This window comes from Brassica rapa, chromosome A05, assembly GCF_000309985.2.
Source record: "Brassica rapa cultivar Chiifu-401-42 chromosome A05, CAAS_Brap_v3.01, whole genome shotgun sequence".
NCBI classification, from domain to species: domain Eukaryota; kingdom Viridiplantae; phylum Streptophyta; class Magnoliopsida; order Brassicales; family Brassicaceae; genus Brassica; species Brassica rapa.
The window spans coordinates 6,619,670-6,756,403 of record NC_024799.2 but is presented as its reverse complement, the minus strand read 5'-3'; the positions used below and the strand labels follow the sequence as shown (position 1 = coordinate 6,756,403).

General features: G+C 35.1%; 24 protein-coding genes, 2 long non-coding RNA genes and 1 other non-coding gene across 40 annotated transcripts in view; 14 read left to right on the top strand and 13 right to left on the bottom strand.

Annotated features, from left to right (window-relative positions):
* Positions 1-316, bottom strand: part of LOC103867841 — a 1,425-nt gene extending 1,109 nt beyond the window's left edge. The window contains exon 1 of the mRNA XM_009145926.1: positions 1-316. This exon is cut by the window's left edge and continues 1,109 nt beyond it. Coding sequence (XP_009144174.1) covers positions 1-316 — 316 coding nt within the window.
* Positions 317-756: 440 nt separating this feature from the next.
* On the top strand, positions 757-3,919 carry LOC103867648 (probable beta-1,3-galactosyltransferase 3). Of its 2 annotated transcripts, none has more exons than XM_009145741.3 (11): positions 757-1,140; positions 1,452-1,548; positions 1,648-1,712; positions 1,812-2,026; positions 2,117-2,180; positions 2,299-2,371; positions 2,465-2,585; positions 2,684-2,771; positions 2,861-2,986; positions 3,070-3,179; positions 3,380-3,919. In XM_009145741.3, exons 1-11 carry the CDS (start codon positions 1,028-1,030, stop codon positions 3,526-3,528), a joined length of 1,221 nt encoding a protein of 406 aa, XP_009143989.1. In that variant the 5' UTR covers positions 757-1,027; the 3' UTR covers positions 3,529-3,919. The 2 variants fall into 2 exon arrangements, with proteins under 2 accessions (XP_009143989.1, XP_009143988.1); XM_009145740.3 differs by having other exon boundaries at positions 759-1,140; positions 1,639-1,712.
* A 504-nt stretch (positions 3,920-4,423) lies between these two features.
* On the top strand, positions 4,424-7,652 carry LOC103867649 (ent-kaurenoic acid oxidase 2). Of its 3 annotated transcripts, none has more exons than XM_009145746.3 (9): positions 4,424-4,766; positions 5,256-5,525; positions 5,636-6,113; positions 6,196-6,459; positions 6,541-6,627; positions 6,703-6,781; positions 6,885-6,991; positions 7,089-7,210; positions 7,388-7,652. In XM_009145746.3, exons 2-9 carry the CDS (start codon positions 5,290-5,292, stop codon positions 7,482-7,484), a joined length of 1,470 nt encoding a protein of 489 aa, XP_009143994.1. In that variant the 5' UTR covers positions 4,424-4,766; positions 5,256-5,289; the 3' UTR covers positions 7,485-7,652. The 3 variants fall into 3 exon arrangements, with proteins under 3 accessions (XP_009143994.1, XP_009143993.1, XP_033147644.1); XM_009145745.3 differs by having other exon boundaries at positions 4,425-4,766; positions 5,224-5,525; XM_033291753.1 differs by lacking the exon at positions 4,424-4,766 and adding an exon at positions 4,849-5,162.
* A 3,480-nt stretch (positions 7,653-11,132) lies between these two features.
* On the bottom strand, positions 11,133-13,640 carry LOC103867651 (transcription factor MYB101). Its single transcript, XM_009145747.3, has 3 exons — positions 12,967-13,640; positions 11,852-12,701; positions 11,133-11,579 (listed from the first exon to the last, which is right to left on the bottom strand). The coding sequence occupies exons 1-3, from the start codon at positions 13,264-13,266 to the stop codon at positions 11,290-11,292; spliced, it is 1,440 nt and encodes a 479-aa protein (XP_009143995.1). The 5' UTR covers positions 13,267-13,640; the 3' UTR covers positions 11,133-11,289.
* Positions 13,641-23,006: 9,366 nt separating this feature from the next.
* LOC103867652 (membrane metalloprotease ARASP, chloroplastic) lies at positions 23,007-24,529 on the bottom strand. Its single transcript, XM_009145748.3, has one exon. The coding sequence runs from the start codon at positions 24,427-24,429 to the stop codon at positions 23,107-23,109; it is 1,323 nt and encodes a 440-aa protein (XP_009143996.1). The 5' UTR covers positions 24,430-24,529; the 3' UTR covers positions 23,007-23,106.
* A 1,475-nt stretch (positions 24,530-26,004) lies between these two features.
* Positions 26,005-28,451, bottom strand: LOC103867653 (mitogen-activated protein kinase kinase kinase 17). The gene has a single exon (XM_009145749.3). It carries the CDS (start codon positions 27,804-27,806, stop codon positions 26,703-26,705), a length of 1,104 nt encoding a protein of 367 aa, XP_009143997.1. The 5' UTR covers positions 27,807-28,451; the 3' UTR covers positions 26,005-26,702.
* Positions 28,452-43,341: 14,890 nt separating this feature from the next.
* On the bottom strand, positions 43,342-44,928 carry LOC103867654 (protein usf). The gene is made up of 5 exons (XM_009145751.3): positions 44,669-44,928; positions 44,333-44,475; positions 44,139-44,268; positions 43,875-44,066; positions 43,342-43,785 (listed from the first exon to the last, which is right to left on the bottom strand). Exons 1-5 carry the CDS (start codon positions 44,882-44,884, stop codon positions 43,579-43,581), a joined length of 888 nt encoding a protein of 295 aa, XP_009143999.2. The 5' UTR covers positions 44,885-44,928; the 3' UTR covers positions 43,342-43,578.
* A 240-nt stretch (positions 44,929-45,168) lies between these two features.
* Positions 45,169-52,216, top strand: LOC103867655 (CCR4-NOT transcription complex subunit 9). Of its 4 annotated transcripts, XM_009145753.3 has the most exons (9): positions 45,169-49,066; positions 50,318-50,389; positions 50,513-50,605; positions 50,711-50,753; positions 51,110-51,219; positions 51,310-51,405; positions 51,492-51,688; positions 51,771-51,840; positions 51,921-52,216. In XM_009145753.3, exons 1-9 carry the CDS (start codon positions 48,875-48,877, stop codon positions 51,987-51,989), a joined length of 942 nt encoding a protein of 313 aa, XP_009144001.1. In that variant the 5' UTR covers positions 45,169-48,874; the 3' UTR covers positions 51,990-52,216. The 4 variants fall into 4 exon arrangements, with proteins under 4 accessions (XP_009144001.1, XP_033147674.1, XP_033147673.1 ...); XM_033291783.1 differs by having other exon boundaries at positions 51,771-52,216; XM_033291782.1 differs by having other exon boundaries at positions 51,110-51,405.
* Positions 52,217-59,083: 6,867 nt separating this feature from the next.
* Positions 59,084-60,486, top strand: LOC103867657. Its single transcript, XM_009145756.3, has 3 exons — positions 59,084-59,414; positions 59,845-59,868; positions 59,966-60,486. The coding sequence occupies exons 1-3, from the start codon at positions 59,234-59,236 to the stop codon at positions 60,310-60,312; spliced, it is 552 nt and encodes a 183-aa protein (XP_009144004.1). The 5' UTR covers positions 59,084-59,233; the 3' UTR covers positions 60,313-60,486.
* Positions 60,434-64,825, bottom strand: LOC103867656 (condensin complex subunit 2). Of its 2 annotated transcripts, none has more exons than XM_009145754.3 (13): positions 63,915-64,825; positions 63,715-63,816; positions 63,521-63,638; positions 63,155-63,219; positions 63,023-63,083; positions 62,741-62,941; positions 62,354-62,649; positions 62,123-62,267; positions 61,772-62,031; positions 61,629-61,659; positions 61,285-61,430; positions 61,054-61,164; positions 60,434-60,785 (listed from the first exon to the last, which is right to left on the bottom strand). In XM_009145754.3, the coding sequence occupies exons 1-13, from the start codon at positions 64,182-64,184 to the stop codon at positions 60,579-60,581; spliced, it is 2,013 nt and encodes a 670-aa protein (XP_009144002.1). In that variant the 5' UTR covers positions 64,185-64,825; the 3' UTR covers positions 60,434-60,578. The 2 variants fall into 2 exon arrangements, with proteins under 2 accessions (XP_009144002.1, XP_009144003.1); XM_009145755.3 differs by having other exon boundaries at positions 61,772-62,028; positions 63,915-64,420.
* LOC103867658 (splicing factor 3A subunit 2) lies at positions 64,627-66,663 on the bottom strand. The gene is made up of 7 exons (XM_009145757.3): positions 66,406-66,663; positions 66,066-66,235; positions 65,661-65,737; positions 65,504-65,569; positions 65,333-65,407; positions 65,138-65,212; positions 64,627-65,036 (listed from the first exon to the last, which is right to left on the bottom strand). The coding sequence occupies exons 1-7, from the start codon at positions 66,555-66,557 to the stop codon at positions 64,821-64,823; spliced, it is 831 nt and encodes a 276-aa protein (XP_009144005.1). The 5' UTR covers positions 66,558-66,663; the 3' UTR covers positions 64,627-64,820.
* Positions 66,664-70,060: 3,397 nt separating this feature from the next.
* Positions 70,061-72,183, top strand: LOC103867659 (myosin-4). Its single transcript, XM_009145758.3, has 4 exons — positions 70,061-70,802; positions 70,980-71,083; positions 71,188-71,326; positions 71,407-72,183. Exons 1-4 carry the CDS (start codon positions 70,766-70,768, stop codon positions 71,667-71,669), a joined length of 543 nt encoding a protein of 180 aa, XP_009144006.3. The 5' UTR covers positions 70,061-70,765; the 3' UTR covers positions 71,670-72,183.
* Positions 72,184-72,361: 178 nt separating this feature from the next.
* LOC103867842 lies at positions 72,362-74,715 on the top strand. The gene has a single exon (XM_009145927.3). The coding sequence runs from the start codon at positions 72,405-72,407 to the stop codon at positions 73,338-73,340; it is 936 nt and encodes a 311-aa protein (XP_009144175.2). The 5' UTR covers positions 72,362-72,404; the 3' UTR covers positions 73,341-74,715.
* A 103-nt stretch (positions 74,716-74,818) lies between these two features.
* LOC103867661 lies at positions 74,819-75,805 on the top strand. The gene is made up of 2 exons (XM_009145759.3): positions 74,819-74,921; positions 75,238-75,805. The coding sequence occupies exon 2, from the start codon at positions 75,284-75,286 to the stop codon at positions 75,698-75,700; it is 417 nt and encodes a 138-aa protein (XP_009144007.1). The 5' UTR covers positions 74,819-74,921; positions 75,238-75,283; the 3' UTR covers positions 75,701-75,805.
* Positions 75,806-76,075: 270 nt separating this feature from the next.
* LOC103867843 lies at positions 76,076-78,058 on the top strand. Its single transcript, XM_009145928.2, has one exon. The coding sequence runs from the start codon at positions 76,496-76,498 to the stop codon at positions 77,282-77,284; it is 789 nt and encodes a 262-aa protein (XP_009144176.1). The 5' UTR covers positions 76,076-76,495; the 3' UTR covers positions 77,285-78,058.
* A 2,847-nt stretch (positions 78,059-80,905) lies between these two features.
* Positions 80,906-84,042, bottom strand: LOC103867662. Of its 2 annotated transcripts, XR_001958550.2 has the most exons (5): positions 83,726-84,042; positions 83,518-83,602; positions 83,351-83,410; positions 82,833-83,278; positions 80,906-82,711 (listed from the first exon to the last, which is right to left on the bottom strand). It is a non-coding gene; the product is annotated as an uncharacterized LOC103867662 (long non-coding RNA). The 2 variants fall into 2 exon arrangements; XR_004458243.1 differs by having other exon boundaries at positions 83,518-84,042.
* An 843-nt stretch (positions 84,043-84,885) lies between these two features.
* On the bottom strand, positions 84,886-86,757 carry LOC103867663 (uncharacterized protein C24B11.05). The gene is made up of 8 exons (XM_009145760.3): positions 86,521-86,757; positions 86,368-86,433; positions 86,201-86,298; positions 86,042-86,079; positions 85,856-85,943; positions 85,559-85,771; positions 85,402-85,467; positions 84,886-85,296 (listed from the first exon to the last, which is right to left on the bottom strand). Exons 1-8 carry the CDS (start codon positions 86,552-86,554, stop codon positions 85,114-85,116), a joined length of 786 nt encoding a protein of 261 aa, XP_009144008.1. The 5' UTR covers positions 86,555-86,757; the 3' UTR covers positions 84,886-85,113.
* Positions 86,758-89,391: 2,634 nt separating this feature from the next.
* On the top strand, positions 89,392-92,168 carry LOC103867668 (heat shock 70 kDa protein 8). Of its 3 annotated transcripts, none has more exons than XM_009145766.3 (3): positions 89,392-89,637; positions 90,110-91,829; positions 91,993-92,168. In XM_009145766.3, exon 2 carries the CDS (start codon positions 90,116-90,118, stop codon positions 91,808-91,810), a length of 1,695 nt encoding a protein of 564 aa, XP_009144014.1. In that variant the 5' UTR covers positions 89,392-89,637; positions 90,110-90,115; the 3' UTR covers positions 91,811-91,829; positions 91,993-92,168. The 3 variants fall into 3 exon arrangements, with proteins under 3 accessions (XP_009144014.1, XP_033147637.1, XP_033147638.1); XM_033291747.1 differs by adding an exon at positions 89,787-89,850 and having other exon boundaries at positions 89,428-89,637; positions 90,110-92,167; XM_033291746.1 differs by having other exon boundaries at positions 90,110-92,167.
* A 987-nt stretch (positions 92,169-93,155) lies between these two features.
* Positions 93,156-93,229, bottom strand: TRNAN-GUU. Its single transcript has one exon. It is a non-coding gene; the product is annotated as a tRNA-Asn (tRNA).
* Positions 93,230-98,678: 5,449 nt separating this feature from the next.
* LOC103867666 (transcription repressor OFP16) lies at positions 98,679-100,176 on the bottom strand. The gene is made up of 2 exons (XM_033291808.1): positions 99,011-100,176; positions 98,679-98,966 (listed from the first exon to the last, which is right to left on the bottom strand). The coding sequence occupies exon 1, from the start codon at positions 99,924-99,926 to the stop codon at positions 99,093-99,095; it is 834 nt and encodes a 277-aa protein (XP_033147699.1). The 5' UTR covers positions 99,927-100,176; the 3' UTR covers positions 98,679-98,966; positions 99,011-99,092.
* Positions 100,177-100,389: 213 nt separating this feature from the next.
* Positions 100,390-103,069, bottom strand: LOC103867665 (lactoylglutathione lyase). Of its 4 annotated transcripts, XM_033291844.1 has the most exons (6): positions 102,815-103,069; positions 102,469-102,699; positions 102,192-102,267; positions 101,977-101,990; positions 100,992-101,093; positions 100,390-100,644 (listed from the first exon to the last, which is right to left on the bottom strand). In XM_033291844.1, exons 1-5 carry the CDS (start codon positions 102,881-102,883, stop codon positions 101,037-101,039), a joined length of 447 nt encoding a protein of 148 aa, XP_033147735.1. In that variant the 5' UTR covers positions 102,884-103,069; the 3' UTR covers positions 100,390-100,644; positions 100,992-101,036. The 4 variants fall into 4 exon arrangements, with proteins under 4 accessions (XP_033147735.1, XP_018514513.2, XP_009144012.2 ...); XM_018658997.2 differs by lacking the exon at positions 100,390-100,644 and having other exon boundaries at positions 100,939-101,093; XM_009145764.3 differs by lacking the exons at positions 100,390-100,644; positions 100,992-101,093 and adding an exon at positions 101,714-101,890.
* Positions 103,070-103,242: 173 nt separating this feature from the next.
* LOC103867664 (transcription factor Pur-alpha 1) lies at positions 103,243-105,444 on the top strand. The gene is made up of 5 exons (XM_009145762.3): positions 103,243-103,652; positions 103,728-103,775; positions 104,296-104,436; positions 104,519-104,764; positions 104,850-105,444. Exons 1-5 carry the CDS (start codon positions 103,365-103,367, stop codon positions 105,000-105,002), a joined length of 876 nt encoding a protein of 291 aa, XP_009144010.1. The 5' UTR covers positions 103,243-103,364; the 3' UTR covers positions 105,003-105,444.
* A 659-nt stretch (positions 105,445-106,103) lies between these two features.
* Positions 106,104-107,446, top strand: LOC103867670 (probable CCR4-associated factor 1 homolog 7). The gene is made up of 2 exons (XM_009145767.3): positions 106,104-106,211; positions 106,305-107,446. The coding sequence occupies exon 2, from the start codon at positions 106,361-106,363 to the stop codon at positions 107,189-107,191; it is 831 nt and encodes a 276-aa protein (XP_009144015.1). The 5' UTR covers positions 106,104-106,211; positions 106,305-106,360; the 3' UTR covers positions 107,192-107,446.
* Positions 107,447-108,538: 1,092 nt separating this feature from the next.
* Positions 108,539-110,652, top strand: LOC117134099. The gene is made up of 2 exons (XR_004458250.1): positions 108,539-109,445; positions 109,817-110,652. It is a non-coding gene; the product is annotated as an uncharacterized LOC117134099 (long non-coding RNA).
* Positions 110,653-111,367: 715 nt separating this feature from the next.
* Positions 111,368-116,790, bottom strand: LOC103867672. The gene is made up of 4 exons (XM_009145771.3): positions 114,458-116,790; positions 113,873-114,136; positions 113,706-113,797; positions 111,368-113,640 (listed from the first exon to the last, which is right to left on the bottom strand). Exons 1-4 carry the CDS (start codon positions 115,040-115,042, stop codon positions 112,938-112,940), a joined length of 1,644 nt encoding a protein of 547 aa, XP_009144019.1. The 5' UTR covers positions 115,043-116,790; the 3' UTR covers positions 111,368-112,937.
* Positions 116,791-121,252: 4,462 nt separating this feature from the next.
* Positions 121,253-124,216, top strand: LOC103867673. Its single transcript, XM_009145772.3, has one exon. The coding sequence runs from the start codon at positions 123,582-123,584 to the stop codon at positions 124,011-124,013; it is 432 nt and encodes a 143-aa protein (XP_009144020.1). The 5' UTR covers positions 121,253-123,581; the 3' UTR covers positions 124,014-124,216.
* Positions 124,217-126,013: 1,797 nt separating this feature from the next.
* On the top strand, positions 126,014-126,560 carry LOC103867674. The gene has a single exon (XM_009145773.3). The coding sequence runs from the start codon at positions 126,076-126,078 to the stop codon at positions 126,433-126,435; it is 360 nt and encodes a 119-aa protein (XP_009144021.1). The 5' UTR covers positions 126,014-126,075; the 3' UTR covers positions 126,436-126,560.
* Positions 126,561-136,734: the final 10,174 nt, after the last annotated feature.

The following is a 136,734-nucleotide window of genomic DNA, read 5'->3' as shown; positions in this document are numbered from 1 at the left end:
ATCTTTCAACCGCTAGGCCCCAATCATCAAAGGTATGGAAACCTTTCTCTAGAACTTCTTCTAGATCATGTGCATGGTTGAAAATAAACTGAAATCTCTCTTTTGTAAGAGCGATTCCTCTAACGCGGTTATATTTTTGCCATTTGCGAGGCATCTCAAGGATCAGTTTCGCCATATTTTGATGAGTTGGGTTGAGAAGACGACCGATCAAACTGTTTGAGTTTCTTTCTGTAGCATAGTATTGAGGAAGATCCGGGAGATTATAAGGTGCATCATCATCATCTGTAAGAGACATAGCTAGCATTGCTTTATCCATTTCGGAGGACATGTTGGAGAGAAGGAAATTTTTAGATTGAAAGAAAGAAGAGGTGACGATCTTAACATGCAAAGAGTAAACAAGAGTATTTAGTGAAGAAATTTGAAGATCTAAGCTCTTTCAGGAGATATTCCCAAAAGAGAGTCCAAAGCTCTAGAGAGAAACTCTAGAGAGACAAGCTTTACACACTATTTACTTGTAATTTTTGCAAATAAAAAGCACTCTGAAATTAATTAATTTATATATATTCTTGAAAGAAAGCAATTAAAAGAGCAATTCATTTATTGGGAAATAAATAAAGAACGGTATGACAGGGATAGTTGGGTAAATTCGGGCAACTTCAGCCGTGAATTAGTTATAAGTAAACCGGACGGTTAAGAGGTCGTCTTCTTATTGCTTCTTCTTCCTTCTCTTCAACGTCCCCTTCTCTTCCACTTCACGTCCCTGCGAATTTAAAGAGCCACCTGTTCCTAGAGAGAGAGAGAGAGAGAACCAAAATCTCTTTAGCACAATCTCTTATGGAAAAAATTACAGAGTACTAATTCTGAAATCGCAGATTCTTGTTTCGGAAGCTCTGAAGATTGAGCTGCTCCCTTTGTGTGTGTAGCTGGTTTATGAGCTTGATTCATCTTATGGAATAGATATTTTTTGGTTTCTTGGAACCCTGTTCTTCTTCTTCTTCTTCTGGTCTTGTTGAAGGAAAAAAAAACAATGTCTCCAAAGATCAAAGGAGAGAATCTTTACTCTAGAAGCTTCGTATCAAGAAAATGGACGTTTCTACTCTGTTTTGCAAGTTTCTGCTTCGGGATATTTTTCACCGATAGGTATTATTACTTTAATTTTTTTTGAATTTTCAAGTTCTTTTATTTTTAAATCTGTATTATACTCTGTTTCTCATAGTTTCAAATCAATCCATAAGTCTTAAGAAGCGATTATAAGCCAGTTCTAGTCTATTTCTTTGAACATAACGTTACGTAATTCATACCTTAGTCTACGGATTTGAAGTTTCTTGATATGGAAAAAATTCAAACTCTGATCTCTTTATATGATTATGGTTTAATAACTCTGGTTTAAGCTAACATGAGATTATATCAAATCTTTTTGTCTCAAAACATTTTGGTGTGAATTTTTACAGGATGTGGAATATTCCAGAGTCTAACGACATGGCTCGACCATCCGTGACAGAAGCTGAAAGATTGAAGCTTATCTCCGAAGGCTGTGGTCCTAAAACAGTAAGTGTCATGTCAGGTCATGTGTTCCTTTTGGTTCAGTTAGTTAGAAGACTTCTTAAAAATGACCTGATTGGTTTTAATCCTTTTTAGCTTTACCAGAAAGAAGTAAAACGCGACCCCCAGGTTTTGTTTGGAGAAGTCTCCAAGACTCATAACGCTATACAGTAAGATTAAAAAATATATTAGTAATCAAATTACAGATTCTTACAAGACTTAATTGTCTCTGTGTTTTAAAAACTTTTTTTCTTTTGTTTCATTTACAGGACATTGGACAAGACCATTTCAAGCTTAGAGATGGAGTTAGCCGCAGCTAGATCAGCTCAGGAGTCTTTAACGAACGGTGCTCCTGTTTCTAATGATGTGGAGAAGAACCAATCACCAGGGAAGAAAAGAAGATATTTGATGGTTGTGGGGATTAACACTGCTTTTAGTAGCCGAAAGAGAAGAGATTCTATTCGAACTACTTGGATGCCTCAAGGTTCCAACACGGCAACACCACTCACTTTCTAGCTTCCCTTTTTATCTTTCAACTTGCTCATATCAAATATGTTACTTGATGGTTGTTTAGGTGAAAAAAGAAAGAAATTGGAGGAAGAAAAGGGAATTATTATCCGGTTTGTGATTGGTCATAGGTAAGAGTTTTAAACATTTTAGTATAAATGTCAGATATGTAATCAATCACTATGTTCTTTCTTAGTTTCTGAGATGAGTTTCCTTATATCCAGTGTTGTTTGTTATTTGCTTCTTTAGTGCCACAGCTGGGGGAATCCTAGACCGATCCATTGAAGCAGAGGACAAGAAGCATGGAGATTTCATGAGATTGGTATTTTTCTCTTTTCTTAAATTAACATGAGTTTTTGATGGCCAAAGCTGTTATTCTTATCTTCATTTGTGATATTCCTGATGCTTTTAACAGGACCATGTTGAAGGATACTTAGAGTTATCAGGCAAAACAAAAACATATTTTTCTACAGCCTTCTCAATGTGGGATGCAGATTTCTATATCAAAGTAGATGATGATGTTCATGTAAATATCGGTAAGCTCTACAAAAACCTTCTAGCAGAAAAAAATGTTAAAGATTCAGTCAGCAGTTTCCCCATTTTAATAAGTTTTTTTTTGTTGGAATATCAACAGCAACTCTTGGAGAAACTCTTGTTAGACACAGGAAAAAACCTCGAGTCTATATCGGCTGCATGAAGTCTGGTCCAGTACTATCTCAAAAGTAAATATCCAACTTCTCTCAGCCTCCTTCTTCTTGAATCAGTTTCTCAGTTTTGGTTTAACTGACCTTTGTATATGTCTATGGAGCAGAGGAGTTAGATACCACGAGCCAGAGTATTGGAAGTTTGGTGAGAACGGGAACAAGTACTTCCGTCACGCTACTGGACAGCTATACGCCATTTCAAGAGACTTGGCTTCTTATATTTCCATTAATCAGTAAGACTTGGAACTTCTCTTTTGTGTGTCTTGTATTTTGTACCTCATTTTAACTCATTGGTGTTAATATAATGCTTCTCCAGGCATGTTCTGCACAAATATGCAAATGAGGATGTTACATTGGGTGCTTGGTTTATCGGTCTTGATGTCACCCATATCGATGACAGAAGACTATGTTGCGGCACTCCTCCTGGTACCTTCTTGGTTTCTACACTCAGTTCAATACGTTTTAGATGATTGTAGAGTAGTGAAAAGCTAGCTCAATGCACTTAACTAGAATGTTTCCTTTAAGTAATGCTAAAAGGAGACCAAAAGACTATCAAAAATCTGTAGTGACACTAAACCTTTACCTCATTGTAACATTTGAATCTTATTCTTGAGAGGGAATTGCAGATTGTGAATGGAAGGCACAAGCAGGGAACATATGTGTTGCTTCATTTGACTGGACATGTAGCGGTATCTGCAGATCCGCTGATCGCATAAAGGAGGTTCACAGGAGATGTGGTGAACCGGAGAACGCTATTTGGAAAGCTACATTTTGAGGCCTTTCCACAACATATAAAGAAATGGTCATGCAGAAAATAATTCTCCTTCTGCAATATTCTTTGAGATTTATCTACTTTTGTAATAATTGTATCATAGTTACTTACTTACATAAGGGAGGACTATAGTGAGAGAAAGATAAGGATATGAACCTCTTGAAAGTTTAGCGTTTTGCGATAAGAGTTTCCGATAGAGTAGAAGAAAACCTGTCGCAGTCACAGCCGCAACAGCTACAGCAAACGCACTTATTTCTTTCTGTTTTTTTTTTTTTTTATGTTATTTTTTTGGAGTGAAGTAGCTTGTGGGTTTTAGTACAATTTACAAACTGTTAATGATTTGACTTATGGAGCTACGATTTTGAATAACAAGAAAAAGATTTTAAGTTTTAAAGTCTTCTACTTCAGACATTGGGGGTGATTGGTTGGGTTGTAACTGTAGAAAATTTACTTTAGCATTTTGTCTGTAGGATTTTTGATTTAGTTTTAAGTGATGTAGATTTAAATTTTCTTACAGCTAAAAAAATGAAGCTTTAGAAAATAAGATTTTTACAACCATTTTTTGTGTGTTTTTGCTGTAATTTTAATTTTTTGGTTGTAACTTTAAAAACCAAGATAAATCATGATTGGTAATATTTAAGGTTGTAGATGAAAATTAAATCTAAAACCACTTCTTACAACCCAACCAATCACTTTATCTTCAAGAATCAAATGTTTTATATCTTTATTACAAATAAAAAATTAATATAAAATACCATTCATATTTTTTTTTATTTTTACTGATCAAAGTAAGATAAAACATTGAATGTTATTTGATTCTGTATGTGCCACTTAGTCTCTGTCGCTGGTTCCATATTTATTCTGCTTGGAAGCTAAACAAAAGAGTTGCAACAAGAGAAAATAAAAGTAACGCTTGAAAGCAAAACTGAACCACAAGAAATAAAGTTGTTTCCGTCTTTTAGTGATTCATTCACGAGATATTCATTGGAGTTAATGTGTCCTTGCTCCATTTTTTGGATTCTTCTGTTAAATTATTTGCTTTTGATGTATTGTGTTGGGAATGTGGCTCTTTGTTTTCTTCACCGCAATTTAGGGGCTTTTGTATTCTTCTGAACATTTACTTTTCAGTCTCTCTTCTCCACCACAATCACCTTTCCTACTCCACTAGTTTTCCATGCAAAGTTTTGGTCTGCGTTTGAATTCAGTGGCTCTGTATCTGTGAATTACTACGATTTTGAGAGGTATGTTGTTTAGTTTTATAAAAGTTTTAATGTGATTGTTGTGATAAAGAATATGTATAAACTTGTATATTTTTGGTAAATAACTTGCTTTCTTAAAAAAGTAATATACTTAGAGAAGGATATATAGAGCTAAAATGGGAAAATGGAAGTATGGTCAATTTGCACTATACATGTGAACAACAACCAAACAAAGTAGATAGAAACAAGCGGTCAGAGTTTCTTAAGTTTTAAAGTCTAGATAAGTATCATTCCCTTGATAGACTCAACAACACTGTTCTAGGTGATGTCTTTGTCTCAACAACACTGTTCCGTTGATGTCTTGGTTTTGTCCGTTTACTCTCTTTGTAAACTGAGAGAAAACTCCTTTTCTAGAGAAAATAACTCTCTTACTACAAGGTAAACGTTGTTTAATATCTTCTTGCTCTTTCCATGTGTTTATATATCTATCTATCTTCAGAATAATGATATAACATCCAGAGGATACAATAGGTGAAAAAGAGTGAATCTTTGTAAAGGGGAAGCTATGACTGAAACGGTTTGGATCATGATGTGGTTACCTTTGGTAGTAATGGGATTGTTTGTTCTTAAATGGTTGTTGAAGAGAGTGAATGTTTGGATTTATGAGTCCAAACTTGGGGAGAAGAGACACTATCTACCACCAGGAGATTTGGGATGGCCTTTCATAGGCAACATGTTGCCCTTTCTTAGAGCTTTCAAAACATCTGATCCTGATTCCTTCATCAGAACCTACATCACAAGGTACCTCTTGCTTCTCCATATTTTGATTGTTAGGTTAAAGTTGAGATTATTTTTTCTTTCTTGCTTCTCCATATTAACTAAGACATGTCTATGTTTGCTCAATGATGCAGGTATGGACATAACGGTGTTTATAAAGTACACATGTTTGGGAACCCAAGTGTAATAGTAACAACACCGGAGACTTGTCGGAAAGTTCTAACGGATGATGACTGCTTCCAGCCAGGCTGGCCAAAATCCACCATGGAACTCATTGGCAAGAAGTCATTTATCGGTATCTCCTTTGAAGAACACAAGCGGCTCAGGCGTTTGACCGCTGCTCCTGTCAATGGACATGAAGCTCTCTCTGTCTACATAAAGTACATTGAAGAAACTGTTGTTACCGCTCTAGAAAACTGGTCCAAGATGGGAGAAATCGAGTTCTTGACTCATGTGCGCAAGCTAACGTTTAGGATCATCATGTACATATTTATGAGCACAGAGAGTGAGCATGTTATGGATGCATTGGAAAGGGAGTATACTAACCTTAACTATGGAGTTAGAGCAATGGCTATTAATATTCCTGGCTTTGCTTATCATAAAGCACTTAAGGTAAACAAACAAGTTTACACATTGATAACTCTTGTGCATAGTTTTAGGGACTTAAAGGATTAGTGTTTTTTTATTTATACAGGCGAGGAAAAAACTTGTAGCTGCCTTTCAATCCTCAGTGACTAACAGAAGAAACCAAAGGAAGCAGAATGTATCAACCAATAAGAAAGACATGTTGGATAATCTAATAGAGGCTAAAGATGAAAACGGGAGAACTCTAGAGGATGAGGAGATTATAGACGTTTTGTTAATGTATCTTAATGCCGGTCATGAATCTTCTGGACACACCATTATGTGGGCTACCATTTTCCTTCAGGAACACCCTGAGATTCTACAAAAGGCAAAGGTAATATGAGAAGTTATGTTTTTATACCTCTTTTCCATTTCATTTTACAATCTTGAGTTGGTGATATTGGTTTTATCATAGGAAGAACAAGAGAGGATTGTTAAAAAGAGAGCACCGGGACAGAGTTTGACTCTTAAAGAGACACGTGAGATGGAGTATCTTTCCCAGGTGCCTCATTGCAACACAATTTTTTTTGGTTTTTATAAGATTGTATGATTCGTTACACAATACATTTTTAAACAGGTTATTGATGAGACACTTCGAGTAATAACATTCTCTTTAACGGCCTTCCGGGAAGCAAAGAGTGATGTCCAAATGAATGGTCAGTACATAGTATATACTCATCACCTACATGGAACACTGTTAATTTATATTTAAAACCTTTTTTGTATATTCATTTTCTCATGTTTTTTTTTTGTATTTAGGCTATATCATACCAAAAGGCTGGAAGGTTCTGACATGGTTCAGGGACGTTCACCTGGATCCTGAGATCTACCCTGATCCAAAAAAATTTGATCCTTCAAGATGGGAGGTATGTAAAGATAAACAGAGTTGTCGTACGTTGGACAATTATAAAACTCTCAATATATGTCTAAAGAAACTGAAACATGGTCTGGTTCTTTGTACAGGGATACACACCAAAGGCAGGCACATTCCTTCCTTTTGGTTTAGGAAGCCATCTCTGTCCAGGAAACGATCTTGCCAAGCTCGAGATTTCCATTTTTCTTCATCACTTCCTCCTCAAATACCGGTATCACTCTCTCTCTCTCTCTCTCTCTCTCTCTCTCTCTCTCTCTCTCTCTCTCTCTCTCTCTCTCTCTCTCTCTCTCTCTCTCTCTCTATCTATGTTTGCATATAGCTTAGCTTTATAGTTCTAAAACTCTTCACTATAGCTGCAGATTCATAATGTTTTGTTTTCCAAATGCAGGGTGGAGAGGAGCAATCCTGGTTGTCCGGTGATGTTTTTGCCTCACACCAGACCCAAGGATAATTGCTTGGCAAGAATCACCAAAACGGCGCCGTAAAATCATCTTCAAACTAGTAGTCCCTTACCAAATGTATAAGCTGCTTCTCTTTGAACTCAATCCAAACCGGTTTGGTTTGATTATGTTTACTAAAAATATATGTATCAAATTGTTTTATGGATTTCCAGTCATCAGTATATATATATATATATATATCTCTTTTCATTATCCCTTGCGCAAGATCTTGTCATACCTTAGCAGAAAATTGACATGTGAATAACAAAATGATGATTCTGTATATCCATTGTGGTATAAACATAAGATCAATGATGTATTCACATTCACACTCCTTTTACGAAGTGATTTAACATAAGATCATAATAATGTATAATAATAATGCATGGTCTTCGCATGAATGAACCGAACCCCCTCTATTCCAGAACCCTCAAATTTTGAAGTTAAAAACGCTGCAACGTTTTGTCATGTACAAACGACACGCAAACTGATATCATGTGTGTCGTTTCAGTAAAACCAAAACGGCACAAAGTGTACCTTTCATATTTATTTACAGTGGGATGGGTTAATCAATCAATCTCTTTATATAAGAAGTGTGAACAATTTTTAAAAATAAATCATATAATAAGACGGGACAAAAGGTTTTTAAAGTCTGTAATATTCAAACAATAGTCACTCACTCAGGTCTTGGAGTCCACTGTTCTGAGATTTTCTCCGCGAGGAGAGGTGGTGGAGCTTTTAGTTGGTTATGTTAAATGCTGTCTTCGTTCTCAATGTGTGGTAATGTGTTGAGGTTACTTTGGGGTTGCATGAATGAACCGAACCCCTCTACTCCAGTTACATACTGGCTTCTCATCTCATAAGAGCATCCAGGTAGCTTTTTGAGGAGAATTGCATCATGTATTATGCCTCCTTTATAGAGCCACAAGGCAACATCTTTGTCATGAATTATATTAGCTTTTTAATTTTGTCAACTACTCATACAATGAGATCAAGTTCTATCCGATGGGAAGGTTATTCCAAGAACCAACTCTTCTGAGCTGGTCTGATCTTCTTCTCCGTAATTTCATCTTCCATGCAAAGTTAACATATCTACTTCGTTCCTTTTCCTGTGAGAAAACAAAGTATTTTTACGTAGCATTATATGAGATGCCTAAGTCAATTTTACCAACATGTTCCAATGAAGACCATGCATATTGCTAAAAGTAAAACGAAGTGGACGCACCATATTTTACTACCTCATTTTGAGAATCTATCCTCAAATCCAAGAATCAGCTTTCGTTCTCATTATTTGTCCTGAAAAATCTTTGTGAATGAAACAAATTTTATAACTTTTTGTTATTTTATTACTATTAGAGCACTTCCAACGGGTAAACTCCATTGAGTTTTTTAAAAAGTTAAAAAAAATATATATTTTTAATTATGCAACAAAATTTTGACTTTTGCTGACTAACTAAACCACTTAACAAATGCCACATAGTTGTTTGGGGATTTTTAATTAGATTCTAAAAAGTTTTAAGATTAAAACCACACTCTCTTCTCTTGCATCTTTTTTATTATTATATTAATTTAAATGAAATATTCTCTTTAGATTTATACGATTTTTTCAATGGTCGTATAAACTTTCTTCATTTGTAGGCCTGGCCAAGCTTCAAAACTACCAAATACCTTTAAAAAAAAAACATTTTATACAAGTCCAGCTATGTCAGAAATTAGACCAGAGAAAAATCTAGAATATGTAGTTTGCATATTAATACTTGATCTCGGAAATGGTGCATTTTTAGTTTTTAAAAATAGTCTTTTTCGCATGATACTGACTCACTGTCATATGACATGGGATTTACAGAAGTGTAACTAAATTTTGAGAAAAACTATACCTCCGAAAAAAGAACTACGGTATAACCTCTTTAAACTAATACTCTATAAATTAATATACACTATAAATTTCTATAAAATAATATAATTTTATAGTTTCAAATTGAGTTTTTGGTTCAATTATTATATCAATAAATTAATATCTCTATAAATTAATTAAAAAATTATAGTGTTGGTATAGTTTCAACAATATTAATTTATTTATAGAGGTTTTACTGTATAATCTGAGGATAGTGTTTCATTTTCTTTGCTTTATGGTCATCTGGGGTGACATATAAAATAAATAAAGTAAAGTGAAATGTAGAAGGAATTAAAGAGACCTCTGACCTAAGAACTATAGTGTGATGTAAGAACTCAGGTAAGGTGCAAGTATATAAACATCAGGAACAATATACATTCACTACTTGTACATTATTATCTATCTTCACTTTTATTTTTTCTTTCTTGAGTTGCCGAAATCTAAGGAGGTTATTTATGGGAAGAGTGTGGAATAATTTGCAGATGACATAAGCAAATGGCAGTGTATGCAACTAGCGAAGTCGTCTCGCAACCAAGTACATTACTCATGATACGTAATATCTCTTCCTAACGTGGGTAATAATTCTTGTCCTTATTACAACTCAAATTATATATAATCTGACAAATGGCATTAATCGTCCCTGTTTATTCTAGTTTGTGATCCTCATGATGTAGGTTTTAAGGTTGTACACTACTTGGGTTTATGGTAGTAACATTGTTAAAATGTCACGTTTGAATTCAAGAGATATTGTTCTTTTTGTAGTCAAACATTGGCAAGAAACTATGTTAAAGCATGAGCTTTTGGCCGAAAATAATGAATTTATTTGTCGATTAATTTGACAATAATCTTCTAAAACTAATAGTGGATCACAAAAAGTTTGATCAGAGATAAAGAATTCTAATTTCTTTAAAAATCAAGACGTACAAATATAGTATTTAATAATCCATAAGTTTTTGGGTTATTGGGCTTTGTATTCAAAAGGCTGATTTTTGTGTTCAAAAGACAAATATAATTTGTAGTATAGAAAAATTATGGACTAATCACTAATGTTAATTGATTGTAAAATGGTAAACTTTATTGTTTTATAAAAGAAGTTTGATAAATCTAGATTATCAAATCCAAAATTAGGATTCGCCCGAAAAATGAACTAAGTAAAAGAATAATATGAGTTAATTAACAAAGAAAAATATATAAGCTCAAACTAGGCCTGAGCGTTTTTAACTCAACCCGAAATACCTACCTAGACCCGAACCGGAAAAACCAAAACCGAATCCGAACTGTTATACAAAAATATCTGAACGGGACTTATGAGCTTAGTACTTTGGTGTTTGGTTATAATCCGAATCGAACCGACATCCGAACTAGGATCCGAAGATATCCGAAATTAGTTAAATATGTTAAAGTTTTTATATATTTAAGATGATTTAGATATTTTAAGAAATTCAAAATATTTTTTTAGTTTGTTTTAATTGTTATTTTGAATACTTTTTAGTTAATTTAGATAGTTTAACTAATTTTTAATTAGATTTGTAAACAATTATATATTTTGAAAAAAAATTGTCAATTTTTAAGGTTTTAAAAAAAAATATTTTTAGACGATTTTAAACATTGGTTACATCCGATCCGAACCGAACCCGAAAGGAACCGAACCAAACCGATCCAATAATTAGTAAAACCCGAATGGTACTTCTGAGCATAACACCGAAAATCCGAAAATCTGAATTATCCGGACCGAAACCGAACGGTCCACCGAACTCCCGTACCTAGCTCAAACCCATATCTTTTAAATCTTGCTTTTGTTTTTTTAGCCACTTGAAAATATGTTAACATAAAATCCAGAGCAATTCCCAAACTGAATAACTTCAAAATATTTTACACAAACGGAAACAAATCTCACAATTAGTTTTCCCCTTTTTTACGAATACCAAATAAATGATTTTGCTCATGAGCTCCAAATTAGAAGATACTAGGCATGTTGTCCCAGTAGCATGAACCCAACGAGGCCAGAGGATCCACAGTATTGGGGGAAGGCGGTGCCTTGTGTAGTTCCACTCTTTTGTTATCTTGATGGTTTCCGCTTTGTGAGACTCCCGTTTGGATATCTTTCGTCCCATACCAATCATCAGGCAACAGTGTGGTTGAAGGGAAGTTGTTGAGAAGGCTCATCAATATGTCGTCGTCATCATCCACTATTGCCTTCTCCATTGTTGGCTCATTGTATCTCTTGTAAAAATTAGGGTATGTTCCTGTTCATTCAACATTGAACATTAGTTAAGATGAAAACGTCAATTACAAAAGAAAAAAGTAATACATATTTTCCATATTATCTAATATTCAAGATCTATACTTGTTTCTGTTTAACTATGGTTACTCTTTTATAAAACCAAAAAATCCAAACTGATATCCTGACTAAACATATCTACTAGGCTCCTGTGCAGTATCAGTTAATGGGTATACCAAAAATGTATAAGTAAAAATTGTTTTAAATTCATATATAAGTTCATATATAAATTCTTACCGAATGATGATAGATGAGAAGGATTATGGTTTATCAACCGATTCGCACAATCCATTTTCACTCTCTTGTCTTGATCCTCACCTAGATCACTCGAAGAAACTGTAAAGTCATTGTAGTTTCCACGGCGAGACAAGGCTTGAGACTCCTCCAAGACAGCATCAAGCAGTCCACTGTTACCCGCAGGTGGTTCAAGGGGGACACCATCGTCAAGTATAGTATTCGAAGTGAACCAATGGGTCGGTGTTTTGGATGATGAAGGCAGCTCTAAGACGGCATTGTCTAGTCCGAAAGGGAAACAACTCGGTCTTGTCTCATGATCTCCCATAAGCAATGAACTATAGCTCATAGCATCAATGTCTTTCTTATTCGTATTGTTTGTGTCCGAATTCTCGGATGGTAGCTCAAGAAGTTGGTTTGGATTGCAAAACTCATTGGACGATGAGGATGAGTATTTTAAAAACTGGTTGTTGTCATTCTCAAGGCTATGGTCATTCTCAAGGCTATTGTTGTAAAGAGAGAACATTGAAAAATTCATGGGAGACTCAGGGATCTGGTTTAGGCCAGGATTAGAAGAGATTAAGGGATCTAAACACAACCTCTTTGAAGGTTGAGAAGACGAAGAAGAGAAAGAAGACGAGGATGATGGAGTATTAGAGGAGTAGTGAAACATGTTTTGGTGATTACCATGGTCTTGGTTTTGGAATTGAAATGAATTAAACTCAAACTCGTCATCATTATTAATCCCTTGATTCTGAGTCTCTTGAGGGTATAGAGGCAAACCATCGCGTTGTCTTCTCTTCATCCTTGTGTTCCAATAGTTTTTGATCTCGTTGTCTGTTCGTCCAGGTAACTACAACATGGAAAGAAAAAAAAATCTTATATTATTTATTAAGGATCACACAAAAACAATATAGATGCAAGAAAAATCATATGCCAAAAGAAAGAGAGATTCAAAACACATTGCAACATGCAAATGATGTGTTTAACTAGAAATTTTAATTGCATATAAAATTCAAAGCTCTTTAATTGTAGAATTCAAGAAACAAATAAATAAGATTAAAGCAAAGCTATAATCTTTTAAAAAGGAAAAAAAAAAATTTATGAGAAAAAATAACCTGAGAAGCCATGCGAGCCCATTTGTTTCCCAACCTAGCGTGAAGCTCGATAATCATCTTCTCTTCATCAGGACTAAAAGATCCTTTCTTCAGATTTGGCCGGAGATGATTCGCCCACCGTAGACGGCAGCTTTTCCCACACCTGAACAAGCCTGAGTTCTTCTGCACCGCGTTCCAGTTACCTTCCCCGTGTTTCCTCACGTACTCGGTCAAGATTGCATCCTCCGTCGTCGTCCATGGCCCTTTCTTCATCCCTCTCACCTTGGCCTCCGTCACCCTCGTCTCTCCACCACCGTCCATTTTCTTATGGAAGACGGAGACCCTCCGATCAAGGAGGAAACAGAGGAGGTTTTTTTCTCTCTGTGACTTGATATATACGATGTTTGTGTTGGTGTATATATATTTGTATATATAAGTATTTCTCTGTGTGTTATGAATCTAGATATATAGAGAAAGGAAGAAAGGGTGAACTTTCATTTTGAGAATGTTTGGTGTATATTTGGAGGTGATATTATTTTTGTATTAATTATTATTACGTAATAATGTGTTGTTATTACGTGCTTTATTTAAACATTAATGCTTTCTTTTGTCTCTTTCTATCGTCTCTTTGGTCTCTCAATAGAGAAAAGACAGAGGTTTCAAGAAATTACAGAAGGAGTTGAGAGAAAGATAGGATAAGTACTCTCTGTCTTTGACCAATTGGAGATAAATCAAAAATAAGATGTTGTGATGTGGTAATGATGAGAAGTTCTTTTTAAGAAAAAAATTTATATCACCTCTTAGTGTCTCAATCTTAAATGTTTATAAGTCGCTCTCTATAAACAATGAATGTTAAATTATCCATATTAGGTAGTCAAAGCCATTAATTTAATGTGAACAGAGAATCTAATGGAAAATGACTTGTTACAACCATTAATAAACTCTTATGAAACAATAGACAAACACTCGAATTAAGTAATAACCATGGTAGAAACATTAATTAAAATGATAAATATGTAATATTTGTTTTTTGATATGTAATATAATTAAATAAATAAAAAGGAGAGGAGTGAGCTTCTTTCACGGCCGCGCATTGCATGCCTTATGGAATGGGACGTTCTCTTCAAAGACCCGATTTTCTCTTATTTTACTTCTTCTCTTGCTCCTTTTCTTTTCCTCCCACGCATTTTCTGTCTTTTTCTCGTTTTTTAAATGTCCAAAACAAATAATGTAATGATTTATTATTATATTTTCTTTAGGATAGAGGATAATAAAGATAATTCAAAGGTCATTTATGCGATATTTCATGCAAAATTACGCTGGCATGATCAAATTTCATATGGGCACATTTTCATCATAGGAGTTTGAGTCTTATAAGCAAATACTTCTTTTTTACAGAAAAAATGCCCCTAAGGTGTCAAATTTTATTAGAACACTCTTCTTTAAAGAATATTCTCAACTTTTCATCAAAGCTCTATTAAGAGTTAATGATGATATGTTCAATAGATAAGTTTGAAGCAATTAATAGCCCTTAACAAAAAGAAGAAAAAGTAATAAAAATATTTTTAATTGATTTTTTCCGTTTATTTTGTCGTATATAAATAACTCACGAGTTACACGACTTTTTTTTGTTTTATAAAAATAAATGTAGTCAACATTGATTTCTCTTGTTTTGAGTTTCGGTATAATTTTAATATTACTCATTTTAGCTATAAATATACATACCTATTTTGTTTAGTTACACGTGTTTCTTTACGTTATTTTTTAAAAAATATACGTTACTTTTTAAAAAAATATAAAATTAAATAGCATTAAACACAGTTATTTAATTATATTTATAAATATTGAAATTTAAAAAGAGCTACTTAAAGTATATAATGTTATTGTTATAACGTTTAGCTCGAGAATATATACACATATTAATTGGTATCATTTACCCGTGTTTTTAATTTTTATTAAAATATAAAATTAGGTATAACTAAAGACATTTTAACTAATTTTATTTATAAATCATCTAAATTTTTAAAAATTATCTGGTAATCATATATATATAATTCATTAAAATTTGATAAATATATATACATATATTTAATAAACTACACCTATCTCGTTATTGTTTTCTAAAATATAAAATTAGTTAGTATTAAACTCATTTAACTAATTCTGTACAACTAATTTTAATTTTATACATTTGAACTGGTGGATTTAATATATGCAATTTTAAAGCCTTTTCCAAAAAAAATAAAACATATATATATATATATGCAATTTTATTCTTACACATTTTAACAAACGATATATATGCATATTTTGTTGCTTATATGTATCTTGTTATTATTTTTTAAAAATTAATATTTATAGGATCTAATGCACATAACTAATTTTATTTAAAATTTTAGTGTTTTTCACTTTAGCTGAGAATACATAAATATTTCAAGGATTACATATGTCTCATTATTATATTATAATTATAAAACTATTAAGCTTTAAATACACTTAACTAATTCTATTTATAAACAATTTAATTTTAATAAATTACAGATGGTAAAAATAGCTTTAGTGATCTATATTTGACTAAAAATATAAATAAATAGTTATGAATTACAAAATATTATTTTTAAATGAAATATTTATTGGTGTTAAACGCATTTAACTAATTATGTTCATCAACAATTTCAAATTTCAAATGGTATATGTATATATAAATATTTTTTTTAAGTGTTAGACATTTTACCTATAAAACATATACCTATATTTAGCGAAAAGTTTTGTTCTTTTGTTTTATAAAATATATAATTAGTTGCTGTCAAAAAAAAATAATTAGTTAAAATTAAATAAGTTTAGTTATTTATGCTAAATAATTAAATTTTAATATTTTATCTGGTAAAATATATATAATTATTTTAGGAATGCTGTACCTGATATTTGTTTTTAAACAATGTACCTGATATTTATTTTCTAAAATATATATTTAATTAACGATGAAGACTATTATTTATTTTTAATAATAAATAATTGAAGTTCTAAATATAAATGGAATAATATTCATATATTTCAGGAGTTATACCCATCTGTTTTTAACTAGTGTTGAATGTATGTTGTTGGAAATATTATCATAAATTTTAAATTTACTTAAATTTTTGTTTCAAAACGTCAATTGTTTTTTATAAATTTCGAATTCTAATTTATTTTTTCTTTATATGTTTAATTTATTTTATTTAGAAATCATTTTAATATTAATCATTTAACTTGCAGAAGTAAGTTTTGTTATTTTTTTATAAAACATATAATTATTTAAAATTAAATCAGTTTAGTTATTTATGCTAAATAATTAAATTTAAATATTTTATCTGGTAAAATATGAATGATTATTTTAGAAATGTTGTACCTGATATTTTTTTGAAAACAATGTACCTGATATTTATTTTCTAAAATATATATTTAATTAACGATGAAGACTATTATTTATTTTTAATACTAAATAATTGAAACTCTAAAAATATAGATGGAATCATATTCATATATTTCAGGAATTATACCCATCTGTTTTTAACTAGTGTTGAATGTATGTTGCTGGAAATATTATCATAAATTTTAAATTTACTTAAATTTTTGTTTCAAAGCATCAAATTTTTTTTATAAATTTAAAATTTTAATTTAATTTTTCTTTATATATTTAATTTATTTTATTTTTAATTATTTTAATATTAGTCATTTTAACTCACAGAAGTAAGTGTACATATTTACTTAGTCACACATGCTTGACTTTATTATCTTCTAAAATACTAATATCACTGAATGCATATACTATTATATTTAGAAATAATTTAGATTTTAAATATGTTAGTTGCCAAAATATAAATGTCTACAGTACCTCTTATGTATAAAATATAGAATTAGCAAGTGTGAAATGAACTGAATATGTTTTGAAATTATTTCAATGTTGAAGATTTTACGTGGAAAAGATATTATATATTTTATTAAAAGACATGTAGATGATTCTATACATATCTAGTTATTAAAGCACCTAATTATCTTTCTTGAAAATAATTTAGATATTAAATAGTCTGTAGAAAATTATATAAATAAATATAATGTCTGGCTTTTCCTAACATATTGATTAAGTTTTTTTTGACATCAAAAGGATAATCTAAACATATTGATTAAGTTAGCATTATAATTTACTAATTGTTTCTATTTAAAATAAATTAAATATTAAACAGTATCACTGGTAATATACTGTTCTACTACATAAAACTCACTTTATAATCAGCACTTTATAATCAACACCGTGCGAGCACTAATACCTGCCCAAAGCGATAGAAAATATTTTTATATGAATCTACAATAAAAGCTATCCTAGTTTAGTGTAACAGAACCATAGAACAAATCATTTTTCATCTAAAATGTAAAAAAACCATAGAACAAATAATTTACCCAATTTCTAGAGAAAAACAAATGTTTCCATATTTTGCATTTTTCATTCTAATATCTATTTTTTAGCTTTTTGCTTACACATAAAACTATTAACGAGGCTATGTTTTATAGTTGTTTTCTATAATATATAATTAAATGAAATAAATCTTAAGAAGTGCTTTAACACTTTTTTAGATGCCCTTAAGCCAAGTTACAAAAATAAAAAATATTTGATGCCCTAGGCTAATGTTTAGTTTTTTTTCATGTAAGCACGACTCTGCTTATAATTCAAGAAAATGATTGTTTTGAATGTATTTTAGATTTGATTTTTGAGAAGTAATTTGATATATACCAACGAATTTCAATGTCAAATCTCTCGGTTTAACCCATTTGATGGATTCAACACGGTATAGACGTTCGTCTAGGCGGCATTTAGGTGTTATACGGTAATCAACTGTATTGTTTTCATGTTATACATACTTTTATACGGATTTATATGGTTCAGACGCATAATAGCATTTAAGTGGATTGTATGCGGTGTATGCAGACTTTGTTAATATTATTAATGTTATTATTTATTTTGTTAATGGTATTATTTATTTTAATTGTTACTTATTTTATGTATATATATATGATTAAAGCTATTAGATCAATTGTTTTCAAAATAATTTTAAACTTCTAAATTGATCATCTTATATATTCAAACATGATTTATTGTTTCATAATTTAAAAGTATTTATATATGTCAAACTATACACTGATATATAAATTATATTTCATTTTTCTAAATTAATGTATATATATTAGTATTATATTTATACTTTATGTAAAAACATATATCTGTTTAAACGTCTTCGTATACGGACGGGCGCAGAAGGTTCATCTACTACTGCATAACGAGTGACTAACGCGTTTTAGAACACTTGGACTCATTCAAATTCGTAAAATCAATAAGGCTTACCTTGGAGTACTTCCCATATGTATCCACGTTCATTTAACCATATTATTATATTATTTCTTACCTTCACGTAGAAAATACTATATTTATTGGTAGCTGGTTTCAGAAATATACGTGATTAACTAAACACACGTAACATGACTCTTTTTTTTTTGTCATTATAGAGTTTTAAAAAAACATAGCACCATCAAAAGATGGGAGGAGGATCAATGTAGCTAATTAAAATAAATAAAACCAAAAAACAACACTCCAGTAGGAGCAAAGAAAACCAGAGATAAGGAGACCCGAAGAAAGCGTAAGCTCTACGTAAAAGAACCCTGCATGCTGATGCTTCCTGGCCGATCTGGGTAGCTAACCATGCAGGACCATTCCTAGCGACGTACGATTGATACCTTTGATCTCTTGTCACACTTACTGCAATTAAATTGGCAATGAGGTTACACGAGCTTGTGACATAGCTGTTTTTGGCATCTCTGATGGAATAAATCGCCGATAGGGCATGAGCTACAGGCTGGAAATGTCCAAAACAGAGAAGTGGATGGTCCATTGCCTTTTTAACCTCAAGAGCTGAGAATTCAAAAACCACTTTCTTAAGTTTCAGATCACTCATGGATTCAGCTGCCCAATGTAGAGCCATAACGTTGGCTTGATGAAGCGAGCTTACATTAGCAAAAGCTCTTCCACTGTGAAGTAAAACAACTCCTCTTGCATCTCGCACCACCCAAGCAGCACCCGCTATTGTAGAACCTCCATCCAGTGAGGAGCCCACGTTACATTTCAAGAAAGAGGCTGGCGGCTTCTGCCATTTCTGTGGAACAGAATCCATGAACATTACAGAATACTCTTCTATAGGGAGAGTATCATGCAGATTAAGCCACACCGCCGTATCCTCCATAGCTCTACGGAGAATGATTACAGGGTCTGGGGTCACACGTTCATAGCAAAAAGCATTCCTTGCTTTCCACAGGTGCCAAAGGATCCATGGAAAGGAAAGGCGCAGACAAGGTCCAATTGCCGTGTTTTTGCTGCACCTAATAAGATAATGCAGGTTGAGGAAAACAGAGTTCTGAGACCAGCCAGCAGGAGGCAGAGGAAACCTTGACTTCTCCCATACTTCTTTCGCAGTTTTACAGTGGAAGAGAACATGACATATCGTTTCTGAACCTTGGCCACACACAGAGCAGACTGGATTCACTTGGATACCACGTGTTTGAAGTCGAGCCTTAACTGCTAGAGCCCCCGAATTAACTCTCCATAAAAAATGCTTTAACTTGGGAGGAGCTTTTGTTTTCCAGAGGTTACTCCATAGTTGTCTCTCCAATGGGGGCTGAGCATTGATTTGCGGGTTATCAAGTTCAAGCAGAGAATCAATAAGCTTATACCCACTCTTAACATCATATCTACTGTTCTTAGAAAGACCCCATATTAGCTTATCAGCACGAGAGAGATTGAGATTCGTATTTAACACCAAGTTAACGTCTTCTTCATCAATAAGTTGACGTACTAGGTTATGATCCCAAGTCCCTATCTGACCGTCAATCAAATCCGATACTCGCAAGGTGAGATCAACAATAGCATCTTGATGATAACGGGGAGGACGAGGAACTGAAGGAAGCAACCAATTGTCCAGCCAAACTCTGGATTCTTCACCATTGCCAATCTCTTGAAGCAAACCTTGTTTCATCAGATCTCTCCCATGAAGCATACTACGCCAAGCAAAAGAAGGTCTCACGCCCACACCACAGTCAAGGAAGGATGAACGACTAAAGTAGCGTTGAGCAACCAAGACAATAACGAGTTAGGCTCCGACCACACTCTCCATGCCTGTTTGGCTAGTAAAGACTGATTAAACTTCTCAATATCTTTGAAACCCAACCCTCCAAGTTCTTTCTCTTTACATAGCTTCTGCCACGCCACCCAAAGAATCTTTTTTCTGTTATTTCCGCTACTCTACCAAAACTCAATCATTACACTGGTAAGCTTCGTACAAACGTCCTTAGGAAGCTTGAAACAGGACATCGCGTACACCGGAAGAGCTAAGCACACTGATTTCAGCAATATCTCCTTTCCACCTTGAGAGAGGGCCTTGTAAAACCAGCCTCGAAGACGACCTTGCAGCTTCTCCCGAATGAAACTTAAGAGTTTGATCTTAGAACCACTGAAACACTCTGTAAGACCCAGATAGGAACCTTCTCCACCTTCCTGATCAATCCCAAGAATTCCTTTCACCTCTGTTTTAGTCACATCAGGTACCTTGGCGCCAAATATAACTGAGGATTTAAGTTGATTGACTACTTGACCCGATGCATCACCATAGAGCTTAAGACACGCCAAAATCTCCACAGCTTCCACTGAATTCGCTTTACAAAGCAGTAGACTGTCATCCGCAAACAGAAGGTGATGTATCGAAGGACAAGACTCAGTAAGACGAACACCATGAATACGACCAGCTTCTTAGAGCTTGATTTGGGGAGAGAGAGAGAGAGAGAGAGAGAGAGAGAGAGAGAGAGAGAACGTGAGCTTATGTTAATTGATTATTTTATCTGTAAATGACACTTTGCAATATAGTTTGGGTTAAGTTACAAAAAAAACTTAGATTCTCCCCCTTAACAAGAACGCCAACTAAATACCGGTAAGCTAATAACTTTTAATAATCCACATTCCAATATTCATATACCAAGTAAAGTAGAGTCATGTGAACAAGTTAAATCAAGAGTTTCAGTAAGATTAGGTTGGATGCTCTTGCTAGGTCGAAAATTATACTGAATATATGCAAGAACCTAGGCTTTCATTTGTTTTGTCAAAATAAAACCATGTCATAGACCACATTTAAATGATATAGAATTAGATTACTCGTAGTTTTTAACTTCTGATAAATGATTTGGGTTTAGGTCCGACTTATTCTTTGGTTCACTCCCTCTAGGTTCACCAACCAATATGATTATTTTATTTTATATTCAATATTTTTAAAAAAATGAAACAAAATATTGTCAAATTATATTATGTTTTTAAAATAAAAAGGTAAAAAAAAAATAGCAGTAATTACAAAAAAAAAAAATTTAACGTCGTCAACATAACATTAAACCCTAAATCATAATCCCTAAACCCTTAATCTTAAACTCTACTTCCTTGGATAAACCCGAAACTCTAGGATAAATCATAAACTCTAAATCAAAATCACTATGCACTCAAACACTAAGGGTTTAGGATTTAGGATTTAAGATTTAGGATTTAGGATTTAGGGTTTAGGATTTAGGGTTTAGGGTTTAGAGTTTTAGTGTTTTTTTTATTTAGAGTTTAAGATTTATCCAAGAGTTTACGGTTTACCCAAGGGTTTAGGGTTTACCCAAAGGTTTAAGGTTTACCCAAGGGTTAAGGGTTTATGATTTAGGGTTTTAGGATTAGGATTTAGAGTTTAGTGTTTTGCTGACAACGTTAAAAATATTTCTTTTTTAATTATTTTTTCTGTAACTATTTTCTTTTTTTTACTTTTTTATTATAAAATATAATATAATTTGAGAATATTTTGTTTCCGTTTTTAAAAGATATCGAATTTGAAATAATGAAATCCTACTGGTTGGTGAATCTAGAGGTTCACCCAAAAAATAAGTCTTTAGGTCCAGTAACCACAATTCCCACAAAACAAAAAAAAAATCAAAAAAATAATTAAGCGGTTTCAAGAGTGAAGAACAAGTTAAAGCAAGAGTTTCAGCAAGATTAGGTTGGATACTCTTGCTAGGTCGAAAATTATACTGAATATATGCAATAACCTAAGCTTTCATTTGTTTTGTCAAAATAAAACCATGCCATATACCACATTTAAAAATGGAATTGGATTACTCGTCGTTTTTAACTTCTGATAAATGATTTGGGTCTAGATCCAGTAACCACAATTCCCACAAAAAAAAAAAAATCTATCTAATCAACTTTGAGATGGAAACCTAGGGCGCATAGAATTCGAAATCTGAGATTCGAACCAAAAAATTTGATATGTTATCTGATCTGAAATGTATAAATACTAGAATGAATTTTATAAGGTGATATTTTAGCTGAACTCGAACGGATCGGATAACCCAAAAAAATCTGAAACTAACAGTCAATATAAATTTTTGAAACATATATAATATATCAAATACTCAATTCAATGTTTATTTTGATATGATATATAAAAATAAGTTTTAAAATTTAAATAAATACTTTAAACACCCAACTGCCTATAAATAAATATTTCATAATTTACTGACTGAAATAACAAGTTTATTATATCTATAAGATAATGCATATTATTTACAAACGATGTGTTTTCATGATTGATTTAGCCTTTATTGTTATTTACAAATTTGATGTTCGTTAGATTAATTTTTATTTAGTTGAAGAATTTTTTCTTATGTTTTACTTTAAAATTTTGTTTTTTTACTTCCGATACATTCGAATCAAACCAAACCGATATAACCCAAATCCGAACAATATATTATTACTTTATAAACTTTAAGATACAATATAAATTTGAAATCAAACCCGAAATGTTATTGTCTGAATCTGACATGTACTAATAAAATATTATAATGGGACATATGAGTGTAAACCCGAAACATCCAGTCCAAAACTCTAACACCCATGCCTATGCAAACCAATGGCAACCTTGTGTTGAGAGAGCATCGCCATCTACGCAGAGTTAATAGCCATGAGTTCAAGACCGACCCTCGTTATACACCCAATCACAAATCAATTTCCATATTCAGTATCACAGTACTCGAAATACTTTTCTTTTGGCAAAAGAGATGTAACTACAACATTTCTTGAATGAAATCAAGGCTAAGTGTGTCCTTGACAATGAGAAACAATCCAAGGAATATCACAAGCATGATCCCTGAAGACATGATCCCCTGCTCCACCTCTACAGGAAGCTTCCTCCCTCCTCTAACCGCCTCCAACAGTATCAACGCCAACGTCCCGCCGTCGAGAGCAGGCAACGGCAAGAGATTAATCACGGCCAGGTTGATATTCAGCAGCGCCGCGAACTGGTAAAGCCCGTCGGTGTTCGATCTCGCGACCTCTGCTCCCACCGCAATGATCGCCACGGGTCCTGCCACTTTACTCGCTGTCTGAGAGAAGTTAAAGAACGTCTGCTTCAGACCGTCCAAGACATTGGAAGACAGCCCCATAAACTCCTTCCCCGCGAACCTAAACGCTTCGGGAACGTTCCTCGGCCTCACCTTAGTGATTCTAACGTTTGGAGAGAGCTGAACACCGATCTTCCCCATCCCATCGAAGTTCTTATCAGGCCTAACCCGAACAACCAAATCTTGATTCCCTCTCTCGATTCTAAACAACACATCACTCTCGGGACTTCTCTTAACAATATCAACAACCTTAGAGACAGCGTCAGGACCAGTCTTAGACAACTCAGCACCATCCACAGAGAGGATAACGTCGCCAGAAAGCAACCCATCACGAGAAGCAGCAGAAAAGGTCTTAACTTCGGGGACAAGAACACCAGGGAACGCTTCTTGAACAGGCAAACCAACGGACAACACTTGCACAAAGATTATAACATAAGCAAAGATCACATTAGCGATGATCCCAGCCGAGACAACAATCGATCTATCTAAAACCGGTCTGTTCTTGAGCAAGTTCTCGTCGTCGGTTGCAATCTCGCTGTCGGGGTCGTTGTCGGGGAAGCCAACGAACCCACCTAGAGGGAACGCCCTAAGGGAATACTCGACGTTCTTGAAATCGAACTTAGCGAGAATCGGACCGAACCCGATAGCGAACTTACTCACGTGGATCCCTTGGAGGGTGGCGGCGAGGAAGTGGCCGGACTCGTGGACGACGATGATGGCGGTGAGGACGGCGGTGGCTTCTAGGACGGACTCGAAGCTTCCTAAGTCGATCCCGGGGAGAGCTTGTGGTCTGAGACGGAGCCGGTCTCCATGCGGGGGGGTCTTGTTTCCGAAGGGTGCTCTGTTTTTGAGGGTTTGGTTGGGGAAAGCAGAGTAAAGGTGGGATTTTGAGAGGTGGGTTTTGGATCGGGGAGGGAGGTGGTTGAGAGGGGAGAGGAAGTGAGGGTTTCGATGAGAGATTGGGGGAGAAGAGATGTGTAATAGCATGGTTTCGTGAGAAGTGGTGGAGAGTTTTGGGGGTGAAGTGGTGTTTGATTGGAGCCATTGTGTAAGATAAAATGAGGAAAACAGCAGAGTCGTGGTGTGGTTTGGCTTTTCTGTGGGTGTGTGGATGTGATTCAATTCTACACTAGCTAGCAACACATCTCTGTCTCACCTGTTTTTCGAAATAGTTGTGTAATGGGCCTTGTTACAAACTGAATATTGATATTTTTGGGCTTTAGGGGCCTAACATATTTGGGGATATTTTGATTATGGAACGCAATTTTATGTTGCAATTTGGATGAACTATGAAATTGATAACTTTTTTACTTTAAAAAGAAAACTGAAAATTGCTTTAACAATTTGTACTGCATCAAAAGGAACAGAGATAACTTATTTGGTGTTGTGAATAGACCTCTTGCTTGGCTTTCTTTCAAGAAGATATCAAGTAAGATTTTGGCTTTCATGAGTGCAATGGATCAATGGAAGTTGGAATTGGTTAACAGGAAGGTTAATACTCCAGTTTCTTTAATTGCAAAAAGTGAGATATCTCATAATTTTTCTTAATTGTAGGTTGTTCTAAGCTTTTGTTTTTGTTAGCTTTCTTCTTCTTCTTTTATAAAATAGCATTCCTTTTGGTTGCTGATTTTTGTTGTGGGATTGAGATAGCTTATTTGCTTTCACTAACATATTGGTTAACTGGTTTCATGATAAATGAATAATCTAATCCTTCATATGTTGAGATTACTCTAAAGCTTGCTAAACAGAACTTCTAATGGTGGAAAAACTTTTATCCTTAATTATTCTACAAATTTCCAATGAGGTGAAAGTGAAACTGTGTTTCTTCCCATTTACTCTTGTTACTGTGTAAACTAAATTTTGCCTTATTTATTATTTTTCTCTGTCTTTCTCACTTAATTTTTATTCTCATTTCTACTTTTATTTTTCATTTTACTCCACAAACTATCAATCACAACCTAAGTTTCAGTTCAAATTTTTTAAAAGAAAAAGAATTATGTGTGGATTCAAGACACACTATGTAAAATAAAATGGAGGATTATGAGCATACTTTATAAAAAAAGTTTTGTATTCTACAATATAATCTGAAATAAACCAAAATTATACTTATCTGATCAAAATTAGTTTCTTTTAATTAATATATATATTTGGAATCATCAGAATATAAAATTACAAAATCAATTCAAAAATCTGATTAAAAATTAGTTATGTGTATTTACCCAGACATTTGCGAGAATAGTTCAATAAGTTATGGTGTTCAAAAAAAAAAAAAGTTCAATAAGTTAATACCAAGACATATAAGCTAGCCGAATCAATTAGAAAACAAAAGGAGAATGTTCACCACCGTCTTCGAAGTTAAGCATTCGTGTGGGAAGTGACCATACTATTTATGGTTATTTATGACTTTATACAAAAAAGAGTCATAACCACAAAACAGAAGATTCGTTATTCACCTTCTAAGATAAAAAGATAACTCTTCAGACATGAACTTACCTTGCAAGCAAAGTATTCTTATCTTCATCTATTATATCTCATTACTTAACCTCATCTTCACCAAGATTGTTGTTGTAATAATGTTTTAGTCTTTAGAAGATCAGAAGATTCTTGAATGAAACTTAATACAAGTTTACATAGCTTACAACAATTATTTGAAGTGTGTTTGGAAGCTTTCTTCTTTCTTTCACGTCTTACTTTCCCATACAAAGTATTAAATAGTTAAATTTGGATCCACACACTGTTTACTAGAACTGACATCATGTATAAACCACAACTCTCATTAATGTGTTATATAGATTCTGAATGGTAACGTCTTTACCTGCACCGCAATTAATAATAATAAAAATCTCTAAACGTTTTCGTTATTATTAGAATCACAGTTATTCCGTGCGTTACCATTCGAAACTATAGTTGACAAAGAAGACATTTGAGACATTGGTATATTATTCTCACGACTAAAACTGAGTAGTCAAATAGAAACAGTCATAAAACGTGGGATAACAAGATTTTAATGTAACAACTAACAATAGTTCATCATTTTCTCCAATGCAGGCCAACCAACCTTGAAACTCCATATGAATCAACATATTTTTGCTAACTTAGATGAATTGGATTTGGTTTCTGAAAAAATGGTGATTTCAATTATATACATGTGATCAGTCGAATATTCGGAGACTAACAAGCTACTACATTGATCTAAATTGGAGATCTTCACTAATATCAACCCCCTATACTTTCTACAGTTCACACAAATGACACCCAAATCAATTTACAGTCCCCCCCACCTCCAATATATTTTCCTCATGTGACCCACCAATCATTGTTCCTTCACAACTCACCCTCACCGTGATCCAGCCCCCACCTTCCATATCCAATCTGGACCCATCCAACCCACCAACACATCTCAACCGTCCGATCCTCTCCGAATGACAAGCCCACAAGTTTAAACGGTCTAGATTTCTTGAATCCTCCTGTAATTCCTCTGTTTCTTCTTCTTCACCCCCCGATGTCCAAAACGTTTGATCTATCACACTTGTCGGTGAGCTCGAAACCAAACCGGAAACCGGTTCAGTGTTCGGTTTAGTTATCAAAAACGGATGGTTTAGGAGTTGCGTCGCCGTCCATCTCTCTTTCGCTTCTCTCTTGAAACACTTCTCCAAGAAGTCCTTCGCTTCTTCCGTAAGCAAACAAGGAAGCTCCGGAGCCTCACCGGAATACCCGACCCGATAAAGAACTGAAACCGAACTCTCACCCGAACTCGCCTCCGTCCACGGCGGAGACCCAGTGGCCATCTCAATCACCGTACACCCAACCGCCCATATATCACTCTCCCTCCCCTGTTTCTCCCCACGCGCCACCTCCGGAGCCATAAACGCCGGCGTTCCCACCACCGGCTCCGACTCAACTTCCGGGTCGACCCGTTTCGCACACCCGAAATCAACAATCTTGGCCTCACCCTTCTCCCCAACAACCACGTTACTCCCTTTCACATCGCAATGCGCGACACCCCGCGAGTGAATATACTCCAACCCTCGTAGCATCTCTCGCGTGTACTTCACGATCATAGCTTCCTCGAGCCCGCCTCCGTTCTTCGCCGCCGCGTCGGTCAACGTTCCGTACGGCGCGTACTCCATCAAAAGGTTATACGTGACGACGCCGTTTAGCTCTCTCTTGGTTTCTGATCCTCTGTATCCGATCACATAGGGAGAACTCAACGACGAGAGGATCTCTGCCTCTCTTTGCAAGAACTCTGATCGGTGAAGCTCGGAGGATTTGACGGCGAGGATTTCGTTTGAGTTGTGACGTGTTGCGGCGCAGACGGTGGCTGTTGAGCCACGGCCTAGGATTCTTCCTCTAGTCCATTCCATTTGGACAAGACTAGAGAATACTTAAGAGTTATAAAAAAAGGTTTGTTATGTTTTGTGTAGTTTTGCTTTTTTACACTCTGCTGCTATTCAACACAAGGCTTTATATATAATGGGTGGATTAGATAGTGTATACTTTTGGTAACATCGAGTTTATCTACCAACGCTTGTTATTATGAATATAATAACGTAAATATGTTCTTGTGTGTACACGTGAATTTCTTTTAAAAGTTGATAACCAAATGAAAACCTGTTTTGATTTGATTTGATTTGGTTATTTATTATTTTTAAAGTAACCAATAAAAAGAAGAAAATGTGTTGAATATGTGAAGTTTCAAGAGCACCAAAAGAAGAGAGGTTTGAGAAACGTGAGTAAAATATCAATTGGCATGTGACGTGGCAGTGGAACGTATCTAACGCAAGTTCGTTGGGTGTGGTGACGTGGTATTTCTTGGATTACAGTCTCTAGAAACTATGACGTGTCAATCTCTGTGTGGTTAAAGAAGCTTTTAGTTTCTGCTCCGACCGTAGTTCCGTATCTCTCTCGAGCTACGTGTCCGCAATGTTTAGAAGCTACGTGGTGTTTACAATTGGCCTAACGTTTATTTGTTTTCTCTCTTTCGTTATTTGCGTAAAGAAAGAATTAGTAATATTATTTTGATATGTGGTTTCTTATGAGTTTGGTATGAGAAGAAAAACTAGTGGAGAGGAGAAGTTAGGCACTTTGGTAGATTTTGATCGATCATCTGCACACTTGGAGCTTTGTCGTTACACTTCGTGATCGTCTTATATTTTCAGCATATCTATTTAATTTCTATAAAAATATATTTTGTATAAATTGTGAGTCTTCTCTTGGTCTATTACCTTGGTTTCTTATTTGATTCTGCTTGTTAATTTTTTGTTCATGCCAGAATATAAACAAGATTTCAATGTGTTAATTGTTTAAATATGTCTTCACACTTGCAACCAGATGCAACCCATATTATCATTCCAGGCTCTGTTCTTTTGGAAATAATTATTTGCTAGTTGTGTACTATAAATATTTATTTTCCTAAACAAAATCACTGCAAAGATTTGGGATATCACCGGAGAGTCGGAGACCAAGACTATAGTGTTAATCTATATATTTGTTTTCTATCTTATAGACTTATAGTCAACTTTTTATCATATAGATAATAGACGTTCGTTAAACAAATATTCTGACAATAATACCAGATAACAATAAAAATAGATGAAGAAGCTTCCTTAGTAAAATCGGTAACCCCTTCGAAAGAAAATAAACGAAAGTGAGCGGTGGTTTTAACTACCATTATCGGTTGAGTTTAAGAAATAAATAATCAATTTTAATTATGATTAGGTTTGTTTTATGGTTCTAACTTACAACTTACATTCAAATTAAAGTCAAGTTCACATATAGAACCACGACTAATTAGGCTAATAATGTTTTTTTTTTTTTTTGACAGCAAGACATTCACAGACTCATATTGACTCTGTAAACCAAATCGGCAACTCCGCATCCATATGAACGATGAAAGACGGTTGTTTTCTAGCACTACGTGCCAAGCTATCCGCCCTTTGGTTCTCCGTTCGGAGAACATGGATGATGTCTGAGTTGAGGAAGCTTCTTCGTAAAAGCTTGATATCTTCCAGATAGGTTTCAAATGCTGACCATTCTTCTGGTTCCGAAACCATCTTCACCAATTGAGAACAATCCGTTGCAAATGTAACCTGAAACTGTCTTAGATTCTTCATACATTCCATTGCCCAAATCAACGCCTCCATCTCACAATGAAGAGGTGACATACACGCCCTGACATTCCTTGCTCCTAATAAACCATCAAAACCTGGTAAGGTACTATACCATCCTTGTCCCGAAAAAAGTTCATTCTCTTTCCACGAACCATCTATAAAACACCAGCGTCCTGTAGTTTCTAATGTAGGTCGGGCCTGTACTTGCCTCTCCCTTCTTTGATCAGTGTTAACCTGTGCTTCAGCCCAAAGTGTCGATTCCAGTTCGGCTAATCTAAGTGTTTCCCTTGGATCAATATCCAGATTACTAAACACTTTATTGTTCCGACCTTTCCATATATACCATAATATCCATGCAAATTGGTGGTCATCCATCTTTGGAGTAACTCGCCAAAAGAGATGATCCATGTTACCAAAAAACGAACAAGTTGGAAAAAAATCTGGACTCGATGGTATTTTAGATAGTGCCCACACTTGACGTGCTGGAGGACATTCAAAAAACACATGATTAATTGATTCCTCCGGGTCTCCACATCGAGCACAACAAATTTCTCCTTGTATTCCTCTCCCCCGTAGATTCTTCATTACCGCTATACAACCTGAAACGAGTTGCCATAAAAAGTGCTTCAACTTCGGTGGGCACCGCACTTCCCAGCAAAAAGCTTTTAACGGATCCACTGTGGGTCCATAAAAATCTGGTGGTTTTTCCTTATCAGGATATACCCGTTCCACCTGATACCCTGATTTGACCGAATATTTCCCATTATTAGTGAAATGCCATCCATTCCTATCATCCATCTGATTTCTACTTAATGGAATACTTTCTATAATTTGTGCATCATGAGGATCCACCAAAGCCCTGATTGCCTCAAGATTCCAAGTTCGGGATTCCAAATTAATGAGGGAATCCACTGTAAGATCCGGGTAACTGTTGTGAAGATTTTTGTTTGCTGGTCTCGGGCGAGTGGCTGGGATCCAAGGATCATTCCATACAGAAATAGATGAACCTGTTCCCACCCTTTTAATTAGTCCTTTACAAACCAGAGATCTAGCAGAGATCATACTTCTCCAGCCATATGACGGGGAGTAAGATCGGATCGGTTCAAGGGGTGAAGCATTCCTATAGTACCGTCCTTTAAAGACTCTAGAGAAAAGAGTGTTTGGTTTCTCAATCAGCCTCCACAGTTGCTTTCCAAGCATCGCCGTGTTAAAATCCATAAGATCCTTAAAACCTAATCCACCATTGTCTTTAGGGAGGCATAACTTATCCCATGATTTCCAATGCATGCCTTTTGTGCTCCCTCCTGGACTCCACCAAAATTGAGCTACTGCACTCGTTAATTTTTTAACAGTAGCTTTTGGTAATCGATAAACAGACATGACATGATTTGGCAGAGCCGTAACCACCGACTTAATAATCACCTCCTTCCCACCTTTAGAAAAATATCTAAAAGTCCATCCATTTACCCTCTTATTCAAACGTTCTTGAACAAATCCGAACACTTGGACTTTAGATCCCCCAAGGCTTTCGGGTAACCCTAGATAAGATCCCATTCCTCCTAAATTCTGAATACCCAAAATATCCCTCAACTCTTGTCGACTGGACTCTTCAATCTTATGACCAAATTGAATTGAAGATTTCTGAAAATTTATTTGTTGCCCGGAAACAGCCTCGTACTCTTTTAAAATCCTGAGAATAGTTTGACATTCTTCTCTGTTTGCCTTGCAAAAGAAAAGGCTATCGTCGGTAAATAATAAATGCGATATTGCCGGACAAGCTCTTGCTACCTTCATACCGGTTAATTGTTTTACCCTCTCCGCTTTTTTGATATTCACAATTAAAGCCACAGTACATATAATAAATAAATACGGAGAGAAATGATCCCCTTGACGTAGACCTCGTTGGGGAATTATAAGGCCTCGCGGCTGGCCGTTGAGGAGGACCCTATATTGAACCGAAGAAATACATTCCACCATTAGATTGATCCAGCGAGGATCAAACCCCATTTTGTTAAGAATGGCCTCAATAAAACGTCACTTTATCCTATCATACGCCTTGCTCATATCCGTTTTAATGGCCATAAATTTATTTTGACATGACTTATTTGTTCTCAGACCATGAAACATTTCCTGAGCTATAAGAATATTATCCGATATTAACCTTCCTGCCACAAAAGCCGATTGCGTCTCTGAAATTAATCGGGGGAGGCAAATTTTCAGTCGTTGACACAGAACTTTCGATATAATCTTGTAACCTACATTGCATAGGCTTATCGGCCGTAGTTCCATCATCCTTGTAGGTCTCTCTACTTTTGGAATCATGCAAATATTAGTAATATTTAATCGTGGATCCAAGTTGCCTGTAACCAAGAAATTATTCACCATCTCAACCAAGTCCTTCTTAATAATATGCCAGGAGTGCTGAAAAAACAGGGCTGTCATTCCATCCGGGCCTGGCGCTTTCTCTGGATGCATCATGAATAAAGCCTGACGAACCTCTTCCTCTGTTGCTGTTCTCAATAGTATCTGATTCATTTGGGGGGAAATAGACGGCACTATCTCATCCAGAAAATTATCAAAATCCGTTGGATTTGTAGTATTAAAAAGACCATCAAAATAATCCACCGCCACCTTCTCAATCCCATTTTCCTCTGTAATCCAATTTCCGTGTTCATCATGGAGTCCCACTATTTTATTACGGACCCTACGCTGCTTAGTCAGAGCATGGTAAAATTTGGTATTAAGATCTCCAGATGAATGCCACATATTCCGGCTTTTCTGATGCCAATATTCCTCTTCATCTTTATACGCCTCTTGTAACTTTCTGGATACCTCAAGGATGCCCTCTTGTGATCTACTATTATCTGACTGGACCTCCTCGAGTGCATGTTGAAGATCTTTAATTTTATCCTTTCCGTATGGTTGATTATCCTTTCGCCATGATGAAATTTCATGACGACAATTACTAATTTTTGTAACAACATCCTCCAGCTGTCCTTCATGATTTTCTGTCCATCCTGCCACAATTGATTCCATAAGCCCCTCTTGGCCAATCCATCTCTTATCAAACCTGAACTGACCTCTTTTTTTCCTAAATACCTTATCCTCCAAAAAAGCTATCACAGGGCGATGATCAGAGCCCACCATCCTCAAATATTCTGTGTAAGAACATGGGAACAGTGTATGCCACTCCTCATTTGCCAAGGCCCTATCTAATCGACACCTGATCGTCATTGCTCCTTTTCCTTTACCTCTCTTTGCTTGCCATGACCATTTATTACCGCGAGCCGGAAATTCTAGTAGACCACTGTTCCTTATCATATTGTTAAAGGGTATGAATGAGGTGGCACTTCTCAGAGATCCTCCATCCTTTTCATGATTTCCAGTAATCTCGTTTAGATCTCCAATAATAAACCATGGTTCAGAGCGTGATAATCCATACCGAGTTAGTCTCTCCCAGACCTGTTCTCGTAACTTTTGCACCGGGTCTCCATAAACAAAAGTAAGAAAAACTTGTTTTCCTTTGACCACCGCCTCAATATCTATCATTCTGTTGCTAGAATATAAGATTTGAACTTGATATTCTTTATTGTAATAAAGAGCTAAACCACCACTTCTCCCGTTTGGATCCACAGTAACCAAACTATCATATCCAAAATGTGATTGGAATCGTTGTACAAACTCGAAATCTTGTTTCGTTTCAGATAAAAATAGAAAATCTGGTTTATGTTGATGCCATATCTCCCGAAGATAAGTTATAGTCCAATGACTTCCAAGTCCTCTACAATTCTAACTTAAAATATTCATATATAAAATATATATCTTGCTCCTTCGAGCCAGTAAATACAGGTTTAATGATACCCACTAATATAGTAATCTCAAAAAGCCACTTCCACCATAGTTGCGTGATACTCAAGTAATCGTTAAAACTTGATAAACCGAAACCCCAACATCTACGATCAACATTCTGGTGACCACCAATTTGTGTGTTTCTTCTAAAAAACTTCCAAGAACGAGTGAACTTCATGGATTTTATAGTATTTACCACAACTAAACAGGGGTTAGAATGTAATAGAAAAAAACTCCATAATCTCCAACAAAAATTAACTGGACCAAATAATTCCACAAGAAATACCCTACTCCAAGCATCAAATAACACTTTATAATAATTAAGACAGATGAGCTTCACGTTAAATAAGACCAATGATCCCTTCCACTCCTTGTGGAAATGTATTTTCCTTAATTCCAATAGCCAATACCTCATGGCATATTTCACATGAACTTCAATAAAAAATTCTTTAAAATATTGCCATATATATCTCCGCATATGACCGTAACACATTTGTATTAACATTTTGGTATTCAAACTAAGGATCCAAAGGCTATAATATGATCTGAGGAACAAACCCAACCTTAAAATCAAATCCGTCGATCCACTTCACCAACCAAAAACCAAATTTACCCACTGCAGCATCAATAACCATGAGCACTGGGTGCCCCACCTGTAGACAGTGCGTGAGCAGGCCATCTTAAGGAAGAAGACCCTATGATACCAAGAATCAGCAACAATATAATATATACAAAGCAAAGCACTCTTGTTCCTCATGTATCCATAACCCAGCCACATCCCTTCAAACCAACTATAAACCTCTATATACTTAGGTCTATCACTCGTAGCATGCTTCAGTTCTCTCACGAAGAGACTAGAAACTACATTAACAAAGCCAGACTCCATACACACACACCACCAACAAAAGAAAATACCATTTTTATTCCAGAACTGAAAAGATAACAAGAACAACAATTCAAAAAGATAAAACCACAGACCCTTGAAACCAAATAAAACATAGACGCTCATTAATCTCATTGAATACTTTAAAACTTCTTTCCCGCAAACCCCACCTTCCTTGCATAGATGAAATGCTAATAAAACCTGATCCATAAAACTTAGGATTTGTGATTTGGCTCTTTCGGGTTTGAAGTTCCCTTGGCCTCCGGTGGCTTGCCATTGTCTCCGTAACGCGTAACTCCCTTGGAAGCAGCACGCTTAACCAGAGCATTAGCAATACGCATCTTGGTGCTTCCTACAGTGCTCGAAGTAGGCTTGAAAATTCTCTTTCGATTCCCTTGCTTCGACGGTGCGTCCCCTGCTCCCTTGCTTTCGCCCTTGTTAATATCACTCTCCACTAGACCCTTTTCTTGTATAGGGACCTCATCTCCCTTGGCCAAAACTTTCTCATCCTCTTCCTCCGAAAGAGTTTGAAAATCCTCTTCCGCCCCTAAATCGAAACCGCTTTCCAACAGGTTAGCCTCAAGAGCATCCATCTCCATATCATCATCCTCTACACGACCTTCCTGTTCCTCAAACAGACCGTTTACTATTTGTAACCCAATACCCTCATCAGTAGGATCCGAGACTACCTATGTGCCCTCTGCTTGAGTCCTAGCTAACTCCAACTGGAACTCCTGAGAAGGTGGATTCAGCGAGCTCTCATCAGAGACCTTAAACTCTCCTTCCTCCCTAGACTCCTCTCGTGTGCCAATGGGATTTCGTTGAGCACTTGTTTGACCAGAAGAGGGCCTAGTACGCGTCTCCTGATCACCAGATCGTACCTCTTCCCTTCTATAAGTTCTGTGGCTTGATCCCTCGCTATCACCTCTGCGTTTTCCTTGATGCTGAGCGCCTCTTGTGTTACTTCTCTCTGCCGCCTTGACCCACTTTGCCTATGATCCCTCATACATCTTCCCCTTGCCCTTTCCATAATAATCCCGACCTCCTCTGTCTTTGTTTTGTGGAGCCACGTTACCATTAATAACTACTCCTTTGTAACTCCTTGCTCTCTCATCATGCTTCCCCCCGTCAGACCATCCTCCATTCTCCTCTCTGCTCTCCCGCTTCCTCTCTGGACTCTTCACTGTGTTCTTCACATAGAGAGAACACTTTTCCTCCTTATGGCATAGACTGAAGCAAAGAGGACAATACCCAAAGAGTTTCTCATAACGTAACGATACCGCCACCTCCTCTTCCTCATAGAACCCCCCCCCCCCCCCTTTGAAGTCCACTGTGGTTTCAAAACACAATTCCTTAAAAGCATCAATCACCACTTGGACACGGGTATGATCCAAATCCACTGCCACTGTTTTCCCTATAGCGTTTCCAATGCTTTCGAAGGTAGGGACTGTTCTGAACTCCAACGGGACTCCAATGAGACGGACCCAAAAGGGTATCTCAGATGGAAACAACTGGGACCTCTTTGGGTGCCACCGTGCCAAAGCTAACATCCAATAATCAAAGTGGAAAGGTTGTTGCTTGAGCACTGCCTCCATCTCCTCCTCCGATTTGAAGTCAAACTTAAACATCCCAAAACCCAGATTAGTACCCGTAACCCTCTCCTCCAATTTCCAGATCTTCGGAATTTTTGTGAACAACGCGTTCATGTCTTGTTCTTCAGGATTCATACACCTTCCAATCAACGTTTTGGAGTACGTTTTGATCAGCGCTGAGTTGTCGAAATGAGCCACCGAAATCTTCAATCTCTTCCGTGCACCTTCCCCGTTCTTTGTCTCACCAGCTTGCCCCAACAAGTGACTCTGCGCCATAATGAGTAAAATGAGAAACCTTTCTTGTGGTTTGTTGTAGCTTAGAAATAAGCACACTGTAAAAGTGATATAACAACCAAGAAACACAAAGCTCATCTTATATCGCAACCCCTTTACCAAATTATCACGCCAAAATATTCCTTCGTATAAATCATATCTTATGAAATTGATACCCTCACACTTAATTCCAAGAATCAACCGATTCTCATTGCCAAAAACGGGATCGTACCATATCCTCCAAGCCCCAAACAGATCGCATCGATAGCTGTATATTCCAATTTCCTTGATAGATAAAAAGATCCAAATTGAAACTCCAAAATCAGTATCAATACCTTTAGAGATCTGCGATTTCTTCTTACTGATAATCAATATCTGATTGATCATCGAAATCTGATCCCAGTTTCCCAATATCCTGTGTTTCCTTAAGTTCCGTCGATTCCCTTTATCCATGACCCCCGTATCTGGAGACGATCTTCGGTGCCATTCACCATAATCGTCTAGATACTCCTTGTCTTCTCCCATAATTTCCATTTGACCAATACCAGGATCCCATCTTCGCCAAATCATTTTGAGAACCCTAGATCGCTTTTCCCGTCGCCATCGCCAAAGCTTATTATAGATGTAGTTGATTTGTTATCATATTTTTTGAAAAAAAAAAACTCTAGTGGCTTGAATTAAAGTTTAATACGTCGTATCATACAAATTTTCTCAGAAATTTGGAATGTCATAATGGTGCAATAAGCTAGCAGAGTTGGGTGTCAAAACTTCATCGTATATTCGTATCGACGAGGTTAAATGATTTTTTAAAAAATCCATCGTATAAAATAAAGATTTAAGTCAAAACAGTGCAAAACGCTTATAAGCAAACGCTTTTAAAACCTAACTCACATTTCGGCGAAAATTTTATTTAAACTTTAACATGATCGCTCCTCGCACTTATATCTTTATTTCCAAAAAATTAAGTATAGTTTTCCTGTTGTTTCATAAGCTTTTCCAGCACATTCGTAAGATATAGACACAAAACATATAAATACGGAAATGTGTAAAACTAATGCGTGTATGTAACACATGTCATGAAAACAAGGATGAATGTTGAAGGGCAAGAACGCCTACTTCAAGCAACAACCTACTCGATTTTATTAGTATCTCACTATATATAAAGCTATACCAAAAAGATGGAGAGGAAACAAAAGTTAATAAACTAAAAAAATCAGAAAAATAAAAGGAAGCACTTATGCCTACAACATCTGGTGGTTTAGCACCAAGAGCCACACATCCAGAGTTCTAGAGTCTAGACTATGAGTTTCTGATTTAAGCTACTGTTGTTTACAAACATGTGATATAAATGATAAAATATCTGCTTAGAATTTGATTAGTTCTGTAATGTAATGTTATAATTCGTCAAGCAAGATATTGTTTTAAATTTTGTCTCAGCCAGAAAAAAAAAGCAATGTATTAACAAAACTAAAGACAAATCTATAATGCGTGAGAAACGCAAAGTAGACCTCCTTCGTTGCTTCGAAATATAAACTCTAGATATCAAGAGTAAGACATAAGGAACTAATATTCCCTTCTCTCTTTTCTAGAAAAAACAGACAAATATGTTTGCTATTTGGATTAGAAAATTGGGATAGTGAATCAATTTCATCTGGTCCATATATTTCAATTTATTTCAATCTGGTAAGCTTTTATGTTCAAAAGTAATGTTTGATTAAGAGCAAACAATTTGCTTACATTACACACTAGTCATTGACGGTACTCAAAACCCGTGAGAATACTTTATTCAGACAGCCTTTTAATTTATTTATTTATCCGCAGAATAAGACATCCAGCCAATGAAAGGACAAAACAATCATCTCCAATGATTAGAAAAATCAATATTAGCACAATATAGTACTCTCTTGGTGTCAGTGTAGATATCGTTTTGATTTTCTTGACATAGATTAATCAACAAAGTAAAATAAAATATTATGTCCCTAGAAAAACAAAAATTCTTGAAGTTATTGTTTTTAGTAGAAGTAACATGAATATATACTTCTAGGAAACTTTATCAGGATAAGCATCCAATGCACACTACCTTTTTTTTTTGGTAAAAATGTAAATATATTATTATCAATTTTTAAATTTTTGACAGAAATACAAAAACAACAAACCGAAAAAAAGAAATAAAAACTAAACACAACTCGATCTTGCACGCTACCTTTCTAATAGGTTTGATGGTCGTGGACTTCTATGGCGATTAACGTTGTTTTCCTTGTTTCCAGAATTTGGTAGGGAAGTTTCTACATTTCTAATAGGTTTGGTTTTTAGTTTTTTTTAACCCTTTTAGTCATGAACTTTGTTTTAGCTGTGTTTATAACAACTAAAAAGGTAGTTACTTTGAATTTTTTTATTATTTAAATTTAAAGAAAAGTTAAAATATATAGAAAAAGATATATGAACAATAAAATCAACCTATAATAAGTTTACTCATAAGTCATAAACTCATGAATATATAATATCATGTACATGAGTGAAATTAACATTAGACTTTTGTTAAATGTTAAGGGTTTAAAGCATTTGGTGAGTTCATTTAAGTGGATATCTCAACATTAAGATATTAACACATTTTACCCAAAAAAATCAATTTTTATTCTTTTCTCATGCTTTTTATTATCATTTTTTGAAAGATTTTTTTCTGAAAAATTTACCAATGCGGATACTATAAATACTTTCCTTTTTAATCTGTGCTTGATCGATGAATCTATTGGTAGATTTGTGTTAAAAAAAATGAATCTATTGGTCGATTTTTCAACATATATTCTCTTTTGTTTTTGCCATTGTGTATGTTTTTGATTGGCCATTTTGGTGGCTCTCTTGCTGTTGACCGTGGATCGCGTGGGTTCCTTTACTCATGCACGTTTTATGGGTTTCTACTAAAAATACTAGTTTTGCTTATCTCGATTTTGTCGGTTGCTTTGACATTAATGTATCATTTGTCGGCATGTGTAATACAAAAGAAAAGATATTTGGGCAGACGTTCATGACGTATTCTTATAAGGTGAGAAAATGTGAACAAAGCTTGAGAGTGTTTAGCGCTTAAAGTCGTTATCCGACACTACACTTCAGTAAGAAAAATCAGAACAAGATCTAATTTGTTTATCATGGAAAAGTGGTTCTTACTCTACAGTTTCTCTATAACTTTAATTTACTTTATGTTTTTTTTTAATGATCGAGTTTCAGAACTTCGGAATGAAACTGATGAATCAATTGCAAAATTTCATAAAAATACTAAAGATTTATAGTACTAAATAATTTTCCAATTAACAAAAAATATTTATCATAATTTGACTAAAGAGATTCAGCTGATCTAGTTTGATTGAAGCGGCATGTGGTATAGGCCCATGTTTTAGGCATGTTGACGATGTTGCATATTTGCATAGCTGTTTCTCTTAACTAGGGATGTTCAATATGGTAAAACCGAACCGTACCGAACCGAACCGAAATAGACAATATGGTTTGATTTTGGTATATACTATATAAACCGAATGGATATAATTTTATAAAAACCGTAGGATTTGGATATGGTTTGGTATATAACCGATTAAACCGAATAAACCGAACAAAACCGATTAAAAGTAGAAACATGTAAATATGTATCTATTTTATAACAATACATAAAAATCTATTTGTTACATAAGTTAAATTTATGTTAATAACTGTTACCATAATTTTATAGTAATAAAAAACCTTAATTTGTAAAACACTTGAACTATAACTAAATAACAATACATCACAATTCAGACATCTTATTTTCTAAGTCTTTTTTGATCTTTTTGCTTTATTTTAGTCTTCACTAAATTAATATGAAGATTATAAATTTGATGTACAATAATTAATGGAAAATTTTCAGTTGAAAAAGCATGACTTTAATGAACACTAAATATGGAAGAATGGAAAAACTTTTCTTTCATGTTTCTGTTTTGTTTCATATTTTTATTTTCAAAATTTCAAGCTTTGATTTTAGTTATAGATTTGATTATTTTATTTGATGATAGAAGTATTTTTACTTTTTTGTTCATTTATTTGAACATGTAATATATTTTTAATAAATGACGGTGTTGACAATATGACTCTAAAATTTATATAATATGATCTCAAAAAAAAATAATTATGTTTTTGGTATAAAACCGAATAAACCGAAAACCGTCAGTATATAAACCGAACCGAAGTAAATATGGATTTAGAATGGTAGTTATATTTTACTAACCGAAATACCGAAAACCGAAAAAAACCGAACCGAAACCGAACCGATATCCGGATTGAACACCCCTACTCTTAACAATAGTATATCTTTTTTTCAAAAAAAAAATAATAGTACTTCTCTCCTCAACTTATATCACAAGGCGTGTCCATCTCTATTCATATATTTAAATTCCGGAAAAGGTCATTTAAATCCCGAATTTACAAAACAAAGCCAAATAAATCCTGAACTCTTAACTGGTCCATTTTAATCCCGAATTTTTCAAAATTAGCCATTTAAAACTTGAATTTTCGTTGACCGGCCTAATTTGAACCCATAGAAGTCAACCGTTAAATGCATTTAACTTCTGTCAAGTTTTATTACCCATCGTTTAGTAGACATTTAGAAATTAAACCCCCAGGTTATATCATAAGAACCCTAAATTCCTAAAAACTTGAGACTTCTCCTCGTAGTGATTACGAAATATGATCCAGAGGCTTGTGACTCCATTAACTCTCCAGAGGAAGAAAGCTAGAATTGCAGAGAATTATGTTGCCATCTTGGCTTTGTCCTGGTGTTGTAAGAATTATTGGTGTATGTCGTGAATCCATGAATCCAAAATTTGCAATATCAACAAAGAGATCAAAGTGTTTAAATGTGCTGTCAAAGAGCAGAGGGAAATATAAAGTCAGCAAAAGTCAAACTTCAAAGTTTCAAAGCCATTAATAGTTTGTTCATGGGTGTGGGCACTCTCTTGCATTGTTGGTATGTTGTGGGTTTTTTTCTGTATTGGAATGCTGTACTTTGTTCTCTCTTATCTACTAAGTTTGTAATGACTTCGAATCAAACACCATCGTTGTGTTATGTTTGTATTTGGAATGAGTTTGTAATCGTTTTTAAGAAGGTATTGTAATGAGTTGCAAAAATTGAATCATAAAGGATGAGACAGTAGAGAGACAAAAACATGAATGTGTAAACATAACAGTCACAGAAACATGAAAGTGTTTAAAACATGAGTTCAAACTATTACAGTTTAAGATGGTCTCTGACATATAAGCAAAGCCGAAACTCCCAAACATAAAGCACAACTTGAATACATAAACCTGAAGTTCAAACTGATTAGGTGTTACGACAAGAAAAAGAAATATCGATTTGAAATTTCAAGTGGTTAGGGATTTAGGGTTCTTATGATAGATTGGGGGATTTTAAGTTGCAAAGTGTCTACTAAACGTTACATAATAAGACTAAGTAATTTAATTGTTGACTTTCTTTAGATTTAAATTAGCCTGGTCAACTAAAATTCAAAATTTAAATGGCTTATTTTTAAAAGTTCATGATTTAAATGGATCACTTAAGAGTTTGAGATTTCGTTGGCTTCATTTCGTAAGTTCGGGATTTGAATGACACTTTCCTCATTTAAACTCTTTATTCATTTTCGCTTACAAAAACAATTTACAAATCCATGCTGAAACACGTGCAAATTTAATTTATAAACTAGATTTCCACCCGCACAACCGTGCGGATATATATTTTCACATATATATATATAGATATTTGTTTTACATAATTACTATATATTTTTAATATTACTCACATATTTAAATGTTTGCATAATTATGCCAAATATAATAATTTTATAGTTTTCATGCTTGTAAATTAAAATCATCACATATATATGTTGCTTATTATATATTTGTCTTATTTAATTTGTGTTTGATTACTAAACTAAAATTTTTAATGCATGAAACAACATATATATAAAAAATTTGTATTTAATTTATTATAATCATGATCCGTAATTCAAGTTGCTAGATTTTTGTAGTAATTTTTTAATGTTTATTAATTTATATAATAAATTACTGTATATTAAAAAGTTTAATATAAGTTAAATTTTTATACATGTATTATATAGTTTACTAATATTAACCCATTCTACCAACATATTATATTTTTAGCATAAATATTTTATATTTATGAAAATAAAATATGTTAACTTATCAATTTAAAATAATTTTATCATATTTTTTTCAATATAAAATTTTTATTTTAAAATGATAAATATTATTATAAAAATGATAAAATAGGATATGATTTTATTTTTTAGTAACATTTCATTACTAATTACAAAATAAGTTGAAAGTATTTATATTCAATTTATGACAATTAAGATCTTATTATAATCTTTTTCAAGAGATTTGTTAGAATTTAAATTTTTTTTTAAAAACTTAAAAGATATTATGATTAAAGTAGTTAAAAATATTATGTATATTAGCATTAGTGATATACATTTAATATAAAATTTAAATGATGGTCCAAATAAAAATATCACTCATCAAAAAATCATGATTTTTATTTTATTAGAAAACAAATTTGAAAAAAAATCAAAATTAAAATAAATATTTATTTCTAACAAAATCTTTAAAAATTATTAGTAAATGTATTTGTGAAATTAATTAATTTCATTTTATTTAAATTTTCGTTTATAAACCAAAACTATATTCAATTTTAATTTCTAATTATATTTTATGATCATTTAAATTAAAACTAACTAATTTTTGAAATTAAATTTAAAAAGATTCTAAGAAGATTTTAAAAAGATTTTGTTAGAACATCTTAAATATATTCATTTGTATTTCAAATAAAAATATAAAGATATTAAAAGATATAATAATAAACTTATGTAAAATATGATATTTTCTAGGAATAGTCCAAACTAAAAAAATCACACATGAAAAGAAGTCATGACTTCTGTTTTAATATATAAGATTCTTCAGTGTATATTCAAATATCTTTCGTACAATTTTTAATTATAACATCAAATAAAGAAAGGAATGCAATCTGTTATTCTATCATTTTCGCATTCCCTGTTAATATCATAAGAGTAGCTAAAATTAGTACATATTGATTGTCCTATAAGTAAAGGGATTATTCCCTTGATCAATGATTAAGATTCATAATCCAGTAACATATAAGCCAGTATTAACATACTTTGTAGTGATTAAGTTTAACCACATATACACAATCATTTCATAGTTTCTAGAAATATAATCATACAAACTCACATCCACACAAACATACAAACCACTTTGTTTGATACAGATAAAAAGTTCTAAGAGCAATGTCCTTATTCAAGACTACATTGATCATCACAATTCACACAATGTTTTGTGACTTGCATGAAACACTATCTGAGAAAGGAAAGCTTTAAACCAAGTAATGTTTCATCCAAGAGTTGAAGCGAGACCAAGCAAGCTCCACCGCTGCTTCGTCATCATCAGAATCTCCCAAACTCTTCCTTCTGCGCACTCCTTCAGGGCTCCTGTTCAAGAACGCGTGCCCGTTCCCCGAGTAAATGTGAACCTCGTGTGCTACTCCCGATGCTTTCAGCTTCTCTTCGAGATTCCTTGCTGCCTGAAAAAGGTTGTAATAATCATTAGACAATTTATTTTTTGAGATGTGATGTAAATTGTAATTAATGGTATATAATATAATATATATACCGTGACATCAGAGAAACCAACAATATGGTCAAGCTCTCCAAAATGGGCCTGAATAGGTGCCTTGGCTTGTGCTGGATCTGCAAGCTCAGAGGAAGGAGTTCCATAGAATCCAACAGCAGCATCAACCTCTGGAATCAAAACAGAGCTAGCTATAGCTAGTGCACCTCCCATGCACATTCCAGTCACACCAACCTATGCGACCACATTTTAGAATTTTTATAATCTATTAACATAATATATGAATAGTAGAAAAAATTGTAGCACCTTTTTGGAGCCATTAGCTTTAAGCCAATTAACAGAAGCGCTGATATCTTTGACAGCACCTGGCCAGTCAAGGCCATCCATTAAATGCTTTGCCTCTGCAGCATCAAGACCAACCTTTCCTCTATATAAGCTACACCGAGAAAAAAGGTAGTGAGATTTTAATAGCTGAATCTTGCAATGCAAGAGACACTTACTCAGGTATAAGGGTTTTGAAACCAGGGTCAAGCTGTGAGATTTTAATAGCGTGGTTCTTGATCTCAACTTCAACACCCCACCATTCTTGAATCACAACAATCCCAGGCGCATCATCTTTACCAACCACATACGCATCGAACGTCTAACCAATAGATCACACATAAAAGATTAATGATAAAGGGCTGAAGATTGTATAAAGTTTTATTGAGTAAAGAAGCATATACAGACAACTAGCCATGCTCAAACCTTATGTTCATAAGAAACAGAAACACAACACCACACAAGGAGCAAATTAGGTAAAGAAGTCATGCGGAGACAGAGAAAGAGAAGCTTACAGTGTCATCTCTTTGGATTTGGATTTTCTTGAAAGCTGAATCGGCCATTGATCGGACTGAAAAGCGAGAAAACGCAGGAACCGAGGATCTAGAGAGCGAAGAAGAAGACTTGCCAAGTGAAGAAGATAAGAATGTGGACGATGAAGATGACACGAGTGCTCCTAACATTTGTCTGACTATTGTAATAAAACTATTTTTGTTTTGCGACAAAACCATGTTTTCATACTTCACTAGGGTAGGCCCGCGAAGCTCGTGGGATGTCTATATTTCTTTAGTTTAACATTTGATAAATACTTATTTACGATGATGTATTCTAATTTTTATTTGATATATGACATGTTTTTAGACCATACTATTTTAATTATTATTTATATTTTTTTGTTGTGGGTTTTTAGTTTGATGAAAACATAATTTTATTAACATTGACCAATTTTCCTATACAATATAATTTTATTTTAGAAATGAGAAATATCCAAAAATGTTTATTTGTTTATTTATATTTGATCTAACTTGTATTTTCAATGGTTTTCCTTTTATATCATGTATTTTATTCACAATGTGTAATTATAAAGATTTATACGTCGTATAAGTTTTTGTTTTCGACTTCAAGATCTATTTCTATTCTTCGAAGAAATAAAATTAATCTTTTATCAGTCATTCAATTGGATTTTGTAAGTTATTCTATAACACTGATTTATATTTATATTAAAGTTTATTAGTTGTTTTAAAAGCACCATAACATAAAGAACTTATAGAAATTTCATGTTTGTGAAAGTATAGTTAAAATATAATATATATTTTTAAATTACTTTTGTTTATATTTAAAATCATACATTTGAAAGTTAAACTATAACTATAATATAAATAATTGTATTCCAAGAACAAAATATGAGCATCACAAAATTTGGAGTGTTTTAAAGTTTAGAAAGAACAAAATTTGGAGTATTTTATATATCTGGACGCCGGTTTTTAATACATGCATATCCTTGAAACTAACAAGATACCTTTCCCTGTTTTTTTCTTATAGAGCTGAAATGCTATTAAACTTTAAAGAAATAAAAAGATACATCTCTTTTTAGTGGGGTATGTCTTTGATCCGTTGAAAATACAAACATACAAACATGAAACCAAATGAAAGCCCATATTTAGTAGCAGGGCCGTCCCTGCCATAAAGCCAGTGAAGCTAGAGTTTTAGGCCACAAAATTATTACAAAATATGAGGCCACATTTTTTGAAAAAGAATGATTATAGTTAAGTGGTTAAAAACATATTCATCTTTGTTTCAGTTGGAGTCCGCATCTTCAATGTTATAGTGTCCGTCTTCCTTTTTTTTCTATTGCGACATGTAGTTTAAATAACTTCTGATTTTTTTTTGTCAAACAAATAACTTATATGTTTCTTTTTTTTTCCTTGTGTTACTTAACATTACAAATAATAATAGTTCAATTCAAACTCGTGATTTTTATTTTATTAAAATGTCTACTAATAATCTGACGTAACTAAACTACTACGAGTTAAAAAAAGTTAAACTAAAAAAAAAAAAAGAAGAAGCTAAACTACTATTTCAATTTGTATAAAAAAGAGAAACTATTATATATGCATATATATTATATAAATATATTTTACAAATAAATATAATGTTATTGTATATAAATATGCTTCAGGCCACCAAATTTATCGGGACGGCACTGTTTAGTAGGAAAAGAAATCAGATGAACCCGAGATTTACCGAGAGAAGCAAATTTGTCGGCATGCAAAGAATCTGCAGTGGAAATTGTCTTGAAAATCAGACAGATGTGACATTCCTGTCTTCATGCATCTGTTCAGCCTCATAACACCTGAAAGGAAGGATAATATTTTATTAATCAATAATATTCTTATGTGCAAGTGCAATACAACAACAAAAAAAAACTAAACAAAAAATTATAAACATCAAAGAACAGAAGAGAAAGGAAAATTCTTACATATCACAAATCTGAAAATGTTTGCACTGACTACTGACCCAACGATTCTAGATACCATCACCATAAGCAATGTGTGTAAGAAGGCTGCAAGTAGACCATGAGAAAGTCCTCATTGGAATGGTCTCACCGAGCTGGAAACAAAGGCAAAAGGAGAACAAACTAATAAAGAGATATTGGGTTTGGTTTATTTCTCTGTTTTTTTCATATTGGGTTTGGTTTTTCCTTTTTGCTCTCGGGAGCTTTTCTATCTGATGCCCTGTGTATTTTATACTCTTGTCTTGATTATGAGCTTCTGCTCTTTATTTCAGTGTAGTAATTTCAGTGTTAAAAAAAAGAAAGAATGTGACTTCGATTTTAGCGTAGCTATTTGAGGGTTAGTGATTTGAATATTAGAGAATGGAGGAGGTTATCTTACGAACAAGAAAAAAATTTCTCCACAACAAAACATGTACTATTAGAATATCCCAAAAAAAAATTTATAACTTCAAATATAGAATTTTTTCTTTCTAAAAAGAAACTTCAACACTTCGTATTTAAAGTTTTGAGGAGTGAAACTACTCAAAACTTCAAATTTGAAGTTTCATTTTATTTATATTTTGGTCCTTACAATTAATTACAAATCTCATTTATTATTTTAAGTATTTTTTTCGTTTATCATTTTAATCCTTAAAACATTTATTTCTCATAAATATTTCAAAATTGTTTTAAAAATTTAAGTTTTACACATAAAATTAAATTAAAATTTTTTAAAATAAGATTTATATTAGTTTAAAACTAGAATTAGACAACAAAAATATTACAAAAGAAACTTAATAAAAATCTTTTTAAAAGGTACATGAAAGCATAATGATTACACAAATTTAAATGTTATAACATCAGTAATTGTTTGGTAAACTAGCTCTAGAACCTCCAAAATCTCCAAAATGTTGTTAAAACAAATTTTGTGTAATTAAAGACAGAGCATTACATAAATAATTTTATGAAATAATCGGGTATTTTTGTAGTTTAGTATTTAATTATGTATTTATATTTAGGGAAATATTTTATTAATTAATATTTCTGTTGTATTTTATATATGTATAAATTATTTATAAAAGTTTTATGGATTTACATTAATTATGACAAATATAAGGACCATAGCATAAAATACCTAAAATATAAATAATTTTGAAGTTAAGTTTGAAATTTTGCTTTTGGAAGAAAACATTTTAAACTTCAAATATAGAGTTATGCACAACTCTAAAATAGAGTGTCTTTTTGGAGATGCTCTAAACAAGATTAACGTCCTAAATACATGGCCGAGTTAACACTGTTATGCTCTAAAACAAATTACCCTCTATATTTATATTCAGATAATGTTTAAAATATTTTAAATTTTAATTAGTAATATTTTTATATTTTGTGATGAAAATAAAATTATATACATATCAAATAATTTTGAACCCTTTTCAAATTTATTTATTATATTTATAATTTTTTATATAAAAATATAAATTTATAAAAAAATTGAACCTCTTAACTATCAATATACATGGGACACGGGATTGGACTCTGGATGATCGCACCGCATGTCCTCCTGCTCAGTCGGCCTTACCTAAGTATACATGTGGGTTGAATATATATGGTCCTCTTTTTTTCTTTTCTTTTTTGAAACAGAATATTGTCCTAAAAAATTTACGGCTTTATTTTGTAACATTTGGACTGTACCATTTTGAGATTGTATGTAGCCTTGTCCATTGGGTTATATTAATAAAAAAAATCATGAACATAAATGTAAACTAAGAATTTTAACTCACTGTAATATAATTTACAGTAGATTTGTTACACGTGTTCTTCGAAGATAGGATAAGCTAATCCAAATTAAGTATTTTTCCTGGTCAGAATGCATATTAAAGTTTCGTCATGAAAAAACAAAAAGTAATTCATATTCAACGAAAAAACAAACTAACAAATATCTTTTCAAAATTTCTTTCCATGTAATCACTTTCTTTGGATGTATTATTATTATTTTCCTTTTGCATTTATTATTTAGTTATATATTTTCTCTACATTTTATGATTTAACCAGAAAAGTCCATTAAAAGGTATTTTGTCAATTATAAGACTGAGACCATGCATACCGCTTAGGCGCTTAGCCTCTATATAAATTGTTTACACTCATCTGCTATAACAACACTCAGAGTTGAATAAAAACATAAAAAATAGACCAAGAGAACATTCTTCCGATCAATCAACGTCGGAAAATGGCAAATCTACCAGATTCACTGTACGAGGATTACAGTACAAGCAAGTTGACGTTGCCATCTGCTTCTTCCTTTGCTCCAACCACCACTGTCGTACCTTTTCCGGACATGGACACAATTATCCAGTGGATCAATGATCTTCATAATGAGATTCCATTTGTCTCTAATTCCGCGCTCCAAAACCTTGTCACTGTAAGTGCAAAACAATATTCTTCCATCTCTTACTCTCTATTTGTTTAGATGATTTTAGTTTATAAGTCTATATGTTTGTTATCTATCTAGTTGCGTTGATTGAGCATGCTTTCTGTTTGTTACTTGAGGACTGATTCATTTTCGACAAAGGACTCTTTTCCCGATTGGGGGAGATCTTGAGATCTCCTTTGTTTCTTGCTTCATAGATTAACCAATTATCCCAACATTATGTCCTTTTTCCTTTGTGATCATACGAAAATGATTGAAATTATGTTACCATCGCAATCTTACCTCACCTCAACAAATTTTCTTCAGGCTTAGGAGAGTTGTGATCTTTCTCGTCATAAGAAATGTCAAGTTGTTGATTATTACCAGCAATATATCATCGGATTGATTTTCATTTTTTATGTCTAGGCGATTATCGGCATTATGTTGTTACATAGGCTTTGACAATTTCATGTTAGAAGATCTCGCCTTTTCTTCTCATTGTAAAGAAATATGCAACTGTTATTTTGTTTCTGTTTTGCTACATTTGATGATTATCGACATTATCTAGTTGGATTTGCTTTCACATTTAAGGTTTAGGCGATTTTTTTGTCATAATACCACAAATTTCTTAGTTTTTCATGGTATGATAAGTCAAGATTTTGTTCTTCAGCTAATTCTTTGTTTGTCTGTAAGTTTCATTCTTGTATTGTGAAATTAAAATATGTGCGGTCAGTAATTACCATTTGTTATGCACTCTAAATTTAATCTACACAAATGTTATTCAAATTATTATTTTTTTCTTCCAAATTTATGGATGGAAGAAATGATAGCCAAACATATATACTTGTGGTCCAATGTAGGGATAGAAATTTATCTCAGTAAAACTAACACATATGGAATCACAAAATTGCATAACTTAGAAAAGTCAAAATTTCTTAGTGTAGCATTTCTTTTGATCATTTAGACCGCTTATTTAATATCTCTGTAAATATGTATATCTTGACTAGGAATAAGATAGATCTGGATATCAATATTTTATGGTATCCGGATCCATGTTTTCCCTATCCGAATATGGATCTATATCTCAGTGATATTCGATTGTGAATATTTGACTAAATATTTAAATATTGGTAGATATACTGATCCGTAAATAATATATATATATATATATATATATATATTTTTAAAAAAATTAAATGTATACAACATTTTTTTATAATGATGCTCACATACTATCACTGTCTATCTTTTCACCCATGGCAGCATAGGAACACTTATGAGATCTTGCCGCTGCTATTATGGAAATCTCCTTGTACAATGGCCATGATGTTGCAGGTCCAATACCAAGTACTTTGGTTTCGTAGTTGACTAATACTGATATGTTTGCAAAATCTTACTTTCTTTTGTTTTAGGTTTCTTTCTTTGTGATACTCAATTTGAATTATTCAATCTCTGCAGGAGATCGTGAAAATCTACCCACACATCTCAACTCCAGTACACTCTCGGGAGGGGAAGCCACCTCGAGCGTACAATATTCTGCTTTTGTTCCAGGTTTTGTTTGGCCTCAAACTTTTCTTCTTTCATTTGAGAACCACTTCTTTGATAACAGCTTATAATTGGCTCTATAATGTTATCATTTTTCTTTGCCTATTATAGTGCATAGCTCATTATCCGGAGACAAGAGGCTACTTCCTTAAGGGTATGTTTTTCCATTTGATCATTAGTAAAAGGAATAGATATGATAAAATGAATAATTGTTAATGGAATTTAATGAAATGAAATTAACATTTCACTTGTATTCCAATATTTTAGTTGTGAAAATAATTTTAATATAAATATTGTTTTTAATCCAGAAGGATATGCAATGTTATGGAAAAAAATGCAATAACCTTTTCATTTTTTATTTTAACTGGTAAACATTATGAAAATGTAAAGAAAATCAAGTATTCATGAAGATTTTATTCCACAAAAAAAAGCATTTCAGTTGCACCCGACATCATTGTAATATCATGTTACATGTTCTTCGAATTTCATGTCCTATGTTAATTTTTGTAGCTGAGATGCCACACTACTTATTTCCTTTGATGGACATTAATCTCACCGACAAGCCTATCGAATGCTTAAGGCTTGGTGCATTGGGTGTCCTTGCTCATATGTTGAAGGCGGTACATACAGTAGTATCCTCCTCTTTCACAGCATATATTTTTGTCACAAAAATACTTAATATTATTTTGAACATCTCACTTGTCTTACAGCCTATAGACGGAGCTGCTGTTCGTTTCCTTATGGACAACGGTGCTTTACGTTATTGCATCAAAGCTATCGAGATTGGCTCTACAGAGTCAAAGACAGTAAGTTTTCTTCGCCACATCTACTGACTCTTAGACTATAAATTAAAGAAGAAAGAAAACGTTACGAACCAATATACTTCTTTCAGGTTTCTGTGTTCATATTGAACAAGATTCTGTCAACTAATGAGGGGCTTCAGTACTGCTGCGTCTTGGCTGATCGTTTTTTCCTCATAGACGGTCTCCTGAAAAATCTGCTTGTGTATCTTTCTTCCATGACCAACCCTTCTCCCAGCTTGTTCAATCTTATTGCTGGTTGCTACGCCAAGCTCTCCCAGAAGCCCAGGTTTTGTGCCTACACCTTCTGATTATTTCAAGTTCTTATGATCAAGCAAACAACAACAACTTTGTTTTCTTGCATGCATTAGGGCTCGTGAGGGGTTATGGCGTTTCCCTCCTGTCATGCTGCTCAACGGGACCTTCGCCAGTTTATTTGCTGTAAGATTGGAACTCTTTCTTGAGCTCTGTATGGATTTGGTCAAGATTCAGAGTGTTTTTGTGTGTGTGGTTTTACGCAGGAGGACCCAGACGCTGTTAACTACCGTAAGCAGCTGATTCGGAACATGCAAAGCAAAGTTATGAAGTAGCAGAAACACACAGTTTTACTCCAGCGTGACGCTAAGTAATAACTAAGAAGACAGAAAAGCTATGTTCTTGTTTTGGTTTACTCTCTTCTTCAGATGACTCTTTTTTATTATCTTTCAGCATTGTTTTTCTCTCTTTTGGGATACATTTGAACCCTTTTTCTATCTTCTTCTCCTTTCAAGTATTTTATATTTTGATTTCTCTCCAGAGGGAGAAAGGATTTGCTTAATTTGCAACTTGATGGTTGATACTGCTCATATGATGATTATTATTATAATGATATTAACCTGCAGGAACAAAAGGAATCAGAAAAAAATATAGGAATAAATAGTTGAGATACAAAGGCTTTCTCATGTTCTTTTGTAGTTTTTATATGAAGTTTGAGGAAGAGAATAAGCCTTTCTGGTGTTAAGTTCTTCATAGTTGCACACTGGGACTTTTAGGAAAGAGACCTGAACGTGAGAGACCATCGAGATCAAAGGTCTCGGCAACATTTGTCGATGCCTTGGCAGAGAGATTGTGAGGGGTCTTTGAGTTATGTTCACTACCATCCATAGATAGGCAATTCTCAATCTCTCAGAGATTTTTTGTTTTCCCTTTGTTTGCCATAGCATTATCTTCCATCCAATCTAAACCCATGGACAGTATTTTCACACTTTCTGTGCCTCATCAGTACTATAACCAGATAAATCAGCTTAGAACTAGTTCCCATCATCCCCATAGAGTATATAAAATTGTTAGCTATAAAATTGTTCTTATAATATTTTTTATAGTTTATAATAACATAAACCTAATGGATTTACACCTTATACATAAGACTGTAGTGTAAGATCTAGCTAGATCCAGCGGTCCGTGCGGATAGTTTTTATTTTATAAATGTATTTGATATTATTATAATTTTTTAAATATATAATTTCATTTTATTGTTATATATTGTATAACTCTATAATATTATTTTTTATATTTCTTATTCGACATTATTAATTTATAGTGTTTTGTTAAAACATTTTACTTTATTATTAATTTTTATTACTTACTAATATATTTTCGAGTTAAGTACAATAAATAATAATATGAAATAATCAAATAGAGAACATGCAAAATATGTTTTTTTCTTTAATTTATACATTTTGCATGTAATACATTTTTAAAATTTATTTATTTATATTATAGAAAAGAAATTTGTTTAAGAAAATTTATATTTACATGTTGTGTTTAATAAAATATACTTTAACATATATCATTTTAGTATTTTACGGGATTTATAAAAACACTGTCTTGTTTAAATAATATACCCTATCGTTTTAGTAAATTATATACATAGTAATATCAATCATATTTTTTGAGTAAATTTTATTGATATAGAATATTTTTTGGATGCTATGATATTAAGTTTTTTTTTTTAATTAAGACTCCAAAATATTAGGTTGCTTTAATGTTTACAATATATATAGTTATTAGTTTTTTCTTGCTGCATTTCAAAACGTTATTCTTCATCATCTATGGTTTTATCTTTTGTAAAATTTGAAATATTATCATTTTGATTTTGAATATTTATTTACAAAATTTTATATTTTGTCAAAAAAACTTTGGAAAATTACACAATTATTTTTGAGTTTAGAACATTACATGAATTTTGAATTTGTTTTGTTACTAAATTGATATATTATTTTATAAAAAATATATATACTTTAACATATATCATTTTAGTATTTTACGGGATTTATAAAAATATTATTTTGTTTAAATAATATAGCCCTACTGTTTTAGTAAATTTTATACATAGTAATATGGGGTTTTTGCCAAAACTAACCCACAACTTGATTTTAACCCCAAACTTATACCCAAACTTGAATCAAATGCAAAACTAACCTAAAAGCCTAGTGAAATTACAGCTCAGCCCCTTGTGACCAAACAAAAAAACAGAAACCATTTTTACGAATATAGCTCCAGTAAATCGTCTGAGATGTTGGAAGTCGTCTGGACGACTGAAGTGTAAGTCGTCTGGTACCAGTTTATTTTAAAAATAATTTATAAATCTTGTAAAAAAGTATTTTGATGTGTGAAAAATAAAAATCAAGCAATTATAAACAGCTTTAAGTGATATAAATTAAGATATGATAAAATTGATTTGTTTTGAAGATAGATGAGTGGAAGTAGTGAATCATGAAATACTTTAGTTTAGGAGTTTGGCAAACATATGTTGTAGTATTGTATGTATTGTTAGGGTTAGATTTTGGAAAACTAAAATGTTTTTTTCAAAAATTAGTTTTCACCTATATGTGTTTAATTCTGTGTATAGTAAACACTTTTCAAGTTTGATTTGATTTTATTATGTGTTTAATTAGATAATTAAGTTTAGGGGATATGTTTAGGGTGTGGACGACTTATATTTCAGTCGTATGTTGAATAATTTACTCGGACGACGTATATTTCAGTCGTCCACATCGTACTGAACCTTTAATTTTACCAATGTACGTTTTAACCTAACCGGATCATTTACCAGACATATAAAAGCTAGTTTAGGGGTTATGTTTAGGGTCTAGACGACTTACATTTCAGTCGTCTGGTGAAGAAATTAAAACAGACGACTTACATGTAAGTCGTCCAAATATTCCCGCCTAAAATTTTTAAAAAAAATTATTTTCCCGCTTAAATAATTTAAACCAGACGACTTACCAAGTAAGTCGTCTGGAAAGTCTTCTATTTTAGTTTCCCGCTAAAAATATTTAATTTCCCGCTAAAAATATTAAACTCTTCTGGACGACTTACATGTAAGTCGTCTGTTTTAATTTCTTCACCAGACGACTGAAATGTAAGTCGTCCAGGAAGTCGTCTGAGTCAAAAATATTTAACCTAATTGGATTTTTTGTCTCCCTATATAAAGAAAAATTTACACATTCTCTCTCCTCCTCTCAAATGGCTGTAACAAAAATGTAATGTTCATCATTCAAAAACTCTCCAACCTCTCTCTAATCTCTTTGACTTGAAAACACCAAACTTTATATGAATTTTTCAGTTTTGTCTCATGTATTTCTTAATAATCTATCTCTTTTGCAGGTTTTTAATCAAATATTACTCATCTTCCACTAATTTAAAGGTAGATCTATTAATTTTAGATATGTATTTTTGAGTGTTCTATAAATGTAGATTTATCTAATCTTCCACTCATTTTCTCTATTTTTAAGTCATTTGAACGTTTTTGGATATGCAGGTTTTTTAGATCTGGATTTGATATGCAGGTTTTTCAGATCTGGAAGACTTCTGGGACGACTTACCGGTTAGTCGTCTGGAAGTCGTCTGGACTTCTTGGAAGTCTTCTGACAAAGTCGTCTGGACTTCCAGGAAATCGTCTGGACTTCCTGGAAGTCATCTGGACTTCATGGAAGTCTTCTGACGAAGTCTCCCTTTCATAATAGATCTGAGCGTTTTGGTAAGTTCTTATGTCTGATTTTTCTTCATTTGGTAACTTCTTGTTGTATAAAGTTCTTATTTTTTTCCCAAACTAAAACTCTCCAAACCCACTCTAATCTCTTTGACTTGAAAACACCAAACTTTATATGAATTATTCAGTTTTGTCTCATATCTTTCTTACTAATCTATCTTTTTTGCAGGTTTTTAATTAGATGGTACTCATCTTCCACTAATTTAAAGGTAGATCTATTATTTTTAGATATGTATTTTTGTGTGTTCTGTAAAGGTAGATTTATCTAATCTTCCACTCATTTTTTCTGTTTTTAAGCCATTTGAACGTTTTTGGATATGCAGGTTTTTCAGATCTGGATTTAATATGCAGGTTTTTCAGATCTGGAAGACTTCTGGGACGACTTACCTGTTAGTCATCTGGAAGTCGTCTGGAAGTCGTCTGGAAGTCGTCTGGACTTCTTGGAAGTCTTCTGACAAAGTCGTCTGGACTTCCTGGAAGTCGTCTGGACTTCCTAAAAGTCGTCTGGACTTCCTGTAAAGTCGTCTGGAAGTCGTCGGAACTTCCTAAAAGTCTTCTGACAAAGTCGTCTGAACTTCCTGGAAGTCGTCTGGACTTCTTAAAAGTCGTCTGGACTTCCTGAAAGTCTTCTGACAAAGTTTTCTTCCATATCAAGTGGAGTCCAAGCTTGTCTTTGTAGAAGAATGATCTATAATAGTTTTGTTTGTGGTCTGTTTTGTGAATTGCATGTCTACTCTTTTAGTTGTGAATTTTTTGTAAAATCAGTAATAATATTTTCCAAGATGTATTAAATGTGCTAACAATGTGTTTACACATTTACAAATCAATGAAATAATAGACTTCAATAGCCTTTTTCTTATCTTTAGATCTCTCATATGCAATAATAAACTCCAATGGCCTTTTTCTCATCTTAATAAACAAGAATGTTGGTAGCTTCATATTGATATAACATTTTAAGAAGCATTTTAACCCTTCTTCCAACTCATAACAATAGTCATCATTATTGTCTATAACAATAATACTTAAGAGATGGAAACAAACAATAGTAACTAGTCAAAGCATATCATATTTTTTATAAGTTTGCGTTGAAAAACTTAGTCAAATTTAGTAAAACTAAGGGAGAGAACATATTTTGTAAATATGAGTTTTACATATCTTGAAGTTACTTATCACTCTTAAAAATACAAGTTATTCAAAAACTAACGTAGAAGTCTTAAAAACTAGCAGAGAAGACGCGGACGACTTCAATCTAAGTTGTCCAGACGACTAAACTATACGTCGTCTGGTCAACACAGAGGTTATTTTTGCAATTGACTTTGAAATCTGTTATTTCGGACGACTGAAAAATAAGTCGTCTACTATTGTTTGGTTAAAAAAACTCCAAAAAAGCCAGACGACTTACATTTCAGTCGTCATAGGTTAGTTTTGCATTTGACTGGATTATTTCAGAAGTTTGACTTTTCTGGACGACTTACATTTCAGTCGTCTAGTGAAAATTAAAATAATAATATTTTTTAAAAGTAGACGACTTACAGTTAAGTCGTCATAGGTTAGTTTTGCAATTGAAAAAAAAAACTTCAAGATTTAATTATATACAGACGACTTATAATTCAGTCGTCCACGAGACGACTGAAATGTAAGTCGTCGAGGATTTAGGAGGTTTGACCAGAATCTCGGAAAAAAATCCTGGACGACTTAAAAGTAAGTCGTCTCGTGGACGACTGAATTATAAGTCGTCTGTGTATAATTAAATCTTGAAGTTTTTTTATTCAATTGCAAAACTAACCTATGACTACTTAATTGTAAGTCGTTTATTTTTAAAAAATATTATAATTTTAATTTTCGCCAGACGACTGAAATGTAAGTCGTCTGGAGAAGTCAAACTTCTGAAATTATCCAGTCAAATGCAAAACTAACCTATAACGACTGAAATATAAGTCGTCTAGGTTCTTTGGAAATTTTTTTTGAAACCAAACAAAAACAGACGACTTAACTTTCAGTCGTCTCAGGTTACAGATTTTAAAGTCAATTGCAAAAATAACCTCTGCGTTGACCAGATGACTTCCAGGTAAGTCGTCTACAGCCAGACGACTTCCCCAGTAAGTCGTCTACAGCCAGACGACTTCCCCAGTAAGTCGTCTGACGAACAGATCTGAAAAAAAACTCGATGTCATACCTTAAATTGGTGAGATAAGTTCCTTAGCATACATAAGGCTTCTCCAAGCACACAGAATCACAAACGAAAGTAACCCACCCAGAATCGTTAGCTTCTATGACTCTATGAACCATAAAAATTTTAGAATCAAAATCTTGGGTTTTTTTAGCTCATTGTGGAGAGAAAGTGAGAGATATGTTGTGTTTAGTTCACAAGAATGGAAAAAGAAGAAGGGTAAATCGATTTTGGGAGCATTAAGAGCTTCAAATTGGTTGTTCATGGTGGTTGTGGTATTGATGACAATGGCAATCTTGTAATTACTTGAAGATGATGAAGGTGAGAGAGTAAAAATGTCATTTTCGAAAAGAAAAAAAAATTTTGATGGCATTTTCGTAAATTATATGAACTTGTGGGGTGAATAGGGCAAAACCAATTTTTTAAAAAAAAAGGAGGTTAGTTTTGTGTTTGACTTTAAGTTGTAGGTCAATTCTGCAAAAAGCCCTAGTAATATCTATCATATTTATTGAGTAAATTTTATTGATATAGGATATTTTTTGGATGTTACGATATTAAGTTTTTTTTAAACTAAAACTTCAAAATATTAGATTGATTTAATGTTTACAATATATATAGTTAGTTTTTTTTTGCAGCATTTCAAAATGTTATTCTTTATTATCTATGGTTTTATCTTCTGTAAAGTTTGAAATATTATAATTTTGAGTTTAGATATTTATTTACAAAATTTATATATTTTGTTATAATATATAAAAATAAATTAATATATTATTTTATAAAAAATATTTGAAATTGGTAATATTTTTTAAAATTTTTGAACATATTTTTTTATAATTAAAATAAAATAAATTTATAATTAAAAGTTGATTTGTCATTAATATTTTAAATAAATTACTAAAATTTCCTAGTTTTATAATAACAAATTTTTAAAATAGTATATGAACTAAAAGTTATTATATACTATAATATTTTTGTATATAACATATTTTCATAGTTAACATTGATAGTTTTCTAATAACATATTTTCATAGTTAATTTCATAGTTTTCTAATAACATATTTTCATAGTTAAAATTGATTTATAACAATATTATATTACTAATTACGAAATTAATTAATACGTTATTTTATAAAAGTATTTAAAATTTGAACTGAGATTTTGATAGATTTTTTTAACAGATTTTGTTATAATAAAAAAAATAAAAATCAAATTTATAATTTGTATATTATTAATATAAATGATCAAATATGTTATATTAACTAATTTTACTAATGGTTTTATTATGACTTGTTAATAGTAAATAAAAAATATGACTTTAAATTAATAGATTATATAGGCTTATCGAATAATTGGCTGATTTTACAGCCAAATGAAACTAAAAAATATTACAGTCATGAATCAGTAACCCAAGCTAAAAAACCTGTTCTAATAAATGATTTTAAAAAAATGATGAAAACGTCAATACCAACATTCACACACATACATTAACGCGCATCTGTTAATTAAACACCACCGACAAAACTCGAAGTGCCATATAGTCTCAAGTCAAATCCAGTCTCGATTCCAGTTTTGTTTCCACTGCAGCAAGAGCTCAAATCTCGAATCTTTGTAAGAAGCCCAGATCTACTCGTATGGCGAAGCACACGGCGGCGTTGAAAGCCGGACTGACCTTGCTGGCGCTGAGCATGATTGGTTACATACTCGGTCCTCCTCTCTACTGGCACCTCACCGAGGCACTGGTCGCTTCCGCCTCTTCTTGCTCTCCTTGCGTCTGCGACTGCTCTTCCCTGCCTCTCCTCACCATCCCCAAAGGTAACCCTTGATTGGATCTTTGCTAGATCTGCTCTAAAGCTTACTCATTTACGATGAGATAAGGTTTATATATAGCTTTTGAGCTACCAGATCTCGTGCTTCTGCTTGATTAAGGATTGAGCTCGAATCTCTTTTGGAGATAAGAGTACAAATGCTATACTATGTTTAGTTGTATAGATCTACAAGTACTGTGTGTCTCTTGAGATTTAAGTTCGAGTCTTTTGAGGTCTGACTTGCTGTCGTGTGGTTGAGCATCTTACTTGTTGAGTAGCAGTGTTATGTGTTGTGTTTATATACACCTATATGGATTTAAAATAGTAACAAAGCAATGATCACAACATATCTCAACCATGTCTACCTTCCATTGAATGGTACAGAAACAGAAACATACGCTTAATCCTTTTTACCTTTTTTTTATTTGTTTCTACAGGACTCAGCAATGGATCTTTTGGAGGTGAGTCTCTATGTGCTCATCATTAACACTAGATTGTACTTGTCTATATTTTTAGTAAACAAGATTGTTAAGAATATCTTTGTCCTGTGACGTGCAGATTGTGCAAAGCATGACCCAGAGGTGAACGAAGACACAGAGAAGAACTATGCTGAGCTCTTAACAGAGGAACTGAAGCAACGCGAAGCAGCATCGATGGAGAAACACAAACGAGTAGACACAGGTCTGCTAGAGGCCAAGAAGATCACATCCTCTTACCAAAAGGAGGCGGATAAGTGCAACTCCGGTATGGAGACTTGTGAGGAAGCAAGAGAGAAGTCGGAAAAGGCACTTGTGGAGCAGAAGAAGCTGACTTCTATGTGGGAACTCAGAGCTCGTCAAAAAGGATGGAAAGAGGGAGCCACCAAGTCTTCTGTTAAATCCAAAAGCAGTGTTCAGGCTTCTTAGTGGCACACCTAAGTTATTTTTATGTCACACGAAAGAAAATTACTGTGTTCCATGTGTCTGTGATTTTGATTTATAATATTGTCTTGTAGTTCTGTGATGGATCAGATTGAATGAAACATTGTACGAAAACAACAATGTATTAATGGATTTTTGAACAAATTTATTACAAATCAAGTCGGTACATTGAACTACAACATAAAACTTAGTAGGCGTAGCAACATAAAACAGTTGGCTTCTCTTCTTCTTGGTCTCTCTTCACTCTTCTTTCAGGCAAGGTGTATTGTTAGATCCTCCAAGTCTTGAGAGCCAATGAGGCTGAGATTGTGCTCGTTGGCCAAGTGCAGCAGGCAGATGAAACATAGATGTGGTGAGATGTCTTTGGTTGTCCCAGCCGCTTTGCAATCATCTGGAAAGCTAGCCAACAGCTCTTTGAAAGATCTACTTTCAGGTGCTTCTTGTTGGTGTTCCTTATCCTGCCACAAACCAGATTCTGTCAATTTCATCACAATATTGGGAAGAAATAAAAAGACAATGAAGAAGCTGGCATCCCCAAGCCTGTTGAATTAGTTAGGGCATGGAACCATAAGTATAAGTGCATTAAACAGGATATGCGTATGTTGGCATAACATGGCTGGTGTGAACTACGAATATGTTTCACAGAGGTCATAAGAGAGCTAGCTAAGCAGAGTAATTTCAGGATAATAGAAGCAGAAAGCAAGAACTATGTTTATTTTAGCTAACCTGAATTGGTGGTTGAGGAGATTCCTGAAGACACTCCCATAGAGTTTCCTTTAACACTTGCACATCAACTTGTTTTGAAGCTTTATCATATTGGACCTCAATTTTGTTCACCTAAAGCATGAATTGTGCAGGACAATTACAACAATGTTTCATTGCCAACCATACATAGACCAGTACAGCCTTTTGAAACGATTTGTCACTCAATAATCATATGCAGATCAATATTCATACCTGGCGTGGCTGAGAGATTAATGAATTGGTAGTATCCTCTGCATCACTTTGATCATTTCCATTATCAAAGGGGCCATCATCATAGACATTATCATTTGCCCAAGATTCGGCATGTTCATAATCATCATACTGCTGCCTTGTTTCACCTGGAATATGCACATAACAAAACAAGTGGAACTTAAGTTTCTTCACAGAATCCCAAAACAACTTTTGCTGATGATTTTTTAAAACCATTTTCTTTGTAAAGGCAATTTTTATTTCGGTAAAGAAAGCAAAGACGCTGGTATGTGCCTCATAAACCGCGAAGGAAACCACCAGTGATGTTTGAGACTGGAATTTTTTACCTGAGCATTTTCTTCTCCTCTTCCCGATGCACTGTTACCGTTCAAAAGAATACACTTCAGTAGAGATGATGAAACATAACAGATAAAGAAAGGAGAAACACAACGAGAAAAAAGTAATTGGGTGAGTGTTTAGCAAGCCATACCATCACATTCGGTAGTAAAAATAACTTTACTAGATTCTCAGGTTGATAATGACAATCCTCTGGAAGCTTTGTTTGACAAGGGGCTCTATTTGCTGGGAGAAGTAAAGACTTTAGGTTTTTTGGGGGGGCAAAGATATCAGGAATTTCTTCCTCCAAAGCTTTTGTAAAATCTAGTTCAGGCTCTGCTTGCTTCTTTTTCCTAGTTTTCTTCACTGGTGGAGAAGATCCGTTTTCGGAAGCAGGGTGAACATCTGGACCTGCTAAAGATTGCAGACAATGTAAACCGTCAGAGAAACTAGATATCTAAGAGGACTTCTCGTAGTGCTTGAAACTGAAGATATAAGCGCATACCTTTTGTTTTCCGGTACTTCCAGTGATCAGGACCTGCCCAAGAATTTTGTTTAGATGAAATTCCCAACGACAAGAAGAGATAGTCGTCAACATTCTCAAATCTTTCATCTGAATCGAGGTCTTGCAGTGAGGCTGGTTCAACTTCCTGCAATGTTAAAATGTTAGCATCAGTTTTTTGAGTTACCAAAGAAAAGAAAAACCAGTGAACATAAGAAGAGTGATGGTAGAAACCTCGGGAAAATTTGAGTATGCTGGTTCTGCATCATTGAGGCCAAAGTTTTCCTCAGCAGCACCAGACTGACCCTCATAATTAAAAGAATCTCCAAAGTTATCGTATCCATCATCATTGTCGGCATAGCTAGCTTCATTATCATGTGATATATCAAATGACTCCGTCGTCTTCTGACTACAAGAAAACGTATCAGATGGTCTCTGATTCTCTTCATCAAATTGATTGATTATAGCCCGAAGAGATGGTACAATCTCATCCTTTTGCCGCATGTTAAGCACCATTTTCTCCACACATTCTGCATATTAACCACGGCATTGGAGAAAAATTAGTGAAACAAAACATGTACAATGGTACAGCGAGAGGCATATCAGCAAACAAAGGCAGACCTCTAGCGAAGGATAGATCAATAGTTTCTGATTTATCATGCTGATTTGCAGAAGACACAAGCTTTCCAGGGATTTCTTGTGAATCAAATAGAACTTGACACCCTCCATAGACTCCTAAATTGTTTAGCAGGAGACCCTTTGCGCCACCTTCATCGAACTGTGCTGAAGTCTGATGGTAAAGGGGATCCACGGCGAATGCCACTGTAAGACATACAAAACGATATCAGACGGAACTTACTTTTCATACAGGACAAAGGGAGTTATGTTAAGTTACTAAATTACCGTCGAACTTCTTCACGTTAAGAGCATCAAAGGATGGTTCCAGTGTTGATAAAGGCGAGAGCTGCAGGTATAAACTCATCAGTAAGTAGTGTCATCTACCATATCAAGAATTCAGATTTCTGTATAAACTACCTTTTTCTCTGCCTGTTTCTTTTGATTAGTTGCAGTTACAACTGAACCAGCAGCATCCTCGTTGTCTAGGTTCGAGAAGAAATATCAGAAAAAAACATAAGATTAGAAACTAGAGCTAAAGAAAATCAGAAATTAATGTATTGCATAGCCAATAATTATAGTTATTCAGAAGTCCGTTTAAAAATCGATTGTCAGTGATTTCAAATTCTCATATAGAAGTCAAACCACAGACTAGTTTGGCCCACGAAACAGACCAAAATAGGTAAATGAACACATCTCCATAAATTGACAAAGCGGATTTAACCAAGTGCTAAAGGTAGGATAGTTTATTGTGTGTGCATTGTGCAAGACAGCTATGGAACTAACCTCCGGTGTCATCATGGCCAGCTCGAGTAATTCCACCCAAGACCTTGTACGCTTCAGAATGAACAGAGTCTACCCTCATTGAGTAAATCTTAACTCCAGCTTCAAGAGTGCAACTTGCCTGCCATAGACAAACACAAACGTTTCTTAAAACAATTTTTTCTTTGTGGGTATTCTTAAAAGTCTTTAACTTTTACCTTTTGAAAATTGGTTTCTGCATTATTCTCATCTTCAACTTTAATAATCTCACAAAGATGGTCGATCAAATTCAACTCCCACGTATTCTTCTGATTGATTTTCTGTTTACACACAAAAACCCAAATAACATAATGAGAACCCAAGACCAAATTCGAAGAGAAGAATCCTTTAGCCACGAATAAACTCGTCAGATACTTACGTTCTCACTAGCTAATTTGATACAATTCTGAAACAACTCGAGAATCTGCTGCTTGTCAAAGCACGGATCTGATTCCTTCTCAAGCTGAGGCCCACGACCGAAAACCACAGATCTGCGACGGCTAGCCGCGACTCTGGCGGCGCGAGCTTGTTCACGTTCAAGCCTGTCGTTGTTGGATCCCAAGAAGAAGGGACTTGTCGGAGCCTGGATCCGAGTATTCGCCGTCGAAGTTGGCCTTTGCTTAGGGTTTGGAGTTAAGGTTTCCTCCATGGCTGAAGCTCCCGGTAAGAGAAATGAAAAGTTATTCACCGGAAAAGAGATCTTACGACGAAAACCTCCGCTGTGTATTCAAGAGATTTGGGGGATTAGGGATTTTGATTTTCCCTCCGCTTTGGTGTTTTGAATTTGAGTGACGCTGTTGAATGTGTATATTACATAATTACCCCCGTCGCTGTTTACGTCATCAGGAGCCAAAACATCGTTTCAATTTTCAAACAAATTTCAACTATACTCATTGTCCGGTTCTTTAAGATTAATCGATTCGGTTTAGGATGGCTATGAGTTAACCGATATATCCATCTCTAAAATGCTTCCAGTGCAAAAACAATGATAGTTATCATAATAGAGGACTTGGTTCAGTTATTTATAATTGATTGGGTTGGTTAAAACGTGGTTATGAGTTAACCGATGTAATCTTATGAAATGGTTCGAGTGCAGAAACAAATTGATAACATAACAGAGAGCTAAAACATAACAATATAGTTAATACATCTGCAGAAATATAGCTTCAAAAATCCATGTCAACACAGATTTTAATATTTTAGTACACTCTCTTTGAGACAAACAGTGATAAAGAGTGATGTGTTCAAACGGTTTATAGTTGATTCTAGCATCCTAGTTTCACTTTCACATGTAACCTCCAGATGGTGGTGGTGGAGGTGGTGGATAGGCCCCACTACCGTTAGCCATCGGAGGTGGTGGTGGTGGCAGTAAACCAGATGGAGGAGGTGGTGGCGGTTGAGTTTGAGGCGGCGGTGGTGGTGGGGGAAGAAGGCCATTTGATTCAATAGTGGACTGAGGCTTGAATGGGTCTGGCTTGTTCGGCTTGAAATACACCTGTAACTGTTTATCACAAGTTGTTTTGTCATTAGACATTAGTTTCGTTTAATCAAAACAAAAACTTCTACAAGCTAAATGGGGCTATTATGATAAGAAGCACTTACAGTAAACATCTTTGAGTCTGGATCCCAGTGAGAGAAAAACTTTGGGGTTGATTTGTCTATCTCTGTGCTTGGAACCTGAATTCAATCCGAGACATGGCATATCAAAATATCAATAATCATAATGAATGTAAGAATCTATTATCAAGCAATTTAAGAATATACCAGAATGAAACAAATTAAGAAAAGAAGCATTACCTTGAAGGCTATGGTTTCATATGGTTCAGCTGCAAACAGAAGGTACTGATATTTCTTGTCGTAAGGTTGAACTTTCTGCACACAAAACCAAAAGGAAGAGAATCATTAATCAGAATGAGAACTCTTGAGAAGGTCTTATGAGACACATAAATAAGAACTTGTAATACCCACCTGCTCGAATGAAGACATGACACGATGTTTGGGCTTTATGTTGTCCTCTATTTCAGGATATTCAATCTGTAAAACAAAGTTGAGGATAAAAAATCATTACGTGTCCACTCTCTAATGATAGTTGATGAAGTTCAACAAAAACAATGTATATGCTTACCTGGAACAAGAGAGATCTTTGCTTCAACTCGGGGTCGTACTGTTTTGTAACACGGTACCCTGGTCTACCAATTTTAACTGCAAGAACATACACAAGATCAAGAGTTAGTCAACCAAACATTTAAAGCTAATAACTAAGCAACGGAGGAATCATCAACCAGACCTTTAAAGCTGACATTAAGCAAAACCTATCTACCCAATAACATTAAGTAACCATAGCAGAGATAAACACTCTTGCAATTACATAATCCCTAATAAGATAAATATAACTTCTAATGGTCAACATAAACAAGTTCTTAGAAAACCTATGTACCCAATAACAGTAACCATAGCAAAGACAAACACTCCTGCAACTACATAAGCCTCCAATAAGACAATCACATCCCCAAGAGAAACAAGTAGTTACCTGTTCTACGAACAGAGACAGTGCGCTTGTGTGGCTGAGGCTGAGTAGGAGCTTCCTGAGCCTCACGAGCAGCTCTCTTAGCCAAGTTGGTCTGATGCCTCTTACCTTGAGTATGAGCCAAGTAGTTTCCTTCGTTGTTGTGCAGCGTTAGACATAGCTTGCACTCATAGCTTCACATCATCAATCAAACACACCAAAACAATGTTAATTCCGTAAAATCACCAAAAAAAAATAAAAATAAAAACCTAATTGAAGATTTTTCAGGTAAATAAATAAAATAGCACAATCATCCTCCAAGAGTAGAATCAGCTATTATAGTCTGTGTAGAAAACACGCATACCTTCCGAGATGATTGCGCATGAAATAGGGATCTTTCGCAATGTCTATGGTTTCGAGAGCAAGACGACGGAGACGCTCACGGCGATCTATGGCCTCGTTCTGGGCCGAGGCGGCGCCTCCGCCTCCTGGTTTCGATCCCCATTCTCTGTCCATAGCTTACAGAATCAATACCCTCTCTATCCGCTCCCTCTTCGATTTGCTGAAGAAGGAAGAATACTCGAAAAGTTTGGGAATGGGTCGAGATTTGGTTATATGAAGATGAAGATTAGACGGTTTATCAGGGACTCCTGTGTGTGTTGGGTTTCGGTCCGGTTTAAGGCCTAATTCTCGGCCCATTACTGCTTTTATGGAAAAGTTGAACAAATATATATTTTATGTTCTTGACTTTTATTTCTTGAGCAAAGAACAAATAAAAACTAATGGATGCTAAATATTTTTTTGGAACTTCTCCATTTCAGGTGAGTATCTAATGATAAAAAAAAATTAATAAGTATTTCAAATGTTAAGATACCCATCTAATAGAAATTCAAAGTATCCCATCTGAATACTAGGAATAGGTATTTCAACATTTAAAATACTCATTCATTTATTTAATCTTAGTTTTTGTGAGAAACTATAAGTTGAGAACCATCCATTGGAAATGTTCTTACATTCATAAAAAGAGTAGATGTGAGACTAATTTCCAATTTTATTATTAGTATTAAAATTAGTACAGATTTGCTATAGCTTAGTTCAGTTTCAGTTCATTAGTTTTCAGTTTAGTTGATCAATTCTTTCAATTGGGTGATGATCTATATATTTAGAGTTGACATCAGATTGCAGTTTTACAAAATCAGTTCCGTTTAAACTAGTGTCAACTAGAGACTCTCTAGGTGTGATTTGGGCCAGCTATATATCGTTTATGGCTCTGTTTGATCCCGTCTAATCATGGTGGGAGCAGTATAATGAGTTTTACTCTGCTTCCAATCCACAAAAAAAGTAAGGCAAAACGTTTGTCTAGTTACCTCTATCTCTAATTTCATTCTCTTTCTACTCATATCCTCTTGCTTTGTGTTGTATTTTTGGTCAAACTTCATGTTGCATTTTTAGCTTTAGTTTCACTTATATTTGGGTTCGAAACTTGATTAGTGAACTGGTGAATATTAACACTAACTTTTGAAGATTTATGTCATAAAACTTTTGTAAATGACAAGATTTTATGAAGTGGGCCATCCATGTCCGGACATGAAATAAATAATGCAACAAATACAACACCATATGCAAGTTTGTGCATCAACTAAATTCTCAAAGTCGTCATAACCATCTCTCTTCAAAAGGGTTTTCTTCCTTCACTTACCTTATGAGAAACACAAAATATACTAAACAGAACCAAAAGAAATGATTCGATTCCGACGTACATGCATATTTGTTCTTCTCTTCGCTCTCGTTTTTGTTTTCTCTAAAGCCCCAAGAACTCATGCTGCTGGAAGACAAACCATTTCCTCCGGACCTTCTAGAAGAGACATAGGGTTCTTCCACTCTTATGCTACACATACAATCGGTTCCGGAGAATTCAAGCCGGAGAAGAGAAAGATTCCGACGGGGTCAAACCCTTTGCATAACAAGCGATAGAAAGGGTCTATTTCTCCCTCTCCTTGTTTTTAAACTGGAGAATATATGTACTATATATATACACTTAGATGATTTATACAAACTCCCATATAACATGGTGTAGGAGTTTTTGAAATATTTATTTAAGCTTTGGGTATAAGCATAATCTTGAATATCCAGATCAACGGCAATTGACCATATAGTTTTTATATGTATGTAGATATAAGTATAGTTTGTGTGTATTTGTATGTTCGCAAAAATATGATTCCTTAAATGAGAATAACATTGTAAGATGGTTTTTTGTTTAATCTCATACCATACTATCATTAGCGTAGATGTCGTAATTATCAAGTGCAGCAATATTATGTTTTCCAAGATCATTTTTCTTTTCTTTTTTGTTGTCGGCGGAAAGATTATTTTCTTTTACTACGTAATACTATATGGTACGGCTAAAAGACTATTAAAACACATATTGAGAATAACCAAATTCAATGGATGTAAGAGGCCTGATATACTCGTAGCTGTATCCAAAGGAAATGTCCTAACAAGTAATTAGAACTTAGAGATTATTCACATCTCTGCAGTCGCGTCCGTTTTATAAAATTTTCAATAATTACCCGATCATTGGTATATAAACATATAAAGGGTGGCAAATGTAGTATTTGATGTCGATGCTTAATTATCATGGAAGCAAAAGAAAAAGGATAAATCATTTTATTGGTTGTTGTTGAAAATAATTTTGGTTTCATGATTCGTTTTGTGGTTGATGCTGAAAATATTTATGGTTTAATTCTGAAAATGGTCTATTTGTTGATGTTGAAAATTATTATGGTTAGTGATTCGTTTTGTGGTTTAATAATTACGTAAGATTTACCACCCTAATCAACTTGCTGGAAATCCAGCGTTGTCTAAGATAATCTGAGTCTATATTTCTAGCTTAGCTTGTGTTTTTAATTTCTAAGTTATAACCTAGAGATACGGTTTTCATATAGAAAAAGTATGAAGAAATATGAGTATATGACTATAAATTTATTTGTAGTGTTTCGCGCATGCGCATTTGTTTAGGGTGCAATAAGAAAAATCAAATTTAATCAACCAAATTATTATGCAGTTGAAAAATGGAAAAAGGGTATAGTTGTTTTCTTGATACCAATTATAGCACAAGACATTCTTATCCCAAAAAGGGTAAACTGGATGTACGAATATTACAAACAAAAAGTATACTGTAATGTTACTTTCATATAAGTGATGACACTTCATTGATCAATCATGTCTGAAAGAGGTGTTGTTATAAAATTTGGTTTGGTTTGGTTTGGAAGATCATGAGACATAGGTTTTTTAAAATTTTGAGATTCTTATCATAGATTACATAAAGTATAGCAGATCTCTCTCTGTAAAGAAGTTTTTTTTTATATGAATAAATTTAAAATTCTTTCAAAAAAAAAAGAGGTGTTGTTATAAGAAAAACATAGTCTGAACAACATTTTTAAAGAAATTTTTTTTTTTTGACGATAAAAGATACTTTTTATAGAATCAAGCTGGTTCGTTTAAGCTAGCTCCAGGAGCTAACCTATTTTGAACCAAATCGTTTACAATAGAAACAGAGTGACCTTGTGATCGAGCTTCCTTAGCTAAGGAATCCGCACGGATATTAGAAGAACGGGGAATAAAGCTGATGTCCAAATTACGAAATCCAGATCGAAAGGCTTTTATGTCATCGAGTTCTGCAATTATTGCTGGCCATTCTTCTTCAATTTGATAAAACTTAAACTAATATAAAAATAGAACACAACATAAAATTCGAATGATCAGAGATATATATGAAGTGCAAAAAATATAAATTTTTGAATTTTAATGATTTGTGTCTTTGTGGTTTGATGCTGGAAAATAATTCTATAAGTTTGACTACTTCAATTAACTTGCTGAAATTCAAACTTAATTTGTCTGAAAACCTTTGTGGTTAAGTTGGGATCAAAATGAGATATTTAACTTTATTGGGCGTAAAATTTATTTAGCCTGTTTGTTTAACGTTAATGTGATTTTTTTTGGTGGTAAAAACGTTTAGGGAAATTGCACTCAGTAACCACAAAAAAAAACAAAATTCACTACCTAACTAAAAACACCCCCTCTCTCCTACTTTCTCTTCCTATCTCTCTCTACTCTCTTTCTCAAAATCTAATTTCTCTTTTTTTTTTGGCTATTTAGCAAATAAGCCCAAACGTTTATGTGATTAATATTATTTTTACAAATTGTCTGTTCAGAGAACAAAGCCTTTGGTGTTTATGCGAAGCTGATATCAAAGGAGTTTCTAGTGCCGTGTGAACCAAATCTAAGGACTAAGACCATCTTTATCGCTAGGTCCTAAGTGAGTTTTTAAGCAAAATAGTCCATTTAATTAAATCAAAACAAAATAAAAATGGGCTTACCGATCCTTAACTAAGGTTTTCTGGGATCGGTTTTGAAGTGTGTTTTTCCACCACGTGTCAGCAAAAGAAGGCACAAGATTTTTTTTTTCTTTTTTTCTTTTCTTTTCTCTTTTGTTTCATCGTCTTCTCCGTCGAAACTTCTCAAATCTTCCCAGACTGAAGACGAGTAAGTTGGCTGGAGCTAGCTCTTTCAAGACGTTGAAGGAGATCGAGATCTCGTGGATGTTTTGTTGTGGGGTTATGGTGAAGGTCGCGTAGTGGACGATGGCTTGGAGCTGGATCGGTGTCGCTGAGTAATCAGCCGCTGCGGCCACCGATCGGCTTTTGGCGCTTGCGGTGGAGCAGATGAAGAATGCGTCGTCGGCTTCACCAATTCTTAAAGGTAACATTTTAAACCGAAATATCTAAGAACTGATTCAGGTATTTGATTGGTTTAGGCGCATATGATATGTTTAGAAATGTCCCTGCTAAAGTAAAATGTAGACATATATAACTTTACGTACTCATGGCTGAGAACCTTGAAGTTGCTAAAACATTCCTTATATGATTTTATATGCAGAGAAATTGAAGCTTAAAGCAGCAAGTGAATACAATTATTTGAACCAGAGCAACTGCTTAACAATTGATCGCATTGATGATTCTCAGAAATTTCACAAATTGATGGTAACTCCTTCTGTTTCCTGTGACTTTCTCTGTTTCCGAGGGACTAAATGCCATATTTTTTTTTGTAATTTCTTATTTTGTTAGAGATGGCTTTGTTATTGTAGGAAGCTTTCAACACTGTTCAGATTCCTCAAGAATATCAAGAACGTGCATTAGCACTGCTTGCAGCTGTATTATGGCTAGGGAATGTATCTTTTGAAGTCATTGACAATGAAAACCATGTGGACGTGGTAGCAGATGAAGGTAGAATACATTGTCTTGTCCTCTATCATGGTGAATTACTGGACTAATGATGCTTATTATTTTCCTCTTGCTTATTGCAGTTGTCACTAACGTAGCTATGTTAATGGGATGCGACTCAAAAGAGCTTATGGTGGTTTTGTCTACATGCAAGTTCCAAGCTGGTAGAGATTGCATTGTTAAAAGACTGACACTGCCACAGGCGACTGATATGAAGGATTCCCTAGCAAAAATCATCTATGCTAGCCTCTTCAACTGGCTTGTTGAGCAAATAAACACTTCACTTGAAGTTGGTAAATTAAGGACACGAAGATCTATTAGTATCCTTGACATATATGGTTTGTGAGCCATTGCCCTTTAATGTGTTTTTCTTTCTCCAATTCTATCTTTAATTTTTTTTTTTTTTTAAGAAACCTCTTATTAAGAAACTCCCATTGGAGCAAGAAAATTAGGTGATTCTTAACTAAATTCCTTAACTAAAATTTAATACTTAAATAATCATTAAGAAACTTAATGGGTTTCTAGGGATAATCATGCTCTTAAGATGTTGATTCTGTGAATATACATATGCATGAAGAGCTACAGAAAGCAGACGTTTATGAAGCATTTGAAGATGAGCATTTGAAGATGATATGATGAACTTTACAATCTGATATTACATTAAAAAAAAAACTTCAGAAAACTGAAAAATCCAAGCTCTTGAAAACAATGGACAGAATCACAACTTGTAATCGAGGCCAGCTCGTCGATGGAGATGGAACTATGATTAGTTTGGTCCGTCGAAGACCGTCGTAACCCTATTAACAAACCCCCCCAAAATAACGTTCACAAAACTACCTTTTTTACTTTTTCCCAAATTGAAAAAAAAAAGGAAACTAAAAACAGAAAATTGAAAAAAGGAAATTGACAAGTTACTTGGATACTAAGCAATTACGTTATTTCCTTTTTTGCGACTCACCACTATCGCTATATATGTTCTACTAGCACTCTCATTATTTCCTTTATTTCTTCTTCTACTTCTAGTTTATCATTCACCAAACCCAAGTCACCTGAGAGAATCAACAAACGAAGAAAGAACAAGATGAAGGATTTGATTGCTGCTGCCCTCAAGAGCACTTACGATACTCGGAGCCCCGGTGGAGTCGAACGATGCATCGATCTGTTGATTCGGTTGAAGTCTATGTCTCTCTCAGTCAAGGACATTCTTTACTTCTCCAAGTCGATCTTCAAGCTAGAGACTTTGAGAAGACACCGAAACCCTAGAATCCGAGAAGTGTCTCAATCTTTGTTTACTTCCTTGTTGAAGACGCTCTACTCGCAAGGATCAGACAAATCTGCCGGTCTTAACGCAGTTAGTCTGAAGAGGAAAGAGGCAAACACCGGGTCTTTGACGAATAAAAGGGCAAAGACCAATCTTTTGGTTTCGGACCAGAAACAAGATCACAAAACTCTCGCTCGGGAACCTGTGGTAAGGAGGACTGAGACAAAGAAGACCGATGCTTGCATGTCTGTTACTACCACGGCTCTTCCTCAGCAATCGAGACGGGACATCAAAGATGGTAAGGTTACAACCAAAACCTTGATTCATCCTCCGAGGAGAGCCCCTGCTTGCAAGAACGTTCCAGCTAAGGATTCTAGAAACCCTAGAACAGAGGAGATGGTGGAGTTGTTTGAAGCAGCAAAGAAAGCTGCTGACGTGGCCAACGCTAAGGGTATTCTATCTGGCAAAGCAGACGCGTCTCGGTGCGTTGAAGCTATCTTGTTACTCACGAAGATGAACGTCACTCCAAAACCTAATGAGCCAAGGAGGATGATTGAGAGGCTTCAGGTACTTACAAAGCACAAGGACCGTGCGATTTGTAATGCTGCATCAGCCCTTCTTCAACTTTGGAGACAGAGGATCAGAGAAGAAGAACGTAAAGAGTCTTCTGCCATCAAGAACCCTCGTAAAGCTCAAGGAACATGCGGCAAGGGCTTCACAAGAGAATCTACAAATGCAATGAAGTTAGTGATGTGAAGATTGTAGCTTTGAACAAAATGTCGCTGATAGATTCAATATAGCTTGTAGTAAATCAATGTATCAAGAGTAGTATGAAAGTGAGGAAGAGATTGAAACCATTTGTAAGAAACTGATTTGATAGTCAATAAATAAAATTCATTTTGTTTCTTGATACTGAAGTTACTAAGTCAGTGGTTTCAGCAACTCTCTGTTATCATAAACTAGTTTAAAGTAACACACAGCATACTATTATTATCACTAAGCATTTGCTCCTAATGAACCACACAGGCTTGTAACAAAGCAAGAGAGTATTTCCTATCACGAATCCAAACAACACTTCAAAGCACATACACTAATTGTTACTGCTCTCCACTTCCATGTTTCTTCTTCTACTTCTGGCTCTTGTGTCGATGGTGGGTTTGTGGTGAAGCAACTTTCTTCAAGAGGAATCCCCACATAACTCTGGATTCCATTTAAATTCTCCCTTGTGGTATGTCACCAGTGAGCTGATTGTCACAGAGACATCTTCCACTGTACGCCACATATGATAGTCACAACTGGAACTCGTCTTTAATAGAAGTTCTTCCAAAGCTTGCCTGAGGAATGCACAACAGATCAGGAAGGGTTTAATGAGGTTTTGGATGAACGCTATAACTGTCTTAATAAAATATTCCAGGAACAACCGGAGAGCATATTAATCATTGTTTGCGTTTTTCAGGTTTCTTGCTGAAAGATATGATCTGAGGTTTTGTCAGCACAATAAGGCCTAATGTCTTTGCTAGAGGAACAAACTGTAATATATCTTGAAGAAATTGTAACCAGACCTCCTAATCTCTGTAAGCGAATTGAATGTATGAGATCTCAGTTTCCACAAAAGTATAAGATCTCAAATGCTATAATAACTAGATAAAAAGAAACAAAGCATTGAAAATCATCACTTTTTTCCTACGAAATAATAATGTAACTCATACTACATGTGGTTTCAAATGTATCTCATACTCAGCTAAAAGACAGCATCTCCTTGTTAAGTTAAAAAGTGTTTTATGCAAATGGGTGAAGGGTCTGAAGATTCAAGCACTATATAAGAGCTTTGCATTAAAAAAAAAAAGAAGAAGCAAAATTAGAAGCAAACACAAATATACAAAGAATTGAGCGGAATGGTTTCATCAAGCAAGCAACCTTTTGTAAGAGTTACAGGACGCATTCAAGCAATGTCAAGAATGAAAATTTCAAAAGTCCAAATCAAAGAGAAAGCCTTTACCTGCGTTCTCTAGAGAGAGCCACTTGTGTTCGTTTTGAACTGCTAAATTTGCAGAATCACCAATGGGGCTATAAACCCCAAAACGGACATTTTGATCAATACTGGAAGATTGTGCCATGTGTCAGGGAATCTGAAAACAAAACAAAAACATATGGGTACCAAATAACAAAAGAAACTTCTGGCTGACAATTAAAATATAACTAAATAATAGGGCCTTTTCTGTAATTTACACAAGTCGGGAATGGAATGGATGGATAAGCCTCTCTCTCTGTCTGGGTCAGGAGAAGGGTTTAAGGGTTTTTCTGAAGTTCCATCAGCTCCCTCCACTCTCTTCTCCGGTAAGAACTCTGATTTGGAATTTTTATGTTAAAACTTTGAAAACAACCTTTTTCTTCGCTTATTGAGTTATGTATGATTTATCTTAAATATTGTGGAGAGATTTCAATTCTCCGATCGAATTATCAAATTGGTATTTACCAAATTTCTTTGGATCCTGGTTTTATTTCACCTTGTGTTCGTTGATTAGATGATAAAGTCTTATGCTTTGCAACATTTCAACTAGTACCCAAGACTTTTAATTATGGGTTTAGTATGTGCTATGTTAATCTCATTATGGGTTTGATTCTAATGTCTTCTTCTCTGTATTATCCGCAGATCCAAACTCACTCGGTGTCACAAGATTAGATTAAAAGAAGGAGCCATGGCAAGTCTTATGATGGCCACACCATTCCCAGGTTCTCTCACTCAATGCAAGAAAACAACTAACCTCTCCCTTCAGAGAGCCTTTAAGGTATCATGTATGCAGACACCGTTGGAGGAGCTATACAACGTTAAAGTGGAACGGAAAGTGTCACAGAGACGGTTAGAAGAGCTAGGGGTTACGAGATGGTCAGTTTGGAAGACGGGGAAGTGCAAACTGCCATGGGACTGGCAGGTGGATCAGCTCGTCTACATTGAAGAAGGAGAGGTTCGTGTTGTTCCCGAAGGTAGCAAGAGGTTTATGCAGTTTTTGGCTGGAGATCTTGTTAGGTACCCAAAATGGTTGGAGGCTGATCTTTTCTTCAACGCTCCTTATCGCGAACGGTATTGCTTCAAGGCCTATGGTGATGATGATTGATTCAAAATTAGAGTTTAGAGCCAATAAAGTTTCCGCTTGTGTTTGTGTTGTTGTAGCCTTATGGATCTTTTTTGGGATGATAATATAACAAAACTATTTCTCTTATTCTTCTTCAGAAATTTGTGTAACGCTTACATATGTAAACAGAGCCTAAATCTTTGAGACAGGGATGAAGAAATCAAAAGGAAACTCTCAAAGTATCTTTGTGTTTTGAAGAGATTGTAGCATTTTAATTGTCCTAAACAACTTTTGAAAAATAAACAATAAGTAAAACAGAGCAGAAGCTTCATACAACTTTGATAGAGAGGGATGAGTAATCAAAAAGGAAACTAGCAACCATGAAGAGCTTTAATTATTTTACTTGAATTTAAAAAAAAAGAACTGTTAAATAAGGAACAAAAAGTATTGGGAAATTATTTTCAGAATCGTAGTAAACTTAACAAACAAAAAATTCAAGGAAATAATCCAAATTGGGGATTATGTGGGGATTAATTTGCTTTTAGCAGCCTGTGTCTGTCTGATCCAAATTGATTTTACGAGTCATTTAGACGAAAAACCCTTGGGTGAGTAAAAAGGAAATTGAAAGAAGTTGCTTGGATCCTAAGCTACTAAAGTTTCCTTTTCTTACAGAAGCCACATTCTCTCTATATATATATCAATCAACTCTCTCACACTTGCTCTCTTTCTTCATTTCCATCTTACAAAGCCCTAACTTCTTCTTCTCGTTACCCTGAAACATCTTTTCCGTAATTCGATCACACAAATCATCTGAAACTCAACAACGAAGAAAGAAAGATGATTGCGCAGGAGATATCTGATGAGTTACAAGCTTTGTTTTCCGCAGCCATCGAAGCCACTTACCTTACACGAAACATAGACGGCATCGAACGCTGTGTCGATGTTCTGAATAAGTTGAAGACTAAGTCTCTCTCCGTCAGCGATATTCAACGATTCTCTAAGTCAATACTTCGGTTGGAGACTCTGAGAACTCATAAAAGCCCTGAGATCCGTGAAGTGTCTCAATCCTTGTTCGATTCGTGGTTGGCCACTCTCTACGGACAAGGAAGAGGAGACCAATCTCTCAAGCCGAAGAAGAAGACGGAACGGGACATCAAAGATGGTGGTAGTAAGGTGACAACCAAAACATTGCTTCCTCCTCCGAGGAGAGTCGCTACTTTCAAAAACCCTAATTCCGCGGGGGAAACAGAGGAGATGGTGGAGTTGTTCGAAGCGGCAAAGAAAGCTGCTGACGTGGCCAACGCTAAGGGTATTCTCTCTGGCAAAGCAGACGCGTCTCGCTGCGTTGAGGCTATCTCGTTACTCATGAAGATGAACGCCACTCCGAAACCTAATGAACCAAGGAGGATGCTTGAGAGGCTTCAGGTACTTACAAAGCATAAGGACCGTACGATTTGCAACGCTGCATCAGCCCTTCTTCAACTTTGGAGGCAGAGGATCAGAGAACAAGAAACCAAAGCTGCGTCTACAATCGATATGATTCTTTGCAAACCTCGTCAAGCTCATCAGATACGCGGTCAGGGCTTCACAAGACAACCTACAAAGACGAGGAAACTAGTAACGTGAAGATCGTGGGTTGAACAAGTTTATTCATTTGTAAAAGCTTATGTCAATATATAAATTCTCACAAGTTCTTCTGTTCCTTATGTTTCCAAAGTGACATTAGTACATTGTTTTATATGGAAGTAACTAGTTTATAGACTGTTTAGTGATTTTAGCTCCTCTGCTTTCAAACAATAATTGTGATTCTTTTAGTAACTACGTACACTCATACTCAAAGATCAAATAACATTTAAAAAAGAAGCGAAAAACACTGTATCAGGATTCATTCAATAGTAGTATGAGTGTGAGGATCAGATGGAATCCGTTTGTATTAAATGTATAATTGACATTTGTAAACATGTGTTGTGGCATTCAGTATGCAATTTCATCCCGGTTATAGATTCTTCATGCCTTTTACACTTTATTTGCCTTTTACACTTTAAGTACTAGATTGCTGAGCAAAACACACAACAACAAGGCTACATGAGATAAAGGACACCCAGAATTGTCCAAACTTGCCTAATGGATCTTATAGAGCTTGGGAATAAATTCTACAGGTCAACTTTAAGTCGCTAGGTCCAGACCAATCGCCCGACTCACACCTTTCGCAGTCTCAAACATGGAATTCATATATGATTAACAAGGAAGAAGAAAATTGATTTAATCAGCCAAAATAAAAAGACAAAAGCATGTCTTATCTACATCAACCAGAGGAACATGTGTCTCTAACGATGGGTCCAACCAATCATGAGATGATTATGATGCCCCTATGTAAAAGACTAAAAGAGAACAACAATAGTAACAGAAAAATCGCATGATTTGGTATATGACAAGTTCACAAATGGACTAGCCAGAAATACACTACAAAACTCACATTAGCCTGACAGTACAACGCTTTCTGAAGAGAACACCATTTAGTATTTGATATGAATTCCAGGAAATATTCAAATAATCTAGTTAAAATGCACAACAACCTAACGATCGTACAAAACTGATACAATAAGCAAAGAATCGACACATTGCTAACGATGTTCATCTCTGTTTCCGGAAGGAACTGAGGCTTTAAAGTATATAAATTGACATAAAACTGCCATGGCCGTGATTTAAGTGGCTCCCATCACAATCATAGTTCACTCCTGCAGTTATACAAATAAATTAAAGATTCTACATAAAAAAGGATATAGTTTCAGTGTCTTGATGCATTTCTCGTTTGGAGTACATTCAGGATTTGAGTCTTCACAACCATCAAAATCCTAACTCAAATCTATTGGGGGATCAAAAGCCTGCCAAGTAATTATGAGTTACAACACTATAAAGTCTAATGCAACAAAGATCACAAACTGCTGAAAGGAATAATAACAAGAACTTCAATATCTCTCTGAACAGAACTAACGCAACAAATGCTACCTTGTGCGCAGGAGAGAGCTTCGGATATGATCTTTCCCATTTCTTCGGGTCCTTTTCCGAAGGTTCGATTTGGGCCTTTTATTCCTTTATGGAATTAGTTTAGCCCGAAATGTGTGTAAATAAAACGGGACTGGAGTAAGGAAATAATCTGATTTTCCATACTCATAATGTTTCAGGTTACGAAATTTAATTTTCAGGACTTGATCTTAATCCATGCAACTGCGCGGATAAAATTAAAAAAGTATTAGTATTATATCATTAAAAATTATATAAGTTTTATTTTTTGTTTGTAAATAAAAAATAATTAAATTTAAGTTTCTGATTATATTTTAAGATAATTAAAAATTCAAGTTAATCAATTTTCGGAAATAAAGTTTAAAATGATTATGAAAATATTTTAAAAATATTTTGTTAGAATTTTCTTAACTAAATATTTATTTTATTTAAAATAATAAATAAAGAGATATTAAACTATATTATAATGAAGATATGTACATTTGATAAACTTTCTAAATACATATGTGACTTCTATTTAAATAGAATACATACAACAAAGAAAATAGCATAAAGCACTGATAATGCGGCAAAGAAAGTTGGTTCATGACTGCGTATTTACTTCTCCTCTTCATCGTTCATTCCCCTCAACATCTCCATCTGCTAGGGTTTCCGCTACCATGGACCATAGCTGTACCAATTTCCTGTCCCGTGCTGTCTCAATCATCTCATTGTTAGATTTATGTGCCTTTTCTCTAAATTGGAGTCAAACATTTTAGATTAATTTTACTTAAAAAGTTTTGGTAATGTCGAGATCATACGGACTATATATATATTTAAAGTTTAGGAATTAAGGTTATTCTAATTGGATTCCTATGCACCCTCATTTTGCCCATCTCTGGAGTAGTGGAAATAATAAAACGGACGGCTGAGAGATAATCCGAAAAGGCACGCAACTATTATCCATTCTCTATTAGACTATTACTCTTCAGTTAACGAAATTGACTACTAGAATAAACACTGGACATAGATTTAGTCATCATTCCGATTTTAACATGCATTAATTAATATCCTTGATAAAAAAGTATTAGTATTACTAGGGATTGGCCCGCCCTACGGGCGGGTAAATTTACATTAAAATTATTTTATATTAAAATATATTATAATTTTATAAAACATTTGAAAATTTACTTTAAATTGGAATAATAAACACAAACTGTTTTTCCTATTATCATTTTATAAATTTTGGTAAATTTTGTTGATTTGAGTTGAAAGGATCATTAACATTTTTCTGTTAGAAAAAAATGAAATTATTGAATTAAAAATTAAGGAAAATGTATTAATTTCTGTTTTTCATTTTGATTTACATTTCATTTTGATATAGTTGAAGAAAATCTAAAGTAAGAACAACTATTACTTTTTTTATTTTTAAGAGCATCAAATTTTAATTTTATTACAATATTTATTTTTCTCACGATAATAAATTAATCCACCTTTGAACTAAATAAATTGAAATAATATAATGTGATAAAATTATATAAAGTTATATTTTTAAAGTTATATATGCATATTTATAATTTCATAAATAATAATTAATATATATTATTAAAAAATGTTTTATAATATATATATTTGTTTCAGTTTATATTAGATTTTCAATTTATAATGGAATTTCATTCACCTTTAATTTTACTAATTATGTTCTGTAAATTATTTCAGCAATTATTGAACTTTTTGTTTTATAACAATTATTTGTTGGAAATTTTGCTCATGCTATTTGAAAATATTTTAATAGATTAATAGTGTTATAAATTAATAAAGTATTTTATTTCTATCAGAAATTTACTTGAGTTGCATAACCGATTATATCAAATAATTTACTTCTTATAAAAGTTTAATGTTATAGCCTCATCGAAGTTATAAAAACTTTCCATGTTGCTCCATATATCTTCCCACTAATAAACATTTTGTTATTAGATCACTATACCTTGTTAGAGATGCAATGCAAGTGGATGGATAGTTATTGCTTCGATGGTCATATTCTTTGTAAATGTAGATGTGTTTAGCAGCTTTGGCTAGTAATGGGGATTGTGTGACATGATAGGTGGTGGTTCTTGATGATTGTGACACTCTCAAGATGATCTGCTTGGAAGTTTTAAGGAAGCTCTTCAAGGCTCGATAATTATAATTTTAGTTGTATTTCAGTTTGTGTGATTAGCGATCAAGCATCCAAATTCAAATTAGCTTCATAAACTTGAATCAATGTAGATATATAAGCTAAATGGAGCACGTACATAGACGTGTATCCATGCACCACTTACACAAAAATGGAGTACATAGACATTTGAAGTTACATGCATACACCAAATATACAAAAGCAAGAAAATTTTCAGCCACGAACACAAAAGGGAACGTCATCATCTTTTAGTTGAGCCGTCAAATACTGCCCTCAAAGCTCTGAAAGCTTCTGCTGTCAAACTACAACACTGTTGAAGTAAGCACCTATTCCTGAGCCATGGAAGAAAACTACGAAAGAAAACTCATTATATAGGTTTAATATTTAGCTTGTACATGTTTAAGTATCTTAGGTCGTACCGGTCCATGTCTTTGTTCAACGCAATCACGCAAAGCCAATAAAGGAGATTGTACTTTCTCTCGTGTGGAGAAGTTGGAAGCGGTGGTGACGTTAACGGTGATCATGCCTTTGTCTCGCGTAATAGAAACGGGGTCACTAAGAGCTACGGGTTTGCTGCGACTTTGTTTTTTTTACCTGAAGAATCTTCTCAAGCGTGGAGATATCCATGATCATCAACAATAAGGACCGTAATCAAAAGCCAATAAATATATTAAAGAGACTCGAAGTATGTAAGATCATAACAGGCATCAACTTCAGAATATGAGATGTGGAAATCAATTAAAAGACTGCATTTAATTTACCATACTATTAGGACAGAAGCCTATATTTTAGGAGACTTGAGCAGTTGAAACATACCGCCTCCGCCTACTGAGCTTTGTGTGAACCTCCCTCTAGTCGTTTATTGCTAATTTGACGTTCACCCACCTATTCTATCTAGCTGTCCTAGTAAACTTGTTTTATTTGTTTTAGAATTGGTTGCTCAAGCCACTTTTTTTCTCAAGACACTTTCTAAAGCTAATCCTGTTCCTAAGTTAAAAAAAAAAATTGGATATTTAGGAACCATCGTATCAACTTGTTCATTATTCATTTTATGATACTAACATTATTAGAAAAAAAAAACAGTCGGAGTAGTTTCTCCTGTGATTATGGTGTTTCGTTGTACCACTTGTAAAAATGTTCTACTGATCCGGTTTAAAACAAAACAATAGTAGGTGGCACTTATGGCTTGCCTTAGATTTTATGTTACAAAGAATAATGGGGTATTACAGAATAATAATTTGTTTCAACCATTCAAGTAGCATCTTTTGTTTGCATAATCTTATGAATAAACCAAAAAAGGTGTAACATGACATTACTGTTAATAGCCAATTACGACATGGTATTCTCTTATCGTAGTAACATGGGAAAATGAAGATAGGAAGAGATGCCTATAAGATCTTTCAATTCCAGAACTTGAAGAAACACAAAACAAAACAGAAATATAAATGATTTACATTACGTATTGTCAAATTGTTGGTAACAATAAAAACGTATCAATGCATGCTCCATTTCTATCTCTTGACTAAACAGACCAGAGAATCTCACAGAGAGAGAATAAAAAGAAAGGATGAACAAATAAGAATCAACAACTATAACAGAGCACTCGAGGGAAAAAAACTTCGAGTTTGAACAGAGAACGCGAGCAGAGTCACCTGCTTCACAGATGAGAACAGGTTTACCTCCACTCAGTTTCTTCGCAAACTCGGGTTGGGCCTTTTCGTATTCATCCTTCACATATGAAGTAGCTTCCTCAGCTTTCTCTGCATCCACAAAGGCTACACAACATCCCCTGAAGCCTGCACCACTGAACCGTGCTCCATATACACCAGGTGCCTTCAGTAGAATCTTGTATAGCTGAATAAGTGGCTCCGCACCTTCACCAAAACCCTCACGTTTTAGAAGAGAGAATGTAATGTCTGTGAAAGCATACTTGTAATCTGTTTTCACTTTAAGTATGTTGCAGTAGGAGACAAAGGAAGGAGAGAGAGAGTGTACCGCATTCGTAATTCTCAATAGAGCTCACGTATATTGATGAGAACCATGGAAGATATCTCCTCGGCGGCGAACTAATTCTATTCGGCTCTGTAGTTGACGACGATCATTGGTTTATCAGCAGGAGCAGGTAAGATCTTGAAAGGCCATAGCTTCATGTCACTTTGGACAGAGGTGTCAATAAATCTCCGAGCAATCAGTCTCTTTGCATCTGTCACAACAAAACGAATTGAAAACAGATTTTATTCACACATTCAAATATCATCCACATACAATTAGATCTTCATATAAACCAAAAAAAAAATTCCAGCATCTCCTGCTTTAATGTTGTAACAGTTATCATGAAATAGCAGTGCGTGAGAAAGTTCTGGCACTCAACAGCTATTTCAGGAATTTTATGACAATCGATGAAACCCGGAGGAAACGCCTCCTGCACCCCTTTAAAACACCTGGAGAGAAACCTCAAATCTCAGGATCAAGAAGACTTTTTATAATCAAGAATATAAAAAAAATGAACTCACTTTATCCATGGGAAGAGAGGGTCGTCACCGTCGTACTCATCTATATCTTCAATCAGCTTCCTAATGAATCAGAGATCAATGAGTGTGATTCGATTGAAACCCAAGAGATAAAAAGTTGAAGTGATTCGATTGAAACCCTCAGCAAAAGCTCTTGAAGAAAATTTTACCTTCACTCTCAGATTCTTTCCACGCTTCACCATGTCTTTCAACTGATTCTCCAAACTCTAATCAGTTGTAGTGAGGAACATTTGACTGAAATACAATGGACCGAGGAAAATGTTACAAAAATACTAATTCAAAGATGCATATGTAACGTTTTCTAATAAAAATGGAATCAGAAATCAGATCTTTGAAGCTAATGTAACATAAACTAACTCGTATATAACCAAAAAGGATTTAATTAATCTTCTGAGGCCAACCGGGTGAGATGATGCAAAGAAATCTACCAACCTCTTCAAACTCTGCTGCCAATTCAAGATTAGCGAACGCTCGGATGACTCCCTTGTCTCTGCGACGGTAGCCTTCCTACGGCGGCCCATCTCAGATATTCTTCGTCTTGCTCAATAGTCTCAGCGTTCGACGGCCGCGTGAACGATTGTCTACCTGTCTCAACGTCGATGTCGAAGTACTCACTCCCGTTCCACGCAGCCGCCATGGCTCTTTTCTCCGATCTGAGAGAGAGAGATTGGCTTCTATTGATGAGAAACATCCCACATCGGATATATAAGAACTAATCTACTACTATATAAAGGGTTATGGCCAATTGGTTTTAAGTTGGAAGCCCAGGAAACTTATCATGGTATCAGAGCGATAAAATCCTTTGACCTAATTTATTACAACTACTACAACTATACCGATGTTGGGCCCTCAGTGGATGTTATTCCCACATTGTCCACGCTTCAGACCTAGATGTCTAAGCGTGAGGGAGGGTATTGATGAGAAACATCCCACATCGGATATATAAGAACTAATCTACTACTATATAAAGGGTTATGGCCAATTGGTTTTAAGTTGGAAGCCCATAACCCACAGGTGGTGGGCCCATAACCCACAGGTCCCAGGATCGGAACCTGGCTCTGATACCATGTTAGATTCGGGTTTATTATGGGCTTCCAACTCAAAACCAATTGGCCATAACCCTTTATATAGTAGTAGATTAGTTCTTATATATCCGATGTGGGATGTTTCTCATCAATAGCTTCTCTCCTTAAAAAACGTTTGTGTGATTAATTTTTTTGAGTGATTCAGATAGATAAAGTGAGGGATTTAAAACTTTAGAGTTTGAGAATCTGAAGCGGTCGACAATAATAGATGCTCAAAAGATAGAGACGCGTAGGTTTAAGGAGATGATGACGTGGCTACAAAAAGTTCTCCAATTGGCTGATTTTTTAATCTGACGTGGACACACTCTCTGATGCTCATATAACCCTTTTAGTATAGGTTAGATTTTCATTTGATAAATTAAGATGATCTAATGCCAGTTTACTAACACAACTCTGAAAAAGAAAAATCTTTGAATTTATTCGAAAATTACGTTTGATAATAAACACAAAATGTACACATCTTATTGAAATCATTATCATCATACATTTAACATTTTCATTGCGTATTCACATTTGGGGTCCAGATGGGATGAATATTAATATCCTCCACCACCTCTATTATTTTTTTTCACATGCGTTATCAACATTTAACGCCATCTGTACAATCCCAACCACTAAATGTTAAAATATCCAACGGTCACGATTCGCCAACTCGATACGTCAAGCACCGACGGCTGTGATCGAAGCCATACCTTCCAGCTCACTCTTGCTGCGGCTGATCCTCTCACCGCCGTCATCACATCCGGCTGTAGCCGTCGCCCAAATATCCGGCACCGCCGTAGCTATCTCAGTTACAGTCTCCACCGCGTAATCCGCATCTTTAGTCTTTTCTGATCTTCCCACCTTTAAACCAACAAAGAAGAATAAATAAATCACATATAAAGGTCTTTTACTACAAAGAAACACATATTGTGGATGAAATAAAATTTTACCAAAAAAAAAATTTACCAGGACTGTGCGAAGCCCCACAGATTTACCCGCGGTAATATTGTGGACATTGTCATCCAAAAACACCTATTTAAAAGTTTAAAAGCAGTTTTAAATTTTTAATACGATGCATTTAATAAGAAAATAATTTAAATATAAATATAAATAAGAGTATTACCGCCCGGCGAGGATCAACGTTGGCTGCACGAATGCAAACATCCATTGCGGTCAACGAAGGCTTGAGAACGACGGGATGCTCATCCGGTCGGGTGGTTGCCCCGAATAAATTCGGGTTCATTGTCTCGAAACAGATAATCTCTTCGAAACAATCTTCTAAACCCAATCTCTCAAGAACCTTCATCGCATGGTTCCTGTCTGAATTCGTAAAAATCTGATGACCCAAGAAAAAAAACGACCATTTAATACAAACCAAATAAAAAATCATTCTATTTAAAAAATAAATAAATGAACTTACGATTTTTTTCTGTTTGATTTTGTTCAGAAGGTTTCTTAGTTTGCTGTTAGGTTGGATTGAACCATACGGCAACCTTCCGTGCACGACACTGCAACCAAAAGTTTCAGGAAAAGCAACAAAACGTTTTAAGAACAATATATATATATATAAATGGTAAATTATATATGTTGATGGTAACTTTTTTACCTGTGATATTCATCAGGATGAACATCGTGACCTAATGCCTACAAAATTTATGTGAAAATAAAGACAAGAAATGAGAAACCAATTAAGTAAAATTTTCTTAAGAAAACCATTTAACAAAAAAAAAATTCAAGATAAAAGAATATGGAGAAGTGAAATTACCCTGAGACCAGCGAGAGTACTTCCATAACTCTTGAAGAGTTCAACTCTTAGACTTGAAGCTTTACTTTCAGAAAATCCAAATTTCTCCATTAGAAAATCTGCGAAGGGAAATATAATTAACTGAATGTTTATGAAAATTGTAAAAAGGTAATTTCCCGTTTAGTTACCGTCGATGTTTTTCTTGACGGCTGGAGCTATTCCCGTTTTCAGAGGGTATAATGTGTCATCCAAATCTGATCACAGTTACAAATAACAGAAAGATTGAGTTTTACTGCTTTGTAACAAATAATATAAGTTTTGTAAATGTATTTGAGTTTTACCGAAAATGAGGCAGTTGATCGGAGAGAAAGCCATTACAAGAAAATAAAGGAAGCAAAAATACTGTTTTAAATATTTGAGAAAATGGAGTAAATAGCAAAACAAAGACGAAGAGGCAAGAAGAAAGGGAGAGTCTGGAGGGTATTTATAGGATGCTGAGTCGTTTTTTATTTGTGTAGAATTTCTAGTTTTAAGTGTTTTAATCTATTTTTTAATCATGGATATTGACTGCTGACTCATAGTTCATATCCTTCTCGTGTCTATTTTATCTGAATACATAATTCTTTTTTGTGACAAATGATGACACATTTATTCTTGAAAGTCTAATCACATTTTATTATGTTTCCATGTTAGTCAAATCATATTCTATCTTGATTGTTTTTTGCACCGATCGTATTCCATCTTGATTAGCAATATAAATGCATTTTCTTAATTAAAGAGATTCAAACTTTACGTGTTAAGTCTTTAGAACCATGTTTCTTATTTTTGTCAGCAGAACCATGTTTCAATGATCAAGAAAGTACCAATAGTATGGTTTATAAAGAAGAGTAAAACGAAAAAAAAACTTAAAATGAACATAAAATAACTGATCACGTTAAATAGGTAAACTTGTATTATATGCTATAAAATTTTGACTTTTTCATGAATAAGAAAATCAATCATCTCTCATCCTTGGTGCCATTTTGGTAAAGAATAACCTGACTACAGAAGGTTAGAAAATTAAGCCAAGAGTAATTAAAACGAACATGAATAGTAATTACTCCATCAATGATTGCACATTTTTTTAGACGACCAAATTTTCTAATAGTAAGTCTTAAGTCTTGACACGCCAACCAAAAATATATTGTCATCTATGTGCTTAAACGATTTAATACATTTCTTTCTTCTTGTATCTTTCTGATAAAATACAAAAAAAAAATAAACTACTTAACAAAAATTGGTTGTAATACTTCCATCTACTCACGCTGTATCTAGTGATCACTGTAACAAAATCTTCCTCTACTTCATATATATGATCATATAGTTATTAATTTCACTTTCATATATACATATACTGGATTTTTTTTTGTTATGGTTAAGAGTGGATCCGACCAAGTTCGGGGCCAAGTCTCTACGTCCTTTTGTCACGAGTGAATCTCTCCAACATAGTTTTGAATTCAGGGGACCAAACTTTTCAATTCGTTACAGAAGTTTTACATGTCAATAGACCAAGCCTTGATGCCGATTATATTGTTTCTGTGTATCATGTTTTATAATTATTTTTCCTGCGTCATAAATGTTAGCTGCACTTATTGTTAAAATCTACAAATAACAATTAAAAATATTTTACGAAAAGAAACAATTTTAGAATATCTTAAGTTATTAGGATCATAGTCGATAACCAAGATTATGCATCGTGGCCGTGGGCGCTCGTGGAGGTATAATGTTTTATAAGATTTAACGGCCGGACCGGAAGCTGATGTTGGTTAGGCACCGCTTCCTTTCTGTTCTTGTTCATTTGTAAAAGAGTGATAAACCAGAAAAACTGAACCCAACATGAAGGCTACGCAATCATTATTAATAAATATTCGATGGGAGTTTCAAATGAATTGCTATTAGCCACATGGCTTAGGCTTTTAGAGCTGTCTTCTTAACAACTATCACCTTTATGGAATTCAAATAAGATGTCACTACCACAAATTCACACACAATATACACGTGCTTTTATAGAGAAAATATATCTCGGACAGCACTAGCGTACGCGTTGATAGGATATCGGTTCGATTGTTGTTTTACGTGTTTTGTTTTTTTTGGTTAAGTTTTTTTTTACGTGTGGTCAAAAACAAAAACCAAGCGATGTGGAAAAGATAAAGGTCCTGTTCGTTAATTTACCTATACTGATCGCACATCATAGGTTGTTGTTCGTTTTACTGTCACGTAACAAGCGACCAGGTTGTCGTTCGTTTTGATGTTTCGCGACTGATCACACGACCAGTCGCGGGTTCCCATTCAAATCGCTCGAGAAAACAGCGACTAAAAAGTAAGAAAATTTTGATCGTGCGATTGGTCGCAGATTGTAGGTCAAACGACACATAAACGAACATAGTTTTAGTCGTAGATCGCAGGTTTAGTCACATGACGCAAGTCGCAGGTTGCGCGACGTCGACCTAAAGCACATTATTCCGTGAATCTGTCGCGTAAGAAAAAATGACTGATTATGCTTAGTTTGGTTTTATATGTTTATTGATGAAATATTGTACAAAAAGCTGATTTTAATTTTCTTTAAGTGGACCTCTCTCAAACATCACTTCCCATCAAGAGATGGCACCAATGTGTTGGGTTATTGGTTGGACATTTTATACAACTTCATCTTCTATCGTGAAAGATTCGACTTTGATATTGTACTATCATTCGTTTTAATTATTCATCTGATAAATTATCATATCTAAGCAAATTATTGGAGCTAGAGAAGAATGATAATAACTATTTCTGTCCAAATCAGTGATTTTTTTGTTTCCCTTCATTTGGAAATCTTGCAAGAAAACAACACACGAATTGATTGATTTACTATTTAATTAAATATTCGAATAGGACTTATAATCATTTGTTTAAATTATTCATTTGATGAATTATCATCATCTAATTATTTAAAGGAACCAATTGGAGACAGAGAAGGATGACATATAACTTTTCTGTCCAAATCATTATATTTTCTTCCGCTCTTTTAGATCATTTAGTAGTACAATCAAACACACGAATTAATTGCCTTGCTGATTTCATTGAAACACAAGCTAAAGAATCACGATCCTTAAGTTGGGCCTAGAATCAACTATATGCCCACATGATTTCGTTAATTCGACCCATATATTTTCTTCAAACAGCCCCATTTTTTAATAAAGTAGTAATATTTGTTTTCTGGTCGGCAAATTGATTAAAGAAATAAAAAAATCTCCCTCTCCTCATTTTCTAAGAAGCGCCGAAGTTCTCTAGGAAGCTCTAGAAGATCAAATCCCTTCACTCTCGCACCTTCTAAAACTCTGTCTACTTCTTCGTGCGTCTGTGTCTCTCCACGAACCATAATCTTCTAAAATAAGCTACAACTACAAAACCCACTTGTGAAAGATCTCTCCTTTGATCAGGTTTGTCTCCTCATGACTCTCGTCTTCCATTTTGTTCCCACTTCTTCATTGGGGTTTGTAATCTCTGCGTTTCTCCCAATTTGGTTTTAGCTTAGTTCTCGCTTAATCAGTTCATATTTATTTTGCTATGTTACTGGGTGAGATGGTAGGAGAGTGAGCTTCCGAGAATCCGACAGACACTTGACAACTAGTTTCAGTTCTTGTCTGAATCAGGTCTTAGTTAGCTTTTGAATGTTAAGTTATGTAATGAAATCAATTTTAGTTAAACAACCAATCACTGATTAAATGGAAGAACCAGCATAAAAATGGTTTGAATCAGGCAGACACTTGAAACTAGTTTAGTTCTTGTCTGAATCAGGTCTTAATTAATTTCTGAATGTTAAGTTATGTAATAAAATCAATTTTAGTTTTTAATAATTGATTTGTGTTTACATCGCTAATGTCCAAAACTTAAAAACATGTATCTGAACAGGACAAAATGGCAGAACCAGCGTACACAGTAGCATCAGACAGCGAGAACACAGGAGAAGAGAAGTCCTCATCATCTCCTTCCTTACCCGAAATCGCCGTTGGAATCGACATTGGCACATCCCAATGCAGCATAGCCGTCTGGAACGGCTCTCAAGTCCACATCTTGCGTAACACGAGAAACCAAAAGCTAATCAAATCCTTCGTCACGTTCAAAGACGAAGTCCCCGCAGGCGGCGTGAGCAGCCAGCTCACGCACGAGCAAGAGATGCTGACCGGAGCCGCCGTGTTCAACATGAAACGCCTCATAGGTCGCGTGGACACCGACCCGGTCGTCCACGCCAGCAAAAGTCTTCCCTTTCTCGTCCAAACCCTAGACATCGGAGTCAGACCGTTCATCGCCGCGCTGGTGAACAACGCGTGGAGGTCGACGACTCCGGAGGAAGTCTTGGCGATCTTCCTCGTGGAGCTGCGCCTGATGGCGGAGAATCAGCTGAAACGCGCGGTGAGAAACGTGGTGCTCACGGTTCCTGTGTCCTTCTCCAGGTTCCAGCTCACTAGGATCGAGAGAGCTTGCGCTATGGCTGGACTCCACGTCCTTAGGTTAATGCCTGAGCCCACAGCCGTCGCGCTGCTGTACGCGCAGCAGCAGCAGATGACGAGTCATGATAACATGGGAAGCGGAAGCGAGAGGGTAGCGGTTATATTCAACATGGGTGCTGGCTACTGCGACGTCGCGGTGACCGCAACCGCTGGTGGCGTCTCGCAGATCAAAGCCTTGGCTGGAAGCGCCGTCGGAGGAGAAGACATCTTGCAGAACACTATGCGGCATGTCGCTCCTCGACCGGACAAGGAAGGTTCGGGGTCGCTGCGTGTGGCGACGCAGGACGCTATACACAGGCTGTCGAAGCAGGAGAGTGTTCAGATAGAAGTTGATTTGGGAGACGGTGACGTGGTGTCCAAGGTTCTCGATAGGTTGGAGTTTGAGGAAGTGAACAAGAAGGTCTTCGAGGAGTGCGAGAGGCTTGTTGTGCAGTGTCTGAGGGATGCTAAAGTGGACGTTGATGATGTAGACGATGTGATAATGGTCGGAGGGTGTTCTTACATACCTAAAGTGAGAGCCATCGTCTCTAACGTGTGCAAGAAGGAAGAGATTTATAAGGAAGTGAATCCGTTAGAAGCTGCGGTTAGAGGAGCTGCTTTGGAAGGTGCTGTGACGTCAGGGATTCACGACCCGTTCGGGAGTTTAGACCTCTTGACTATACAAGCTACAGCTCTTGCGGTTGGAGTGAGAGCTAATGGTAACAAGTTCGTACCCGTGATACCGCGCAACACGATGGTTCCTGCGCGCAGGGACCTCTTCTTCACCACGGTTCATGATGACCAGAAGGAAGCTTTGATCGTTGTGTATGAAGGTGAAGGAGAGAGCGTTGAAGAGAATAATCATCTTCTTGGTTACTTCAAGATCGTTGGGATCCCGGCGGCGGCTAAAGGAGTTCCGGAGATTAATGTTTGTATGGATATCGATGCTTCGAATGCTTTGAGGGTGTTTGCGGCGGTGTTGATGCCGGGGTCGAAGAGTCCTGTGGTTCCTGTGGTTGAGGTGAGGATGCCGACGGTTGATGATGGACATGGTTGGTGTGCTCAAGCGTTGAGTGCGAAGTTTGGATCTGCTCTTGATTTGGTTACTCTTCAGAGGAAGTGATGTAAGTTTGAATAATGAGGCTCCGAATGGTAACTGCGGTTTGAGCGGTGCGGGACAAGCGGTTCAACTGCGGTGCGGTTTTAACAGTTATAAAAATGTATAGATATATAGTATATGTAGAGATTTTTGTTACTGTTAACTGCGGGGCGGGGCGGGACGATGGTTACCATTCGCAGCCTGAGATGTTTTATGTAGTCGTTTAGCAAAGAGTTTGCGTGTGTTTGGAGTCTGTTGTGTTGAAACTTGGTGACAATGTGTGAATGCGTAAATGTAATGAAGTAATAATGTTATGCACTATGCAGATTGTATAATAATAATATAATAATAAACAGAGTCTTGGACACTTACTTTTGAGCTTATGGTGACCGCGAAATTGGTTATATTAGCGGGACGGAATTTAAGTGTGGTACGGTCCAACAGCGGTTCGTACGGTTAATTGCGGTTTTGATAAAAAAGGTAGTGCGGTTTTGATAAAAAAGGTAGTGCGGTTTTGATAAAAGAATAATGCGGTTTTGATTAAAAATATAGTGTGGTTTTGATAGAAAAAATAATATAAAATTATTTGCTTAAGATACTTTTATTATAAATTTTTTTATTTAATATATAATCCTAATAAATGTCTTTATTAATCTTAATTTTTTAAAAATATAAAAACATTCGAATATGGAAACATATACAAATTTGAAAATATATAAAAAAATTATTATTTATTTTTATTTATATATCTAAAGTATAGGGTTTCTGATTCTTTAAAAAAAAATATTTTGTCATTTTCTTTTTTATAAGCTTTTTGTGATAAAAGCTTAAAAAGTGTACTTGAAAAAATTGTACTATTTTAACAAAGTGGTCTTGGTTTAGTGGTAAAGGGTTCACAGCTGTGACTATCGTCATGGATTCGATTTGCCTTGGTTCGCCTTAAGTGGTAAGAAAACGCAGATCATGCGGATCTCGTAGTGATTAGTCTTTGGGTTTAGAAAGCTTTTGGGATACACTATGGTTATAAAAAAATTGTACTATTTTAATTTACTTGATCTATAGTTGTTTTCTAATCATTTTAATGATGTTATTTATTTTTTTATTATTTTCATTTGTATTGTATATGTATTAATTTTAACAACCTAATTAATAAAATTTAGTTGATAAAATAACTGAAAACAGTAACCGTGCGGAATTTGAAAACCGCTGTATTATCGGTGCTTGAACAAATAAGTACGGTCCATGACTAATTATTAGTGTGTCATGTTTTGAAGAAGTTTTAAGGAAGACATCCGTAATCAACCAAAGCTTCAGGGGTCAAAAACATTTCTGAAGTTGTAATGCCACATACGAGAGTGAAAAAATAAAACGCTAGAAGGAGGGGTCGAACCTCCGACCTTGTGGTTAACAGCCACACGCTCTAACCAACTGAGCTATTCCAGCTTTGATGACTTTGTGCATACAAAATCAAAATGTTTGTTTTGTCTGTTTTTCTTTATTTGATGCTTACATTTTTGCTTTCTTTTATGGGCGTATGCGTAAACATACTTACCATGAATCATGCGGACGTGACGGCCGTCTAATTTGACTGTATCTATATGACCTTCGTTAGTAGGTAAGAGAAGTCCATATGTATGCGCTGGAGTCTCAAATTTCTGTTTGTTCCGTCTTGATTTGGATCTCATATCTTGAGATTGACCCAATATATGTTTAGGTAGGTGTGAAACTTTAATTTACTGAAGTCCAAGTAAGTATTTGTATTAACTTTGCCAATGATGGATTAATTTCTATTTTTTTTTTAAATACGTAATATTGTAATATGTATCATCATGCTTTGTATTGAATCGGGTAATTCTTTTATTACCATTGAAGTTTCGAACCTTAAGTTCATAATATTCTATAAACTTGAAATCAGTTCTTAGAAATTATGGTTAATGAGTAATGTTTCGTATCAACTGTGTGTTTGAACCCGTGACTCATTTGAAGTAATTCCTTACACGTTGAAAGTGAACTCCAATGAAGAAAAAAATTCAGGTAATGAAATGTTAAGATTTAATTGAGGATGGCTAGTTTAGATTTTGGATGGCAAGGACCAATGAGAATCATTATAACTCGGTTTCCGTGTTCATAAAGAAACAAAACATCGATTCAAATTAGTCTCATATCTCGTTTTGGAATATAATCACAAGTTTTCTTTGGTTACGGGATTGTTAGGACTTAGGACAACTGCTCGATTGAACAAGATATGGCCTTTTCATCTCTTAAAATCTTGTAAGCAATATTTCTTTCTTCTAAGATTTTTTTAATGACAAAAAAGGTTTTTTTTATGATACGTACGTTTACAGACAGTCAGTTGATTGACATAATTTGGCGGAGAGAACGAGCGCAAGATTTAGTCATCAAATAATTGAGAGAAAGCAGAGAGAGAAAGCAGATCTGGTTTTGGGTCCGGCGTACGGCCGGCGCGTGAGCGTTCGTGCCGTCGCCGGAGCCCATTTTCTTTAGGTTAAAATCGTTTCCCGACTTCTTTTTCACCTCCTCTTCCTATTCGTTTTGTCGGAGCTCTGTCCAGTTCCAAACCGGAGTGGTCAACTCGGGGAGTGAACAGATCCACGCGGTGGCGCGGTGGCTGGAGTAACGACGCGACTGGGTGAAGGGTGAGGTGGGGTGATGTCGGTTTGTCAGATTAGGGTTTCCCGGGAGGTGGAGGCTCCTTCAGATCCATCGCCGCCGGTCTAGTTTCCGGGAGGCGGAGGCTTCGTTAGCTCCGCTTTCGCCGGCTTCGGTTTCCGGGGGGTGAAGGCGGTCTTTGCCTTGCGCCGCCGGCTTTTAGTCCCCTAGGTTTGTTAGGGTTTTGTTTTTATCTTTGGTTTTTGCGGTTTCAGTTTGGTCTAGTTGGAAGAGTTCGCGTCGGAAGCCGTTCGAAGCTCTCCGTTGTTGAAGGTGTGGTTCTGCCGGCGAAGCTTTCTTCCCAGTTCCGCTGACGAAAGGAGGCGGATGAGATCTCGGGTTACCGATTGATCTATCCACTATTGGGAACTCGCGGTTGGAAGTGTTTGCGGCGATGAGGCTTGGAAGCCAGTGAGTGACGGTTCTTCCGGTGGATCGTCGGTTTGATCACCGGGGATGGCTGGAAACGGGGGCGCGCCGTGAGCGAACGGAGGCACCGTTTTTAGTTTTCTCTAGGGTTTCGTTTGGTGGGCCTTGGGCCTTTTTGTTGTAATTCTGGGCTTGGCCCTTTTAGTAATAATATCAACTCTTGACGGAAAAAAAAAAAAAAAACGAGCGCAAGATTTACATGTTAACTGTACATGGTTACTTTGATAGAAAAACTCGCTATTTATTATACACATATCCACTGTGCATTTTGACCCATATAAGCTCTCCTTTTCAAAAATAGCGTCACTGCCTCCAAGTTTAACAATAAACTAGATTTCAACCCGCGCAACCGCGCGGATGTTTGTTTTTAGTTTATTTTAGATCATTAGTAGTATATATTTTTTAAAAGTTAATCATATATCTAAATGTTTATATAACTATTTTAGATACAATATTTTAATAATTTTATAGTTTATATGTTGCAGTTAATCAATTGTTTAAAACCGTCGTATATATTTGTTGCTTCTTATTATATATTTATCTTATTGTATTTGCATTTAATTTTTAAACAAATTACTATATGCATGAAACAACATATTTGAATTTTTTTTTGTATTTTAATTTATGCTAAATTCTGGTTACTAGTCTGCCTTTCAAAGCTAGATTTCCTTTTAGCAATATATTTTACTTTTATTAATTTTAGATAATATTATTGTATATATTATTGTATAGAAAAATCTTAATTTTATACATGTATTATATAGTTTGCTAGTGTTAAGTCGTTATGTCATCGTAGTATATTTTTAACATGAATATTCTATAATTATGAAAATTAAAATTTATAAATTAATCATTTTAATATTATATATCATTTTTAGTTTAATATAATAATTTTATCTTAACATGATTGATTATATTAGATTTAATGAAATACATATTAATTTTTATACATGTATTATATAGTTTGCTAATGTTAATCCTTCTTACCAATATATTATATTTTAAAAAATAAATATTTATGATTACAAAAATAAATTATATATAAATTTATTAATTAATATAATTTTACTATCTTTAGCTCAATATAATATTTTTTTAATACGATTGATTATGATTATATAATTGATAAAAAATATAATATTTTTTTATTTTTCATTTTATAAGTGATAACTGAATATATTATTGTATAACAATATTTCAAAACTAATTACAAAATTAGTGAAAATATTTACATCTTATTTTTGAAAATTAAGATCATGTTTCAATCTTTTCAAACATAATTGTTAGATTTTTAAAGATATATATTTTTATATTTGAAATGAAAATATATCAAAATATATTATGATTAAAGTAGTTCAAATATTTTATGTGTTATTATATTAGTTTTATTAAAATACATGTAATAAAATTTCTGAAGGATGGTCTAAATTAAAAAATTACACATGAAAGAAATCATGATTTCTATTTTAATAGAATATATTAAATATTTATTCCATTTGACTACTAAAATCTAGCCATAGATGAGTTTAAAGTTCTCAAGGTTGATCATAATTTTTTTTTTTCGAAACTTTCGAAGTTGATCATAATTATAAAGCAATGGACCGATAAATTTAAATTAAATTATCCTAAGCCCATTATACAATGATCGTAAGCCCAAGTCATCGTGTGTGATTCATTAATGATGGCAAAATATGTTTGTTAAGTGAACCTATATTATAGGCGTTAGTTATAGACGTAAGTCAAAAATATTAATATGAAATAAATGATACATAATTTTCTAAGGGTTCGTTTTAAAAAAAAATCACACATGAATCAAGGTTGTGACTTCTATTTTAATATATAAGAAGTGTATTTAAAAGTATAGTGTTTAAAAATGTAAATTTGTATTGACCTATCACCCAAGTAGTTGGGCAAAGTTGGAGACAAGCGGCAGAAAACCAGGCACTATTTACCAACTCGATTAGTATAATTAAGATTGCTTATTCTTATATAAATTTTGAGTCGTTAACTTATGCAAATCATACCTAGTTATTTTTCCATAACTAGTTATTACATATGGCGGCATTTTAAGAAAACCTATTTATAAATTCCAAAAATAAAATTCTTGTAAAATTTAGGTGCAAATACATATAAAACCCCACGTTCAGATTTCCACAAAGTACATGCTTTTTCACTGCAGAAACATAGTTCCTATTACAAAATATTTATTAACTTACCGTTTCAACTTTTCGTAGAAAATTAGTTTGAGTATTAAACCATCATAACCCGGTTTACTACTTAACAGTTACTTAAAATATTAATAAATAATTCGTGTGTTGAGGAAATTAATTTGTGTGTTGGTTGCATAAGATATTCGCAGTTGAGACGGTCAAGAGGTAGGTTTATTTATTTAATTACTGAATAAGACAAAAGGTATGGCTCACTTTACCTAAACCAACTATCATTTTAATACGTTTATTTAGTTAATATTAGACTCTTTATTATCAACAGTTCTATAGTTTTTGTGGGCGAGTGGACCTTCCAACATCCGTCTCTTAGGATTCGCAATTATTTTGTTTTGTCTCACATTGTGCTATGTGTTTAAATCTAATGGAAAGAAGCAAAACCGAATAGATCTCAATATTTAAGTGAACTACAAGCCAGACATGAGCATTCCTTGATTTTATCAATATATATCCATGCAACTTTAACTTAAATTATTGAAAACAAAAACTTACTTATAAATATTATAAACTGAGAGAAAATTTTGTTGTAAACCGAGAAGAAGATTAATTAGATGTTAATATGTACTACTAAGGAAACATTGAGAAGTAGTATATGAAACTTATTGTTTGATGTTTCTTTTCCAACAATATGAATTATGTGCGCTTGATTTTTGGTGGTGACATACTTACAACATAGTACTACCTAGCATTAGATTGTATGTCATAACAGTTAAGACATAGATAGTTTGTCTATAATTAAAGAAATTTTTTGCACATTATATTGAGAAAGGAAAACATTAACTATTTTCCCTTTACTAGGGTATGGATTCATAGTAATATTTAAAAACAAGATCCATGCCTTGATATAATATAGGCAACTAGTGAGGTTATCGATACCTCAAGCTTTGCAACTCGGTGATACTTTGCTGTCTACAAGACTTTATTCTCCATTGATCAAACCAAGTTCAATTTTAACTCTTCGCATAAAGTTTTTTGGACGTATTTAGCTTTCAATTTGTTAATTCATAAGTTCATCAATAATTTTTATTTTAACTTATTTGATTTGGACTTGGAGCTCCCCGCAAACTGTCCACCCCCAAACAAGTTTTGTCCGTATCATCAGACAATTACTTCCAATTATAATGCTTTTTGCCAATAATTGAACACATATATATGTTTTGAGTTTTCTGTTTCACTCTCGATTCTCGACCATGGGTTGAGAGTGGTGTTTTCGTATCTCGGTTTGGTACATACTAGTATAGTATGTCTAGTATCCAACATGTTAGAAGTCTTTTAAGTTTCTTGTCCTTATTTCGACAACATAATATGTAAATAAATATACAATATCCATTCCAAAGTTTTATATAAAAAATATTTATCATTTATCTTAAATTTCGTCGATCATTTTCATCATATAATGATTTGAAAACGAATTTTAAAAATTAATAAAAAGCAATATGCACTGGCCAAAAAAAAAAAGCACTCTCCACTTCAGTAATTCTTGAAAATCAGATAGCATTGCACAATAGTGTTACCTTTTGTCATTCGGTCGTAATACATGCAAAAATATTGGATAGTAATTTTTGGAATGGAATAATGCAGAATTCTCTATTCCATCAAATCTACAAAAATATCATTTGTGCTCATTTCATCATTTCCACACAAAAAGAAACAAAATGCAAAGAAAATTATTTCACTTCAGTTTTGATCGTGAATGGATGAAATAGATGTATTCCATTTTCCTCCTTGTTCAATTCCTTTCTATCCCCCGCTAATTCCATTATATATTTACCATTTTACAGCCATTAGTTCACCTCTGTTGATGTTTATTTAATAAAAAATACAAAATACAAAAAAGAGAGATAAAATTGTTAGTAGTTAGCTAGCTTCTCTTCCTTGGAGACGATAATGTAAAAAAGATGTTAGGTCCATTGACTTAATTAATAAAATCACGTGGGTCATTTATTACACGATCATTTTTTATCCAGGCGGCCGCGGCGTTATCATATCCGACGTTCTTCCGACAAGAGTGAAACCATGATGTCGGAGAAAGCCCTTATGATGAACTTGTGCATGTCGGTTGGATTCAACGCTAGATAACTGAGAAGCAGCTCGTTCAAGTAATCATAACCCTCGTCGGGATGGCTAAGATCTCCGGCTTCGATGGCGGCATCAATCATCTCCTGCATTGACCGTCGGAAGTCAGTTAACGGATCCGGTGAGTAAACGTGTTGCTTCACGGCGGAACCTCCGCTTAGAAGCCTCGTGGTGTTCATGCTAGTGTCGTACTTCGTCTTCTTTGGTGTCTTGATCGTGGCACTGTCGCTATTATCAGAGAGTTCTCTTGACCGTGTTTCTGGTGAGTCGGTGATTGCATTTGATCGGCCAGGGGAAGAGAAGAAGAAGCGACGGGAAGCGAAAGCGGCGGATAATTCAGGAGAAATGTCTTGGCTCTCGGATTCGTATGATGACGTGGCAGAAGAGGAGAAGGTGGTGGCGGTGGATGAGGAAGGTAAGTCAACGACACGGTGGTGGTAGTTGTTGTGGTCGTTGTGGTAGAGTAGGTTGAAGTTGTTGATGAGAACGATAGAGGGACGGCTGGGATCGTCGTCCTCAGCAGCGGCGGCGGCCGATGGAGGAAGGCACGGCGAAGAGTAGCATTTGGTGAGATTTGACGGGAAGCAAAGATGGAGGCTCTTCCACATGATCTTTGGCATTTTTTGAGAGAGTATAAATTTTCTAGAGCAATTGGATGTTGGCTTATTTTGTTGCATATATATATATCCACAGTGTCTCATTATGATAGTAAGGGTAGTTATGTAATCCACAAATCTCATTTATTAATTAGTGGAATTAATAAAAAAATCCCTCTTTTTATTTATTAATGGAGTTACTATTGATTCTCTCATTTTCAAGATGGTAATGCAGCTACCAAGACTCTGAATGTTGACCATGTTCTCCAATCACCACCACATGCACTTGTGTTACGAGTTGCAACTGTACTTGTTATGTTATTAGCTACAGTTATTAAGATCCTTAGTTTACATCTGTATTGATGAAAAGCTAACCAAGTAGATTCAAAAAAGCAAATTGGTAACGTATATACACAAAAATGGTATGTACGTTCGAGTGAATGTGAAGGTCAGATATTACTTCTTTCTCTTTCTTTCGGTTTTATACTTTCCAGTTTTGTTTCTATTTACTTTTCTTTCTGGACTCTGACATACAAAGCTGCATTTTAACATGGGGATGTATTTCTTTATCGTGAATTATTTATTTATTTATTTTGGTTTATTCATATTGTGAAAAACATATGATATAGAGTTCTGAAATTTGCAAAACATGAAGAATGATCGTCCATGTAAATTACAGGGAAAAAAAAACTCACGGTGAGGAAAATTCACCCACCACCTAAATAGGTCCACTCATCATGATGTAAATTCCAAAAGATGTTAGTTCAAGTACGAGTACCCCTCTTGTGTGGTCCGGTCGATAAGGCCAAGTCGAGTTAACACTGGTCCAACCAATCAGATAACTGGGGTCAATTTTTTTTTCCTGGAAAAACATCCAAAATATGTTTAGCCTACATATATGTGATTATCAGCTAAGCATCTGCCCATTTTTAATTAAAGATCACTAGATCAAGTAACAATGGCTAAAACTACTTTACAAGTGAGGATCATATTCATGTTTCAAAATTTCGGATAATTAAAGATAATTTTAGTGATCTATAGATTTTTAGGTTCTCTAAATGGATAATTAGAATATACGTATATACATTTGCACTTATACGTTTATCCATTGACACATATATTACAGAAAGACTCAAACAAATCATTCCTTTTTTTCTTTTTTTTTGAACAAGGAACAAATCATTCTTATAAGAAAATCAGAATGGTTACATGTTTAAATCGAATGACTTGACAAGCTGAGCCGAAACACACATCCTAGCTATAAATATCTTGGGGAAGATTGGACCGGTGGTACCACTTTGTGTAGTTATCCTGCACCAGAAAAGATTCGAACTCATCTTTCCATCGGATAAAATTCAGTTTATGTGGGGCGCAAAATATAGCTATCATACTTGTTGTCACATAAGCTACTCGAGATCCGTTCAAATACCAACCACAAAACCGACTTGAGCAATGGATTTATGAAAAGATTGGTAATCTTATGGTAAGTTGTAGAATTTTTGTGATGCCTTAAGACACCTTCATGTCCATGTCATGTTGGTTTATCGACAACAACTTTGACCCACATTGATGTGCTTAGTAGACTGGAATTTTGAGACAAGTTTTCTATATTTTTAGGGTTTTTTTTGGGTAATCGGTTTGCTAAAACGTATATAAATTGCAAATGACCGATTCGGTTCAGACCAGCTCGGTAATTATAGGACCAAGACACTGATTCCATGGGGATCTGAGGCAAGGTCGATCAACCTACACTTGTTAGACATGACATACTTAACAAGTTTGGTTTTGCCTTAACCGGGTTGTGTTTTGCTAAACCCTGGTTTTCTTGGATTCAGCACCAACAAAAAAAAAACTATCCCGAGTTATGAATGTATGGTTGTTCTTAGTTAAGTCTCCGTCTCTCTCCGTTGTTGTTGTATGGACATGGGAACTAGTAGACAAGAAAAGCTCATTAATGCGATACATCCAACATTCAAAGCACATGAAGGGAAAGTTGTCAGAAGTAAACATCAAGCCTAGACAGCATAGAGACTCAAGATTGTTCCAAAACACTCCAGCTAAGAAACGGGAACAGCAACGTTTTCTTTACATATGCAGCTTTAATTATCCTGTTTTGAACAAGCTGATTATTTTTTATTTTCATTAACTACTCATACCACAAAGTCCTGATTCAAGACTCAGATCGACTTGCTACCTCTAATCCGTTTCCTACAAAAAAAATTGAGAGTAGAATAATCTGTAAGCTGAAACATACAAGAATAAACAACCCAACAAAGTTGCAATTCTTGTATATTAATGGATTCAATGCCATTGCTCTGAATATTAAAAAGAGGAAACAAATTGTTTGGGAGTAATAGTAATTAGTATTTAAACATGGGTTTATAATGCAAAAAAGAGAAATTAAATTACCATCAGGATCAAAGAAGAAAACTTGCTTGACTTTTCCATCAGGAAGAGACTTCTGGAAAGTTTCTATCCCTTTCTCCTAACACCATTCAACAACAGAGAGAGAATATCAATGAAAATCTCAACTAAAATCAAAACTGAAACCATTACAGAACACACTAGATGAAGGTCAAAAGACTATAACAGAGTAAAGATTTAACTATTTCAGCGCCAGTCAAAAAATTCAATACCAAACCATATGATAATGAACAGTGAAAGATGTCGTGTAAAGAAACAAGACCTTGAGAGAGCGAAGGAAGGAGTCGAAGTTGGAGACGGAGAAGCAGATGTGGTGGCCCATAGGGAGATGGCTAGGATCTCGAACGGCAGAGGTGGCGCTGTAAGGACCTTCAGGGAGGTTGGTTGAAGTGTTTCTCTGGATGATGTGCATCGCAAAAGCACCTGGTAAGTTTAGCCATATCACCTTGAGGTCTCCAAAATCAGGGCTCTCTATCTCCTCAAACCCAAATACCTACAAAACGATGATGTACATATGATCAAAGGATTGAAATCTTACGCTAATTAGCAAATCCTATAAGATTAAAAAACTAAGAAGAAGAGAAGGTTGATTAGGTGGTTTGGCTTACCTCTTTGTAGAACAGGGCGAGGCGTGTGACGTCGGATGATTCTCTCGCGATATGGCCTAGAGTCGCCATGTATCTTTGGTTCTATGAACAGAGAGAGCTAAAGCTAAAGCACACAACACAAACTTATTGGCTAATCCACCCCCGTCATCATTTTTATTGGTTACGTGGCATCGAACCGACATAACACATCTTCATTCAACACACCACCGTTGAACCGGTCGGTTTAAGATGCATTTAGAGTTTTGTATTTTTGAAAATAATAATGTCAAAAAGTCATAGTTTTTAGATTTTCTTTCCTATATTTTTTTTTTCTAAAAATCTTTAGTATATAAAATCTAACCAATACTAATTGGAATCTTAATAGTATATACCGGTTAGACACCCGGTCCGATTCCAAACCAATTAATCGTACTCCACCACTTCTCTCATATGTTCAATCGCACTCGCATCTCTCAGATCAGAGACGTCCAATTCAACTCTTCAGTGAGCCAATTCCAGCGAAACTTCTCCGCTGCGTCCGCCGAGCCCATCGATCGGCTGAAGATTCGACATGGAAGGGAACTCTGGCGGAGGAGCGGCAACGGTAGGAGGAGGAGGGGGAGGGAGCGATGTGGAGTTGGTGAGCAAGACGTTGCAGGTGGAGCACAAGCTGTTCTATTTCGATCTCAAGGAGAATCCTCGCGGGAGGTACCTCAAGATATCTGAGAAGACGTCGGCGACAAGGTCAACCATCATCGTTCCTTCCTCCGGCATCTCCTGGTTCCTCGATCTCTTCAATTACTACGTCAATTCCGAGGAGCACGAGCTTTTCAGCAAAGAGTTGCAGCTTGATTCCAAGGTTTCGTTAACTCTCCATCTCTTTTTTTTTAGCACTCTCGGGCGTTGACTTTTTTTGAGTTCTGTGTGGTTTTAGGTGTTTTACTTCGACATCGGTGATAACAGAAGGGGGAGGTTCTTGAAGGTATCGATTTGTCTTTTTTCCGACAGGAATCTAAGCTCATCTTTGTCAGATTGGATTGTTGTCTGAACTTAAAATTTTTAGGAATGTTTTTTTTTATATAGTTTGAGATTTTTGATAGGAAGGTATTCGTTTTCTCGTTTTCCGACAGCAATTCTTTAAACTCATGTTTGTCTGATTGGATTGTTGTCTGAATTTTGAAGTTTAGGAATGTTCTTTTTTGATAGCTTCAGATTTTTGATAGGAAGGTATCGGTTTCTCGTTTTCGGACAGCAAGTCTTTAAGCTCATGTTTGTCTGATTGGATTGTTGTCTGAATTTTGAAGTTTTATGAATGTTCTTTTTTGATAGCTTCAGACTTTTGATAGGAAGGTATGGGTTTCTTGTTTTCGGACAGCAAGTCTTTAAGCTCATGTTTGTAAGATTGGCTTGCTGTCTGAATTTTGAAGTTTTAGGAATGTTCTTTTCATATTGGTTATCAGATTTGATAGATTGAGGTTTCTAATGGGTTTGATCTGGTTTAGGTGTCAGAAGCATCTGTTAGTAGGAACCGAAGCACCATTATTGTTCCCGCTGGAAGCTCCCCTGATGAAGGGTGGGCAGCTTTCAGGAACATATTGGCTGAGATCCATGAAGCATCTGGGCTTTTCGCTATGCCAAATCAGGTTAGGATACTCTCTAAAACATGTTTAACTTATAATCTCTCTGTTTCTCTCGGGTCTCATTCTCATTTTCTTTTGAAAACAGAAACCTTCTGATGCACAGGAACATCTGGTTGGACTTTCTGATGATGTTGGAGCTGGATTTATACCTGGCCATGGTAACCAACCGGCATCTTCTTCTTCAGAGCTTACTGTGGAACGAGCTACTGACTTGCCTGGCCAGGATGAAGCCGGATTGACGGGTATTTCTAAAGTAATCAGAGCTGACCAGAAACGATTCTTCTTTGATCTTGGGAACAACAACAGGGGCCATTTCCTCAGGATCTCCGAGGTAATCTTATTGGAAGAAACTATCTTTTTTTTTTTGCTGTTGTTTAGACTCTTGAGAGCTTTGTTTTTAATGCATGAAAATATAGGTGGCGGGTTCTGACAGGTCATCGATCATTCTACCGTTATCGGGTTTAAGGCAGTTTCATGAAGTGATTGGTCACTTTGTGGAGATCACCAAAGATAAGATTGATGGGATGACAGGTGCAAATGTCAGGACTATTGATCCGCCTCATAGATGAGCACTTGATTCTTTTAGGGGATGGGGGAATTAAATGGAATCCATTCCAAATTTTTCAATCCTCTTGAATCTCAGCGACTTGTCAAGTAGCTGTCTGATCGTCTAGTGTGCAATAGTTTCAAGTAATTTATCGCCCCGTTCACATCATCTAAAAATAATTCAGCAGGATCATCATTTGGCTTTAGTAACAGCTTAAAAAAAAGGTTGGAGTCTGCAACTGGAAATAAGCTGAAGTCATCTATCTCCCTCCCTCCCTCCTTCCGCACTCTTTTCAATTGGTTTTGTTATGTTTTTAACTTTCTGTTTGTTCTCTCAGTTTGGGCCATTGGTTGTATATCTGTTGACAGCTTTTCATTTCAGTTGTAAAAGAACATTGGGTTTGGGCTAATGCCAGTGTGTAATAATAATCAATAAATAATTGATGTCCCATATGGGTTGAGAAAGTCTGATTGTCTGAATATGAGAATTTGTAGAGTGAACAAACAGCTTCAATAAATAATTGATGTCCCATATGGGTTGAGAAAGTCTGATTGTCTGAATATGAGAATTTGTAGAGTGAACAAACAGCTTCAGACAAGAAGAGCGAGGGAGAGTTTGAGTTTAAAATGTCAAAAGCAAAGACAAATGTTGTCCACATAACGAATAGAAAAGGAACGTATAGGAATAAAATTGCAGGAATGAAAAGAAATGTTTGTTCTTTATCAAATTTAACAAGAAATGCTTTTGTTCTATAATTCTCTACAAAAATGAGAATAGAAAGAAACAAAAAGGAAAAATTATTCCTTGTGAAAGGTGATTTTTTTTGGGAATGATAAGGAATTCAGTGTTCCTCTCTGTTTCTTGGTCACCATTAAAAGCCAAAGACAAATAAAGTCAGGTGGTAGAAACTCTTTCGTCTGATAGGTTAATATTAATACAATTTAATATTAATTATAAAGATTAATATTCTAACATATATAATCAATAAAACTATTTAATGTAGTACAATAAAATCTTTAAACATGAATCTAATCAAATAGGCAAAATGATGATGTTGATATAATCACTTATTTAATAATTTTCATTATTTATAGTAATAAAAAATTAATAAAAAGTTACTATAAAAAAATTAAAGTCGGTGATTTTTATATTCTATCCTCTTCAATAAACCCTAACCTGTACAATAGCCGCCTTCTCTAGAAACATCTTTTCAACCTCTATTGATTTCAAGGTTCGTAACAGCCGAATTATCATCCTCATTTCATCCTCTGTCTCTATATATATCTGATCTGTTTCATGTTTTTCTTGTAATAATCGACTGCAGATATAATGAAACCGAATCAGATCTCGCTCTAAGATCCGTTCCCATTCACAATCATCATGTCGCTGTTTCTAAAAGACGACTCGATTCAAATCCGCGAGGTATGGCACGACAACCTCGAATCAGAAATGGCTCTGATCCGCGACATCGTCGACGACTTCCCTTTCGTCGCGATGGACACCGAGTTCCCCGGGATCGTCTGCAGACCTGTCGGAACTTTCAAAACCAACACCGAGTACCACTACGAGACCCTGAGAACGAACGTCAACTTGCTCAAGATGATCCAGCTCGGCCTCACGTTCTCCGACGAGAGAGGAAACCTCCCGACCTGCGGTCCCGACGACAGCAAGTACTGCATCTGGCAGTTCAACTTCCGCGAGTTCGACCTCTCCTCCGACATCTTCGCCCACGACTCCATCGAGCTTCTCCGCCAGTCCGGGATCGATTTCGATAAGAACAAACGAAACGGCGTCGATTCGAGGCGATTCGCGGAGCTTCTGATGTCTTCGGGGATTGTGTTGAATGAGAATGTTCACTGGGTTACGTTTCACAGCGGGTACGACTTCGGTTACTTGTTGAAGCTGTTGACGTGTCGGGATCTGCCGGAGACTCAAGTGGGATTCTTTGAGATGATTAGAGTTTATTTCCCGAGGGTTTACGACATTAAGCACTTGATGAAGTTCTGTAATAGTCTCCACGGTGGTCTGAACAAGTTGGCGGAGCTGCTTGAGGTTGAGCGAGTTGGGATTTGTCACCAGGCGGGGTCCGATAGTTTGTTGACTTCGTGTACATTCAGGAAGCTGCAGGAGAATTTCTTCATTGGCTCCATGGAGAAGTACTCTGGTGTTTTGTATGGGTTAGGTGTTGAAAATGGTCAGAGTGTTCACTGAAATAAAAGAAAATAATTCTTGGAATTTGTTAAAATGAAAGGTTTTGTTTAGATTCATTTTGATGGGTTTATGTTCTTTTCACGTCACAGATTAGGTTTTTAGAAGTAGCTAGATGATATTCCAGCACTGTTATTATAACAGTTTATGTTCTTTGTTTGATGGTTTCGTTTATTACTTATCACACAAATTAAGGTTGTTCAATGGAGAAATCTATCGGCAAGAACTGTAATCCAAATTGTTTACATTATTATATGATTGATTGATTGTTGATCTACTACATAAACACATTCTCGTAGGAATGGAGGACATTCTGGTGGTGACAATATATTCTTAGATAAGAATTCTGCACATCTAGTACATTCTCTTTTGGTAAATAGGAAACTAGCATTACAAGGCACTTGTTTCCAGCTTCCAGTTGTGTCCAGACAATGTCAAAGACGGGGATCTTGTCTCGTTTCTACTGGGTGATTGTGTTAGTTGTTACCTGATTGTCGTTTACATGATCATTAAGAAAAATATAAATTACACAATCTATTTTCAATAATAAAAATGGAAAATACTAAAAAGAATGATAATACTCGAAAGCTGGTCTCCTATTTGCCTTTCCAACTAATCTTATTTATTTATTTATATATATCAATGTATTTTTAAATTATATAGTTATAAATTTACTATTTAATTTTAAATGTATAAATGAATTTTATTTAATATTTTTTATAAATGTTCTTTACAAGAGAATTTTCATATTTTAAATAATAAATAATTTTTAAAAAGATCTATTGCAAAATTAAATTCGCTAATAATGCATACAATTAAAAAGGTGTTTTGAACTAGAGTCTATATTTTGATTCCGAAAGGTTAGAATCTAATAATACATTATCTAAGTATAAATTATATATATGAATATTATTTGATTTTATTAAAAAATAATAAAATATAAGCTGATAGCCCCCACTTATATGTCAACTAGGTGTGTGCAGTAAAAAATTTTAAATACTTTTTAACAGATAAATATAAGTTATATTTTAAAATAAAATTTTATTAATATTGTAAATTTTCTTTTTCGTATGAATATTTTAATATAAATTTGATTTAACTAAACATAAAAATTATATTTAAGAATATGCATGTATATATCTGAAATTATAATCTTAAATATATTTTTCTATCTATTTATTTTAATTAAATATATTAAATAAACTTGTAAAAGTTGCATAATTACCAAAAATTAAAATTAAACAATATTTATAAAATTTCTAGATATATAAGAAAATAATGATTTTACGATTAAATTTTTATAATTTTCTTAAAAAATGTATACATTTTTAAAAATTTTAGTTAAAAATTGTATAATTTAAAAATATATATTAAATTATATTTCGAAATTTATAATGCCATATTTGAATATATTTATTTTAATGATGATTTATGAGTTATTTCTATATTTTAAAAAAATTCTAAAAATATAAATTGACATTAAATATAATATATGAGTTATTATCATATTTTAAAAAGTTTATCAAAAATATAAATTAACATTAAATACAATTGTTCATGTCATATTAAGCCATAAGATATGTCATCAATTTCAGTAGCCATGTCATATTTGTTTTATGAAATTGATGGTAGAAAGAACATGTGGCAAAATCACTTCGTAGTCCAGCGGATGTGGAAGCAATAATCAAACATATATTCTAGGGATGTTAATAATGGGTTTTTACCCATAGGGTACCCGAAGCCCGGTTGATATTTGAAACCCAAAACCCGGTTTTTTAGATTTTAAAACTCGCGGGTTTTTGTTGGGCGGGTCTTGTTTTGTTTATTACCCTATCGGGTTTACACTGTCGGGCTTCGGGTACCCAATGGGTTTAAAAAAAAAAAAATTAACAGAAACAACGTCGTTTTACATCATATTTTACCCTAATTTTTGTTTCTCCCGTGGCCACAGCCACAAAACATTGATCTAGAAATTAGACATGCTTTCTTGGGACGATTCATTCTAGATTGGGTTCATTGGTAAGATTTCGAAATGGGGTTTTCTGTTTTGATTCTGATAACTTTAGAATCTGGTTGACTAACCATTGATTCTATCCTAATTGGTTTAGGCCCCAACGAAAGGAGTCAAAGCGGTTACCAGAAGAAGGTCCGTACGTGATTAGTGATTACCTTCCTCCTTCTCTCCATTGTGTCTCAGTGAGACAGTCTCACGCTTCTTATTCTTTAGTCCTCTCTACGGCTCGTAATCATATCTCCGGTTAGTTCTTTAGATTTTTCTTTGGTGACTTGTGGTGACTGAAATTGTTGTCTTTGTGTGTGTGTTTAGGGTTTACACGTAGTAGAAGCTTTAATTTCATGGTTACCAAGTTTCTTACCTGTCATGAAAAGTCTACATGTGGCGATTGATATTGTTGTCTTTGTGTGTGCTATGGTTTACATAATTACATGTAGTAGAAGCTTTAGTTTCATGATTACTAGGTTCCGTTCTTCTTCACTGTTTGTGTGTTTAAAAAATGAAATATTATTATCACTGCACATTTAAAATCATTTCTAGTTTAAATAAAATCATTTCTCTCTCACCAGATTAAATAATAGCTTAAATTTTGTGATTGTTTAATGTTTTTTCAGGATGGATTCACAAACACTTGACACACTTGCTGTTGATCTTCTGGAAATTGCTGTTGGTCTTCTGGAAAATATCCGAGAGAGTGTTAAGTTTGTCAAAGCATCTGGGTCAAGGATAGAAGCATTCGCAGCATGTGTTCAGAGTGCAGGGATTAGGAGTGGAGCTGGATTGTCTCTAGATGTACCAACTAGATGGAATTCAACTTATGATATGCTTGCTAGAGCTCTGAAGTTTCGTGACGCATTCACTAGTTTGAAAGAGTGTGACAAGAGCTACAATTACAGCGCTATGGCGATTTAGCTTATTGGAATGATCAAGGACAGCGCTATGGCGATTTAGCTTCAATTACACGGTTTACTTATCTATCTTTTACCGACATAGAGGTTTTAGGTTATTGGAATGATCAAGGACAGCGCTATGGCGATTTAGCTTCACTTGCATGTGATTTGCTCAGCATTCCAATCACAACTGTGGCATCGGAATCAGCATTTAGCGTTGGAGGACGGGTGATTAGTCCTTACAGAAACCGTCTTCTTCCAAAAAATGTTCAAGCACTGCTTTGCACTCGAAACTGGTTAAGAGGTTTTGCTGAATTTGAAGGTAGATTATTAGTTTTGATATTTGGTTTCTGATTTCATATATGAACTTTTATGTAACTACAAATTTTATATGAAATGTCTTGGGTGATTATGAGTCTGTTTCTTTGAGTTGATATTATGTTTCTGAGTCTGTTTCTTTGAGTTGATACTATGTTTCTGAGTCTGTTTCTTTAAGATGATACTATGTTTCTGAATCTGTTTCTTTAAGTTGATAATATATCTTAATACTCTGTTTTAATGATATGTCTGGTTCAATTTTATACTCTCGTGAAAAGAGAATGTTTTTTAAAGTGATTTTGCACTTTTATACTTGTGTAGATACAATCCCAAACAGACACAATGAGAGACAAGAAACTCTAACTATTGTTTGAATTGGTTACAACTTTAAACTGATTTCAGTTGAATGCATCATTATGATTGAAAATTAATCAAATTGTATTCAAAACATGATTAAAAATTAAATATTCAATACATTTAAATTTAGTTTAAAACTATAAAACTTTAACTAAAAGCCCACAAAACTTTAAATAAAATAGAGATAGGGTTTTTCACGGGTTGCCCACGGATAACCCTAAAGGTTTCGGGTTTTTCGCGGATTACCCTAATGATACCGGGCTTTTTTCAGGTTTTTTAGTTTAGGGTATTTATTGGGCGGGTTTAATTCGGGTTCGGGCCGGGCCGGGTAATTTTGCCCATTACAACATCCCTAATTGGCCCGTAAACCACAAGATCAGATTAACAAAGGACAACAAGGCAGACAGATTCCAATTACAATGTGCCAAAGTACGTACCTAAGTCCAATATAAAAAATGTGAAGCAATTTGTAGCTATAGTCAGGAAGTAGATTAGAGGATCACCAAATAACATGGCGTGACTGGTAGATGAGAGTTTGAAGAACATAATTTAGAACAATCATTGCTCCATAACGACTGAAACAAGATGATGGATGGTATGTTTCTAGAAAAGATGAACATCATGGTAGACAACTGAGAATATTCATTCGGATAACTGAAAACGTTATCACAAACACACAAAAACAGAGTAAAGATAAGTGCTCTAATTAAGACAACATGATCCTCAAGATGAGAAATGAAGAGCCAGCCAGCTTTCGGTTAAACAATCCTAAAACAATTACATAAGCTCCACGTCCTCTACATGCTTCACTAAGATGCGAACACCGTAACACCTATCATACGCTTCCATTCCTTGGATTTCAACTCTTGTTAAATTGTAATAGTAAACATGGAAAGGGTGAAATGGATGGAAGGGAGACATAACAAATTCATTTGTAGCCGTCACTCCAACAAAATGTATGATCTTCTCTCCAACTACATCATTCCACCTACGAGGTAATTTGTAAATATGGTTGAACCATTCATGTTTTCCGAGAGGTGTGGAGAAAAATAGCACTGCCTTGTCATCATCTTTGCGGCAAGCGAAATATAGCAGAGGCCGAGCTAAAGATTTGGTGAAGAACAACTCCGTGAAATCGGGACGGCGGAGTACGGAGGCCCACCGCTTCGAGACACACATGGCATAATCGGAACGGCGGAGTACGGATGTACTCTTTGCGTCGTTTGGTTTGATCGAAACAATACACATGGCATAATGTTAGTTTGCGTGTCGTTTGTCCAGTAAAAACGGCGCATCGTTCTTGACTTATCAAAATGTGAGCGATTCTTTAAAGTTTTGTTATTTTTTTCACCAATTCGAGAGAAACTGAAATTGTTGGATATAAATTTAAAAATTACAAAGAAACATGAGAGTTTGAATTATCTTGCAATCTCTGAAAAATTCTCACACGGAATTGTCATTGAATTAGTGTCTCGAACGAATGAAATTGTGTTTAAAATCTAAAATAATAATTTTCAAAATATTTTATTTTATAAAATGTACTACTCTTTAAAAGTAATTTAGTTTTTTTTGTTCTTTAATAAAACATTTTGGTTTTTTTCTTCCTTATGTGCTATTTTGGTCATACAAATTTGTTTAATGAGTTTTGGGAGATTTGTCCAACAATTTTCTTAAAATTCATTTTAAGTGGATCATAATGGTTTAAATCAGTTAAAATCAATTTAAACTAATCTAATTCAACCTAAATTAATACAAATGATTAAATCAATTAACAATATTAATATAAATTTATAATTTTTCTGATTTCATTTTATATATTTTTTATAGTTAAAAAATAATATATATATGATATAAATATATAATACATGATTAAAAAGTAATAAAAATAATAATAATAATAATTTATTAATGCATAATCTTTGTCTATTAACAAGTACATGATTCATATTTTCTAAATGATAGAATAAAATTACTTTTCATTAAAATGATTATTTTGATTATCATTTTATTAAATAACTCGAAACAGATAATATATATGATTTAACTATGAAACACACATTTATATTAAATTAAAAATGTTAAAGAATCTCAAAGTTCTGCAACTATGAAATTAAATAAATCCAAATTTAACATTAAATTCTAACAAATGAAATAGTCCTGATGGATTGTGTTACATTGTTTCTCCAATGGCAGATTCTATATGTCTAAGTAGAAACCGTTGCAGCTTCTTTCTTAAATCTTCGACTTTCTCACTGACTTCACCTCTGTTTGAGATCAGATCATCAAGCCAACAGTTTACTGCTTTAAGGTGGCCTACCAGTGACTCTTTCCCATTCGCTTCTTCCTTCTTCACTAAGAACGACCCTTTCTTTAGAGAGTTCTCCAAATACTTCAAGAACCATTGGCTTGAAACTCGAAGTAGCTCGTCAGCTAAACTCAACGACTCTTTTAACCTGTTTTTACCTTCTAAGTTGCTTCTTTCAGAAGAAACAGAACGATGTTTCGTTGAAGTAAGTTTAACACCCTTGTAAGATTGGTTTCTTGAACTTGTAGTCTCCTTGGGATTTAGTTTCTCAGAGGAGTTATGAATAACAATGTAGTGATGTTGGTCTCTGGGAGAAGCAGCTTCATCTTGCTTTCCAGGCTCTTTGAATAAATTGAACTGGGAAAAACCGGTCACTACCGCGTCTTGAACCCAAGCTGCTGCATTCTTCATAGCTGCTGATCTACAAGAACCGTTGTTTCTGTTCTGAGTAAGCAACAGATGGATTGCTTTGCATGTGTTCAGTGTACTGTGGTAGATGTCCAAGAACCGTCGCACAACTTGTCCCGCTGATAAATGTTTAGAAGAGTCACATAGTTCAGCGAAGGACCTGGAGAGGAAAAGCTAGATTAGTATGAAACTAAAAGAAGCCTGTTAGTGTAGAAAAAAACATACTGTAAACTGAGCAGAACAGACTCCATGGTAGATGCTTCCTCTAGTGCTTTTACTGCGGCCTTTACTGCTACTTGTCTATGTGTTGAAACTTCCTAAAATAAGAGAATGAAGAAACACATGACTACTGATTCTCAGAGTCGCTAATAAGTTTGATTAACAAACCGTACCTTTCCAAGAACTTGAATGGTTTTGGGGAGTCCGGTCCATGAGATTCTCTGGTCAGACCAAGTCCTGTGACTTGAAGGCAGCTTATAATACGCAACTGTAGGAGTCACTGCCTTTGACAACGGCTTGATACCATCTTTTGGAGACTTGACTATGGATATAGGTGATGCAGGCTTAACCACATTTCTATTTCTTAAGGTAGGGGTTTCACAGTTAAGGTGCTTTGATGGAGACTCATTCTTTGGCAGATTCTTATCACTCAAGACCTGCAAAAAAATCATCAGAATCTAAGTAAGAAAGATTGTAAATAGTGAAGACAATATCTAAAATAAGTAACGTTTAAGGTCTGTCAATTCTAGGGTTGTTGGTTTCACTCATATGTATCAATCTCTCAGACCATAGTAGTAACTTAAAGAACAAGAAACCAAGAAAGATTGTGAACTTTGAAGACAATATTAAGTTGCTGCATATCTAAAAGAAGATATCTCAGAACTAAGGTGTTTGGTTTCACTCACATGTATCAAATCTCAGACCATTGATAGTAACTTAATGAACAAGAAACAGATGAAGAAGATGAAAAATGTTACCAATTTGGGTTTGAGACGTGGGGAAGAAGAAAGAAGCAATGCTGCGTCACGGCGGCGAGTCACCGGAGGACTAGTATGATCCCAACAGCTCCGTCTCGCGGAGTCCAAGCTCAACCTCCTCGTGTCACCACCAAGATTCCTCTTCTTCTTGGTCGTATCAACCGAGACCGGAGTAAAATCAAGAAGCAGGTCGCTAGAGACGAGATCGCTAGGGTTTCCAACGCACGTCCGCCGCTTCGGGACCGGCTTGAGCCCACGGACGACGGGAACAGGACATCCTTTCTCCACGTGTAAACCGCCGCGAATGTACACAAACTGCCCTAGCTGTATCTCGTCGGAGCGTATCAGATCGGCGTCGTCGGCGGCGGAAACGGCGACGTAAGCGGCGTGGAGAGAGTCAGAGACTTTGACGAAGAATCTTTCGCTACGCCATTGGTTGTCGGAGAGACAGGGGACGATCTCGATCACCTGGAGGAGCGGGAAACGGTGCGAAGACAACAACGGCGGAGAAGAAGAAGAAGAAATGACTTTTCCGGCGGCGAGTTCGAGGAGGTTGGAGAGAACTCCGGGAGTGAGGGAGGCCATTGTGTGTCGACGGGGAAAGGTAGCATCTTTTGGGAGAAGGAAGAAGAGAGTGGGGAATCTCAAGAGAGATGTCTCGGGGAGTGTGGAGAGTTTGTCGGTTACTATGGCGGGAAACAGACAGTTTTGTCAGAATGCTAAAAAGACTCTCTGTCTTGGAGATTTGGAAGGTTGCAGGAAGCTTTTGTTGGTAGCAGGTGTAAAGCACGAGGACTTATTTGATTAATAATAAATAATAATTGTTTTTATTTTGTTTCTTTTGAAAAATCCTAACTGCACACTGTGGATTTGGATGGAATTAGTTTTGCAGTAGTGATAGAACTGGGAAGTGGGAACTATTATTTGCAGTAGTGAAGGGTATCTGGCCCCCATTCATTCGGTTATACAGCAAACCATAGTGGTAGACTGTTTTGTAAATATGTTTTGGGTTAAGTACACTAGATAATAATCCGCGTGAGTTTTTATAATAATGTTTATTTATTAAATAGTTTTGATATTTTGCAATATTACAATTTTTATCGATTATAAAATGACGTATATAAATGTTGGTCTCTTAAATCTATCATTGTTGTTGAAGAATTAATGTATTACATATTATTTCAATTATTTTTAAGATTTCATATGCACAAAAAGAAATTAACTATTGTGGGTGATTCAAATCACCAAAACCAAATAGGCAACATCGATTGAATAATAACGAAAGGGGATTCGGTTTTCTACTCTCGTTTTGTTTACTATTGACTTCCCATAAGTGATTTCAGTTTTTACCTTTATAAAATTGTGCATTCGTTCTCGTCTTTGTTGCATTGATATGAGTCTAGTTTCTTTTTTTAACTTGGTCTATGAATTCGGTGAATTACATAAGTGTCAATTTAAAAGATGGACATCTGTAAAAATTAGTTCCACTCCAAATACATATAAGAATCAAAATTTTGAAGAAAATCACCGGCAAACTATATTAACAGGTTAGTGTTTATATCTAATATATCAAGCTATCATAGAATATAAGTGCAGACGCGAAATATAAATGTATGTCTAGTATATATTCACCAGTTTGGTCTAAAAATCATCTAATTCTAGAACAACAAAACAAATGACTTATTTTAATATATCAAGCTTTTGAGGTCTAGTTACTTAAGAGTATAGAGACAAAAAAAAATACTTTACCATTCTAGTATATGTAAATTATGTATAAACTAAGAACTTTTTGATTTATTAAATGATAAACCATAAAACTTATAATAAATAGTTCAAAACTCTCATTCTTACAATTATAATAGTTAGATAGGATATTAGGGAGAAACAATATTAGACGAATGATCAAATCTCTCATTCTTCGAAAAAACTCAAAAGGAGGTGATTAAAATCTTGTCATGATATTTCATTAAAAACTTTTTAGGAATAAAAATCAAGACTAAATTATATATATATATATAGTGCTTCCAAAATTAAAAATCAGTTTGATTTGAAAAAGTGTGTTTCTCGGATTTTCAAGATGAAATAAGATATCAGAAACCACCAATTTAAAAGATAAATTTGTATACATAAAAGTATATACATTAGAGTAATCACATAAATTAAAACCAATATCTTTTGTTAATTTACAATCACGTTTTTGGTAAATAAATCAAAACAATCATTTTATTTACTTTATATGATATAAATTAAAATTTATTGATATTGACATAGATATATAGTATATTTTAATATAAATATTTATTATTGACACTTCCTACTCATATTATTTTTTAACATTTGTATATTTGCTGTAACAAAAATTTAAACCATTAATCACAAAAAATTTAATGTGAGATTTTTCAATACAAATTTCAAAATTAAAATATTAAGATCTCAATTATTTTTCACTGGAAATTTTAAAATCAACATATTTATATATTTGTATATGGTACATAATTTATTTCAAATGATATTAATAAATAAATAAATAAATATATATATATATATATATGAATATCTATTAATGAAACTTAATATTCATATGATTTATTAGAGTTGGGCATTTTATCCGATATCTGAACCCGTATCTAAATCTGATCCGAAAATCCGAACCGAAGTAGCTAAATACAAAACGGTTATTGAATTCAAAGAGATTGGATATCCAAACCCAAACGGGTAATATCCGAACCCGGATGGGTAATATCCAAACCCGAATGATATCCGAAGATAACCAAAAATAAGTATACTTAACCCTGTATTTCTAGTTTACTCCTCTCATTTTATTCAAAATTATTTATATTAATAATGCACATTGCTCAAAATTAGATAATATACATATAATTATGGACAAAATCATTTGCTACTCACTTAAAATACATATCAAGCTCTTGTTTCTTTCATTAACAAAAGTTGCATCTAAAATTACAAAGCAACAACTAAATTAGTGGTTTTCTATTTTTAAAGTTTTATCTCCAAACCTATTAAAAGTTTAATCTTTTGAAAATTAGAAAACCAGTTAAGTTAAGAATATATTTTAAATACAAAAAATTAAATAATGAATAAATTATTTAATTTTTCTTCAAAATTAATTTAGATATCCGAACCCGGCCCAAAATATCCGAACCCAAACATAAAATACCCGAACCGGAACCCGAAATGTAGAAATATCGAACTTGTTATATACCTTTATACTGAAATACCCAAATATCCTAAATACCCGATACGAATCCGAACGTGCATCTGAACACTTACCCCTACGATATATGATCATTTATATCTTGCTTGAACAAAAAAAAGTTAAAGCATTGATCACAATTTTTTTAATGTGGAACTTTTACCATTTTTGTAATTTATAGTCATTTATAAAAAATCAAAATATAACATATAAGAAAAATTTTAATTTTTTTTAATTATATCTTTAATGTGATTGTTTAATTTATTTTAATAATATAAAATTAAACAAAAAAGAGAGAGGATACAAAAATTGTTATCAAATATGTATTATTCATAATCATTAATTTTCATATATATGTTAACCATATTTAGGTAATTTTGTAACTTTTATTTAAGAAAAGAAAAAATATTCTTTGATACACTAATAATTAATTTGATTGTTAGTTTAATAAAAAGCATAATATAGGTTTTTATAGACCAACTTTTTTTTTTCTAAGAATTCTAAAAATCATCCTCGTGATAACACGTAGCTACAAAACACATGTTGTAATGCTCCATGATTAATATATAGGGGATTTGATGTGATAATAGGTTACTTTATTTTATTTTGCCAGCAATAATAGGTACTTTTCAAGGAGATTTTATACTAAGAGGTACTTTATGAGATTGTCATTATAAGCACCAACATACCGAGATATGTGAGATATCCCATATATATTAAAAAGCATGCATTGACATTAATGCATTCACGCTACCTTCACCACATGGCGCTCTCACATTCAAAACTTATGCTGACGTGTCGTTTTAATAGAGCACCTTACAATTTTGTTTCTTATTTTAATTAAAAGCTATAACAAATGTTTTACATCGTCGATACTCTTATGTTTCACGTAAGTTTTTGAGCTTCCAAAATTTTGGAAAGTTATATCGAAGTGGAGGGTTATGAAAAGGTGTTCACGATGCATCACATCCTTACGCAGTTCTCTGGCCACACTCTCTTTGACAACAACAGTGCTTGTCATCTTCTTCCCAATGTTAAGCTTCTCTCTGGTCATCTCTACTATCTTGTCCCTAAAACAACGAAAAAGAAAAAGACCAAGAAGGTAACGTTTGCAGATCATGAGGTAAAAGAAGACGCAAGATTACTAGCTAAGAGAAGTTGTATGTAGCCGATCACACTGGTGAAAGAACCATCAACACTGATGGTGATGACAATAAGAATGTGAGTGTTATGAGAATGAAGATCGTTGTGAGTAAGCAAGAGTTAGAGAAGCTGCTCAAAGGATGGTCATTCCATGAAATGGTCTACCAAACTCTTGAGAAATAAACATTGTTTTCTGATGATGTTAATCTTCAATGTAAGACCAAGAAAGTAACGTTTGTGGATCCTGAGGTGGAAGAAGACTCAAGATTACTAAGATAAGGTGTAGCCGATCATACTGGTGAAAGAACCAGCAACACTGATGGTGATGACAATAAGAATGTGAGCGTTATGAGAATGAAAATCGTTTTGAGTAAGCAAGAGTTAGAGAAGCTGCTCCAAGGAGAGTCGTTCCATGAAATGGTGTACCAGAATCTTGGGAAACAAACTTTGCTTTCTGATGATAATAATCTTCAATGTAATACAGGTTAGAGACCTATGTTAGATAGCATATATAGCTGAAAGCTGAATAATCCCACAAAGAATATAACAGATAGATCATAGATATATATATGAAAACAATCTTGAGTTTGTTCAAGGACAGTTGTTTTTGAGGTTTTGGTGTATATAAAAGCTTTGAAGCTATGTAATCAATGACCAATATATATATATTAATGATGACAAGTTTTTTCGGTATAATAAAGAAATATTATATTCTCGAGCTTTTCCTATTATTATGGTTATGGTTTTAACGCTAAGCTCTGTTATGGTTTAACGCTTTCATTCGGTATGATAAAAATCGTCTTTCAAAGTCAGAGATTTCCCTATTATTATGGTTAACACTTTTAAACCAAAATTCAAAATCGGTTTGTTATTATACCGAAGGAAACACTAAGCTCTGTTTTTGAAATCGATTTTGCTACCTTGAGTGATTGGCAAGGTTGATTGATGATAGGAGATTTGCATATATTTCAAAACTTTGGTTTATGGCAATATATACATCGATAGTGCTGAGCAAGGCACAAATATATGACATTAAATTGTTTAAGGTGATCAGTGTAACTTGCATTAGGTTTCTTAGACCTATATAAGACACATGTCTTCCATCTTTCTTACTCAAAACCTAAATGCAAAACCTAAGCATTCTTCTATAATGGCTGCGATAAGTTGATAATGACTCATATATCCTAAACCTCTACACATAAGTTGTGACCAATAAAAAGTCCAAAAAATCCAACTTAAAACCAAATCGATGTGCACATTAAATAGATCTAATATCTTCTTATTTTATAAATAACGAAATTAGTAATCTCATTCCGCACAAAGCGCGGGTTATCACCTAGCTGGATATAGAGCTGGGTTGCGGGTCAAACCCGCCCCGCTGACCCGCCAACCCGCGGGTAAACTGATTTTTTTTACTCAAAAAATTTGACCCGCTTGACCCGCAAGAAGAAAATATGAAATCCGCACCCGCCCCGCTAAAACCCGCGGGTGATCCGCTAGACCCGCGGATAATATTAATAATTATTAATTTAAATATTTTTTATTAAAATAACAATAAAATTTAATATTTTAAATATTTTTATTAAAAATAACAATAAAATTTAATATTTTAAATATTTTATATTAAAAATAATAAATATTAATCTATTTATAATTAATAATTAAATTATTTTTTAAAAATTTTCTATTTAAAAATAATATTTTAAAAAAAAATCTTTTTTTTTTGTTTTTGCGGGTTGGCGGGTACCCGCACTGAATTTTGGCTGACCTGCACCCGCCCCGCATAAAAATCACTCAACCAGCACTAGCTGGATATAGTATAATGTAAAGAAAAGACCATTTATTAATGTGCCAATAACTATAATAATTTTTTTATCCAAACAAATAGAGAATGAAGCCATTACGGCATTTCCAACTCAATATATTTTTCACTATAAATTATATTTTAGAATAAAAGTGGTACAATGGTACTATATTTTTCACTCAATAATAGAGTAAAAAGTAGGTTTACTCTAGGGGTAGATGTTTGGGTACCCATTCGGGTTTGGTTCGGGTCTATTCGGGTTTCGGGTTTTTGGAGTCAAAAATTTCAGTCCCATTCGGATATTTTTAAATTTCGGTTCGGGTTCGGTTCAGATCTTTGGGGGTTCGGTTCCTGTTCGGAAAACCTATTTAAATTATTTTAAAAAATTTTAAATTCATTATATATTTTAAAATACTCAAAATCTATAAACAAATTAATATATTACATATAAATTTGAATAACACATGTCAAAATACCTAAACTTAACATATAAATTGGTTTAGTTTAAATATTTGGATAGAGAATAAATAAATATTTTAAGTATTTTTGGTATTTTGAGTATACTTTAACTATTTAAGACATTTACTTTTAATTATTTGTATATATTTTCAAGTATTTTGGATAAGTTAAAAGTATCAAATATATTTTGGATATTATTTAATATGCATTAAATCTAAAAAATAATTAATATATAGGTTTATAAATCTATTTTGGATACACTCGGGTACCCAAAATATTTTGGTTCGGATCGGGTTCGGTTTTAGTTCTTTAAATACCAAAATTTTAGACTCATTCGGATATTTATTCAATTTCGGTTCGGGTTCAGTACTATTTTTTTGGATCGGGTTCGGTTTGGTTTTTCGGATCCGGGTTTTTTGCCGATAACTTTTTTTTCTTCTTGTCATCACTCTATTTTCCACTCTAAAATAGAGTAACATTAGAACAACAACCAACTATATTATAGAATTATTCTATCTTAGAAAAAAAAATAGAATAAATCATTGGAATAGTCTTAAGGTCGTTCATATATACAAAGTACATACACACTCTACTCATCTTAAAATGTTTAACATAGGATGCAAACCAACCCAAATACTGTATATATGTACCCAATGTCCAACAAATTGATTGTCGAACAAATCTGTTCTTTTTAATTTTACTTCTTATCCACACACACCTTGAGTTTCATGACAATTGATGAATCTTGAAAGCAATGTACCAACAGAAAGAATTGTTCAAATATGGGGTTTCTGTCCTCGCTCAATCTAAAATATGGCCTTCCTCATACATCATAGCTGCCTCAATCCATTTAAAATCAACCAATAAATTTGATTTGTGTAGAAAGCAAAACCGAGTTGTTGAGATGCATTAATAGTACGTGGCCAAAGTAGTATGGGCAGTTTTTGTGGGCTAATACATGCAGTTAATGCATTTCTAACCTTCTTTCTCATTATCGTTGTCATCATTTTACATCATTTATGATTGTACATATGCATTTTAGTTTATTTATTGTATTTAGGTTGCATTTCACTTTTGCATACTCTTCGAATCCTTTTAAGTGTTCTTGGAGTTTATGAGAGAATGGATACTTGGAATGGAGGAGAAAGAAGAGCTAGGGAAGGGGTTATATATATATACAGAATCCAGAATACATATCTGAAAAATTGACTTGGGTGAAGCTCTTAACAATCAAAACTAATTCATGAAAGTAGTTTAAAATCATTTGGAAATATACCCCCAAAGTTATGACTGAATTAATGAACATATATCACCATTGCGAAAAATTCCGATAATCCAGCGCCCAGTGGTCATTTCCAGCGGGTGAGCGGTGACCGTTGGATTCCTATAAAAGTCAATGTTTACATTTTGACAAACTTGACCCATGTTTTGACCTAATTTCTTCGATTAACATGTTTAGTTTGTATTCTCTATAAAACTAAGCTTTTTACTTTCTACTTGGGTTTTAAGATCTAAACAATATTCTTACATTTTGGATCAAGATTTTTCTCGTTCATATGAATATGACAATTACTAGTGAAGGATTTCTCACCTCTATCTTTATGTTTATGTCTTATTTTTGTGTTTCATTTTGAGGATTAGTGAAATTTTTCTTAGAGATTTTAAGTTTTGTAGATTTAGCCATTTAGGGTTGTCTCTAAAATTGCAACTCTATACGCATTACGAAGGAAGGTATATATGTACTTTCTAGGTTTCCGACCCTTAATCAATATTCTCAATAGTCACGGTTGGACATAAGTCAAATTCAAAAACACACAAAACTTGAGTATAATTAAATTTTGTTCAAAAGAAAAGAAAAGAAAACAAATATTGATAACATGTCAAACTCATGGCGATGCTTGAAATAGGGGGCACAAATGAACTGTCCGATCAATATGGTCATTCACTTCTGTTTGTGTTGACACTCCAACTTGTTTATTGGGTCTCCTGTCAAACCAAACTTCTTATAAACTTGTGAAGTTGCTTTGATTCTACCTTTCATATTGATATCTCTCTCTCTAACCACTCTTCTTCCGTCATTTTCTTTTTGTATTGAAAATTTCAGACATAGTATAGGATTTAAAGTAATTTCTCTTCTCTTCATATACTTGTAACTCAGTGAATATATAATATATTACTTTCGAATTAAGTTTACAGTTATATTCAAATGATATCCATCGTGTTTTATTTAGGCATACTAGTAAGCAATCAGTCGAAAATTTGATGATGTAGCTAGATTACAGACTAAATATATGTGTCAAAATCGAAATCATTTCTTTATTTATTAATAAAGCAAACTAACCTCAAAACTCACCGACCTCATCTCTTGCAGTAGAAATCAGAGTAAAATGGACAAGCAATTTAATTTTAGAAGGAAAATAAATGGACCAACACCTACTCCTAGCTACTCCTCATATATAGTTGTCTCCTCATGAGAAATCGATTATCTTTCTGTATGATCAAACATGGGGAGTGAAGTAGTAAATCCGATCAAACCACGGTTTGATCTGAGCATGTCAAGACGAACCCGGAAACCATGGTCTTCAAGTCTCGTCAACGAGATGCAACATCAAGTCCTGTCCACGCAAAGCTCACAGCAAGAGAAAGAATTAGAGCAAGACGAAGACCGAGAGATTGATCGTAAGAGTTTGAACAATCTGATGAGAAGTGAGCAAGAATCAAATGGAGAAGCTAATGTTAGCAATAAGAACTCTCTAGGTCAACATTTCGGGGACGACGAAGCGATCAAGCAAACAATGCAAGTGGTGGTCAAGAAGCAAGGTGGGGAAAATGGTGTTAAATTCAAAGGTATGATGAGTCGATATGTTAAGGTCTTGAGCGGTCTGATGAAGGCCAAACGTGACCGCAAAACATCGGCCTTGCGGTTTAAGACATGATTCGAATATATATATACGTACGTTCGTGTGCCTTACACGTATATTTAGTTTAGAAATGTTTCGCGTACGTACGTATTATTGATGTGCATATATGTTGTTGGCATATTTGTTTTCACTTTTGAGAATGTCATCTTAGCACTATGTTCATCCGTACATGTACCTTTTGGTTTTGAATATCATTGCATGTTTTTTTCGTTTGCTAAGAGCACATGGGGTGGGGGGAAAGAGCATTAGTATAATTTAATTTAATAGTTAAATTTTATATAATTATAAAGAATAACCAACAACATAAATGACAGTGCAAAACAGTTTTCAGTTTTTTTTTTGTTGAATTTCTTGTATACAAAAATTTATCTCTCTTCGATTTGATCTTTTCAATTTCTTATTTTCAATTTATTTTATTATTTTGCAAAAAACTATTGAAAACTTTATGGTTGAAGATGGTCTAAGAACCTCATTACGTCAGTTTTTGTTGTGTTTTGAGCTCTTGTTAAATGTCTTTTCTATTAGATTTATTTTTGTCCGACTACTTTTTGAGATCTTAGGGTTGCTATAGTAGATCTTCGCGGACTAATGACGATTGTAGGTGGACATTAGGTTTATGATTTGTAAGTTTGTAACTTCTAATATTTTGGTAGTTTTACAATGAAACAAAAACAAAACATGATGAAACAAGCAAATTATGGCTCTAAGGATTAAGAGTTTTTGTTTGTATGTTCCACTTGCTATTTTCAAATCTCAAATGGGAAACTGTAAATAGATGTCAAGGCTAGCTAAAGATACCATAAAAATATTCTAGGTAGTTGTTTGAATTGAATGACACATTGTGATATAGATGGACAATATAACTGACGCTGTCTGACTGCGACTCTATTCCTCTCTCTTTTTCACCACTAAAATAACTGCAAGATCTGTTAATTTTAATTATATTGTAACTAATTTCCTAGTGATCAAATAGTCTTTCCGTTCTATATAATATTTTATATTGTCATATACAGAGTTGAGTACTATTACTTATTTACTTGTTATCCATCTAGCTCATATTTGCTAATTGGTATATACTTGGCCCGTAAACTCGGATACTCATTTTGATTAGATCGAGTACTATATACATCACAGTTTTTGTTTTTCCCTTTTTCAACTGGACGCAGTTTCTCTTTAATTAATAAATTTTATGTATGGTCTTTCCAAATTACAAATATTTTTCTATTATGGAATCTGAGGACGAGTGGTGATTGTATACCTAACCTCCAAATTTGTGATGCCTAATTTCGTAAGAAGATAACATATAATAGCATTATATAACAACTTCTTTTAATAATTCTGACAAAATAACTGTAGTTAAAACATTATACTTTAAAATATACTCCTGATTAATCAAGTTCTATTGTATTACGTATTGCAAATAATTTATTACTATATACTGTCATGCTGAATGCAATTTATTCAATATACAACATGGACATGGAGAATAAATAAATGAGAAAGTATCAGGAGACCTCAGACGTAAGGAAAGTGGTCGGCAGCACATGGCGGGCTTTCATTGGGTGACTTTTTTACCAATAAAACTGGAGATGCATGGCTTCACCGACCTTGCTAAGGAACCTTTTTATTGCACCGTCAAAAAGCAAGATAATTAAAGTGCCAAATCAGCTCTTTTCAATTACTTTATTTTGTGGTGTACATACATAACATAACAAATACTTACAAGTAATAAATTATCTGATTATACTTAGTTGGTTTGATTCGTTTCGGTTTAGTTACTTTATTGTTTGACATGGCAATGTCGGTTAACACTCGGTTAATTCAGTTTGCTTCACAAACCCAAGTGTAACTTTAAATAATACTATATCAGATGGCAGATGGTACAATGTGCATAAAATTTAACACAGTATTGTAGGATCCTAAGCAAACAATCAATTTCCCTTATAAAACGAACTCATCCGTCAACTTCTTCATCAAAACATCAAAAGCTTCCAAGTCTGAATCTCCAAAAAAAACTCAGAAGTCACAAGAAAAGAAAAGAAACAAACACTCAAGAATCTAAGGAAATAGATAAGCCATGGGAAGAGATCACGACGGAATCCCTCCAGTTCCACTACACCTCTGCGTCTTCGTCCTCATCCTCTTAATGTTCGTAACTATTTCATGGTATGCGAGCTACGAACCAGTTATAGAAGGTTTTACGGACCAGCTCAAGCTTGCTCTCATGGCTTCTCCTCTGCTTTTGCTCTTGGCCGTTCATTTTCTATCCAACGGTGAAGGAGGAGGGATGGTGACGTCATTATTACCTCTGAACGAAAGAGAGTCTTTGTATAGAGCTGGAGGAACGCCATGGGGAGTGGCCTTCATGCTCGTCTTCCTCTTCTTCATGGTTTCGTATCAATCTCAGTTTCAAGAACGTTGGTTTCCCCTAAGATGAAAAAGGACTCGTGTTGTGTCTTTTATTTCACTTTCTTGACTTTCTCATTGGGTCTAGTATAATAGATTCATGATAATGTATGTTTAATTTTTATCCTTTTTCTTATTACCATACCATTTTATGTACTTTTTAGTCTATTGTCTCATAGACAGTATATAAGCTTTTGGGTGTCAGCAGAAATAAATATGGGCGGTAAGTAAAAAATATTTTTCTAAATAACTGTCAGATAATTATAATTGTTTTTGTAATATCATTGGTTTAATCCTAGAGGTGCATTAATAAGAAGTTGCTTATAAGTTCATTTCATAAATCAGAATAAAAATTAAATCACAAAAAAGATTGATTACACTTCGTATAGACAACAAGTTGTTGCCGGAATGTGTGGCAACGACTATACTATTATTTTGGAAGCCTTCCATTATTTCAGTGTTGGGCTTTAAAACCAATCTTGTAATGTCCATATATCTACGCGATGCCATTCATGTTCATGAACTTATACTGTGAACTTTTTCCCAAATTTTTGTTTTATTGATTTGACATATTCAGAAGGCGATGAATGGTAATCTTTTTAGAGTATTTGCACTATGTAGTAACGAACAAGATATATATTAGCTGACCATGTAATGTTTTTATATAATTAGCTCAATGGTCACCGTGACTACATGATATTACCGTAATACCCTAGACGAAGCTTAGCTTAATACGTAGTCCTCATCGTAAGTCGTATTGTAGCTATCTAGGGTTGTCTGCTAACCAGAAAGTGTGTCTGATTTTTGTAGTGTTCAAGTGGATTCGATTTGCGTATACATTTTTTAATATGTGGCCATAAGGAGCGCATGCTTAGCACTGTATTTTCATTATCGACCAATCTGAGTATTATATTAATTAACTGAGCGTAGCTTACGAACAACGGCTAAACAATGATGATTAACCCAAAACCTTTTCGAAAATTGGTCTGTCCACCTTTTTAGTTATAACTGTACTGTAAAGCTGATATAATTGGATTGTAAAGTCGACATGATCAAGATTCTGTACGTTGATGTTAATTATCGTGATTCAGTTATGTGATTAGTATCTTTACACTATCTGACTACATTGTATACTAACAATTTTAATAGAGGATATGTGTACAAATTAGAATTTAGACTCGAATAGAAACGAATAACAAAAGTTTCTTATAATTAGATCGCAATATTACAACCAAAGTTCATAACTTCATAGTTTAGATCAAGAAACATAACATTCCACTTACCATTCCGGAAACACAGGATTAACATATTTTAAACAAGGATCGAGAAAGATCTGACATAGGGAGAAAGATAAAACATTATTATCGTGACTTAAACAAGAAGCGTAGATCTAGTTCTTGAGCATGTAGATTATTGTACCAGTCATCAGAATTAAACCACCCCAGGACATTGCGAACATTTGTCTAAGCATTTTTTCACGCTTTAGAAGCTCTTCTTGGAAGATATCGTGATCAACAACATCAGATACAGTTTCAGCTGCCACGCGAATAGCACGCTCACGAACCAGTTGCTCTCTTGCTTCTCGTACAGACACGTTGAGGCGGTTGATGTCCGATCGGTATCGTCGGATCTGATCTCGCGCCTCCAACAAGCTTTCTTTCTGCCAACCTCCTGGCTTCTCATCGTCTGCCCAGATTACAAATCCATGTTCTTCACACTTGTAAAATCGTCTTCCAGGATTCCCATCAGTCCATGACATCAGCATATTAGTAACTCTTCCGCAATGACACGGCGGACCATGAGACTGACGCATCGAAACAGCAGAAGTTGACGAAGATGAGTTACAGTTTGCCATTTTGATTCAGTAAAGGTAAAAGTGAGAAATGAAGAGTACAAGTGAAGACAGAGTTTTGGACATATCTAGTAGGAGAGTTGGCGCGTGAAAGCCACAGGGTTTGCTAATATTGACACGTGCACTACACCACTATCTTCTAGTAGAAACCATACACGTCTAATCTATCCAGCTCAATTGCTTGATACCGTTAAAATAACCGGGTTTTGGTTTAAAATTGGTTGTCGATTCAATTTCTAATCTGGTTTGCTTGGAAACTACAACTTTAAAAAAAATGGAAATCAAAACGTTATTAAGATGGCGTGTCAGAGTGCAAGCTATTCCTAGAGATAATGATTACACCTATGTTTTGGTAGGCGGCAAGCATTAACCCAATGCATGAGCTTGATTATGTCAGTGTCCATATCTCTATCTCTGCTATTGTGTCTGGATTTAGGCACTGCATCTCGCTATAAATGTGTGGGAACCGAAATTCTCACTGTCGATTTCCGTTTAAATAAGGAAACTAGGAAAACCCTAATTTCCCAGAGGTCCCGGATCTCTGCGAGAGCCAACGACAAGTGATCGAATATATGCGGAAATCATGAAAAGATAACAAACGAGTTTAGAGAAAACAGTAGATCTTATTTCGAGTCCGCGTAAGAGCGTTGCGATCATTACAAGAGAATACAAAGGCTTTGGCCGCAGGGGCCGTCAGCGAGTTACCTAGTTCTAGCAACATAAAACCCTAATCCTAGTTGAGTCGCAGCTCGATAACAAAGGACGAAAAAGATATCTAAAAGGCTTAGATTGATTTCGGACTGAACCTTGTTAAAGGCTGCCTACGTACCCCTTTCGAGGATCAAGCCGAACGTAGTTCAATTGATAGAGCTGGACAAGAGATCGAACTGCCTGGGCGAGTTCGTCTAGTAATTGAGTGCCAGTCATAGAAACCGAACTTGTCGAGAATAAGCCTAAAGTTTCTAAGTGCAGAGAATTCCGAATCTAAAAAGTTCTCTCCCTTGCTCCTCGCCTAGGACTCCTTATATACTAGCTCCAAGGTCGGTTTACGCTTTTACTCTTCTGCCCTTAAGCCGTCATAGCATAAAAATGGAGATATTCCATTTTTCCCGATCTTCACAATTATCTTCAAAACTTCCGTATTTATCCGCGGAAACTTGACATTTATCCTTCCTTGTGGACCAAGCGTAAACCAGGCTGTGGTTTACGGGCTTTTGATTAGGAAAATCGTAGGATGGGCCTCGAGTCGTGTTTTAGGTCCCTTTGGACCGTCTTCCGACTCGACACGTTTACTACGAGTTTTCTGCGGTTTCTAATCCGCGAAGTTTGATCGATGAATTAGAATGGCGGGAAACATGGACTGAGCTTGCTACGGTCTTCGGGAGATAGCATTCGAAGGTTTTGACGAGAATGCAAGAACTGGTGTCGTATTGACGTTCGGAAAGGTTCAATCGCTACACAGCGACCGAACATTGGCTCGAGCCCGGTCGCTTCGTAGCGACCGAGCGGGACGATCGCTCGGTCGCTCCGTAGCGACCGAGCTTTGGCTCGAGCTCGGTCGCTACGTAGCGACCGAGCGGGACGATCGCTCGGTCGCTACGTAGCGACCGAGCTTTGGCTCGAGCTCGGTCGCTACGTAGCGACCGAGCGGGACGATCGCTCGGTCGCTACGTAGCGACCGAGCTTTGGCTCGAGCTCGGTCGCTACGTAGCGACCGAGCGGGACGATCTCTCGGTCGCTACGTAGCGACCGAGCTTTGGCTCGAGCTCGGTCGCTACGTAGCGACCGAGCTTGGCTCGAGCTCGGTCGCTACGTAGCGACCGAGCTGTGTGCATGCTTGGTCGCCGCGTATCGATTTAGCTTGGCTTGTCCGCGGTCTGATTTCCATACTCGAGCTTGTCCGCGGCCGATTTGGATACATGTCTGTTGCCTTCGGACAATCGGTATTTAATGGTTCGATTGAGATTTGGATGATATTTTACTGCAAGGCTCTTCGTGAAGATATCTTTACGAAGATTACTTTTCGTAAAAACGTTTATGCTGATTTTTACGGACTTTCAGACATTGATTCCGTCGTGACCGATTTTGACCCCAACAGTTAGCCCCCCAGCTCGTTAGAATCATGAGCTTCTAGCGTGAGGTTCTAGCGAGTGGCTTGGCAAGTTAGGCAAGTTAGGTGAGTTAGGCGGAATTAATGGTTGAAAAGGTCTGTGGTAAGTGATCTTCTCGCTCTCCTAAAAGTAGAAAACGCGATAAGATTGGGGCTGCGCCTTATGACGGCTGCCTACGTACCCTTGTTGAAGGGATCAAGCCTTTCGTAGTTCATCTTGGAGTTAAGGTTCTTATGACTAGTTTTCCAGTAGGACCTTTATGGTCTAGTTTTTATGTAGCGGTTATAAGGCGTGTTGCTGCCGATGGCATTTTGTATGGGTGTAGAGGGAAGACTACGAGTTGTCGTCTCGTAATCTAACTCTGTGTGAATTGCCATATCCATAATCTGTTTCGAGAGTTTTCCGCAGTGTGTAAACTTGCGGGATTTTCTGAAGACGTTCGAATATTGGCAAAGAGACAAATTTTGGGATCTCGTATCAGGGTGTTTGATACTATGCCTAGAGATGTTAGAGACCAGTGCGCTGGGTTTAGGGCAAGACCTAGGTTTACTCCTGGTTTTAGAGGGTGCGATGACTAATTCGACTTACGTATCCCGTTTCAGTTTCATCCTGATTCCATACCGATTTAAAGTCCGCGATAGGTTCTCGGCTTATACGACTTGTATGGTTGGAATCGAGCATCTCTCCGGAGACCGGAAGTGCTGGACCAAAATTTCGGATTTCTTTTATAGCGCTATTATCCTTGTGTCGGATGTAAGAGAGTCATCTTCTACGAGATGGCTAAGTCTGTTTAGGACGTTAAGAGTTTGTTGTGATCAGCAACAAACTTAATGGTAAAAATTACTATTTTGAGTCTTCGCGAAGAATATGTTTTGAGAAGATGTTAGTGCGTATGACTGTCTGGTCTTCCATGAAGGTGTTTTTATCGAGGAAGGAAATTTCGTCGAAGAACTAATCTTCAGGCGTCCGCGACGTCTCGCGATGCTGAAGATTTGTTATTCTTTCGTATGCCACGTTTCGTGCTTGAAATGTTCGCGGGCTTTGAAGATATTTCGCGATGTTGCGAGGGTTTAGTATTAGCCCTGTGTTTGAGAAACATTCTGGTTTGACTAAGAATGTTCGCAGCCAAAAATTGTTGTTCCTGTTCGGATGCTAATAGTTTTGTTTGCGATCGAGGAATTATGACTGAGGTGTCGTGTAAATTTGTCCATGGGAACAAGTGTTTTCCTTCATGGTGCTTTGTGAAGAGTTGGCCTTCCGAGATGTATTTCGTGCATTTTTTAGGATGTTTCGTATAGCTCTAGAAGCTTTGTTACGAATTTTTCCTTACATGCCGCGTATTGTGGTTAAAACGTTGCGGGCTTAAAGTGAATTGTGGAGCGTATTGAACTTGGTCAATTTTCGAAAAGTTTAGATTTTCCGTTAACCGTTTGGTTGTTAGGACTTAGTTTCGTTATGAAGAATTTATCATATGATTTCCGATTGTGGGCTATACGATAATTTATCATATCATATAACCGATTTTACGAAGGTCGTAAATCAGTGATATGTATACATATGTCAAAGTAGCATTGTTTCTGCGGGTTCTACGAGAAACGTTCCCGCTGTGATTTTGATCTTAGGTGAAGTTGCTTGGCGTTACCCATGGAGTATTACCGAAGTTTATTTCAATACGATCTAGTCGCGGAACGTTTTTCATAGGTTTTTCGAGAGGATTCTCATGACACATTTGTTTCTTGAAAGAATTGGTCAACCAGAAGTGGATCTAGCTAACCATCGGGAGGAAAGTGCTTCTTTTAATGTGCACGATGCTACATATATTCTCGAGTTTTCTTCGTCGCAAATGTTTTCGATACTTTTCCGTGACTTACTTGGTACAACGGAAACTGAAAGAAATGCTTTGGTGATTGAAGATTTCTCGCCGCTAAGTTTAAAACGAAACTGGCTTTCTGAAGCCGGAAAAGGCTTCAATACTTTGGCTAATCGTCGAGTTTCAGTTTGATATTGGTACAAGTTTTCTGTACGCATGATTGCGACAAGAAATGATGTATAGTTTTTGAGATTATGTTCATGATCGTCTGGATATGTTGCTAGCGTTTAGACGAATATTAAGATTGTCGTTTGCCTATTCTTGACGATTTGCAGAAGTTTTTTGAAGTTTGGGAGTATACGAGTATAGTATACGTACCTACTCCCCCTTTTTTTTTTACGAAAGAAAAACGGTTGAACCGATACTTTGAAGGGTTGTGTACGTTTCCTCTCCTGATGTTTGGAATGATCGATAATTCGGGACGATTTATAGACGACGCTTGGACTGTGATTTGGTTGTTTCCACGTTGACGACTTGGGATATGTCGGTTCCGAGAAAATTGCCAGAAACGAATCGGTTTTAAGACGACGTTCATGTCTCTAACTTTTTCTCTCTTTAGGAAGCGAGCTTGATATGCGTGGCGATCATTTCTCGACTTTCGGAGAGTTTAGATCGGTTTGCAAGATTGGATGAACAATTATGGGACAATATATCGAGACAGGAAAAATCGCTTAAAACTTAGTTCGCTAGACTATCCGCCTAGGTTTTACGTTCCCTAAAGTTCTATGGCAGCCTCAAAGTAATTTCCTACGAAAATTCCAAGTCTGATTTCAAAAATTTCAAGTCGGAAATACCTTAGTTCTCTCGAAGATGCAGTTTTGTCCCTTCTCAGTTTTGCGTGCTCATTTCCGTTTCCTATTCTCGTGTATGTTCGCCATTTCCGATATTGGTGTTTACCCTTTGAAACTTGACATTTATCTTCCGAACTTGACTGTTATCTTCTCCTTAGATAAGACGTCGATTTTTGTAAAAAGGTCCAACGTAATCGTATAGTTAAGGCGGCTAAGGTGTTAAGTTAACCATTGCCGTTTTATACGATTAATCTGAATCCATGCGAGAAAATAGGTCTTTGCGGTTTTTTTTTTATATCGTAAAGTCTCAATGGTAACTTCAATCGAGGCGAAACAAGAGACGTTTCGATCGAGATTCGAAAGTGAACGCAAAGATGGAGGTAGGGTGAGCAGAAACAAGCCAAGGAGTTTAGGATGAGGTTTACTTGTTTTTGTCGTAAAATCTCAACGGAAACTCCGATTGAGACGAAACCAAAAGCGTTTCGATGAGAATTCAAAGGAGAACGCAAAGGAGGACCCCTTTGAGGCCTGACAGGTTGCTATAGCGAGTGAGGATGTCATCTCGGTCGCTATAGCGAGTGGAAGGGAGCCGAGACGAGTCCCACTTGTTTTCGTCGTAAAATCTCAACGGAAACTCCGATTGAAACGAAACGAAAAGCATTTTGAAGAGGATTCAAAGGAGAACGCAAAGGAAGAACCCTTTGAGGACTTACAGGTCGCTACGTAGCGACTGACAGTCTGACAGGTCGCTACGTAGCGAATGGAAGCAAGCCAAGAAGCGTCCTACTTGTTTTCGTCGTAAAATCTCAACGGAAACTCCGATTGAGACGAAACAAAAGCGTTTCGAAGAGGATTCAAAGGAGAACCCAAAGGAAGGACCCTTTGAGGCCTTACAGGTCGCTACGTAGCGACTGACAGTCTGACAGGTCGCTACGTAGCGAGTGGAAGCAAGCCGAGAAGAGTCCTACTTGTTTTCGTCGTAAAATCTCAACGGAAACTCCGATTGAGACGAAACGAAAAGCGTTTCGACGAGGATTCAAAAGACAACCCAAAGGAGGACCTTTCTGAGGCCTTACAGGTCGCTACGTAGCGACTGACAGTCTGACAGGTCGCTACGTAGCGAGTGGAAGCAAGCCGAGAGAGTCCCACTTGTTTTCGTCGTAAAATCTCAACGGAAACTCCGATTGAGACGAAACGAAAAGCGTTTCGACGAGGATTCAAAAGAGAACCCAAAAAGGACCTTTCTGAGGCCTTACAGGTCGCTACGTAGCGACTGACAGTCTGACAGGTCGCTACGTAGCGAGTGGAAGCAAGCCGAGAAGAGTCCCACTTGTTTTCGTCGTAAAATCTCAACGGAAACTCCGATTGAGACGAAACGAAAAGCGTTTCGACGAGGATTCAAAAGAGAACCCAAAGAGGACCTTTCTGAGGCCTTACAGGTCGCTACGTAGCGACTGACAGTCTGACAGGTCGCTACGTAGCGAGTGGAAGCAAGCCGAGAAGATTCCCACTTGTGTTCGTCGTAAAATCTCAACGGAAACTCCGATTGAGACGAAACGAAAAGCGTTTCGACGAGGATTCAAAAGAGAACCCAAAGGAGGACCTTTCTGAGGCCTTACAGGTCGCTATGTAGCGAGTGGAGAGTTGGCTTGAGCTCGGTCACTACGTAGCGACCGAGCAGTGTGTGTGCTCGGTCGCTACGTAGCGACCGAGCAGCGTGTGCGTGCTCGGTCGCTACGTAGCGACCGAGCAGTGTGCGTGCTCGGTCGCTACGTAGCGACCGAGCAGTGTGCGTGCTCGGTCGCTACGTAGCGACCGAGCACGTGTTCGTGCTCGGTCGCTACGTAGCGACCGAGCAGCGTATGTGCTTCGGTCGCTACGTAGCGACCGAGCAGCGTGTGTGCTCGGTCGCTACGTAGCGACCGAGCAGCGTGTGCGTGCTCGGTCGCTACGTAGCGACCGAGCAGCGTGCATGCTCGGTCGCTACGTAGCGACCGAGCCGTGTGCGTGCTCGGTCGCTACGTAGCGACCGAGCCGTGTGCGTGCTCGGTCGCTACGTAGCGACCGAGCTGTGTAATCGTTTTGTTGTGTTTCCTTTTTCCGCGATTAACGTAGGGGTTTTTCAGCGGTTTTTTTGGGAGAACAAGTTTTATCCTTCCGAAATGTTTTCGGAAAACGTGTTTTGGTAAAACCCTTATGCATCGAGATTTGTTTACGGGGTTTTGATAAGATTTATCGTTTCCCTTCTTGTTTACAGGGAGGAATCGCGAGCTTGTTTTAGTGCTCTTCCTGTGGCGGAAGGTCGCGACTAAGTTTTCGATTTTGTTGAAAACTACGGCGTTTGCGTAAGCGTTGGCCATAGGAGCAGTCAGTGCTGCGAGTTTGTCTTTCATATATCCAAACATCGTTTCGATCAAGCGTTTTGTGGCCATGAGTAAGAGTAATCCGTAACCCCCCCTCCTTCTAGCGCCAAACTGTGGGAACCGAAATTCGCACTGTCGATTTCCGTTTAAATAAGGAAACTAGGAAAACCCTAATTTCCCAGAGGTCCCGGATCTCTGCGAGAGCCAACGACAAGTGATCGAATATATGCGGAAATCATGAAAAGATAACAAACGAGTTTAGAGAAAACAGTAGATCTTATTTCGAGTCCGCGTAAGAGCGTTGCGATCATTACAAGAGAATACAAAGGCTTTGGCCGCAGGGGCCGTCAGCGAGTTACCTAGTTCTAGCAACATAAAACCCTAATCCTAGTTGAGTCGCAGCTCGATAACAAAGGACGAAAAAGATATCTAAAAGGCTTAGATTGATTTCGGACTGAACCTTGTTAAAGGCTGCCTACGTACCCCTTTCGAGGATCAAGCCGAACGTAGTTCAATTGATAGAGCTGGACAAGAGATCGAACTGCCTGGGCGAGTTCGTCTAGTAATTGAGTGCCAGTCATAGAAACCGAACTTGTCGAGAATAAGCCTAAAGTTTCTAAGTGCAGAGAATTCCGAATCTAAAAAGTTCTCTCCCTTGCTCCTCGCCTAGGACTCCTTATATACTAGCTCCAAGGTCGGTTTTACGCTTTTACTCTTCTGCCCTTAAGCCGTCATAGCATAAAAATGGAGATATTCCATTTTTCCCGATCTTCACAATTATCTTCAAAACTTCCGTATTTATCCGCGGAAACTTGACATTTATCCTTCCTTGTGGACCAAGCGTAAACCAGGCTGTGGTTTACGGGCTTTTGATTAGGAAAATCGTAGGATGGGCCTCGAGTCGTGTTTTAGGTCCCTTTGGGCCGTCTTCCGACTCGACACGTTTACTACGAGTTTTCCGCGGTTTCTAATTCCGCGAAGTTTGATCGATGAATTAGAATGGCGGGAAACATGGACTGAGCTTGCTACGGTCTTCGGGAGATAGCATTCGAAGGTTTTGACGAGAATGCAAGAACTGGTGTCGTATTGACGTTCGGAAAGGTTCAATCGCTACACAGCGACCGAACTTTGGCTCGAGCCCGGTCGCTTCGTAGCGACCGAGCGGGACGAGCGCTCGGTCGCTACGTAGCGACCGAGCTTGGCTGAGCTCGGTCGCTTCGTAGCGACCGAGCGGGACGATCGCTCGGTCGCTACGTAGCGACCGAGCTTTGGCTCGAGCTCGGTCGCTACGTAGCGACCGAGCGGGACGATCGCTCGGTCGCTACGTAGCGACCGAGCAACAT

What these genes read in the sequence shown, in the direction of transcription:
- LOC103867661 (XM_009145759.3), top strand. Translation starts at nt 75,284, where the DNA reads ATGGCAAGTCTTATGATGGCCACACCATTCCCAGGTTCTCTCACTCAA.
- LOC103867663 (XM_009145760.3), bottom strand. Translation starts at nt 86,554, where the DNA reads ATGGCTTTCTCTCCGATCAACTGCCTCATTTTCG. An exon ending in AAATCAAACAGAAAAAAATC is followed by an intron (nt 85,772 to 85,855) that starts GTAAGTTCATTT and finishes TTGGGTCATCAG; the next exon opens with ATTTTTACGAATTCAGACAG. An exon ending in TGGGGCTTCGCACAGTCCTG is followed by an intron (nt 85,297 to 85,401) that starts GTAAATTTTTTT and finishes GTTGGTTTAAAG; the next exon opens with GTGGGAAGATCAGAAAAGAC.
- LOC103867654 (XM_009145751.3), bottom strand. Translation starts at nt 44,884, where the DNA reads ATGGTTTTGTCGCAAAACAAAAATAGTTTTATTACAATAGTCAGACAA. An exon ending in AAATCCAAAGAGATGACACT is followed by an intron (nt 44,476 to 44,668) that starts GTAAGCTTCTCT and finishes TCTATTGGTTAG; the next exon opens with ACGTTCGATGCGTATGTGGT. An exon ending in TTCAAAACCCTTATACCTGA is followed by an intron (nt 44,269 to 44,332) that starts GTAAGTGTCTCT and finishes TTCTCGGTGTAG; the next exon opens with CTTATATAGAGGAAAGGTTG.
- LOC103867652 (XM_009145748.3), bottom strand. Translation starts at nt 24,429, where the DNA reads ATGCTATTACACATCTCTTCTCCCCCAATCTCTCATCGAAACCCTCAC.
- LOC103867653 (XM_009145749.3), bottom strand. Translation starts at nt 27,806, where the DNA reads ATGGAATGGACTAGAGGAAGAATCCTAGGCCGTGGCTCAACAGCCACC.
- LOC103867657 (XM_009145756.3), top strand. Translation starts at nt 59,234, where the DNA reads ATGGCGAAGCACACGGCGGCGTTGAAAGCCGGACTGACCTTGCTGGCG. An exon ending in TCTCCTCACCATCCCCAAAG is followed by an intron (nt 59,415 to 59,844) that starts GTAACCCTTGAT and finishes TTGTTTCTACAG; the next exon opens with GACTCAGCAATGGATCTTTT. An exon ending in CAGCAATGGATCTTTTGGAG is followed by an intron (nt 59,869 to 59,965) that starts GTGAGTCTCTAT and finishes TGTGACGTGCAG; the next exon opens with ATTGTGCAAAGCATGACCCA.
- LOC103867843 (XM_009145928.2), top strand. Translation starts at nt 76,496, where the DNA reads ATGATTGCGCAGGAGATATCTGATGAGTTACAAGCTTTGTTTTCCGCA.
- LOC103867649 (XM_009145746.3), top strand. Translation starts at nt 5,290, where the DNA reads ATGACTGAAACGGTTTGGATCATGATGTGGTTACCTTTGGTAGTAATG. An exon ending in ATCAGAACCTACATCACAAG is followed by an intron (nt 5,526 to 5,635) that starts GTACCTCTTGCT and finishes TCAATGATGCAG; the next exon opens with GTATGGACATAACGGTGTTT. An exon ending in TTGATCCTTCAAGATGGGAG is followed by an intron (nt 6,992 to 7,088) that starts GTATGTAAAGAT and finishes TTCTTTGTACAG; the next exon opens with GGATACACACCAAAGGCAGG.
- LOC103867659 (XM_009145758.3), top strand. Translation starts at nt 70,766, where the DNA reads ATGAAGAATGCGTCGTCGGCTTCACCAATTCTTAAAG. An exon ending in GGCTTCACCAATTCTTAAAG is followed by an intron (nt 70,803 to 70,979) that starts GTAACATTTTAA and finishes TTTTATATGCAG; the next exon opens with AGAAATTGAAGCTTAAAGCA. An exon ending in AGAAATTTCACAAATTGATG is followed by an intron (nt 71,084 to 71,187) that starts GTAACTCCTTCT and finishes TTGTTATTGTAG; the next exon opens with GAAGCTTTCAACACTGTTCA.
- LOC103867673 (XM_009145772.3), top strand. Translation starts at nt 123,582, where the DNA reads ATGGGGAGTGAAGTAGTAAATCCGATCAAACCACGGTTTGATCTGAGC.
- LOC103867648 (XM_009145740.3), top strand. Translation starts at nt 1,028, where the DNA reads ATGTCTCCAAAGATCAAAGGAGAGAATCTTTACTCTAGAAGCTTCGTA. An exon ending in AAGGCTGTGGTCCTAAAACA is followed by an intron (nt 1,549 to 1,638) that starts GTAAGTGTCATG and finishes AATCCTTTTTAG; the next exon opens with CTTTACCAGAAAGAAGTAAA. An exon ending in CGGTTTGTGATTGGTCATAG is followed by an intron (nt 2,181 to 2,298) that starts GTAAGAGTTTTA and finishes TTGCTTCTTTAG; the next exon opens with TGCCACAGCTGGGGGAATCC.
- LOC103867674 (XM_009145773.3), top strand. Translation starts at nt 126,076, where the DNA reads ATGGGAAGAGATCACGACGGAATCCCTCCAGTTCCACTACACCTCTGC.
- LOC103867666 (XM_033291808.1), bottom strand. Translation starts at nt 99,926, where the DNA reads ATGAGATTTGTGGATTACATAACTACCCTTACTATCATAATGAGACAC.
- LOC103867664 (XM_009145762.3), top strand. Translation starts at nt 103,365, where the DNA reads ATGGAAGGGAACTCTGGCGGAGGAGCGGCAACGGTAGGAGGAGGAGGG. An exon ending in AGTTGCAGCTTGATTCCAAG is followed by an intron (nt 103,653 to 103,727) that starts GTTTCGTTAACT and finishes GTGTGGTTTTAG; the next exon opens with GTGTTTTACTTCGACATCGG. An exon ending in TTTTCGCTATGCCAAATCAG is followed by an intron (nt 104,437 to 104,518) that starts GTTAGGATACTC and finishes TTTTGAAAACAG; the next exon opens with AAACCTTCTGATGCACAGGA.
- LOC103867672 (XM_009145771.3), bottom strand. Translation starts at nt 115,042, where the DNA reads ATGGCCTCCCTCACTCCCGGAGTTCTCTCCAACCTCCTCGAACTCGCC. An exon ending in CCATTCAAGTTCTTGGAAAG is followed by an intron (nt 113,798 to 113,872) that starts GTACGGTTTGTT and finishes CTCTTATTTTAG; the next exon opens with GAAGTTTCAACACATAGACA. An exon ending in TCTGTTCTGCTCAGTTTACA is followed by an intron (nt 113,641 to 113,705) that starts GTATGTTTTTTT and finishes TTTCCTCTCCAG; the next exon opens with GTCCTTCGCTGAACTATGTG.
- LOC103867651 (XM_009145747.3), bottom strand. Translation starts at nt 13,266, where the DNA reads ATGGACGGTGGTGGAGAGACGAGGGTGACGGAGGCCAAGGTGAGAGGG. An exon ending in GGGCTCGCATGGCTTCTCAG is followed by an intron (nt 12,702 to 12,966) that starts GTTATTTTTTCT and finishes TCCATGTTGTAG; the next exon opens with TTACCTGGACGAACAGACAA. An exon ending in TTCTCATCTATCATCATTCG is followed by an intron (nt 11,580 to 11,851) that starts GTAAGAATTTAT and finishes TTGAATGAACAG; the next exon opens with GAACATACCCTAATTTTTAC.
- LOC103867670 (XM_009145767.3), top strand. Translation starts at nt 106,361, where the DNA reads ATGTCGCTGTTTCTAAAAGACGACTCGATTCAAATCCGCGAGGTATGG.
- LOC103867668 (XM_009145766.3), top strand. Translation starts at nt 90,116, where the DNA reads ATGGCAGAACCAGCGTACACAGTAGCATCAGACAGCGAGAACACAGGA.
- LOC103867656 (XM_009145754.3), bottom strand. Translation starts at nt 64,184, where the DNA reads ATGGAGGAAACCTTAACTCCAAACCCTAAGCAAAGGCCAACTTCGACG. An exon ending in TTTTACTACCGAATGTGATG is followed by an intron (nt 61,660 to 61,771) that starts GTATGGCTTGCT and finishes GAACGGTAACAG; the next exon opens with TGCATCGGGAAGAGGAGAAG. An exon ending in TAATCTCTCAGCCACGCCAG is followed by an intron (nt 61,165 to 61,284) that starts GTATGAATATTG and finishes TTCATGCTTTAG; the next exon opens with GTGAACAAAATTGAGGTCCA.
- LOC103867655 (XM_033291781.1), top strand. Translation starts at nt 48,875, where the DNA reads ATGGCAAATCTACCAGATTCACTGTACGAGGATTACAGTACAAGCAAG. An exon ending in CGCTCCAAAACCTTGTCACT is followed by an intron (nt 49,067 to 50,317) that starts GTAAGTGCAAAA and finishes CACCCATGGCAG; the next exon opens with CATAGGAACACTTATGAGAT. An exon ending in ATATTCTGCTTTTGTTCCAG is followed by an intron (nt 50,606 to 50,710) that starts GTTTTGTTTGGC and finishes TGCCTATTATAG; the next exon opens with TGCATAGCTCATTATCCGGA.
- LOC103867842 (XM_009145927.3), top strand. Translation starts at nt 72,405, where the DNA reads ATGAAGGATTTGATTGCTGCTGCCCTCAAGAGCACTTACGATACTCGG.
- LOC103867665 (XM_033291844.1), bottom strand. Translation starts at nt 102,883, where the DNA reads ATGGCGACTCTAGGCCATATCGCGAGAGAATCATCCGACGTCACACGC. An exon ending in TCGCCCTGTTCTACAAAGAG is followed by an intron (nt 102,700 to 102,814) that starts GTAAGCCAAACC and finishes ATCGTTTTGTAG; the next exon opens with GTATTTGGGTTTGAGGAGAT. An exon ending in CCTTCCTTCGCTCTCTCAAG is followed by an intron (nt 102,268 to 102,468) that starts GTCTTGTTTCTT and finishes GAATGGTGTTAG; the next exon opens with GAGAAAGGGATAGAAACTTT.
- LOC103867658 (XM_009145757.3), bottom strand. Translation starts at nt 66,557, where the DNA reads ATGGACAGAGAATGGGGATCGAAACCAGGAGGCGGAGGCGCCGCCTCG. An exon ending in TCATGTCTTCATTCGAGCAG is followed by an intron (nt 65,408 to 65,503) that starts GTGGGTATTACA and finishes TTTTGTGTGCAG; the next exon opens with AAAGTTCAACCTTACGACAA. An exon ending in CAGACTCAAAGATGTTTACT is followed by an intron (nt 65,037 to 65,137) that starts GTAAGTGCTTCT and finishes TGTGATAAACAG; the next exon opens with TTACAGGTGTATTTCAAGCC.